Source organism: Eschrichtius robustus, chromosome 19, assembly GCF_028021215.1.
Source record: "Eschrichtius robustus isolate mEscRob2 chromosome 19, mEscRob2.pri, whole genome shotgun sequence".
NCBI lineage: Eukaryota > Metazoa > Chordata > Mammalia > Artiodactyla > Eschrichtiidae > Eschrichtius > Eschrichtius robustus.
Genome location: NC_090842.1, coordinates 68636047 through 68745010, shown reverse-complemented (window position 1 = coordinate 68745010; position 108964 = coordinate 68636047). Strand labels below are relative to the sequence as shown.

At 44.5% G+C, this 108964-nt stretch overlaps 4 protein-coding genes and 1 long non-coding RNA gene across 14 annotated transcripts in view; 2 read left to right on the top strand and 3 right to left on the bottom strand.

Annotated features, from left to right (window-relative positions):
* Positions 1-6313: 6313 nt before the first annotated feature.
* On the top strand, positions 6314-41969 carry LOC137753890 (zinc finger protein 773-like). Of its 5 annotated transcripts, none has more exons than XR_011071620.1 (9): positions 6314-6535; positions 8775-8948; positions 16460-16498; positions 18279-18405; positions 18945-19064; positions 19735-21442; positions 24111-24677; positions 40651-41487; positions 41627-41969. XR_011071620.1 is itself a non-coding variant. In XM_068529329.1 (6 exons), exons 3-6 carry the CDS (start codon positions 16484-16486, stop codon positions 20907-20909), a joined length of 1437 nt encoding a protein of 478 aa, XP_068385430.1. In that variant the 5' UTR covers positions 6314-6535; positions 8775-8948; positions 16460-16483; the 3' UTR covers positions 20910-23379. The 5 variants fall into 5 exon arrangements, 1 of the variants encoding a protein (XP_068385430.1); XR_011071619.1 differs by having other exon boundaries at positions 40651-41498; XR_011071618.1 differs by having other exon boundaries at positions 40651-41969.
* A 2106-nt stretch (positions 41970-44075) lies between these two features.
* Positions 44076-47188, bottom strand: LOC137753907 (uncharacterized). The gene is made up of 3 exons (XR_011071626.1): positions 47026-47188; positions 46510-46644; positions 44076-44302 (listed from the first exon to the last, which is right to left on the bottom strand). It is a non-coding gene; the product is annotated as an uncharacterized lncRNA (long non-coding RNA).
* Positions 47189-50416: 3228 nt separating this feature from the next.
* ZNF304 (zinc finger protein 304) lies at positions 50417-86689 on the bottom strand. Of its 4 annotated transcripts, XR_011071613.1 has the most exons (5): positions 86262-86689; positions 84562-84688; positions 56688-56995; positions 55919-56026; positions 50417-53935 (listed from the first exon to the last, which is right to left on the bottom strand). XR_011071613.1 is itself a non-coding variant. In XM_068529298.1 (4 exons), exons 1-3 carry the CDS (start codon positions 86292-86294, stop codon positions 55923-55925), a joined length of 264 nt encoding a protein of 87 aa, XP_068385399.1. In that variant the 5' UTR covers positions 86295-86689; the 3' UTR covers positions 50417-53935; positions 55919-55922. The 4 variants fall into 4 exon arrangements, 3 of the variants coding, with proteins under 3 accessions (XP_068385399.1, XP_068385400.1, XP_068385398.1); XM_068529298.1 differs by lacking the exon at positions 56688-56995; XM_068529299.1 differs by lacking the exons at positions 50417-53935; positions 55919-56026; positions 56688-56995 and adding an exon at positions 69170-70877.
* On the top strand, positions 59611-68710 carry LOC137753496 (zinc finger protein 548-like). 3 transcript variants are annotated; one of them, XM_068528748.1, is made up of 5 exons: positions 59660-59712; positions 61869-61910; positions 62972-63089; positions 63970-64105; positions 65636-68710. In XM_068528748.1, the coding sequence occupies exons 3-5, from the start codon at positions 63084-63086 to the stop codon at positions 67084-67086; spliced, it is 1593 nt and encodes a 530-aa protein (XP_068384849.1). In that variant the 5' UTR covers positions 59660-59712; positions 61869-61910; positions 62972-63083; the 3' UTR covers positions 67087-68710. The 3 variants fall into 3 exon arrangements, with proteins under 3 accessions (XP_068384847.1, XP_068384849.1, XP_068384848.1); XM_068528746.1 differs by lacking the exon at positions 62972-63089 and having other exon boundaries at positions 59611-59712; XM_068528747.1 differs by lacking the exons at positions 59660-59712; positions 62972-63089 and adding an exon at positions 60352-60691.
* A 17765-nt stretch (positions 86690-104454) lies between the features above and the next one.
* The window catches only part of LOC137753872 (zinc finger protein 543-like), a 17568-nt gene continuing 13058 nt past the window's right edge, over positions 104455-108964 (bottom strand). Inside the window, 3 exon segments of the mRNA XM_068529285.1 lie at positions 104455-104648; positions 104650-106334; positions 106874-107017. Coding sequence (XP_068385386.1) covers positions 104544-104648; positions 104650-106334; positions 106874-107017 — 1934 coding nt within the window. The 3' untranslated portion in view covers positions 104455-104543.

The following is a 108964-nucleotide window of genomic DNA, read 5'->3' as shown; positions in this document are numbered from 1 at the left end:
TGGAGTATTCGCCAGCCATTTGAGCCCTTTGGTGAGACCTCATGCCCACCCCTTTGATTTGTTCAGGTGTGGACATCACCCACTTTGGACAGAGGACTCCATCTGCTGTTGGCTGGCGGCTTACAGAGGTTTCTCTTGTTTCAGGGTCATTATTGATTGTCTTATAACATTCTTGACAGATTTTTTCGAGCCTCCATTTTACCCACCCTAGGAACTGCTGGCTCACCTTGCTGGTTTTTGCGGTAAAGTTATTATTGGGTGTTTTTCTTTGTTTTTTTCTTTTTTATTGAAGTACAGTTGATTTGCAATGTTGTGTTTATTACTGGTATACAGCAAAGTGATTCAGATATATGTATATTTTTTTCAAATATTTTTTTCCACATGGTTTATCATAGGATTTTTTAAAAATAAATAAATAAATTTATTTATTTATTTTTGTCTGTGTTGGGTCTTCATTGCTGCACATGGGCTTTCTCTAGTTGTGGCAAGTGGGGACTACTCTTCATTGCAGTGCACGGGCTTCTCACTGCGGTGGCTTCTCTTGTTGCGGAGCACAGGCTCTAGGCTTGCGGGCTTCAGTAGTTGTGGCACATGGGCTCAGTAGTTGTGGCTTGCGAGCTCTAGAGCACAGGCTCAGTAGTTGCGGCACATGGGCTTAGCTGCTCCACGGCCTGTAGGATCTTCCTGGACCAGGGCTCGAACCCGTGTCCCCTGCATTGGTAGGCGGATTCTTAACCACTGTACCACCAGGGAAGCCCTATCATAGGATTTTTTTTTGTTACGTGATGATCCATTTATTTATTTATTTATTTATTTTTGGCTGTGTTGGGTCTTCGTTTCTGTGTGAGGGTTTTCTCTAGTTACAGCAAGTGGGGGCCACTCTTCATCGCGGTGCGTGGGCCTCTCACTATCGTGGCCTCTCTTGTTGCGGAGCACAAGCTCCAGACGTGCAGGCCCAGTAATTGTGGCTCACGGGCCTAGTTGCTCCGTGGCATGTGGGATCTTCCCAGACCAGGGCTCGAACCCATGTCCCCTGCATTGGCAGGCAGACTCTCAACCACTGTGCCACCAGGGAAGCCCCTATCATAGGATATTATAGTTCCCTGTGCTATACAGTAGGACCTTGTTGTTTATCCATTCTGTATATAAAAGCTTACATCTGCTAACCCCAACCTCCCACTCCATCCCTCCCCTAGGTCTTATTGTCTAAGCCACCTTTACTCTTGGGTTTCTGTTTACTGTATGCTGTGGGTTGAGAACAGAATTTGGGTCTGCCAGAATACAAAGTACAGAGTTCTGGGGCTCTCAACTTTGTGTACTCCAAAGGAAATAGCAGGAGGACAAAGCACAACTCTAAGTGTAGATTTGGCCTAATTGCATTGCTGCTTGAGGCCTCCTAGGAAAGTCTGAAGGACCCCTGCACCAGGATCTCCTGACCTGGATGTGAATATTATTTGTGATTCCGCAGTCACTTGGGGCAGTTGGTTTGCAAACAATAGCGTATTTGACAGTACCATGAACTTCGTGGATGTTCCATGGCATTATTGAGAGATAGCTGTCTCCTGTTACCCACCTAGGAGCTGTGTGTCCTGAGGAAGAAAAATCATGTAGGTTTATGTCCATGGACATAAAACTTAACAAGGCCCAGGCTGGGAACCATATTGTGTACAGAAATGGTGACTGGATTAATAGGGACTGGTGGAGACTGCCCCAAAGTAGAGTGGATAAGCCACTTCCAAAGGGGAATCCGTGAATATCTGAGTAACTGGCCAGGTGGAAAGAGAGTGTACAGAACTCGGGACCTACAGACCAGTCCCCGTAGCCAGTTTATTGGCAGAGCAGCAGAGCCAGAGGTTTTATGGATCCCTGTAGTCTCTCTGGGCTGTTTCCCTCAAACCATAATGGCAAGGCAGGAACCTCATGAGGGAGTGAAGGGAGATTCTCTTCTTCAGGGATGGGTCTTTTGTGTCCTAGCCATCATTCTTGGTGACATGAGTGGGCATATTTCCATTATTCTCCCGTTTTGTAGACAAGGAATCAGAGTTGACTCATGTAAGACGTGGGGAGAGGGTCCTGATGATCAGTACAGCTTTGTCAGTTGTTTGATATTCTAGAAGGAATAGCATTTTAACACTTTATGGGAAAAAGTTTTCCCCAAACAGCTTCATTGAGGGATTATTGATGTAGATTAACTGCACTTATATAAAGTGTCCAACATGACATATTTTCACATATGTATAGACATTGAACCCATCATCAGAGTTGTCATAATGGATATGCCTGTTGCCTCAGTAAGGTTTCAGTGCCCTTCTCTTTTCTTTTCCTTGCATCGCCACCCAAATTGCCATCTATACATAGCCATTAACTCTAAACTCATAAGAAGCCATAAACAAATGTTGAACCATTGAAAAGATTGCAAACTTCTGAGCTAACAATCAATTGAACTTAATATTTATACAAAAAATGTGGACCTTATGCATGCATCCGAGGGAGAGCTGTAGTTGTCAGGCAGTGTCCTAGAACAAAGCTTGAGCTGCATTTATCTTTTATGGAGCCAGTCATTCAGGAATGGAGGAATTTCAGAAGTGTGTGTTGAAGGATTTCTGGACTTTCAGCAGTGTTCGTGTGGCCACTCCTGTTGACCAGCTGACTTTCAGAAGCTGGGGTATGGAACTGAGGTAGTTGCTGATTGACTGTTGCTTAGGAGCCTGGAGCTGTCACTGATTGGCTGTCTTTCAGGACTCGGGTTGGGGAGCGGTAGTCTATCACCGATTGGTTAAATTTCAAAAGCTTGTCCCTATCAATGATTTGCTAACTTCCAAAAGCTTAGTTTCTCTGTTGAGGCTGTCATTGACCCCGCTGATTTTGAGGACACATGTATTTATCGAAAGTTATCTCTTAGAAACGATGATTATTTGTTCATGACTTTGGACTGTGGCCAAGGAACACCCTTTTCCCTTTCCTGACTATGTAAAGTAAGCACTTTATTTGCTAGTATCTGTTTTTAGTCTTCCCTCAGCCAAACCTGAGAGAAACCATAAAGCATTGTCCAAATCTAACTGCCGGCGTTTTGGAAATCATTGCAAAAAGCGGGATGTAGGATGTTTATGTTGTGCTGACGAAGTCAAAGGACTCTGGACAAAATTGTGAAATACAGGACTTGTGCTGTATACACGGAACAGCTGACAACCTATTCCCAATGTGAAATACAGGACTTGTGCTGTATACACGGAACAGCTGACAACCTATTCCCAATATGTCCCATGCACCTACTATTGTGGTTGAAACTCCTTAGGTGCTTGTTACATTTGTTAAGCCAGTGAATACACACCACAGTACAGCTTCTTTATTCAGTTTTACCTTTCTGGCAAGTCTAAATATTGTCTTCACCTCCCCTGCTAAGCCGTTAAGTACCCATGTTTTCAAGTATGAAAAAGAATCACATTTTGGAGATCTACGTGCTTCATTTGGGAACTGTATTACCCAGAAGTCACTTCAGTCTGCAGGTGTAGTGACTGAGCCAATGAAAGCTTAGCAAAGTGCTCTTAAGATGCAGTGCACACCAGGTGAGTGGAACTTCCTGCATCCTTTAGGGATGGCATTGTTATGGACTCTGGCTTTTTCCCACCTGTATGGGCTTCTAGAGCGCTGGGTCCACACGGAGGTGACCAAGAGGAAAAGCACAAGAAGAGACGTTACAGAGGCGCCTCTGAGGCCCAGCTGAACCAGGCTGTGCAAGCCATGATACCCTTGTTTCTGAAACTGAACAGGACCCTGCAGGGCCCTCCTGGGTACAAAAGTCTGTCCCACTTGTTTCTTTTTTTGTTTGTTTTTAATATTTATTTATTTATTTGGTTGTGTCAGGTCTTAGTTGTGGTGGGTGAACTCCTTAGTAGTGGCATGTGAACTCTTAATTGAGGCATGCATGTGGGATCTAGTTCCCTGGCCAGGGATCGAACCCAGGCCCACCTGCGTTGGGAGCACAGAGTCTTAACCACTGTGCCACCAGGGAAGTCCCCCTTGTTTCCTGTACATAGAGAAAGACTTTAGTTTCCTAGGCCTTCCCTGAGCTCCAAAGAGCAGATTCAAGTAGTTACTAACTAGAGAGGTGAGAGAGTACAGAAAGAAAGGAAAAGCAGTCAAATAAAAACAGTAATGACAGTTGGAACAATAGTTCAGTGGTAAAATACTCACAGGAATTCTAGTTCCTTCTGAAAGGTTATAGATAACAATCTGATGCATATCCTTGAGTTGTTTTGCAGAAACAAGACCTCCAGCCAGGTGGAGGATGGTGACTACATGATGACAACAAGCACGTAGGCCTGAGACTGGTTGGAACCAGAAAGTTGATGATGAAGATTCCTGAAAATCACCCTGTGACCTTACCAGCAACCAATCAGAAGAAAGTAGGTGAGCAGACCCAGGTTCAGTTTGATAACAGACACTAGACATTTTTAAAACTTCTGCTAACTACAACCTTGCAGTTTCAACATTCCCCTCTTGTAACTATATAGCCATTTCTGACCCTAACCAATCCTTGCTTTATAAGCACCCTTACTTCTTGACAGCTCCAATTATAATTCTTGACAAACAACTCATGGAACTAACTGTGGCCTTACATTTTTGCCTTTATAGGCTTCCTCCATTTTGTAGTTCAGGTAACAATTCAAGTGCTTCTCGCATCTACGTTTCCCGGGTGTCCTAACAAGCCCTAAATAAATGCCTGTTTAGTTCAATCAGGTCTTCATTTCTGAAATTTTGGCTAACACTCAAAACACATAAATGTATTCTGTAATTGACTGTGTTGTCATTAATTTTTACTGTCCATCTCCTTTGACCGGAAATTCAGACTCATGAGGGCAGGCGTCTTTGTCTCTCTTGATCTTGATGCAGCCAAAGTAGTGCCTGGAATGGGGTAGGCACTTAATGAGAGTTTCTTAAGGAGGGAGTAAATATGATGCTACAGATGCCCTGTTTGTTTTTAACATTTTGGCAAAGCTGTCTGCTCTCTTTACATAGCCCTCCCAGCTGTACGTAAATAAAAAAATTTTAAATAAATAAATAATAGATCACATGTTACAAAGCTATAACCACAAGCTAGCCAAGTTTCCTGTGTAACTACGTGCTCTGCTTCATTCCCTCACTTCTCAGACTTCAGTGTCTCTAGAAACTGCACTGAGAGCCTAACCTTGTTCACATGGCCAAGGGCTATTTTGGCCACTAACTTTGAATAATTAAATAATGATAGATTTCAGCAATTTCCAAATTTCACAAATATTTTTCTGAGATGATATCAACTCTCCATGCATTGTTACTGCAATTGCTGGTGAAATTATATTGTCCCCAGCAAGGAAAGAGGATCATGTAATCCAATCCTTTACCTCAGGGTTCAAATGCCCCCTTTGTAAATAAACTATGACTGGGACCATAGAGTCACCGTCCAGGGAGAAAATAGCATGTGGTAAGTCACTCTTCTTTTGAGATAGGTAGATCTTAGATTCTAGAAAAGAACTGAATACATATCTAAATGTGGAGTAAGAAATATGTGTCCACCCCTGAATGGGACACCGTCACTGGCTCTACATTTCTTCTGAGGGAACCAGAGACACAGCACATGATCCACCTGCTTCTGGCCACCCACATCCCTCCTCTGTCTTCCCCACCATGGCCCTGTCTGGAGTCTTTGCTCTCTTGACCCTGACCTAACACACTGACACTCATAAATTGAGTCTAAAGCATCAGCCTACATGCTTTGGAAGAGCAATAAGACAGTGTTTATTAGACCCCAACTATGGATGGATGCACTTTGTGGCTGAGTGACAATCTGGTATCATGTGCGCATTTGTTTTATTTAGGTTTGGGGAACATCTGAACTATAACTCTATTATAGTTATATATATATATATATTAGTTATATATATATAGTTATATATATTGGAATATAACTCTATTATATCTGAGTACCTCTCTCTGATCAGCAGACTACATTCCACGGAAATCTGGGTGCGTCCCCTTTAAGAAGCGTGGTTCTGCGGATATCTGGGTGCGTCCCCTTTAAGAAGCGTGAACCCCGCCAGTACTCAGAGCCTTGGGACACTCCTTCCCAGCTACCCTCAGGGTGAGGAGGAACTTTCCCAGAGGTGGGGAGTACCGCCGCTTGACAGGTCGTAGAGCGCTGTGAACCACATTACCCCGAAGGCAAAGCGCGGCGCGTAAGGGTCCCTGAACCAATGACGGCTCAGGAGAGAGCCACTTCCGTTCTAGGGGGCGGTGTCTGGGCGGGCCTTCCGGCGTCGACCGCGGGCGACATTTTTAAACTCGGACCTGTTCGCTGGTGCGCGCTTCGGTACCTTGGGTCGGCACCAGGTAAAGGGAGCCAGGAGGGCGCTGTGTCCGCTGCTCTGAGGAAAGGCTGAGGCTCCGCGTGGACGCCATCCGGCCTGACTGTCTCGGGGCCGGGAGGGGCCTCCGTGCCCGGGCCCCACCATTGCCCACAGACTCCGCTGGGACGGCCACGCCGATGGGTGCGATTCAGGTAAATGCTCCCTCTGGGCCCTCAGACAACTCTTCTCATTCTGCAGTATTTTCGTTCTTATCAGTGTTCTCTTACGAGCGTCCTATGTTTATTTGTTTCCCAAAACCTTGGTTTTCCGAATATTGAAATATGACGTGCGTGGGGGAAAAAAAAAATTGCAGAGAACTTCCATGTTCAGTTGAATAAGCAGCTCTTACTAATACCCGTTCTTTGCTCAAGCCAAGAAATGAGATATAAGTAGGACCCCAGAAGCCGCCTGTGGGTGCCTTCCATAAGTTATCCCCATCCCCCAAAAGTTAAGGTATTGTCTGATGTTTCAAGTAAGCATTTCCTTGCTTTTCCTGATAGTTTCAGCTGTGTGGAAAATATTTGACGACTGTAGTTTACCTTCGCTCAGTTATCTTAAAACTCTTTTATGACTGGAATCATATAAGTATTATGATGTGTTTTTATTCATTTGCCCAATATGGTGTGACTTTACCCATTTTTTCATGGCTATCCGTTAATTTTCCTTCTTTTGCAGTGTTCTAATAGTGTGAATACAGTATATGAGTAAAATGTCTTTATAAATTCTGCTGTTGAAGGCTTTCTTTGTTTTTTTTTTTTTTTTGCTTGTTTGTTTTTTGGTCTCCTTTCTGTAATTATAAACATTGCTACGCTAGCCATACCTTCCTTGCTTTCTGGGGTATATAAAGCACACATTTGTTTAGCGTATATGTTAAAATTATTATTGTATTTAAATGGACATTTCCACTTTTTGATCTTGTTTTGCTCCATGTTACTAATTTTAATTTAGTGCCTTGAATGAGATTGTTATACTTAGTCTTAACCTATCCCATAGTTGTATTTTTTTTTTAACATCTTTATTGGAGTATAGTTGCTTTACAATGGTGTGTTGGTTTCTGCTTTATAACAAAGTGAATCAGCTATACGTATACATATATCCCCATATCCCCTCCTTCTTGCGTCTCCCTCCCACCCTCCCTATCCCATCCCTCTAGGTGGTCACAAAGCACCGAGCTGATCTCCCTGTGCTATGCGGCTGCTTCCCACTAGCTATCTGTTTTACATTTGGTAGTGTATATATGTCAGTGCCACTCTCTCACTTCGTCCCAGCTTACCCTTCCCCCTCCCCGTGTCCTCAAGTCCATTCTCTACGTCTGCGTCTTTATTCCTGTCCTGCCCGTAGGTTCTTCATAACTTTTTTTTTTAGATTCCATATATATGTGTTAGCATACGGTATTTGTTTTTCTCTTTCTGATTTCACTCTGTATGACAGACTCTGGGTCCATCCACCTCACTACAAATAACTCAATTTCGTTTCTTTTTATGGCTGAGTAATATTCCATTGTATATATGTGCCACATCTTCTTTATCCAGTCATCTGTCGATGGACACTTAAGTTGCTTCCATGTCCTGGCTATTGTAAATAGCGCTGCAGTGAACATTGTGCTATATGACTCTATTTGAATTATGGTTTTCTCAGGGTATATGCCCAGTAGTGGGATTGCTGGGTCGTATGGTAGTTCTATTTTTAGTTTTTTAAAGAACCTCCATACTGTTCTCCATAGTGGCTGTATCAATTTACATTCCCACCAACAGTGCAAGAGGGTTCCCTTTTCTTCGCACTCTCTCTACCATTTATCGTTCGTAGATTTTTTGATGATGGCCATTCTGACTGGTGTGAGGTGATACCTCATTGTAGTTTTGATTTACATTTCTCTAATGATTAGTGATGCCGTAGTTGTGTTTTTATACACACTCATCATGTATTAGGTAAACGTACAGTTTTACAGTATACAGCCACTTAGAGGGTTTCTGCTTTTGCAGTGATTGTACTTTGCTAATAGTATTTATTTTACCGTTACATCATCGTCCTCTGGTGGTATTGGAAGAGAAAATGATTAAGACATCTTGTTAAAATACTTGTTTTAAGGGGGACAAAATGAATCCTTGAAAGGATAAAAAGTTATAATGCTGGGAATCCTTGTCAAGATGTTTAGAACCGAAGAAGATATTTCCATGTTTTTATAATGAGGGTGGAATAGAGATCAGGTCTCATAGGTTGTTTCCTTTGTCTTAAGTTTAAGGAGTCATCTTTGACAGCCACTTACGTCAAACTGCTGGAGGCCAAGCACTTTTACTCTGATGCCAGCAACAACCCCTTTATCACAGATTAATTTTCTGGTGCCATTTTCTTCTTGTAACTCTCTCTCTCTCTCTCTTTTTTTTTTTTTAGGCCACACTGCGCAGCTAGCAGTATCTTAGTTCCCAGACCAGGGATGGAAATCGAACCCATGGCAGTGAAAGCACCAAGTTTTAACCTCTGAACCACCAGGGAATTCTGAGATTCATTTTCAGTGTGAAGTCAACAAATGGTGGTTCCCATCTCTACTGCAGGAGAAAAAAGCAGGTAGGAAATTACAGATAATCTGTCTGAATATTTATGAAAGAAAAAGGATATATAAATAACATGGATAAAAATTAAAAATATGTATTCTTGAATTCTATATATAATGTTATAATAATTTTCTTGAGTTTTATTATTATTTTTTATGTACAGCAGGTTCTTATTAGTTATTTATTTTATACATACTAGTGTGTATATGTCAATCCCAATCTCCCAATTCATTCCCCCCCGCCAACATCCCCCCCTTGGTGTCCATACGTTTGTTCTCTACATCTGTGTGTCTATTTCTGCCTTGCAAACCGGTTCATCTGTACCATTTTTCTAGATTCCACATATATGCGTTAATATACTATACTTGTTTTTCTCTTTCTGACTTACTTCACTCTGTAGGACAGTCTCTAGTTCCATCCTCGTCTCTACAAGTGACCCCATTTCGCTCCTTTCTATGGCTGACTAATATTCTATTGTATGTATGTACCACATCTTCTCTATCCATTCGTCCATCGATGGGTATTTAGGTTGGATCCATGTTCTGGCTATTGTAAATAGTACTGCAATGAACATTGGGGTGCATGTGTCTTTTTTTTTTTGAATTTTTGAATTTTATTTATTTTTTATACAGTAAGTTCTTATTAGTCATCTATTTTATACATATTAGTGTTTATATGTCAATCCCAATCTCCCAATTCATCCCACCACCACCAACCCCGCGCCACTTTCCCCCCTTGGTGTCCATACGTTTGTTCTCTACATCTGTGTGTCTATTTCTGCCCTGCAGACTGGTTCATCTGTACTATTTTTCTAGGTTCCACATATATGTGTTAACATACAATATTTGTTTTTCTCTTTCTGACTTACTTCACTCTGTATGACAGTCTCTAGATTCATCCACGTCTCTACAAATGACCCAATTTCGTTCATTTTTATGGCTGAGTAATATTCCATTGTATATATGTACCACATCTTCTTTATCCAGTCGTCTGTTGATGGGCATTTAGGTTGTTTCCATGACCTGGCTATTGTAAATAGTGCTGCAGTGAACATTGGGGCGCATGCGTCATTTATTTGTTTATGTATGTATGTATGTATGGCTACATTGGGTCTTCGTTGCTGTGCACGGCTTTCTCTAGTTGCAGCAAGCGGGGACTACTCTTCATTGCAGTGCGTGGGCTTCTCTTCATTGCAGTGCATGGGCTTCTCATTGCAGTTGCTTGTTGCAGAGCATGGGCTTTAGGTGTGTGGGCTTCAGTAGTTGTGGCTCTTGGGCTCAGTAGTTGTGGCTTGTGGGCTCTACAGTGCAGGCTTAGTAGTTGTGGCGCACGGGCTTAGTTGCTCCACAGCATGTGGAATCTTCCCGGACCCGGGCTCAAACCCTTGTCCCCTGCATTGGCAGGCAGATTCTTAACCACTGTGCCACCAGGGATGTCCCTGCAAGTGTCTTTTTCAATTACAATTTTCTCTGGGTATATGCCCAGTAGTGGATTGCTGGGTCATATGGTAATTCTATTTTTAGCTTTTTAAGGAACCTCCATACTGTTCTTCATATGGCTGTATCAATTTACATTCCCACCAACAGTGAAAGACAGTTCCCTTTTCTCCACACCCTCTCTAGCATTTGTTGTTTGTAGATTTTCTGATAATGCCCATTCTAACTGCTGTGAGGTGATACCTCATTGTAGTTTTGATTTGCATTTCTCTAATAATTAGCGATGTTGAGCGGCTTTTCATGTGCTTCTTGGCCATCTGTATGTCTTTGGAGAAATGTCTAATTAGGTCTTCTGCCCATTTTTGGATTGGGTTGTATGTTTTTTTAATATTGAGTTGCATGAGCTGTCTATATATTTTGGAGATTAATCCTTTGTCCGTTGATTCGTTTGCAAGTATTTTCTCCCATTCTGAGGGTTGTCTTTTCGTCTTGTTTGTAGTTTCCTTTGCTCTGCAAAAGCCTTTAACTTTCATTAGGTCCCATTTGTTTATTTTTGTTTTTATTTCCATTACTCTAGGAGGTGGATCAAAAAAGGTCTTGCTGTGATTTATGTCAAAGAGTGTTCTTCCTATGTTTTCCTCTAAGAGTTTTATAGTGTCCGGTCTTACATTTAGATCTCTAATCCATTTTGAGTTTATTTTTGTGTATGGTGTTAAGGAGTGTTCTAATTTCATTCTTTACATATAGCTGTCCAGTTTTCCCAGCACCAGTTATTGAAGGGACTGTCTTTTCTCCATTGTATATCCTTGCCTCTTTTGTCATAGATTAGTTGACCATAGGTGCATGAGTTTTTCTCTGGGTTTTCTGTCCTGTTCCATTGATCTATATTTCTGTTCTTGTGTCAGTACCATATTGGTTTGATTACTGTATCTTTGTAGTATAGTCTAAAGTCAGGGAGTCTGATTCCTCCAGCTCCATTTTATTCCCTCAAGACTGCTTTGGCTATTCGGGGTCTTTTGTGTCTCCATACAGATTTTAAGACTTTTTGTTCTAGTTCTGTAAAAAATGCCACTGGTAATTTGATAGGGATTGCATTGAATCTGTAGATTGCTTTGGGTAGTAGAGTCATTTTCACAATATTGATTCTTCCAATCCAAGAACATGGTATATCTCTCCATTTGTGTCATCTTCGATTTCTTTCTTTTTTTTTTTTTAATTAATTAATTTATTTTTGGCTGAGTTGGGTCTTCGTTGCTGCATGCGGGCTTTCTCTAGCTGCTGCGAGCAGGGGCTACTCTTTGTTGTAGTGCGTGGGCTTCTTGTTGCGGTGGCTTCTCTTGTTGCAGAGCACAGGATCTAGGCACACGGGCTTCAGTAGTTTTGGCTTGTGGGCTCTAGAGCGCAGGCTCGGTACTTGTGGCGCACGGGCTTAGTTGCTCTGCGGCATGTGGGATCTTCCCAGACCAGGGCTCGAACCCGTGTCCCCTGCACTGGCAGGCAGATTCTTAGCCACTGCGCCACCAGGGAAGCCCATCTTTGATTTCTTTCATCAGTGTCTTACAATTTTCTGAGTACAGGTCTTTCACCTCCTTGGTACGTTTATTTCTAGGTATTTTATTCTTTTTTGTTGCAGTGGTGAATGGGATTGTTTCCTTAATTTCTCTTTCTGATCTTTCATCATTAGTGTATAGGAATGCAACAGATTTCTGTGCATTAATTTTGTATCCTGTAACTTTACCAAATTCATTGATTAGCTCTAGTAGTTTTCTGGTGGCATCTTTAGGATTCTCTATGTATAGTATCATGTCATCTGCAAACAGTGACACTTTTACTTCTTCTTTTCCAATTTGTATTCCTTTTATTTTTTCTTCTCTGATTGCCATGGCTATGACTTCGAGAGCTATGTTGAATAATAGTGGCAAGAGTGGACATCCTTGTCTTGTTCCTGATCTTAGAGGAAATGCTTTCAGTTTTCCACCATTGAGAATGATGTTTGCTGTGGGTTTGTCATATATGGCCTTTATTATGTTGAGGTAGGTTCCCTCGATGCCCACTTTCTGGAGAGTTTTCATCATGTAAATGGGTGTTGAATTTTGTCAAAAGCTTTTTCTGCATCTATTGAGATGATCAGATGGCTTTTATTCTTCAATTTTTTAAAAAATAAATTTATTTATTTATTTAATTTATTTTTGACTGCATTGGGTCTTCGTTGCGGTGTGCAGGCTTCTCATTGTGGCAGCTTCTCCTGTTGTGGAGCACGGGCTCTAGGCGCACAGGCTTCAGTAGTTGTGGCACATAGGCTCAGTAGTTGTGGCGCACAGGCTTAGTTGCTCCGTGGCATATGGGATCATCCCAGAGCAGGGCTCGAAACTGTGTCCCCTGCATTGGCAGGTGGATTCTTAACCACTGTACCACCAGGGAAGTCCCTTAGTAGTCTCTTATGATGCTTTGTACTTCTGTGGTGTCCGTTGTAACTTCTCCTTTTTCATTTCTAATTTTATTGATTTGACTCCTCTCCCTCTTTTTCTTGATGAGTTTGGCTAAAGGTTTATCAATTTTGTTTATTTTCTCAAAGAACCAGCTTTTAGTTTTATTGATCTTTGCTATTGTTTTCTTTGTTTCTATTTCATTTATTTCTGCTCTGATCTTTATGATTTCTTTCCTTCTGCTAACTTTGGGTTTTGTTTGTTCTTCTTTCTCTAGTTCCTTTAGGTGTAAGTTTAGATTGTTTATTTGAGATTTTTCTTGTTTCTTGAGGTAGGCTTATATTGCTATAAACTTCCCTCTTAGAACTGCCTTTGCTGTATCCCACAGGTTTTGGATCATCGTGTTTTCATTGTCATTTGTCTCTAGGTAATTTTTGATTTCTTCAGTGATCTCTTGGTTATTTAGTAACGTACTGTTTAGCCTCTGTGTGTGTTTTTTACGTTTTATCCCCTGTAATTGATTTCTAATCTCATAGCGTTGTGGTCAGAAAAGATGCTTGATATGATTTCAATTTTCTTAAATTTACTGAGGCTTGATTTGTGACCCAAGATGTGTTCTATCCTGGAGAATGTTCTGTGTGCACTTGAGAAGAAAGTGTAATCTGCTGTTTTTGGATGGAATGTTCTATAAATATCAACTAAATCTGTCTGGTCTATTGTGTCATTTAAAGCTTGTGTTTCTTTATTAATTTTCTGTCTGGATGATCTGTCCATTTATGTAAGTGAGGTCTTAAAGTCCCCCACCATTATCGTGTTACTGTCAATTCCCTCTTTTATAGCTGTTAGCATTTGTCTTACATATTGAGTTGCTCCTGTGTTGGGTGCATATATATTTATAATTGTTATAGCTTCTTCTTGGATTGATCCCTTTGTCATTATGTAGTGTCCTTCCTTGTCTCTTGTAACATTCTTTATTTTAAAGTCTTATTTTATATGATATGAGTATTGCTACTCCAGCTGTCTTTTGATTTCCATTTGCACAGAACATCTTTTTCCATCCCCTCACTTTCAGTCTTATGTGTCCGTAGGTCTTAAGTGGGTCCCTTGTAGACAGCATGTATATGGGTCTTGTTTTTGTATCCATTCAACGAGCCTGTGTCTTTTGGTTGGAGCATTTAATCCATTCACGTTTAAGGTAATTACCGATATGGATGTTCCTGCTACCATTTTCTTAATTGTTTTGGGTTTGTTTTGTAGGTTCTTTTCTTCTCCTGTGTTTCCCACTTAGAGAAGTTCCTTTAGCATTTGTTGTAGAGCTGGTCTGGTGGTGCTGAATTCTCTTATCTTTTGCTTGTCTGTAAAGGTTTTGATTTCTCCATCAAATCTAAATGAGATCCTTGCCGGTAGAGTAATCTTGGTTGTAGGTTCTTTTCATCACTTTAAATTTTTCATGTCACTCCCTTCTGGCTTGTAGAGTTTCTGCTGAGAAATCAGCTGTTAACCTTATGGGAGTTCCCTTGTATGTTATTTGTCGTTTTTCCCTTGTTGCTTTTAATAATTTTTCTTTGTCTTTCTTTTTGTCAGTTTGATTACTGTGTGTCTCAGCGTGTTACTCCTTGGGTTTGTCCTGCCTGGGACTCTCTGTGCTTCCCAGACTTGGGTGGCTATTCCCTTTCCCATGTTAGGGAAGTTTTCGACTATAATCTCTTCAAATAGTTTCTCGGGTCCGTTGTCTCTCTCTTCTGCTTCTGGGACCTGTATAATACGAATGCTGTTGCATTTAACGTTGTCCCAGAGGTCTCTTAGGGTATCTTCTTTTCTTTTCATTCTTTTTTCTTTACTCTGTTCTGCAGCAGTGAATTCCACCATTCTGTCTTCCAGGTGACTTCTGCCTCAGTTATTTTGCTATTGATTCCTTCTAGTATATTTTTCATTTTGGTTATTTATTGTATTGTTCATCTCTGTTTTGTTTGTTCTTTAATTCTTCTAGGCCTTTTTAAACATTTCTTGCGTCTTCTTGATCTTTGCCTCCATTCTTTTTCCGAGGTTAGCCTATCTCCACTTCATTTAGTTGTTTTTCTGAGGTTTTATCTTGTTTCTTCATCTGGTACATAGTCCTTTGCATTTTCATTTTGTTTGTTTTTCTGTGAATGTGGTTTTCATTCCACAGGCTGCAGCATTGTAGTTTTTCTTGCTTCTGCTGTCTGCCCTCTGGTGGATGAGGCTATGTAAGAGGCTTGTGCAAGCTTCCTGATAGGAGCGACTGGTGGTGGGTAGAGCTGGGTGTTGCTCTGGTGGGCACTGCTCAGTAAAACTTTAATTGGTTTGTCTGCTGATGGGTGGGACTGAGTTCCCTCCCTGTTGGTTGTTTGGCCTGAGGTGACACAGCACTGGAGGCTACAGGCTCTTTGATGGGGCTAATGGTGGACTCTGGGAGGGCTCATGCCAAGGAGTACTTCCCAGAGCTTCTGCTGCTGCTGTCCTTGTCCCTGTGGTGAGCCACACCCATCCCCCGCATCTGCAGGATACCTTCCAACACTAGCTGGTAGGTCTGGTTCAGTTTCCTATGGAGTCACTACTCCTTCCCCTTGGGTCCTGATGTGCACACTACTTTGTGTATGCCCTCCAGGCTTGGAGTATATGTTTCCCCCAGTCCTGTCGAAGTCCTGTAGTCAAATCCTGCTAGCCTTCAAAGTCTGTTTCTCTGGGAATTCCTCCTCCTGTTGCCAGATCCCAAAGTTGGGAACCCTGACTTGGGGCTCAGAACCTTCACTCCAGTGGGTGGACTTCTGTGCTATAAGTGTTCTCCAGTTTGTGACTCACCCACCCAGCAGTTATGGGATTTGATTTTATTGTGATTGCCCCTCTCCTACTGTCTCATTGCAGCTTCTGCTTTGTCTTTGGATGTGGGGTATCTTTTTTCCTGAGTTCCAGTGTCTTCCTGTCGATGATTGTTCAGTAGTAAGTTGTAATTCTAGTGCTCTCACAAAAGGCAGTGAACACACATCCTTCTACTCCGCCATCTTGAACCAGTCTCCATAATGTTATGATAATTTCTAATCAGAACTTAGTATATGGATTATGTAAGCTGAAATTTTATATAAAGCAACAATTTATAAGATAACCAAGTAAAATTGGAAAAGGAAGTATAATATACGAACTTTTGATCAGATGTTAGGGCCAACTACAAGCTACAAGAAGAGAAAAATGTATATTGGCAAGGGAGAAATAGAAGAAGGGAATCAAATGGAAGTGTCAGAAACAGACCTGTACGTAAAATGAGACTTAATTTTGATATTTGTGACTTAGGGCTATAATAGTGCTTTATGACCTGCCAACACTATTTCCTTGCCAACACGATCCCTTATTCTTCTGGCTCACTGGCCTCCAGTCATACTAGCTTCGTGGATGCTGCTCAAACACACCAGGCATGACTCTGATAGAGAGGCTTTGCACTTGTTTGTCCCACTTTTGTACAGCCTTTTTCTCAAGATATCCACATGACCTTATGGTACAACTGTAACATTTTCTGCCCTCTTTTATGCTTTACTTTCCTCTTGAGCATTTGTCTTCGCCTGAAATATTAAACGGTTCATTCATTAATCTTTTTTGTTTATGTTGCTGATGGGAATTAATATTACATGGCCCTGCTCTTCCCACAGGTTCCACATTCAGCAGAACCACTTATGGACCCTGCACTGGTGAGTGTCAGGTGTCCTAGAAGTCTTTTGCTGCCACTCTTCCTGGACTTGGTGTCTGGGGACCCTAAGCCCAGGTTTCCAAGTCCAGGCCAGAGGTTATATGGACAGATTCCCATTTTTGGCAGCCAGTGGACTGAGATGTGAAAGGTTGTCTTAGGTATAGCGGGTAATATGTACAAATGTTTGAGGATGAGATTGAGATGGGAGTGTTTTAGGACTTGTGTAGGTCTTTGTTAACAGCTGGTAAGAACAGAGAGCAAGGGGGCCAGAGTTAGACCTAGAATGGTCGCCTGAGAAGAGGTTTCTGTTCTGAGAATGATGGCAGACATGGAATTTTTGGAACAGAGAGGGAAAGTAATGTGACTTGACTTAGGTTTTAAGACGCTACTCCTGGCTGCGGAGTGCACAAGAGACTGGGGGAGAGAAAGACAGGAGATAATGAAGGAGGCTATTGCAGTCATCCAGATGCACATTAGTTCTTGCTGGACCAAAGTGGTGCATGAGGAGGTAGGAGAAATACTTGGCTTCTGGATTTGCTTTTAAAGTAGGAACTGACCAGATTTTCTAATGTGGAGGGCTCATGGATGACTCCAATGTTTTTTTCCCTTTGCATCTGGAAGGGTGGCAGTGCCATCAACTGAGATGGGGAAGTCAGTGGTAGCAGTCCTTTTCCGTGAGAATATTAGGAATTGGGTTTTGGCTGTTTTGATTCTCAGATGTTCCAGTGACTCCAAGTATAGGAGACAAGGGGACGGCTGAACGTGAAGATCTAGAGTGCTGGGGGAGGCTTCAGGATGCCATTAGGGGACAAGGGAAGAGAGGGGGCTGTCACAAAGACAAGAAGAGTCGTTATCAGCGGGAACGTGGGGGGGAGGGAAAGTCCAGCAGGTGGCTCAGGTTTTTATGGGGGAGTGGCCATGAAATTGATGCAGAGGGAAAGCAGAATGGAGGTGAAGTGATAGTAAAGTCAGGCTGATGGTTATTTTTCCTCCTGTGCACTCACTAGGCTTTTGTGGTGGAACTTGGGTAGTTTCTAACAGAATGTCAAATGAGTTTACCTAAGGTGTGTCAAATGGGTGTGTATTTTGAAGGGGTGTTATATGGACAGAGATTGCAACTGGTGAAGAGACATAATGTGCAATACAGAGGTGGAACATGAAGAGGCATATTTAGATTTGCATGTTTTGACTGAGGTTAAAGTCAGGAACAAGGCCTGGTGGGGAAGCCTTCAGAACAGTCCAGTGGAGAGTTAGGGTACGGTGGGATCCTGCTGCATTGGCAGGAACTTCCTGATGCCATGTGCAGGAGGGTATGTGAGGAGGCAGGAGACATGCCAGTTTTGTGGGCCGGGTGGTGGTGATGGGGATCAGATGTATGAGGAGTTAGCCAGTGAGTAATATGCATGTGGGGAAGGTGTGTGACCAAATTGCCCCAGAGCCCTCATACCAGGAGTTTAAGAGAGAATGATGAGCCCAAGTTTGTTTGTGTCTGGGAGACATGATCCTGGGGACACTGAGGCTGTTGTCTTGCAGGAGAGGGAGGGGGCCATGCATACCAAGCCCACAGCTTAGATGGCATCTATCTGTCCACCTACCTACCTGTTGTTGCTGAGAGTTGTACCTAGCGCTCAAGGAAGTATGAAGAGTTATTCGGTACCAGTGCCCTCTAAGTTAGGGAGCTGGGGAGGATGATGGACCCAGAGTGAGTATGGGTTAGGGGTACTTAACGGGGTCCTGGGGAGAGAGGCTGCTTATGGAGACATCTGTCCCTGTCATCACAGGGCCCTGTGACCTTTGAGGACGTGGCTGTGTACTTTTCCCAGGAGGAGTGGAAGCTTCTTGATGAGGCCCAGAGATTCCTGTACCACGATGTCATGCTGGAGACCTTTGCACTTGTTGCATCATTGGGTAAGACCCTCACACCTATCCCAGCATCCTGGACAGGTCTCTGCCTTTCCCTTTTTTTCCAAAGGCAAGTCTGTTTTTTCACAGCTAGACAGTGGGTACATCTCTATTACTGCCTCCCTCTCTTCTGTGTTGTTGGTGCCAAGGCTGAGTGAGTGTGTATACGACTTCCTTTCAGAAGTATCCCCAATACCAGCGGCTCTGAAGTTTTTTCAGTGAAGTTTTTCTGGGTCATAAGACTTGGAATTAGTTCAGTGGGTTCCATTAGTCTCAGCCACTCCCTGCTAAGTTGACTCCGTAGACCCATGCACCTTTGTGCTCCACGCTCTTCCATCTTCCAGCTGACATTTCTTGGGGCCTCACCATTCCAGGAATTGTTGGGACTTAATGTGGTCAGCATTTGTGGGGTCTTCTTGGCTGTTTCTGTGAGACCCTCATCTCAAAGATTCTTTTTGTTACATATTTTTTTTCCTGAGGTTGTTTTGGGATTGGTTGTCCCCCGGGCCAGTACTGACTGTTCACCTGTCATGTCTTTCTCTCAGGACTTTCATCTTCTAGGTCCCATGTTGTCCAGCTGGAGCTGAGAGGAGAACCCTGGGTACATGACAGAGTGGACATGACTCCAGACAGAGCAAGAGGGGCTCAAATTGGGCCTGGCCCTGGTAATTGGCATTGGGGGAGGAAGTGACATCATGGTTTGATTCATGTCATATCAGGAACATGTCCCGTACCCAACACTGTTTTAGTGTCAAGGCCAGTGACTGTGTACCTCATTTCTGTTTCTCCTCCATCCTTGACACTTGCCTCCTGTGATTTTTACTCTGGCTTCTAACCCAGGATTATCCCTCACCTCTCTGTCTTCCACTCCTCATTGTTCCTCTCCATCCTCGCTCTGCTGTGCTTTCCACTATTCACCTACACTTAATGTTTCATGAGGTCTGCACCTCTCCTCAAAATAGTCCTTGAACGCCAGCTACTCAGTGAAAATCAGATTATCCTGGACCTGGACACAGCTTTCCACATAGCACACACTTGTCACCAGCAGCCAAGGTCCTAGTGAAAAGTGTTCCTGGAGGAATGAGTTGTGGACCCCTAGCTCCTTTATGCATTCCACCCCATCCTTCTGTCATTTGCATGGTGAGTGCTCCCTGTTCTGTGATGTGTAGAGGGTCAGTACTGTACAGCAGGGCTTTCCTAACCTCCCTGCAACTTCTTGTCTTGAAAACAGTCCCATAGATTTATTCCTTTCTGTGTCAGACACACATTTGTGATGGGGCTGCCTCCTTCTACCAAAATTCTATGTCAAGTTTACCCGTATTTCTTTGCTTTCAGGGTGTTGGTATATGGCAGAGAACAAGCAGACACCTTCTGAGCAGAATGTTTCTGTAGAAGTGCCACAAATAAATACTTCAGAGGCAGACCTGGCCACCCTGAAGTCCTATCCCTGGGAGAGGTACTGCCTGTACTTAGAAGGTGGTTTGCATCTAGCTGAGGACCTTGGCACAAACCCTGGCCAGAAACTCTGTGGGGCAGGTGTGCAGTTTCACCAGCACAGTGAAGAGGCACTCTTTAGAAAAGACGTGGGTAAGACCTTTATGAAGAGCCGCACCATCCATGCATCCAAGAAGTCTTTCACATTCCAGGAGCCTTGGAAGGATTTCCCTTGTAGCTCTGGCCTTCTCCAGCACCAGGTCACTCCACAAAAGGACACCGAGTTTGTAGAGGCCTTTCACAATGGAGAAAAGCGTTACAAGTGCAGTGAATGTGGGAAAGCCTTCTGCCGTAAATACAGGCTTGCTCAGCACCAGAGAGTCCACACTGGAGAAAGGCCTTATAAATGCAGTGAATGTGGGAAAGTCTTTAGATGCAACTCCAACCTTGTTATACATAGAAGAATTCACACTGGGGAAAGGCCTTATGAGTGTAGAGAATGTGGGAAGTTCTTTAGGCAAAACGCCCAACTTATTGTGCACCAGAGAATTCACACTGGAGCCAAGCCTTACGAGTGCAGTGAATGTGGGAAAACCTTCATTACTAAAAGCAAACTTGTTCAGCACCAGAGAGTCCACACTGGAGAGAGACCTTATGAATGTGGAGAATGCAGAAAAGCCTTCACCTATAAACGCATGCTTGTTCAGCATCAGAGAGTCCACACTGGAGAGAGGCCTTATGAGTGCAGTGAATGTGGGAAAGTCTTTAGGTACATTGCCAGCCTCATTAAACATAGAAGAATTCACACTGGGGAAAGGCCTTATGAGTGTAGTGAATGTGGGAAGTCCTTTAGGCAAAGGGCCCACCTTCAGGTCCACCAGAGAATTCACACTGGAGCAAAGACTTACAAGTGCAGTGAATGTGGGAAATGTTTTAGCCAAAACTCTATTCTCACTACGCACCAGAGAGTTCACACTGGCGAAAGGCCTTATAAGTGCAGTGAATGTGGAAAGTGTTTTAGTCAAAGCTCTACTCTTATTAAGCACCAGAGTTCACATTGGAGGAAAACCGTATGAGGAGAACTCTGAATGAGGAGAATTATTTAGCCAAAGCATCCAGCTTACTCAACACCGAAAAGCTCACACCACAGAAAGGCCTCATCAGTGCAGCAAATGTGGAAAGGTTTTCTGTCAAAGGTCTGCTCTGAGCACTAGAAACTTCACAGCTCAGATAGACCCTATGAGTACAGCAAATGTAGGAAAGCTTTCAGCCAAAGGTCTTACCTTATTCGATACCAGAAAGTTCATACTGGAGAAGGGCCTTCAAATGAGATGAGGAGAGCAGCGAATGAGCTGTCTCCTTAGTTAATACATCATACTGAATAGACTCTTTGAGGAAGTCATCAACTGGAAGTTGAATGCCATACATCTGAACAGCCTTCGTGTGCAGATTGCCTATGAGTACCGGGTTCATAGGAAGCTTTTCAGGAGCTACGCTCTACTTTCTAACCTGTGCAAGGCCCTTGTTGGACTCAATATCACTAAGTTTTTTACCTCTCCCATGTGGCAGATCCCAGTACTGGGGCATCAGTCATCGCACTGTGATCAGGGTAGGTAGACCTTTGTGCTGTCCTGTCCCCTGGAGGGAAGCATGAATAGCCTGAGCACTTGGGTGTTGTCATTCTCTTCCGTCAAGGACAGGACCTAAGCAGCTTTGACCATGGTGACCCAATGTGGGTTCCCTTGGCAGCTTACAGAAGTTTACTTTCCTTGGTGGTATTGTCTCATGTCATGCTCACGATGGATGTTTCTAGCTCCAGGTCACCCTGTTTGGGAACGATCTGCCTCCATTTGCTCTGCTCTGTGAAAAAACAAAGACTATAGTTTAAGCCACGTCTTTTGTGGGTGTTCCAATCTTTGTCAGTAAGGATAGTATCATGGCGGAGAATGGTTTTCACTCCAGTTTTGGTCTAATTTGAATTGTTGTCCAAGGCCTCCTGGGGTAGACTACAGGGTTCTGTGGGACTAATGTGACCTGGATGTTAGAATTTTTGGTGGGTCCCGAGGTCACCCTGAGATGAGGACAGTTGTGTGAACCACCAGTGTTTTTTGGAGCTGCATAAGTTCTCTTTTTTCACATGGGATGTCACATCATGACCCCAGTACTGTTCAAGAGAAGAAGTTCTCTAGGTCCAGCTGGAAAAGTGCCATGTGTCATAATGTCCATAACATGGTAGGCTGGTGTTGCTGAGCGTTAGATTACAGACATCAGGTGGGAACCATATTTGGTACAGAAACAGGGAATTAATAGGGAGTGAGTGACTAGCAAACAAAAAGAGATGAACGTATTCTAAAATTGCATCCATGAATGTTCCCGTGACTGTGCCTGTTTAGGATAATGTTTTTGCAAAAATTCTCAGGAGCTACAGAGCGGTTTCTCTCCTGAGGTCCCAGTCAGCGTCAGGCTGAATAATGTAAAGGTTTTGGGATCCTGTAGCATCTGCAGATTGTTTATCTCAAGGCCATTGGTGCATAGCACAGATAATGGGTCATAAGAGTGGAAATCGTGTAGTCCAGGCATGTGGTTTTTAGGACGCAGGCAGTTCCTGGATAGCTCAAGTGGAAACACCTTTCATTGCTCACCGGTCTTCATTGCTACCACAACAGAATCCCTCCCATGAGACAAGGAGATGTGATGGGGTTAACATGTGGTTGCCAGAGTTCTACTGAAAAGGAGATTCAGAAAAGAGATTCAGATTTTTATGTGACGCCGATTTCTATTAAATTTAATTGAGCTGTATAGTTGCTATGCATCGAACTGAACATACCTAAAATGTACAGCTTGGTTAAGTTTTAATACGTGTAAACCAACAGAACCATCATAATTACAAACATCCATCACTCCCATATCCACCTTCTGACATCTCTCCCAGGACTCCCAGGCAATTAGTATTGATATACTTTTTTCCCATTCAATTAGTGTTTTCTACACTTAATATCATTGGGGTCTTAATGTTTACTTTTATATTTGTCTCTTTTTCATGATGCATAACTATTTTGAGAATCATTTAAGTTGCTGATAAGTATAATTCATTTTTTTTCCTGAAAAATATACTGTTTGGATATACCACCCACTGACTGTTTATCCATACATCTGTTAAAGGATGGGGTTTTGTGGTTTGTATCCATTTTGGCTATGACAGATAAGCTTAATAAATTCTTTATATGTACGTATGGTTTCATATTCAAAATTCAATGACTATACCCTTTTGTGTGCCATTCACAGTATGGGAGCATTCCAGTTTTCCTGTATTCCTCTCTAGTACTTAGTTGATATGGCTAGTGTTTCAATATTACCTGTTTAAATGTGTAGAGGTGTCTCACTATGGTCTGATTGCATTTCCCTGATGATTCATGATGTTGAACATTTTTGTGTTCATTTGCCAGGTGTATGTCTTCTTTGATAAAGTGTCTGTCTTTTATTAGTAACTGAGAAGGCAAAAATCTGTTGGAACTTGACTTTTCTTCAGTGACTTCGCTGCGTGGAATAAATGTTTGTGCTTACATCGTTATTCACCACGTATGGTCCTCATTATTAACATAGTCTCCGTTACTTTAAGTCTAGACACGTATAAAACAACTAACCGAAACTTGATTGTTGTGTTTGCCAATTTCCCTGGTATGAATACTCCAACTGTGGGCAATTCTAAACAGTGAATATGAGGTTTTTACTGCAGCAGAGGCGCAAGAAGCCAAACGCTGAGATGCCAAGGTTTGCAGGGGAGAAGGCAGCTAAGCCAGGAGGTAGAAGAAGTCTCAGATCCACCTTCCCGGAGGCGATGTGCTTGAGATATTTAAGGTATAAAGAGGCAGTGTGGTCTTAGGTGTGGGGAAAGGCCATCAGAGTTAGAGAAAAGGTGAGGTAATCGGTGTGTGCAGGTGTATTTCATTACATGCTTCTTCACAGATGCATGTTCAAAAATGGTGTCCCTGAATGGGACACCATCACTGGCTCTACTCTTTAATGAGGGAACCAGAGAAGCAACACATGGTCCACCTGCTTATGGCCACCCCACATTCCTCCTCTGTATTGTTCACTATGGCCCCCTGTCTGGAGTCTTTGTTCTCTTGACTCTGACCTAACACGGTGAGGTCTAAAGCTTTAGCCTACATCCTTTGGAAGAGCAGTAAGACAATGTTTAATAGACCCCAGCTATGGATGCATGAACTTTGTGTCATAGTGACAACCTGGTATCATGTGCCCGTTTGGTTTTGTAGGTTTTGGAAACATCTGAAATATGGCTGTCTCTCTGTGATCAGCGAAGACTACATTCCATGGAAATCTGGGTTCGTCTCCTTTAAGAAGCGTGAAACCCCGCCCCCGTCCTCAGAGCCTCCAGGACACTCCTTCCCAGGAGCCCCGGCAGTGAGGCGGGGCTTTTCCTGTAGGCGGGGAGCACCGACCCTTGCCAGGTTCTAGAGGCCTGTGAACTGCATTACCTGAAAAAAAACTACGCCAGTTCGTGGGCGCCCCTGAGCCAATGAAGGCTCAGGAAAGAGTCACTTCCGTTCTAGAGGACGGAGTCTGGGCGGCTTTTCCGGCGTCGACTGGGGTCGTTATTTTGTAAACTCGGCTGTGTTCACAGGCGGGGAACTTCGCAACGCTGTGAAGGCCAGAGGTCAGGGAGCCAGGAAGGCGCCGTGCCCGCTTCTCTGAGCTTCGTCTGAGGCTCGGCGTGGGCGCCATCCGGCCTGACTCTGTCTTGGGCGGTTGGTGCCGCAGTGCCCGGGCCCCACCTTCGCCCACAAACTCCGCTGGCGCCGGCGCATATGTGTCGGATTCAGGTAAATGCTGCGTCATCCGGGCCCTCCCCCAACTCTTCTCATTCAGCAGTGTTTTATCTGTGTTCTCTTACTAGTGTCCTATAGTTATTATTTGTACCCCCAAAACTTGGCTTTCCGAAGTTTGAAATATGACCTGCGTGGGAAAAAAAATTGCAGAGAACTTCAATGTGCGGTTGAGGAAGCTCTGAGATTAATATCCGTTCACCGCTCAGGCCAAAATTGCTATATAATAGGACCTCAGAAGCAGCCTGTGGGGTTCTTCCAAAACAATTATCCCCATCCCCACCAAGTTAATGTATTGGCTGCTGTTTGAAGTAAGCATTTCCTTTCTTTTCTTGATAGTTTTGCCAACTCTGTGGAAACTATTTGACGTGTCAAAACTTTTTTATGAATGTAATATGTTTTATGATGTGTTTTTCTTCTTTTGCGCAATGTGGTGTGACTTTACCCATGTTTTTCATGGCTATCCCTTTGTGGGAGAAAGAGGTGAAACAGGAGGGAAGGGGGCAGGGCACAGCCTTTAAAGGAATGACATATCCATAGGACTTGACTAAAACAAACAGGTTTGAACCAATTAGGTCCAAGATGGCGGAAGATTTGATTTCCAGTGGATCTTGAGGCTCATTATACTCCCATTGTAATACATGAGCATGTAAATAACACACCCACCTGCGCCCTGACAGTTCTAAGGCTAACCTAAAAGGCCAAAAAGTGGGTGGTGGCCCAATTCCTGGAAATACCTGCCCCTTCCCAGGAAGTAGTTGGAATAATCCTCCCACTCAGCCTGTGAAATTACGTAGGACATAAAAAGTAACCACGTCATATTTTGAGGCCTCTCGCCTTCTGAGATGGCCCACACTCTGTCTGTGGAGTGTGTTCCTCGCTAAATAAATCCACTTCTTACCTATCACGTTGTCTCTCACTGAATTCTTTCTGTGAGGAGACTTCAAGAACCTGAGGTTCATTAAGTCCTGAGACCAGGTGTGTGATCTCAAGTAAAGTCCCAATCTGAGTTGCATGGTTTCAGGGAGACCCCTTGCAGGGCCTGAGAGTGGGCACTTGTGTAACACTCGTAAATTAATTGTCCAAGGAGACACACATGCTGACAAAGCAAGAGACTTTATCGGAAAGGGGTGCCTGGGCGAAGAGCAACACAGTAGGGAACCCAGGAGAACTGCTCTGCCATGATGCTCGCAATCTCGCTTTTATGGTAACAGGGTTAGTTTCCGGGTTGTCTCTGGCCAGTTGTTCTGACTCAGGGTCCTTTCTGGTGGTGCACTCACCTCTCAGCCAAGATGGATTCTAGCATGAGGGGGATTCTGGGAGGTAGGCAGGACATATCATCTCTTCCCTCCTCCTTTCGGACCCTCCCACATTCTCCCAGTTAGCTTTCAGAGGCAGCACCTCTCTATCGGAACTTCCTGTTGTGAGACAACTCAGGCAAGTGGTTATCATTGTGCCTGGCCAAGGTGGGCGGTTTCAGTTCCCTAACACATTCATTTTCCTTTCTTGTGCTGTATTCTGTAGATATGAGTATATGAGTAAAATGTCTTTATAAGTTCCCCTGTTGAAGGCTCTTCTTTGTTTATGTGTTTCTTTTTTCTTCTTTTTTTTTGTTTTTGGTCTACTTTCTGTATTTATAGCCATACCTGCCATCTGTTCTTGTGTATATACAGCATGCATTTGTCTAGCATATATGTTAAAATTATTCTACTTAAATGAACATTTCCACTTTTTAATTTTGTTTTGTTCTTACTGATTTTAACTTAGTTCTTTGAATGAAATTATACATATTTTTCAACTATCCCATTGTTAGATTTTGATACAGACTTATTATACATTACATAAACTTAGTTTTACAGCATACACACACTTAGAGGGTTTGGGGGTTTTTTTAATAATTTTTATTGGAGTATAGTTGATTTACAATGTTGTGTTAGTTTCAAGTGTACAGCAAAGTAAATCACTTATAAATATACATATATCCATTCTTTTCTAGAGTCTTCTCCCATATAGGTCATTACAGAGTATGAGTAGAGTTCCCTGTGCTATAAAATAAGTCCTAATTAGTTATCTGTGTTATATATAGTAGTGTGTATATATCAATCCCAGTCTCCCAAATTATCCCCCCCTCCCCACTTTCCCCCAGTAACAAGAAGTTTGTTTCTACACCTGTGGCTCTATTTCTGCTTTGTAAATAAGTTTATTTCTATTATTTTTTTGTTTTTTAGAGATATCATCATCTGTCTTTCTCTGTTTGACTTATTCACTCAGTATGACAGTCTCTAGGCCCATCCATGTTGCTACCAATGGCATTATTTTGTTCTTTTTTTATGGCTTTTTTATCCAGTGTGTATATGTACCATATCTTTATCCACTCCTCCATCGGTGGACACTTAAGTTGCTTCCATGTCTTGGCTGTTGTAAATAGTGCTGCAGTAAACATTGTGCTGCTTGTATCTTTTTGGATTATGGTTTTCTATGGATATATGCACAGGAGTGGGATTGCTGGATTATATGGTACTTCTCTACTTAGTTTTTTAAGGAACCTCTATACTGTTCTGCATAGTGGCTGTACCAATTTACATTCCCACCAGCAGTGTAGGAGGGTTCCCATTTTTCCACATCCTCTCCAGCATTTATTATTTGTAGACTTTTTGATGATGGCCATTCTGACCGGTGTGAGGTGGTTCCCACTGTAGTTTTTATTTACATTTCTCTAATAGTAGTGATGTTGAGCATCTTTTCATGTGCTTTTGCCCATCTGAATGTCTTTGGAGAAATGTCTATTTAGGTCTTCTGCCAGTTTATTGATTGGGTTGTTTGTGTTTTTTTGATACTGATCTGCATGAACTGTTTGATTATTTTGGAAATTAATCCCTTGTCAGTTGCTTTGTTTGCAAATACTTTCTCCCATTTTGTGGGTCGTCTTTTCATCTTGTTTATGGTTTCCTTTGCTGTGCACAACCTTGTAAGGTTAATTAGGTTCCATTTGTTTATTTTTGTTTTTATTCTTCTTACTCTAGGAGGTGGGTCAAAAAAGATCTTCCTGCACTTTATGTCAAAAGTGTTCTGCCTATGTTTTCCTCTAAGAGTTTTATAGTGTCTGGCCTTCACTTAGGTCTTTAATCAGTTTTGACTTTATTTTTGTGTATGGTGTTAGTGGGTGTCCTAATTTCACTCTTTTACATGTAACTGTCTAGTTTTCCTAACACCACTTATTGAAGAGACTGTCTTTTCTCCATTGTACATTCTTGCTTCCTTGGTCATAGATTAGGTGACCATAGGTGTGTGGGTTTATCTCTTGACTTTCTATCTATCCTGTTCCATTGATCTGTATTTCTGTTTTTGTGCCAGTACCAAACTGTTTTGGTTACTGTAACTTTGTAGTATAGTCGAGTCAGGGAGCCTGATTCTTCCAGCTCCGTTTTTCTTTCTCAAGGTTGCTTTGGCTATTTGAGGTCTTTTCTGTTTCCATACAAATGGTAAAATTATTTGTTCTAGTTCTGTGAAAACTGCCATTGGTAATTTGCTAGGGACTGCACTGAATCTGTAGATTGCTTTGGGTAGTATAGTCATTTTCACAATAGAGATTCTTCCAATCCAAGAACATGGTCTATCTCTCCATCTGTTTATGTCATGTTTGATTGCTTTCATCAGCATCTTACAGTTTTCTGAGTACAGATCTTTAGCCTCCTTAGGTAGGTTTATTTTTATTATTATTATTTTAATAAATTTATTTATGTATTTATCTTGGGCTGCATTAGGTCTTTGTTGCTCCATGCAGGCTTTCTCTAGTTGTGCCGAGCAGGAGCTGGGCTACTTCTTCGTGGTGGTGCACAAGCTTCTCATTTCAGTGGCGTTTTTTTCTTGTTGCGGAGCACGGGCTCTAGGCATGCAGGCTTCAGTAGTTGTGGTACGGGGGCTCAGCTGTTCCGTGGCATGTGGGATCTTCCCGGACCAAGGCTCGAACCCATGTCCCCTGCATTGGCAGGCAGATTCTTAACCACTGCGCCACCAGGGAAGCCCCTTAGGTAGGTTTATTCCTAGGTAGTTTATTCTTTTAGTTGCAGTGGTGAATGGGATTGTTTCCTTAATTTCTCTTTCTGATCTTTCATTATTAGTGTATAGGAATGCAAGAGATTTTTGTGCATTCATTTTGTATTCTGCAGCTTTACCAAATTCACTGATGAGCGTAGTAGTTTTCTGATAGCATCTTTAAGATTTTCTCTGAGTAGTATCATGTCATCTGCAAACAGTGATAGTTTTACTGCTTCCAATTTTCATTTCTTTTGTTTCTTTTTGTTCTCTGATTGCCGTGGCTAGAACTTCCGAAACTATTGGCAGGAGTGGACATCCTTGTCTTGTACCTGATCTTAGAGGAAATGCTTTCAGTGTTTCACCTTTGAGAATGATGTTAGCTGTGGGTTTGTTGTATATGGCCTTTATTATGTTGAGGTAGGTTCCCCCATGCCAACTTTCTGGAGAGTTTTTATCATAAATGAGTTTTGAATTTTGTCAAAAGCTTTTTCTGCATCTATTGAGATGATCATATGGCTTTTATTCTTTAATTTGTTAATATGGTGTATCACATTCATTGATTTGCATATATTGAAGAATCCTTGCATCCCTGGGTAAATCCTACTTGATCGTGGTGTATGATCCTTTTAATGTGTTGTAGTCAGTTTGCTAGTATTTTGTTGAGGAGTTTTTGCATGTATGTTCATCAGTGATATTGGCCTGTAATTTTCTTGTGTGTGGGTGATATGTTTGGTGTTGATATCAGGGTGATGATGGCCACACAGAATGAGCTTGGGGGTGTCTCTTCTTCTGCAGTTTTTTATAGGTGTTTTCTTTTTAAATGTTTGATAGAGTTCTTCTATGAGGCCATCTGGTCCTGGTCTTTTGTTGGAATTTTTTTTCTAAATCAGTTTTAATTTCAGTACTGGTGGTGGTTTGTTTGTATTTTCTTTTTCTTCCTGGCTCAGTCTTGGTAGGTTGTACCTTTCTAGGAATTTGTCCATTTCTTCTAGGTTGTCCATTTTATTGTATATAGTTGCTTGTAGTAGTCTCTTAGGAGCCTTTGTATTTCTGTGGTGTCCGTTTTTATTGATTTGAGCCCTCCCCTGTTGTTCTTGATGACTCTGGCAAGGTTTATGTTTTCAAAAAAACAGCTTTTAGTTTCATTGATATTTGCTATTATTTGCTTTAGGTGTAAGTAAGGTTAGGTTGTTTATTGAAGATTTTTCTTGTTTCCTGAGGAAAGATTGTATTGTTATAAACTTCGCTCTTAGAACTGCTTTTGCTACATCCCATAGTTTTGGATCAGTGTGTTTTCATCATCCTTTGTCTCTATGTAAGTTTTTGATTTTCTCTTTCATCTTTTCAGTGATCCATTGTTTTTTAGTAACATGTTGTTTAGCCTCCATGTGTTGGTTTTTTTTTTTTAATAGTTTGTTGTGTAATTTATTTCTAATCTCATATGGAAAAGGTGCTTGATAGGATTTCACTTATCTTAAATTTGCCAAGGTTTTCTTTGTGGCCCAGAATGTGTTCTATCCTGGAGAATGTTCTAGGTATACTTGAAAAGAATGTGTATTCGGTTGCTTTTGGATGCAATGCTGTTTAAATATCAATTAAGGCTATCGTGTCTAATGTGTCATTTAAGGCTTGTTTTTCCGTATTGATTCTCTGTCTGGATGATCTGTCCATTGGTGTAAGTGGGGTGTTAAAGTCCCCCCATCATTGTGTTGCTGTCAGTTTCTCTTCTTATGGCTGTTAGCATTTTTTGCATTATAGATTGATCCCTTGATCATTGTGTAGTACTTCTTTGTCTCTTGTAACAGTCTTAAAGTCTATTTTGTCTGATGTGAGTATTGCTACTCCAGCTTTCTTTGGATTTCATATAGGCAATTTCTTTTTTTTTTTTTTTTTTTCTTCCCATGGCTTGAGGGATCATAGTTCCCCAACCAGGCATGGAATCCAGGCCCTTGGCATTGAAATGACGGAGTTCTAACCCCTGGACTGCTAGAGAATTCTTGTCATTTTCTTAATTGTTTTGAATTTGTTTTTGTCTGGTTTTCTCTCTTCCCTTCCTTTTGATTTCATCTCTTGTGGTTTGATGATTATCTTTAGTGTTGTGTTTGGGATTTTTTTTTCTTTTTTTGAACCTATTGTAGTTTTTTGGTTTGCAGTCTGCATGTGTTTTTTTTATTTTGTTTTTCTTTTTGGCTGAATTGGGTGTTTGTTGCTGTGCAGGGGCTTTCTCTAGTTGCGGTGAGTGGGGGCTACTCTTCGTTGCAGTGTGCAGGCTACTCTTCGTTGCAGTGTGCAGGCTTCTCATTTCCATGGCTTCTCATTGCAGAGCATTGGCTCTAGGCACATGGGCTTCAGTAGTCGCAGCACGTGGGCTCAGTAGTTGTGGCTCAGGGGCTCTAGAGTGCACGCTCAGTAGTTGTGGCACACAGGCTTAGTTGCTCCGTGGCATGTGTGATCTTCCCGGACCAGGGCTCGAACCTGTGTCCCATGCATATATGTGGTTTTTATATAGCAGTCTATATATGTACAGGATTGTTTTAAGGTGCTGGTGTCTTAATTTCAAATGCAATTCCCATTTCCTGCATTTGTACTCTCCTCATGGTTGCTGTTTTGATATCATATTTTGTGTGTGGATGATTTCCTTCTTTTACTGTATGTTTGCCTTTACTGATGAGCTTTCCCTTTTGTGATTTTTTTGTTTCTAGTTGTGGCCTTTTCTTTTCCACCTAGAGAAGTTCTTTTAGCACTTGTTGCAAAGTTGGTCTGGTGGTGCTGAATTCTCTTTACTTTTGCTTGTCTGTCTGTAAAGCTTTTAATTTCTCCATCTAATCTGAATGAAAGCCTTGCTGGGTAGAGTATTGTTTCTTGTAGGTTTTTTCCCTTTCACCACCTTAAATATAAATATATTGTGCCACTCTGGCCTGCAGAGTTTCTGTTGAAAAATCAGCTGATAGCCTTATGGTTATCATTCCTTTGTATGTTATTTGTTGCTTTGCCCTTGTTGCTTTTTTTTTGTTGTTGTTTTGTTTGTTTGTTTTTTTATACTGCAGGTTCTTATTAGTCATCAATTTTATATACATCAGTGTATACATGTCAATCCCAATCGCCCAATTCAGCACACCACCATCCCCACCCCACCGCAGTTTTCCCCCCTTGGTGTCCATATGTCTGTTCTCTACATCTGTGTCTCAACTTCTACCCTGCAAACCGGCTCATCTGTACCATTTTTCTAGGTTCCACATACATGCGTTAATATACGATATTTGTTTTTCTCTTTCTGCTTACTTCACTCTGTATGACAGTCTCTAGATCCATCCACGTCTCAACAAATGACTCAATTTCGTTCCTTTTTATGGCTGAGTAATATTCCATTGTATATATGTACCACATCTTCTTTATGCATTCGTCTGTTGATGGGCATTTAGGTTGCTTCCATGACCTGGCTATTGTAAATAGTGCTGCAATGAACATTGGGGTGCATGTGTCTTTTTGAATTACGGTTTTCTCTGGGTATATGCCCAGTAGTGGGATTGCTGGGTCATATGGTAATTCTATTTTTAGCTTTTTAAGGAACCTCCATACTGTTCTCCATAGTGGCTGTATCAATTTACATTCCCACCAACAGTGCAAGAGGGTTCCCTTTTCTCCACACCCTCTCCAGCATTTGTTGTTTGTAGATTTTCTGATGATGCCCATTCTAACTGGTGTGAGGTGATAACCTCATTGTAGTTTTGATTTGCATTTCTCTAATAATTAGTGATGTTGAGCATCTTTTCATGTGCTTCGTGGCCGTCTGTATGTCTTCTTTGGAGAAATGTCTATTTAGGTCTTCTGTCCATTTTTGGATTGGGGTGTTTGTTTCTTTAATATTGAGCTGAATGAGCTGTTTATATATTTTGGAGATTAATCCTTTGTCTGTTGATTCGTTTGCAAGTATTTTCTCCCATTCTGAGGGTTGTCTTTTCGTCTTGTTTATGGTCTCCTTTGCTGTGCAAAAGGTTTGAAGTTTCATTAGGTCCCATTTGTTTATTTTTGTTTTTATTTCCATTACTCTAGGAGGTGGATCAAAAAAGATCTTGCTGTGATTTATGTCAAAGAGTGTTCTTCCTATGTTTTCCTCTAAGAGTTTTATAGTGTCCAGTCTTACATTTAGGTCTCTAATCCATTTTGAGTTTATTTTTGTGTATGGTGTTAGGGAGTATTCTAATTTCATTCTTTTACATGTAGCTGTCCAGTTTTCCCAGCACCACTTATTGAAGAGACTGTCTTTTCTCCATTGTATATCTTTGCCTCCTTTGTCATAGATTAGTTGACCATAGGTGCGTGGGTTTATCTCTGGGCTTTCTATCTTGTTCCACTGATCTGTGTTTCTGTTTTTGTGCCAGTACCATATTGTCTTGATTACTGTATCTTTGTAGTATAGTCTAAAGTCAGGGAGTCTGATTCCTCCAGCTCCGTTTTTTTCCCTCAAGACTGCTTTGGCTATTCGGGGTCTTTTGTGTCTCCATTCAAATTTTAAGATGATTTGTTCTAGCTCCATAAAAAATGCCATTGGTAATTTGATAGGGATTGCATTGAATCTGTAGATTGCTTTGGGTAGTATAGTCATTTTCACAATGTTGATTCTTCCAATCCAAGAACATGATATATCTCTCCATCTGTTGGTATCATCTTTAATTTCTTTCATCAGTGTCTTATAGTTTTCTGCATACAGGTCTTTTGTCTCCCTAGGTAGGTTTATTCCTAGGTATTTTATTCTTTTTGTTGCAATGGTAAATGGGAGTGTTTCCATAATTTCTCTTTCAGATTTTTCATCATTAGTGTATAGGAATGCAAGAGATTTCTGTGCATTAATTTTGTGTCCTGCAACTTTACCATATTCATTAATTAGCTCTAGCAGTTTTCTGGTGGCAGTTTTAGGATTCTCTATGTATAGTATCATGTCATCTGCAAACAGTGACAGTTTTACTTCTTCTTTTCCAATTTGTATTCCTTTTATTTCTTTTTCTTCTCTGATTGCCGTGGCTAGGACTTCCAGAACTATGTTGAATAATAGTGGTGAGGGTGGACATCCTTGTCTCGTTCCTGATCTTAGAGGAAATGCTTTCAGTTTTTTACCATTGAGAATGATGTTTGCTGTGGGTTTGTCATATATGGCCTTTATTATGTTGAGGTAGGTTCCCTCTATGCCCACTTTCTGGAGAGTTTTTATCATAAATTGGTGTTGAATTTTGTCAAAAGCTTTTTCTGCATCTATTGAGTTGATCATATGGTTTTTATTCTTCAATTTGTTAATATGGTGTATCACATTGATTGATTTGCATATATTGAAGAATCCTTGCATCCCTGGGATAAATCCCACTTGATCGTGGTGTATGATCCTTTTAATGTGTTGTTGGATTCTGTTTGCCAGTATTTTGTTGAGGATTTTTGCATCTATATTCATCAGTGATATTGGTCTGTAATTTTCTTTTTTTGTAGTGTCTTTGTCTGGTTTTGGTATCAGGGTGATGGTGGCCTCATAGAATGAGTTTGGGAGTGTTCCTTCCTCTGCAATTTTTTGGAAGAGTTTGAGAAGGATAGGTGTTAGCTCTTCTCTATATGTTTGATAGAATTTGCCTGTGAAGCCATCTGGTCCTGGGCTTTTTTTGCTGGAAGATTTTTAATGACAGTCTCAATTTCACTGCTTGTGATTGATCTGTTTATATTTTTTATTTCTTCCTGGTTGAGTCTCGGAAGGTTGTGCTTTTCTAAGAATTTGTCCATTTCTTCCAGGTTGTCCATTTTATTGACATAAAGTTGCTTGTAGTAGTCTCTTAGGATGCTTTGTATTTCTGTGGTGTCTCTTGTAACTTCTCCTTTTTCATTTCTGATTTTATTGATTTGAGTCCTCTCCCTCTTTTTCTTGATGAGTCTGGCTAGTGGCTTATCAATTTTGTTTATCTTCTCAAAGAACCAGCTTTTAGTTTTATTGATCTTTGCTATTGTTTTCTTTGTTTCTATTTCATTTATTTCTGCTCTGATCTTTATGATTTCTTTCCTTCTGCTAACTTTGGGTTTTGTTTGTTCTTCTTTCTCTAGTTCCTTTAGGTGTAGGGTTAGATTGTTTATTTGAGATTTTTCTTGTTTCTTGAGGTAGGCTTGTATAGCTATAAACTTCCCTCTTAGAACTGCCTTTGCTGCATCCCATAGGTTTTGGATTGTTGTGTTTTCATAGTCGTTTGTCTCTAGGTATTTTTTGATTTCCTCTTTGATTTCTTCAGTGATCTCTTGGTTATTTAGTAACGTTTTGTTTAGCCTCCATGTGTTTGTGTTTTTTACGTTTTTTTCCCTGTAATTCTTTTCTAATCTCATAGCGTTGTGGTCCGAAAAGATGCTTGATATGATTTCAATTTTCTTAAATTTACTGAGGCTTGATTTGTGACCCAAGATGTGATCTATCCTGGAGAATGTTCCGTGCGCACTTGAGAAGAACGTGTAATCTGCTGTTTTTGGATGTAATGTCCTATAAATATCAATTAAATCTATCTGGTCTGTGTCATTTAAAGCTTCTGTTTCCTTATTTATTTTCATTTTGGATGATCTGTCCATTGGTGTAAGTGGGGTGTTAAAGTCCCCTACTATTATTGTGTTACTGTCGATTTCCTCTTTTATAGCTGTTAGCAGTTGCCTTATGTATTGAGGTGCTCCTATGTTGGGTGCATATATATTTATAATTGTTATATCTTCTTCTTGGATTGATCCCTTGATCATTATGTAGTGCCCTTCCTTGTCTCTTGTAACATTCTTTATTTTAAAGTCTATTTTATCTGATATGAGTATAGCTACTCCAGCTTTCTTTTGATTTCCATTTGCATGGAATATCTTTTTCCATCCCCTCTCTTTCAGTCTGTATGTGTCCCTAGGTCTGAAGTGGGTCTCTTGTAGACAGCATATATATGGGTCTTGTTTTTGTATCCATTCAGCCAGTCTATGTCTTTTGGTTGGGGCATTTAATCCATTCACGTTTAAGGTAATTATCGATATGTATGTTCCTATGACCATTTTCTTAATTGTTTTGAGCTTGTTTTTGTCGGTCCTTTTCTTCTCTTGTGTTTCCCACTTAGAGAAGTTCCTTTAGCATTTGTTGTAGAGCTGGTTTGGTGGTGCTGAATTCTCTTAGCTTTTGCTTGTCTGTAAAGCTTTTGATTTCTCCATCAAATCTAAATGAGATCCTTGCCGGGTAGAGTAATCTTGGTTGTAGGTTTTTCCCTTTCATCACTTTAAGTATATCATGCCACTCCCTTCTGGCTTGTAGAGTTTCTGCTGAGAAATCAGCTGTTAACCTTATGGGAGTTCCCTTGTATGTTATTTGTTGTTTTTCCCTTGCTGCTTTCAATAATTTTTCTTTGTCTTTAATTTTTGCCACTTTGATTACTATGTGTCTCGGCGTGTTTCTCCTTGGGTTTACCCTGTATGGCACTCTCTGCGCCTCCTGGACTTGCGTGGCTATTTCCTTTCCCATGTTAGGGAAGTTTTTGACTATAATCTCTTCAAATATTTTCTCTGGTCCTTTCTCTCTCTCTTCTCCTTCTGGGACCCCTATAATGTGAATGTTGTTGCGTTTAATGTTGTCCCAGAGGTCTCTTAGGCTGTTTTCATTTCTTTTCATTCTTTTTTCTTTAGTCTGTTCCGCAGCAGTGAATTCCACCATTCTGTCTTCCAAGTCACTTATCCGTTCTTCTGCCTCAGTTATTCTGCTATTGATTCCTTCTAGTGTAGTTTTCATTTCAGTTATTGTATTGGTCATCTCTGTTTGTTTGTTCTTTAATTCTTCTAGGTCTTTGTTAATCATTTCTTGCATCTTCTCGATCTTTGCCTCCATTCTTATTCCGAGGTCCTGGATCATCTTCACTATCATTATTCTGAATTCTTTTTCTGGAAGGTTGCCTAGCTCCACTTCATTTAGTTGTTTTTCTGGGGTTTTTTCGTGTTCCTTCATCTGGTACATAGCCCTCTGCCTTTTCATCTTGTCTGTCTTTCTGTAACTGTGGTTTTTGGTCCACAGGCTGCAGGATTGTAGTTTTTCTTGCTTCTGCTGTCTGCCCTCTGGTGGTTGAGGCTATCTAAGAGGCTTGATGGGAGGTTCTAGTGGTGGGTAGAGCTGACTGTTGCTGTGGCGGTCAGAGCTCCATAAAACTTTAATCCACTTAACTGTTGATGGGTGGGGCTGGGTTCCCTCCCTGTTGGTTGTTTTGCCTGAGGCAACCCAACACTGGAGCCTACCTGGGCTCTTTGGTGGGCTAATGGCAGACTCTGGGAGGGCTCATGCCAAGGAGTACTTCCCAGAACCTCCGCTGCCAGTGTCCTTGTCCCCACGGTGAAACAGAGCCAGCCCCCGCCTCTGCAGGAGACCCTCCAACACTAGCAGGTAGGTCTGGTTCAGTCTCCGCCAGGGTCACTGCTCCTTCCCCTGGGCCCCGATGTGCACACTATTCCGTGTGCGCCCTCCAAGAGTGGGGTCTCTGTTTTCCCCAGTCCTGTCGAAGTCCTGCAATCAATTCCTCCTCTCGTTGCCGGACCCCCAGGTTGGGAAGCCTGATGTGGGGCTCAGAACCTTCACTCCAGTGGGTGGACTTCTGGGGTATAAGTGTTCACCAGTCTGTGAGTCACCCACCCAGCAGTTATGGGATTTGATTGTACTCTGATTGCACCCCTCCTACCGTTTCACTGTGGCTTCTCCTCTGTCCTTGGACGTGGGGTATCCCCCTTGGTGAAGTCCAGTGTCTTCCTGTCGATGATTGTCCAGCAGCCAGTTGTGATTCTGGTGCTCTCGCAAGAGGGAGTCGCCCTTGTTGCTTTTAATATTTTTCCTTTGTGTTTAATTTGTATCAGTTTGATTAATATGTGTTTTGGTGTGTTTCTCCTTGGGTTTATCCTGTATGGGACTCTGCACTTCTTGGACTCAGGTGAGTGTTTCCCATGTTAGGGATGTTTTCGGCTGTAATCTCCTCAAATATTTCTCAGGCCCTTTCCCTTTCTCTTCTTCTGGGACCCTTATAATGCAAATGTTGGTTCATTAAATGTTATTTCCACCACTCTGTCATCCAGCTCACTTAGTCGTTCTTCTACCTTAGTTATTCTGCTATTGAATCCCTCTAGTGTATTTTTCATTTCAGTTATTGTATTGTTCATCAACTCTACCTTTCTTTTAAACATTTCTTGTATCTTCTCCATCTGTTTCCATTCTTTTTCTGAGATTTTGAATCATCTTTACTATCATTACTCTGATTTCTTTTTCAGGTAGATTGCTTAATCTTCTATGTGATTGTACTCTTCAAATAATGCTTATGTATTGTTTTATTTATTTTTGGCTGTGTCAGGTCTTAGTTGCAGCACACAGGATCTTTCGTTGAAGCACACGGGCTCAGTTGCCCCACCACGGTATGTGGGATCTTAGTTCCCTGACCAGGGATCAAAGCTGCATCCCCTGCATTGGAAGGCAGAGTTTTAACCACTGGACCACCAGGGAAGTTCCCGAATAATATTTATTTTAGTGGAAAATCATAAATGATTAAGATATCTTGTTAAAATACTTGTTTTAAGGGTGGTAAAATGAATCATTGTAAGTGTAAAAAGTTATAATGCTTTGTGAATCCCTAGCAAGATGTTAAGAACTCAAGAAGGTATTTCTGTGTTTCTACAATGCAGATGGACTAGAGATCAAGTCCTATAGCTTGTTGCAGTTCTTTTAAGTTTAAAGAGTCAGCAATGATGCCCAGTTATCCCCAACTGCTGGAGGCCCAAGCACTTTTACTCTGATTCTGGCAAGAAACCCCTTTTTCAGAGTCATTTTCAATGTGAATTCAGTAAATTGTGGTTCATGATCTCTACCCCTGGAGAAGCTAGTAGGAAATTACAGATAGTCTCTCTGAACAGGTATGGAAAGAAAAAAAATGGATATATCAAAGAATATGGTGGATAAATATAAAAAGTATATTCTTGAATCCTATTATATAATGTTAGCATAATTCCAAATCAGAATTTAATCTATGGATTTATGTAAGGTGGAGTTTTTTTTAAAAAATAATTTTTAATATAACCAAAGTAAAATTTGAAAAGGAAGAACCATTTCCTCCCCAACACAATCCCTTATTCTCCTGGCTCACTGGGCTCCAGTCACACTAGCCTCATGGATGCTGCATGACTCTGATAGAGAGGCTTTGCACTTTTTTGTCCCACTTCTGGACAGCCTTTTCTGAAGGTATCCACATGACCTTATGGCACAACTCTATAACATTTTCTGGTCTCTTTTACATGCTTTATTTTTCTCTTATTTGTCTTTGCCTGAAATATTAAATGGTTCACTCATTAATGTTTCACATTCAGCAGAATTACTTATGGCCCCTGCACTGGTGTCAGGTGTCTTCGTGGACTTGGTGTCTGTAGACCCTAGGTTTTATGGACAGATTCCCAGTTTTGGCAGCCAGTGGACTGAGACATGAAAGGTTGTCTTAGTAATGGGGCTAATACAAATGCTTGAGGATGTGATTGAGATGGGAGTGCTCTAGGACTTGTAGGTCTTTGTTAACAACTGGTAAGGACAGAGAGCAAGGGGGCCAGAGTTAAAATGGTAGCACGAGGTTTCTGTTCTGAGAATGATGGCAGACATGTAATGTATGAGGAGGTCCAGTGAGTAATATGCATGTGGGGAAGGTGTATGAAGTAATTGCCCCAGGCCCTAGTACTAGGAGTATAAGAGAGAAGGATGGGGCTAAGTTTGCTTGTGTCTGGGAGACATGATAGTGGGTACACTCAGGCTGTTGTCTTGGAGGAAAGGGCCCTGCATACCAGGCTCACAGATTAGATGGTATCTATCTGTCCACCTGCCTGTTGTTGCTCAGGGTTGTACGTACTGATCAGGGAAGCATGAAGAGTTATTGGGCCCCACTGCCCTCTATGTCACGGAGCTGGGGTGGATGATGAACCCAGAGTGAGTACGGGCTGGGGTTAGAAGTACTTATGGGGTCCTGGGGAGAGAGGCTGCTTATGTACAAATCTGTCCCATCATCACAGGGCCCTGTGACCTTTGAGGACGTGGGTGTGTACTTTTCCCAGGAGGAATGGAAGCTTCTTAATGAGGTGCAGAGATTCCTGTCCTCTGATGTGATCCTGGAGACCTCTGTACTTGTTGTGTCATTGGGTAAGGCCCGCCCACCTATCAGCATCCTGGGCAGGTCTCTGCCTTTCCCCTTTTTTCCAAAGGCAAGTCTGTTTTTTCAGAGCTAGACAGTGGGCATATCTCTATTACTGCTTCCCTCTCATCTGTGTTATTGGTGCCAAGGCTGAGTGAGTGTGTATATGACTTCCTTTTAGAAGTATCCCCAATACCAGCAGCTCTGAAGTTTTTTCAGTGAAGTTTTTCTGGGACATAAGACTTGGAATTAGTTCAGTGGGTTCCATTAGTCTCAGCCACTCCCTACTAAATTGACTCTGTAGACCCATGCACCTCTGTGCTCCAGGTTCTGCCCCCTTCCAGCTGATATTTCCTGGGCCCTGACTGTACCCAGAATTGTTGGGATCCAGCATGGTCACTGGTTCATTTTGTGATACTGTTTTTCTTTCCTGAGGTTTTTTTGGGGATTGGTTGTTTTCCTGGGCTAGTACTGACTGCTCACCTGTCCTGTCTTTCCCTTAGGACTTGCATTGTCTAGGTCCCGTGTTGTTGTCCATCTGGAGCTGGGAGGTGAACCCTGGGTACATGACAGAGTGGACATGACTCCAAGTCCCAGCATGAGGGGCTCAAAGTGGGCTTGGCTCCATTGATTTGGCATCAGGGGTTCAAATTATATCAGGATCATGTCCTGTGCCCCACAGTGTTTTGCTGCCAAAGCCAGTGACTGTGTACCACTTTTCTGTGTGCACTCCCCCCATCATTGTGTCATTTCTCTTTCAGGTTGTTTGTTGGCACAGAGCAGAGCACAAGGAGATAACTTCTGAGCATAATGTTTCTGTAGAAGTGCCACGAATAAATACTTCAAAGACAGACCTGTCCATCTGGAAGTCCCATCCCTGGGAGAGGTGCTGCCTGGCCTTAGACAGTAGTTTGTGTGTAGCTGAAGACCTGGGAACAATTCCTGGCCAGAAACTGTGTGTGTCAGGTGTGAAATTTCACCAGCACAGTGGAGGGAAACTCTTTAAAAGAGACATGGGTAAGGCCTTTATGAGGAGCCACATAGTCCATGCATCCAAGAACTCTTTCACATGCCAGGAGGCTGGGAAGGATTTCCCTGGTAGCTCTAGCCTTCTCCAGCACCAGGTCACTCCACAAAAGGATGGTGGCTGCACAGCGGTGTTTCACAATGGTCAACGTCTCTATAAGTGCCATGAATGTAGGAAAGTCTACCCCTGGATGTATAGGCTTGCAGAGCGTGAGAGTCCGCACAGGAGAGAGGCCTTATGACGAGAGTCACACTGGCAAAAAAAAAACACATGCATGCACTAAATATGGAGAATTCTTCAGCCAAAGCACCCAGCTTACTGAACACCAAACAGGTCACACCACAGAAAAAGACCATATGAGTGCAGCAAATGTAAGAAAGCTTTCAGCCAAAGGTCTATATAACCTCATCTGTCACCAGAGTTCCTACTGGAGAAAGGCCTTCAAATGAGATGAGAGCAGCAAATGAGCTGTCTCCTTAGTTAATACATCATACTGAATAGGCTCTGTGAGCGACTCATCAACGGAAGTTGAATGCCATACATCTGAACAGCCCTAGTGTGCAGACTGCCTGTGAGTATGAGGTTTGTAGGAAGCTTTTCAGGAGCTATGCTGTACTTTCTGACTTACTGTCACGGGGTCTTTATGTTTCATATTCTAATTTTTTTTTTTTTGGCCACATCACACACCCTGGTGCATCTACCCCAACCAGGGATCGAACCTGTGGCCCCTGCAGTGGAAGTACAGAGAAGTCTTACCCTGGACCACGGAAGCCCCTGGTTTCATATTTCAAAATGAATGAATAGGGTTGTATCCTTTTGCATTCTAACAGTATGGGAACCTTCCATCTCCTGTGTTCCTCACCAGTAGTGGGTTGGTATGGTTAGTGTTTTGAATATTACCTGTTTTAAAAGTGTGGATACATGCCTCACTGTGGTCTGATGCATTTCCCTAGTGATTCAGGATGTTGAACATTCCTGTTCATTTGCCAGGTGTATGTCTTCTTTGATTAAATGTCTTTTTATTAGTTACTGTGGAGACAATAAAAAGAAATGTGTTGCAACTTGATTTTTCTCAGTGACTTTGCTGGATGGAATAAACATTTAGTACCCCACGTGTAGTCCTCACTATTAACATAGTTTCCATTACTGTAAGTCTAGCTAGACACCTACTTTAAAAAAAAAAAAACCCAACCCCCCCCCCCCACTTGTTGTGTTTGCCAATTTCCCTGATACGAATACTCCAACTGTGGGGAGTTTCACACTGTGAACAGGAGGTTATGTTACTGAACCAGAGGTGCAAGAAGCCAAACACTGGGATATCAAAGCTTACAGGAGAGGAATTTCACTCACACGGCAGCAAGCCAGGAGACAAAAAGTCTCACAACCACCTTCCTGGAGGTGAGGTGCTGTAGGGGACAAAGAGGCAGGGTGGTCCTAGGTGGGGGAAAGGGTAATCAGAGAGAAAAGGTGAGGCAGTAGTCAGTGTGTGCAGGTGTATCTGCATTACAGGCTTCTGTTCTTCACGCATAGCTGGACAAGAGCTGACTCCAAGTTCCTAAGAAACCCCTTTCCTGCAGTGACCCCACCCGTCAGAGGTGTTATCTACAGTGGGGGGCTTCCCTGTTGGTCCAGTGGTAAAGAATCCACCTTCCAACGTAGGGGATGAGGGTGATTCAATCCCTGGTCAGGGAACTAAAATCCCACATGTGGAGGGGCAACTAAGCCTACATGCCACAACTACTGAGCCCACCACTCCTCAACTAGAGAAGAGAAAACCTACATGGCCCAACTAGGGAGAAAGTTTGGAGCATATGCAAGTAGGAGGAAAAAACCCACCAAAGTGAGCTTAACCAATTAAGGCAGTTCGCAAGCAGAGGGGTTTTGACATGCTATTGTTCCTTTTTTATAATTCTAGCTCAAGAAGTTGTTAGTCATCAGCTTCTGTTAACCCTATGGGGGCACGGTTTCAAGGTCATCCAATATGGACTTGGGAACACATGCAGTAGCACTCCTTTCTACTACTTCCCTTATACAGATGCCCATAAATAAGGTTGAGAACATAGATAATACCAACATGTGCTAAAACAGGAGTACGGGTTTTGAGTATTTTTACTTGACCTGTATAAAGGATTACATCACAGGCCTGAGTTGTCCAATCTGTATTCACTCCAAAGAAACGTTTGGCAGAGTGGCCCAACTCTTGGGAGATAACTTCTAACCCTTGAAACATTTGGACTAATAAGAGTGTGTTTATTTACCCGGGGCCTTGTGCCATGCTAGCTAATTTATACTAATAATTTGACATACCAGTGGGTAGGGGAGCCTCAGGGTCTTCTGTAGCAGTTTGACATTCAGAGAAGCTAGAGAATAAGTTCAGCCACACAGGTGTCCCTTGTGTGTGACATATTAAGAAAACCCTCTATAACACCAGGTCTTGTGTGAGGTCCCCCGCTAGCAGTACACTTCATATTGTCACCCACAGATGCTGTGAGACCTAAGTGACAGGGCACAGGAAACTGGCAATGTAGTCCCTCCGTGACTTTGTCCTGTTGTGCCATCTTTCCTGCTTTTCATCTGTATCCTTTCACTGTAACAGACCATTAGCCCTTAATTCACAGTAGCTTCTCTGACTTCTGCAAGTGTGGATAGCAATTTATTCAACCTGAAGGTGGTCCTTCCGCATTCCAGAACGTAATTGTGCTTTTTAAAAAGCTTTAAGTATAATCAACTTAAAAATAAAATGCATTTTAAGTGCAGGGTTTGAAAAACATTGGCACAGGGTTACACTTCTGAAACCAAAAGTTTTCTCCTGCCATTTGTAATTAATCCCCCCTTTAGCCTACAGAATTGATACTAGAAAATACTCTTCCTTTTTGCAATAGGCGGTGTTTTAGGATTTGCCACGTTTCTCAGTTTCACCTGTATTGGATCTGATACTGTTTGACACGGTGACCAATGTTGGGGAGATAATAAAACAAGACCTTCTCCACAAAGTAGAGAAAAAACATACTTTGTTCTACGAGCACAAAACTAAACTGTGATGCACGTCACAGACAACCCACTAAAGACATTGTAAAGACAGAAATCGCACCCATTCATGATACACCAAGCAGTTAGAGCCCATTCAACGCAAGCGCCAAGATGAACACTCACTTGCCTTCAGGTGAGAGGACTTGACTGCCCCATTTGTTAGTTTATCCTAAATGTGCCTGGGAATTCGAGTGATGCTCTGCTGGAGCTCTTCACCTTTATCCAAAGCAGTCCTAGAACTTCCCATCTGTGTCTTTATGACCGGAAACGTAGGACCCGACGCCTACCGCAGCAACTGGGAGACGGAGGCACCATCTTCCTTGATGTTTTCTTTCCAAAGAGGTGGGGCTCCAGACCTTTTTTAAAAAAAAAACAAAAAAACTCCTTGGCTGTGATGGAAGAAATGTTTACCTCTTGAGGAGTGGGGAAGCCCTTCAGAGCTGGAGACCAGGGCTGCATCACTAATTCCCTTGTGAAGAAAATGACAGAACCTGCTGACGGCCCCCCCTTCTCCCCCCGACCCCGGGGGCAGAGGCGGCACGGCTTGCCCTCCTGGTTCGCCCGCGGGCAGAGCTGGTCCGTCCGGCCTCTGGCTCAGGACCTTGGAAAACCCCGCGGAGGAACCTCTGCAGAGCGTACCACGCGAGCCCGCGGCCGAACGGCTCACGCCCTCCTCGAGCCTCCCCACCCGGCCCGGTTCCCACCTCCGGACCCGGGAGACCCCCCCCCTCCCGCTCCCCTCGGCGGTCGGATGGGCCCCAGCCTCTTCCCTATGAATCTGCAGGTACAACCTCCGGAGAGAGCAGGAAGCGCGCCCGCCCGGCAAGACCCGGACGATCCCGCCAGCCCCGCCGGCCTCCCGGAACTCTGCCTCGGGCATCGCGGCCGAATCCCATCCCCTGCAGACGTCGCCCGAGCTCCGGACGGGAAGGGACGATATAAACGTGACCGCCAGATGGCGCCCGACAACTGGCGGGAACATTAGCGGGACGGATCCGGATCGCTGGCCGGCGAGGGCGCACTGCCGGCCGCCCGGATGCCCGACCTCGTTCCGTCCCGGCCCACTTCCGAGCGGGTCTCATGGCCACGGGTTACAAATTCCCAGCTATAGCATGTGTGTTTTTGCTTCCTGCCCACTAGTGGAGGTCACTACCTAGTTCTTCCCGCCACTGTGGTCATGAAGGCACAGCCCCAGTTCCTCTCTGCTTCCTGACACCTGCATGTGACAGGCTTCATGTGGCCTTACATGGCCTGCTGTGCCTGTCGTTTCCTTGGGGAACTTTCAATGGCAGTAGCCTCTCCTGTCCTCACTCAGTCACCTCCATAAATTAAAATCCCGGGAGCACATTTTTACACGGTTGTAAAACTGACAAGAGGATTATTTAGCTTTTCGAAAGCTTTATGTACGTCTCAAAGGGACAGAGAAAGAATTCAGAATTAGAAGTTTGCTAACGGAAATGCTCTAAGAAAAGAGATTGGAGGACATTCATGGCAGAAAGCTCCAAATACCCAACATTCCGAAAAGGTTACGGTGAATCCCAGTGAACAAGATAACACACTGTGAGCAAGCAACCCAGTGCCTGCTTGCTTGCAGATTTTGGCAACCTACAGTAACCTTTTCCATGCCAGCCCTTTCTTGAATATGCATGCCCCCCAGGCTTAATACTTCAGTCCAGTGCTTTGAGAGCTATCTCCCTGTCTCCTTACTTGTCACAAGTAATAAATGCTTCTGCTTTAACTGAAAGTACTTGGTGTGTTCACTGGCTATGCACCCCAATGGAAGGACCCACTGAGTCCGGTAACAATAATGATACACCTCAGCACAACTTGAAGGCCCATGCACAGGCATCCTGGGGACACTGTGATGAGGTCTGCATGCTGACACCCCTCAACAAGCCTACGCACACACATGCATCACACCACGTCCACAACAGAAAAGACATGTGATAGTCATGAGACACACAACCAGTGTATGTGACACACATCAGAGGCTTGTGGGAATACAGAGAGGTGCTGAACTACCACACCAGGTATGAGGACACAAATGCACAAATGCTCCAGGGAGACTTGTGAGACAAGTATGGGATAGGGAGGCCCAAAAGCCTAGTGTGTGGATATACACACAGGATCACACAATCATGCACATGGACCGAGTGTGACAGGTGGTCTCAACCTGGCTGGGAGATAACCCCTGCTCTTCCCCATCCTAGCACCATCCCTGCAGGCTTGATGATGTGCTGATGGCAGCCAGAACAGGAGCCGGGTGCTCATCTTGCCACAACCTGCAGTCTCACACGTTTGAAAACCGAATGTAAACACTAAAGGTCACGTGATGGAAGCAATCAGCCCAAGCCCCGGTAGCAGAAAACTATATCCAAAATGCCTGCTAACAAGGCCCGGGACTCACGGTCTGAAGGGGACAGTTGGGGGAGGTTATGGTCTCTACTGGAGGGTCAGTATGCGTTGAGGAAGTTTCAGGGACAGCGGATCAAGGATGGTTTGGGGGAAGGGAGGAATTATTTCCCTGGATTGTTAGCCATTGTTTGGGAGGTTTGTGTTTTACCCAGAGGGGTGAGGATGATCACGTAGCTGTGTGGCCATCCCAGGTGAGTCCTAAGTCTTTCCTCTTCCTGGTGTTCTTTAAGCCTTTACTTCTGAGTAGATGGGCGTTTCTAATTTTCTATGTGCTGAACTGCAACTATAGCAAAGACAATAAAACACATAGCTAAGTTAAATTAAGAAAAACAAACATGGGAAAGAAAGCTCATTGCTTAATTTTATAAAAGTTTCTTGGCCGTCCGGCAGATCTGTCTCTCACTTCAACAGCATTTGGACAGAACAGACCCAGGGACGCCCCTTCCTCCAGACTCTGACCACCCTCCAAGCTTTTTTCCAGTCACAACCTTGGAACCACCCACTCAGCTCTCCTCGGCCTCCGGGACCAGCCCACACCATTTTCTGAGCTTAGCTCCGTACTGCCGACCAAGCATGAGCTCCCAGATTCGTCACAATTACTCCGCCAGGTGGAGGCCGCCGTCACCCGCCTGGTAACGCGCATCTGCCGCTCTCCCACACCTACCCGTCTCTGCGCTTCTCTTTCGACCACGACGCAGCAGCTCGCGAGGGCGTGAGACATCGTTTGGCGAACTGGCCGAGGAGAAGCCGGAGGGCCCGAGCTCAACGGAAAAGGCAAAAGCAGCGCAGTGGCCGCGCCCGCTTCCAGGACGTGCCGAAGCCGTCCCAGGAGCAGTGGGTAAAGCCCAGGACGCCATGGATGCCTCCCGGCTGACGGAGAAGAACCCACACCAGGCCCTGTGGATCCGCAGGCCCTGGATTCTCCCCGCGCAGACTCCGCCTCTGGACTTCCTGGAACCACTTCCTGGAAGAGCAGGTGAAACTCATCAAGAAGATGGGCGACCACCTGACCAACCTCTGCAGACTGCCCAGCCCCCAGGCTGGGCTGGGCGAGTGTCTCTTCCAAAGGCTCAGCCTCAAGCACCACTAGGAGCCCCTGGAGCCCAGCGGCCTGTGAGGAGCCCCTCTGGGGTCAGGGCTTCTCCCTGAAGCCTCTCTCTGAAGCCACTGGGCAGCTTGTTAACCACCCTGGAGCCCTCGCCAAGCCTTGGGCCAAATGGAAAAAGTAGTGCTTTTTGCAGGGGGAAAAAAGTTTCTGTGAAGCATTGTAAAGTGACTGGAACTTTAACAGGCAAACCAGGATGCATACAGGTAGCCACGTATGGGTTTCACAGTTACTACTGTGGTCTTATTCTCAGGATGCTCTTATCAGTCAGGGTGTGTTGAAATTCCTCCTTTGGGACTGTCTTTGGGGCTAATTTCAAAGCTGCATGAAATAATCAATATGACCTTTGGTTTTAAAAAAAGTACTGTCCAGTTGAGCCCTCCTTGGAGCCTTTTATATGATCAAATAAATACTTTTGTGTTGCCAAGGTGGACACGAACCCTTTACGTGGTGTTTTATCCAATATTGTTATTGCACACACAGCTCTCAGAAAAAAAAATCATTTTTTCCGCTAAATTTGTAATGTTTTGGGAATAGTTTGTGTGGTTCCTGTATTCTGTAGGAAAGTAAGTTGCATTTTGAAGACACTACCCTCTTATATCTCCTCTCAAGATGATTGTCTGGGTTGTAGCTGTAGCTGTACATGAATCTGAGCCCTGGTATCCATGAGAGTCGGAGAATCCACTCTCAGGAAACAATTATTGGTTCAAAGCAGAGGGTTATTCTTTCCATAACTGGGAGCTCCTTGGGACAAGGTGGCCCATAAAGGGACCTGGGCCCCAAACTGCAAGACGTATGAGATGCATCCCAGTGGGTGAAGGACCCACTAGGGTTCATTCTCTCACCATCCAGTTTTCTCTGCCTTGTCTTCATATCTGTGGTCACTCAGAGGGGCCGGCTGTGGCCTTGCTGCTCCACCCACCAAGCACTGTGTTCTGAGTAGCGGGATGACATGGATGACAGAGATATGGGTCCTGCCCTTGAGCAGGGAAGGAGCTCGTCATTAAGTATGGTACACATATGTGAAAGCAGGTGCATGCAGTGAAACAATTCTGCTGCTATGGCAGAAAGGTATCCTGAGTTCATGAGTGAGAGAAGGGTTGAATCTTGGAGTCATGGGACATGGTGTCTGAGAGCTTTGATTCTGGGGATAGAGCGGAATTCAAACCCTTCTAAGCTCTGCTTATAGTCCTGGGTCGGGTGACTCTGAGGGTGGAAAAATCAACCCAACCATTACAAGTCAATAAATATACTCACGAAGAAGGGAAATCTCCACAAGCTGCCTGCAGAAGCCAGCTGGAGTCCTCTTGTCCAGAACTGGGTAATATCCCACCCAAAACAATCAGTGGGAAGGGAATGAGATACCCCAAAAGTCAAGAGACGGGTGAGTCCTCCAGATGAAGGGAGAAAGTGTAGCTTCCTGCCCCCCCGAGCACTGTAAGGATGATTCAGACACACTCCGGCACCCTGCCGTGTGGCAGAGGAGGGAAGGCTAACGTAACAGATACTGGTAACAACTTATTTCTGGCAAGGACTCCAGGCAGGTCCGGAAGTGCAAGGTGTTATCATGAAAGCTTCCAATATACTTGGTACTTAAGAGAATCTTCCTGGGATGTCTGGATGCATGAAGTTCAATTTATGGCTGAGTTCTCTTTCATAAAGTAATCTCCAAAATGTCGCTCTGCAATTACGTAGAACAAGGAAACAGCATGTTGCCTGCACTCCGAAGATGTTTCTCCGATTTAAATTTACCAGTGCTGTTTGAGTTTAGGCTAATAGCTGACTAACTTTCAACATTCACTGCATTCTTAACACTCTTCTGGGTTTGTAGTTGTTTTGTAAGATTTAAATGTTCTTGATGACACTTGGGTAGATAAAAAGCAGAATTGTTACCTAGGGCTTAGGATGAGACAAGAGCATCAGGCGGGGCACACAACGGGTTATACAGGGACACAGTAAGTAACCTGGAGCTGTAGGGAGCACCCTATACGTAGCAAGTGCTCTGGGGCTACCTAGGTTTCCCAGGCTCCCCATGGATGACCTAGCTGGAATAATTTCATTGGGTCAGGGGCATACAGGCTGTCTCCAGTTGCCTGGTATCCTGGCCCTGGGACATAAGGGATGGTGTCCAGAGTGTGAGTGCCTGATACAGACAGTGATTGGTTGTGGTCTTAATCAGCTGCTGCTCCAAAAGAAGAAACGACTAACATCAAGCCGGGGACTCAAAACTGAAAGATAACTAATAAGGAGCTACTGTCTAGCACAGGGAACTCTACTCAATACTCTGTAATGGTCTATATGGGAAAAGAATCTAAAAAAGAGTGGATATATGTATACGAATAACTGATTCACTTTGCTGTACACCTGAAACTAATACAACATTGTAAATCAACTATATGCTAATAAAAATTTAAAAAAACAAAAACAAAACACTGGTACTGCCATAAACACAAAACTTTAGGCCAATGAAACAGAACAGAGTGCCCAGAACTGGAAGCCAGTATATTTGATCAAATAATCAACAAGAGTGCCAACACAATTCAAGGAGGAATTGGGAGGAGGACAGTCTCTCCAACAAATTACAGTGGATATCTGCATTCAAATGAATGAAGTTGGACCCTTACCTTACACCACACCCAAAAATGAGCTCAAAATGAACAAAGACCTGACAGTACGATGTAAACTCAAAAACTCTTAGATGAAGACATAGGGGAAAAGCTTCATGACATTGGATTTATAACTTCTTGGCATTGACATGAAAAGCATAGGAAACAAAAGCAAAAATAAAGGTACAAACTTCTGTGCAAAGGACACAATCAACAGAGTGAAACGGCAAGCTACTGAATGGAAGAAGAGCATTTGCAAATCATATATTTGATAAGTGGTCAGTATCCAGATCATATAAAGAACTGCTACAACTCACCAATAAGAAAAATTTTAAAGGGGTAAACATAGAGATTTTTACAAAGAATATACACAAATGGCCAAGAAGACATGATCATTAATCATTAGGGAAATGCTAAACAAAACTACAGTGAGGGGACTTCCCTGGTGGTCCAATGGTAAAGAATCCACCTTGCAATGCAGGGGATGCGGGTTCGATCCCTAGTTGGGGAACTAAGATCCCACATGCCAAAGGGCAACTAAGCCCACGCACCACAACTACTGAGCTCGCGCTCCTCAACTAGAGAGCCTGCATGCTGCAAACTACAGAGCCCACACGCTCTGGAGCCTGCATGCACAACTATAGAGCCCACACGCTCTGGAGCCCACGGGCCACAACTAAAGAACAGAAAACCTGCACACCACACCTAGAGAGAAGCCCACGGGCCACAACTAGAGAAGAGAAAATCTGCATGCCACAACTAGAGAAGCCCATGTGCCATAACAAAGAGCCCGCATGCCGCAACTAAGACCCGATGCAGCCATAAAAAAGAAAAAGTAAACTAAAATAAACAAAACTACAGTGAGATATTACCTCACATCCATTAGGATAGCTACTATTAAACATGAAACGGAAAATAAAATTATGTCGATGAGGATGTGGAGATACTGGAACTCTGTGGACCTTTGATGAGAGCATAAAATGGTACAGCCAATAAAGGAAACAGTTCAAAATATTAAAAATAGATTGGGGACTTCCCTGGTGGTGCAGTGGTTAAGAATCTGCCTGCCAATGCAGGGGACACGGATTCGAGCCCTGGTCCTCAAGATCCCACATGCCATGGAGCAACTAAGCCTGTGTGCCACAACTACTGAGCCTGTGCTCTACAGCCCGTGAGCCACAACTGCTGAGCCTGCAAGCCACAACTACTGAAGCCCATGCGCCTAGAGCTGGTGCTCCGCAACGAGAAGCCACTGCAATGAGAAGGCCGCACTCCACAACTAGAGAAAGGCCGCGTGCAGCAATGAAGACCCAATGCAGCCAAAAATTAAAAAAAAAAAAAATTGACCATATGATCCAGGAATTCCACTTCTGGCTATACACTGAAAATAACTGAAAACAGGATCTCAAGGAGATATTTGTGCAGTCGTTCTCACAGCTGCACTCTTTACAACAGCTAAAATGTCGAAACAAGGGAAGTCTTCATCACCAGATGAATGGATAAAGATGTGGTATATGCATACAATGAAGTATAACTCAGCCTTAAAAAGGAAGGGACTGCTGAAACAGGACACGTGATACATGAAATGTGAAATTCTGGTAAATGAAGTCTTCACAAAAATATAAAAACTGTATGATTCTTCTTACATGAGGCAGCTAGGGCACTCAAATTCAAGGAGATAGAGAAGAGAACAGTGGTTGCCAGGGGCTGGAGAAGGAGAGGAGTAGGAGTTGTTATTTAATGGGTACAGGGTTTCATTTTTGCAAAACAAAAGGAGCTCTGGAGATTAGGTTGCACAACAGTGTGAATGTACCTCACAGTACTGAACGGCACACTAAAATACTTAAGAGATGGCAAGTTTTATGTGTGTGTATTTTAACACAATAAGAAGGAAAAAAAGAACCCCAGAAGTACATAATATGTACTTCACAGTGCCAATCAGAGCAGACTTTCGGCTGAAGTCCTTTCCCCATTTGCTTCCTTCATAAGTTCTTTCTCTGGTGTGAACTTTTTGGAGCCAAATGAATGGAAGTTTTGGCTATATACTTTCCAACATCCACTGCACTCAGAAGGCATTTCTCCAGTGTAAATTCAACAGTGTTTAACAAGACCAGAGTTGTATGTGAAGATGTTCCCTTATTCGCTGTTCTTATATGGCCTCACATCAACGTGAACTCGCTAGTGTGTACTGACTCTGGAGTTTTACTACAAAAATTTCCCTCATTAGCTGCACTAATAAGGCCTTTCTCCAGTGGGATTTGTCCAATGAGTGTGGAGCTGCAACAAAAGGATTTCCTACATCGATGCACTCATAAGGCCTTTCTCCAGTATGATTTCTCTGATGTCTAATAAGGGTGAAGTGGTACCTAAAGAATTTTCCACATTTGGGGCTTCCCTTGTGGCGCAGTGGTTAAAAATCCACCTGCCAATGCAGGGGACACGGGTTCGAGCCCTGTTCCAGGAAGATGCCACATGCTGTGGAACAACTAAGCCTGTGTGCCACAACTACTGAGCTTGAGCTCTAGAGCCCACGAGCCACAACTACTGAGCCCGTGCGCCGCAACTATTGAAGCCCGCGCGCCCTAGAGCCCGTGCTTGGCAACAAAAGAAGACACCACAATGAGAAGCCCGTGCACCACAACGAAGAGTAGCCCCCGCTCCCCGCAACTAGAGAAAGCCCGCGTGCAGCAACGAAGACCCAACGCAGCCAAAAATAAATTAATTAATTAAAAAAAATTTTTTTCCACATTTGCCGTATTCATAAGGTCTTTGTCCAGTGTGAATTCTCTAATGAATAATGAGTGAGGAGCTGTCCATAAAGAATTTCCCACATTCGCTGCACTCGTAAGGCCTTTCTCCAGTGTGGATTTTCTGGTGCTCAACAACTTTGTCTTTGTGGCTGAAAGCTTTCCCACATGCTCTACACTCAAGTCTTTTCACCACTGTGGATTTTCTGGTACTCAACAAGCCTATGTTTGCAGGTGAAGGCTCTCCGCATTCAGTGCACTCAAAAGGCCTTTCTCCAGTGTGAACTCTCTGGTGTCTAACGAGTGTGGAACAGTTCCTAAAGAATTTTCCACACTCACTACAACCGTAAGGTCTTTCTTCAGTGTGGATTTTCTGGTGACCAACGAGTTGGGACAGTCTAAGGAAGGCTGCACTCAAAAGGCCTTGGCCTTGTGTGAATTCTCTGGTGGTCACTGAGGCCAGATATTTCTGTAAAGAATACTCCACATTCGGAGTGCTCATAAAGCCCAGGCTCAGTGTTGACTTTCTGATGCTGCTCATGGTGGGACTTTCTAAGAAAGGCCTTCCCACATTCCCTATTCTCATAAAGCTTTTCTCCAGTGTAGATCTTCTCATGGTCAACAAGTGTATGTTTATGGCTGAAGGCTTTCCCACACTGAGTGCACTTGTAATCACTTTGCCCATTTTGAAAGGCCTCTCCATCTGCAATGTCCCCATGTGGCTTTCCCGCACCATGAGGAGGCCGGTGCTGGAGAGGGCCTGTGCTGGCTGGGAAGTCCTTCCCACCTTCCCTGCATGTGAAGGTCCTCTGTGTCATGTGGACAGTGCAGTTTTTCACAAATGAAGGCCTCCCCTTGTCCTTTCTGGAAAGTTTCTCTCTAATGTGACGTTTTGGTGCTGGCAAAGCTTTGCCTCACAAGTGTATAGTCCTTGCCCAGGGTGCATTCCATCCTGCTCAGCCAGGGACAAAATGTCTTTCAAGAGTGAGCTGCACGTCTCACAGGGCTGGGCGTTCCAGATGGAGGGACCTGGCTTTGGCGTCCTGGCCAGTGACACTTCTATAGAAACACCTCGCTCTGAAGATGGCTCCTCATCCTGGGCTCCATGCCAACAACCTGAAACCAGAGAAATGCTGGTGAAGCACGTTGACACTGGTGGGAGGAGCAGCCCCACCACAAATGTGTGTCACCCACACCCACGAATAAATCCATAGGACTGCTGATAAGCAACAGGGGCCAGAGCCAGTGAGAAGGCCTGCTGTGCAGAGCTGCGCCTGGGAAGCTCAGATGATGGGAGAGCCCTGACAGTAGGTAAGGACACAAGGAAGGGGTACAGTGCAGGGAGGAGAAGGGTCCCCAGCTCACTCCTCTGAAAATGGCTTTCCACAAGGCCATGGCTGCTGGTGAGAAGTGAGTACTGGGTAGAAGGTTGTGTCCAGAGCCAGAGATGTCTGATTGTGACACAGTAGTTGGTATCCAAGGACTGTTTAAAGATATGTGCAAATAGAATGGCCATTCATTAAAAACTCTACAAATAACAAATGCTGGAGAGGGTGTGGAGAAAAGGGAACCCTCCTACACTGTTGGTGGGAATGTTAGTTGGTGCTGCCACTGGAAAATACTATGGAGCTTCCTCAGAAAACTAAAAACAGAAGTACCATATGATCCTGCAATCCCACTCCTGGGCATATATCCAGATAAAACTCTAATTCAAAAAGATACATGCACCCGTATGTTCACAGCAGCACTATTCACAATAGCCAGGACATAGAAGCAACCTAAATGTCCATCGCCAGATGAATGTATAAAGAAGATGTGCTACATATATACAATAGAATACTGCTCAACTGTAAAAAAGAACGAAATAATACCATTTGCAGCAACACGCATGCAACTATAGATTATCATACTAAGTGAAGTAAGTCGGAAAGAGAAAGACAAATACCATATGATTTCACTTATGTATGGAATCTAAAATATGACACAAATGAACATATCTATGAAACAGACTCATGGACATAGAAAACAGGCTGTTGGTTGCCAAGGGGAGGGCGTTGGAGGAGGGATGGAGTGGGAGGTTGGGGTTAGCAGATGTAAGCTACTATACATAGGATGGATAAACAACAAGGTCCTACTGTATAGTACAGGGGACTATATTCAATATCCTGTGATAAACCATAATGGAAAAGAATATTAAAAAATAAAAGAATGTATATCTATGTATAACTGAATCACTTTGCTGTACAGTAGAAATGAACACAACATTGTAAATCAATTATACTTCAATAAAAAAAATACAGGAACTTGTAACTTAGATAAAAAAGATATGTGCAAATGTCAAAATAGCTTAAGTGTGGGTCAAATGTTGACAGCACGGCAAAGGAACAAATAGGAGGTGGAGACTACAAAAGTCAGGGGAGCCGAGGACTGGAAGATTAGAAATGACAGTGGGAAAGAAAATGTAGAAATGAAGTGTGACCACTGTCCCTGGCATCACCCAGTGGTGGACAAAGGCCTGGCTTCCAGTGTGATTTGAAGCCAGCTTTGACAACACACCCTCTCCCAGCTCCTAAGCTCCAGAGCCACCTCTTGTTGGCACTGATGGAGTAATGTCCACCCTGTCAAGACACCCAGGCCCCTCCCTCTGCCTCATGGTGAGCACTTCTATGGGACCTGGCACAGACCAACCCAGGTGAAACACAGGGAAAGGGAGTGGACAGCATGCCCCCAGAGCGAGCCGACACACGACGGCCCCCATTCAAAAATCGCAAGAACTACAGAGGAGGGTCTCGCAGAGTCAGTGGTCTCTACAAGTAGTAAGCATGTATTTCTGCCACAGGCAGGCCCCCCAAAACGTCAGCAAGAAGGGGGAAGGCCTCCATGCATCTGAACAGAGTAACTTGACCAGGGACAGGCAAGGTTTCAGAGCAACACGGGATGGGGCTGCTTGGGGAAAGGCAGTACGGTGCACACAGCCTGGGAATGGCTCCCACACACATATGCTAGGAAACCAAGGAAGGAAGGACTACCCATGGTTTGGTTGGAAAAAACAGCCCAGCCCAGGACACTGGTGTGGGGGGAGGGTTATGAGGGCCTTACCTAGTCATGAGAGAAGCACAAAGTTCTCCAGCATCACATGGTGGTACAGGCGTCTCTGAGCCTCATCAAGGAGCCCCCACTCCTCCTGAGAGAAATGTATGGCCACGTCTGTAAAAACCACAAGTCCCCACCAAAATGGGGATGGTTCAATCAATGCACAGCTCATTTCTCCAGGATCTTTACTCTTTCCCCCCACACGTCCATTCCCTCCTCAACCTCCACCCCCACTTCCCAAGTGTGGAAGAGATACAAGGTCCAGTGGCACCAGTGACTCTCTCTCCTTATTTCCACTGATCACTGTGTCCAGAACACATCTTTCCAGAGAAAGCCAGAAACTTGGGGTCACCTCTGACTCCCCCTTCCATCTCATCTCCCAGTCCTACACTCTCCACATCACTCAATGTGGGCAGGTCTGTTCAGAACACAAACAGAAGGCAACCGCTCTGCTACCTCCACGGCAGTGACTCTTGTCCAGCGACCACCAACGTCCACCACAGTCACTTCCCCCAGGTCACTCTACCTCTACCTTCCCTCCCACACAGTATCTCCCGTGGCTAGACACAGCCGGTTACAATCTGGGTCAAATACCTGGCTCCTCTGCTTCAAACCTTCCCTAGCTCCTACTTCCCTCGGATTAGAGGCCCAAAACCTCAGGTTGTAATTGAGACCTGATAACTGTGTGCCCCTACCCTCCACTCACTCCCCCCACCCATAATCCTATCACATGTAACAAACTTGCAGTTCCCTGAATATTCCAGCTCAGTCTCACCTCCAGTCGTCTGGACATTCTGGATCCTGTGCCCACGACATCCTTCCACATCTTACTCCATCAGTTGTTGGAAATGGGAACAGCTCCATATAATCTGGGACTGAGTTCAAGACCCTAGGCCTTGGTGAAACCACAGGGACTTCAGACCCAAGGAAGGGAGAAGGATGGGTGAACAATCTCAGGACACCAGCATTCTTCATATGGGAGTGGCAGAACCATCAGGGTGATAACTGGGGTGGTTGAAGGTCTGGCACATCCTCCATTCACCTGTACAGGTCCATAAGCATTTCTGCAAATGCCATGGGAACCTGTGGGAAGAGGGAGGTCCTGAGAAATGGGCAACCACGTTAGGAGTCTACAGACTGGGCTAGACTATCACCTCTGGCCTGCCCTGGCGCAAAATGGTCTCAGCCTGATGGTCTATGCTGTTTCTCTGACCTCAGTGTCACTATTATCAGCTGTGTGACTCTGCTTAAAGACTGAACCTCCCTGAGCCTCAATTCCTTCACTGTAAAATAGGGATAACAATGGTTTCTACCTCATAAGGATGATAGTAGTATTAAACATAAGAGGACACACTACCTGTCAGCTGTAACTATACATAAGATCCACAATTTTTCATGTTTTCAGTGCAAATGAAGGGACTGGGTTTTTCAAAATGTGGGTTTGCATTGTTTCTGCTTTTTTTTTTAATTAGTTTTTATTGGAGTATAGTTGCTTTACAGTGTTGTGTTAGTTTCTGCTGTACAGCAAAGTGAATCAGTTATACATATACATATATCCCATCTTTAGATTTCCTTCCCGTTTAGGTCACCACAGAGCACTGAGTAGAGTTCCCTGTGCTATACAGTAGGTTCTCATTAGTTATCTATTTTATACATAGTATCAGTAGTGTGTATATGTCAATCACAATCTCCCAACTCATCCCACCCCTCCTGTTTCTTTTTAAGGTTTTCAGAAAATGGAATATATAACATTCCACTAAATTTGCTAACACCTAAAGTATTACCAATACTACAGGTAAATTAAATTTCAAGCAATTTTTTATAAAGTGTTCCTATGTTTAATTTATTGAATGTCTTCATTTCTAACTGCCCCTCTACGTGTACATATTTAGAAGGATACTGGTTAACAGATGTTTTGATCAGTAAGTATGTTTCATACATTTTGAATTTAATGAATTGTAGGGAGAGTCTGAACAGGCAGGTCAGGTACTTTTCCTTTTTGCAAACAAGCCTGTTTCCTGTTTGCAAAGGATCCCCTCAAGTGCACTGCAGGAGTCCCTTGACTATAGTGCTCATTCCTCTTGCCCTGAGGGGTAGAAGAGGTGGGTCAGCAGTGTGCTTGTCTGGAACCAATCTGCTCCACAAACCTGGCTATTTCTTTGTCCCACAGGGATTCTCCTCTAGGAGCAGAGCTGACCTGCAGGGCTCAGTCTACACGACCTTACACCTTCATCTCCATCCAGGCCGGCAATTCATCACATCCAGGTATCCTTTTCTACAGACACAGGCCAGAGTAGCTCCTATGCCAGATATGCTCCTTTATGGAGAGAACATCAGGGATGATGAAACCCCTAATGCCCCAAACTCAAAGTCTCAGCCCTCCTGACACTCACTACAGGGCCCATCAGAAATAACAACCTTAAAAATCTCCCTCCTCAATCTGATCCCCAGGCCATGCCCCGGTTCAGTCCACACCCTCCACTCTTTTGACGGCTTCAGTCCAGTCCCCTTCCCCCGCAACCAGACCTTCATGTCCACATACCTACGTGCCGTCTCCACCTTGAGGTATCTTAGGGTCACACATCCAAAATTTAACTCATTATCTTCTGAAACCTGCTCCTTGTGGTTGCTTCCCCCCAAAACCGCAAAAACAAAACAAAAACAAACAAAACCTTGAGATGGTCCTTCACTCCCTACTTCTGCTCACAGCTATACATGGCACATCAGAAAGTCCTGTAGGCTCTATCAATGAATCTACGCAGAATCTCATCCCATCTCCCATGTCGCGCTACCTTCCTGGCCCAGCCCCTACCATAATTCTCCTGGGGTCTATCGCGGTGGTCTCCTCAGCAGTCTCCCTGCCTCCATTCGCATCCCGTTCTCCCAATTTTTAACTTCTAACTCTGGACACGGTTCTCCCATCCCCAATCCCTTCACAACCTTCCATGGATTCCACCTGCTCAGGTTGCCGTTTCAGGTGAGACACTTCGTCCCCCTCTGTCCACGACAAAAGCGACCCCAGGTTTCCCCAATGCTGCCGACTCCGTAGCACCTGCAAGCCGTGCACCGTCGGCCCCCGAGGGAACTCTCTCCCTCACCCCAGTCCACGGGCTGAAAGGGGACCCCCCTCCAAAGGCCGCCCTCTGTTCTGGACTCTGGGGCTGACCGGCAGGGAACAGAGCGGGCGCCCCTCCGTCCGTATTTAGGACTCGGAGGCGGGAGTCGGGCCGGGTTGGGGCCCGGGAGACGCAGCACCCACCTAAGCCGGCCTCATCGGCGCAGCTTCGGTCACCGGGGTCACTGGCCGGTGGAAAGAACGGAGCCGGAAGAGCTGGCGGGCGGGGCGGGAACGAGGGCACCGCCGTCAACTACGGGCTCAGGGGGCCTCACAGCCGCCTCTGGGCACCGGGGCCAACGCCTCTCCTCGCCTGTTCCATTCTCTTCGGTCCCGACTCAGGACTCAATGCCCTGAAAAAGGTGAAAAAACACGAAAACCGGCCACCACATAAAGCCTACGGAAGTCCCGTCCCTGAATGCGTGCAGACGAAAACGTTCGCCTGCTGAGCCTTCATTAGCTCGGTGACCGGCGGCGGCGGCGGCAGTAACTGGGCCAATGAAAGCTTAGAGGAGGGACGGATGGTTGCGTGCGCATCATCTGGGGCGGGACTTCCGGAGTTCCTTCCTGTCGTTTGGGGGCTCTCTGGACGTTTAGGAGTTCCGGGCTTAAACGTCGCTTGGCGGGTATGGAGGTGATCGAGCGAAAAAGCAGGCGGAGAGGCTCAGGGATGAGCCCGGCTCAGGTGGGTGGTGCGCCCGTTCAATTCCCTGCTGGTCAGCCCCAGAGTCCAGAACAGACGGCGGCCTTGGGAGGGGTCCCCTTTCAGCCCGTAGACTGGGGTGAGGGAGAGAGTTCCCTCGGGGGGCCCCCGGTGCACGGCTTGCAGGTGCTACGGAGTCGGCAGCATTGGGGAAGCCTGGAGTCACTTGTGTCGTGCACAGAGGGGGAGTTGTTGTCTCACCTGAAACGGCAACCTGAGCAGGGGGAATCCATGGAAGGTTGTGAAGGGATTGGGGATGGGAAAACCGTGTCCAGAGTTAGAAGTTAAAAATTGGGAGAACGGGGGCTTCCCTGGTGGCGCAGTGGTTGAGAATCTGCCTGCCAATGCAGGGGACACGGGTTCGAGCCCTGGTCTGGGAAGATCCCACATGCCGCGGAGCAGCTGGGCCCGTGAGCCACAACTACTGAGCCTGCGCGTCTGGAGCCCGTGCTCCGCAACAAGAGAGGCCGCGATAGTGAGAGGCCCGCGCACCGCGATGAAGAGTGGCCCCCGCTTGCCGCAACTAGAGAAAGCCCTCGCACAGAAACGAAGACCCAACACAGCCAAAAATAAATTAAAAAAAAAAAAAAAAAAAACTTAAAAAAAAAAATTGGGAGAACGGGATGCGAATGGAGGCAGGGAGACTGCTGAGGAGACCACCGCGATAGACCCCAGGAGAATTATAGCAGGGGCTGGGCCAGGAATGTAGCGCGACATGGGAGATGGGATGAGATTCTGGAGAAATCTCAAACTTGGAGTAAACGGGATTTCCTGCTGCACAAAATACGGTTGTAAGCAAAAGTAGGGAATGAAGCACTATCCAAGTTTTTTTGCCTGAACATCTGAAAGTGGGGAGATGAGAAAGTCAGCGCGAGGAGCAGGTTCCAGGGGGAAGACCATGAGTTGTATTTGGACATGTTGATCCTGACATGTATGAAGATGGAGATGTCACCAAATGGAGGTACCATATGTGGAGGTGAACATAAAGGCTGGAAGCAGAGGAAGGGGGCAGGGTTGGAAATATCAAAGGCATGGAGGGTGTGGATTGGACCAGGGCATGGCCTGGGGATCAGATTGAGGAGGGAGTCTTAAGATTGTTACTTGAGATGGGCCCTGTGGTGAGGGAGGGGAGGGCTGAGAGTTGGAAAGCAGGGCATGAGGGCTGGTGCTGGCATCCCTGATGCTCCCTCCAGAAAAGAGCAGACCTGACATAGGAGGGATTCTGGGCTATGTCTGTAGAAAGGGGGGCCTGGATGGAGTAAGGAGCTTTCCTTCTGTAGAGCCTGCAGTGTGTGCTGGTGTGGATTCTCCACTTGCAGGCTCTGCCAACCCTCAGGGCCACTCAGCCAGGCTGGTGCAGCCAGTGGGTCCTAGACAAGGACACTGCCAACTCACCTCCACCTCTCAGGGCAAGAGGGATGATCCACTGCTTCAGTCAAGGGTTCCCAACAAGCTCCCTTTTGAGGATTATTTAGTGATAGGCCTGGTGCTGAATGGACTAATAGCCGACCTGCCTGCTCAGCCCCTCCCCATGACTCATTAACTTAAGAATGTATGAAAACTAATTTAAACACTAATTAATCAATATTCCTCTAAATACATACACACAGGCAATTAGAAGTGAGCCTGTTCACTTAGTTAAATTTATGCAAACACTTTGTAAATGGCTTGGCATTGATTTACCTCTCGGTATTTGCTTACAATGCAAAGTTCTATATATGACATCCTCTGAAATCTTAAAAAGCAGTAAAAATGAAGACCCTAAGTTTCAAAACTCTGTTTCAAACTAAGTTTCAAAACTCTGCCACTTCACTTGCACTGAAAATATGTACAAAACTATTGATCCTATGTACAGTCATAGCTGATACATGGTATGTTCTCCTTACATTAGATCCCTATGAGGTTGGGAGCATTCTTATCTTTATAAGCATTTTCTTTTCCCTGAGGCTCAGGGAGGCTTAGTCCTTCTCCAGTGTCACTCAGCTAGTAAGAGGCAGTACTGTTTTCTGAAGAACTGAACTTAGACTCTCAGGCTGAGATTCCGTTATACCAGGGCAGGGCAAGGCTGGGGTGGTGGTCCAGCTCAGCTGTAGGATCCTACAATGCTACCCATTTCTCATGGCTTCCTTCTTTCCCAGGATCCCATGGCAGTGGCAGAAATGGTTATGGACCCTGTACAGGTGAGTGGAGGGGTCCTACCTTTCACCCATCCCAGTTATCACCCTGAAGGCAGGAATATTGGGGGGGGGGGATTTCCTGCAGCAATCCAGGTGAGTGTTGATGGTGTTACACAAGAATGCTAGTTGTTGAGATGGAGGATCGGTTGGTTTCTGGATGTATTTTGAACTAGAGCTCCCCATGTTTTATGTAATGGAGAGCGAGGGACTCAAGGAAGTGGGCTGATAGGAAGAATTGGGGATGACTTCAGGTTTCTGGGCTTGTTAGGAAGGATGGATGCCTCATCAACTAAAACGGGCAAAGTCAACTTTAGGAGGAATGTTCAGGTGGAATAAGAAGAGTCCGTTTTTGTCCATGTCACAAATGTTCCAGAGACTCCCAAGGGGAGGTGTTGAGTGGGCACCTTTAAACAGAGGGCTGGAGTTCAGAGGACGGATTCAGGATGGAGACGGCCACAACATAGTGGCCGGTGTGTGGACTAGGATGAAGCTGAAGGTAAGTTTTAGGCGGCATCATTTCTAGCTTATGGTGGCGATGCCATTAGAGGACAAGGAGTGAGAATGAAGGGCCTCAGGCCTAAGTCTGTGGGTTGGGTACCTGGCTGGTGGTGATGCACATCACGAAGACAGATGAGGGAGCAGAGTTTCCTTGTCTGTGCGTGACAGCGGGATGTAGGCTTGAGAAAGTCTTCTGAGGCCAGAGCAGACATGAGATGGATGTCGAGGGAGGAAATGGGGTCAGCTAGGAGAGTTGCTAGACTTAGGGCGCAGTGACAGTGTGGGTGGGGAGGTCGGTGTACCTGGGCTTCACGTGAGGAGAGAAGGTGCTGACTGCTTATGGGACAGTTCGTGCAACACGGAAGGGGGAGAGGGCTAAGGGGTCATGAGGTCTCACATAGGAAGGGTGGCTGGGGAGGAAGGAAAAAACAGGGCCAGGTGGTGAGACCGTCTAAGCAGGGCTTGGGGCAGGCCCTGGCCCCAGGGGACTTTGGTGTTCAGGGACAGGACTGGGCTGAGTTGAATGCTGGATGCATTTCCATTCACTGCCTGGATTCCGTGTGCAGAGTGCCCTGTAAGGAGGTGAAGGAAGTGCCTATGGTGTGGGCTGGGGCTGTCTGTGGAACTGTCACTGTGGAAGGGTTAGAGTCATGAGGAAGGTGCAGTCCAACGAGTGAGATGCAGGTAAGGAGGAGTGTGAATGGTTGGCCCTGGGCCCTGGCACTGGACACTTGAGGACAGGGACAAGTCTGAGTTTGTCTGAGGGTCAACATCTGGGGGACCCCAGGGAAACTGTGGCAGGAGAGGGGTAGGGCCGTGCATGCAGGTCCACACCCTCGATGGTGGTTTTCTGCTCCCTCCCCCACGTGTTTTATGCTGTGTGCTGGACACAGTGATCAATGGTAATGAGGAGAGAGCAGGCACTGGTGCCACTGGGACCTGGTATATCTTTCATGGTGGGACGTCCAGGAGGAGGTTGAGCAGGGACGGATGTGTAGGGGGAGGGCTGAAGGTCCTGGAAAGGGAAGTGCATCAGTGATTGCACCCACAGGATTTTAACTTGTGGAGGCGAGTGAGTCGTGATACAGAGAGGCCAACGACATTGAAAGACAGTTTTATTACTTATATTTCCCGAGAGGAGGAGGTACACTATGTAACAGGGCCACCTGGAGAAGCACCAGATTCGGTCAGGAGGCGTGAGCACAAGCTAAGGGACACCAAAGGTCAGAGCCTTTATTAGACTTTTGAGGGAAATGCAGGGAGGATTGGATGAAAAGTTTATGGGTGACTAGTTTGTATAATTCTGTGTACCTGGGCTATGGGAACTGTCCCTAGCTGTCTGTTACCTGGCCCTGGGCTGCTTTAGGGCAGGGGAAATACTGACCTGGTGCGTGAGAGTTAGGTGAGGAGTTGGTTGAGAGTATGGGCTCTGGATTGCAAGGGAGACGTAAACAAATTTGGCCATTAGTTTAGCCCTGTAATTAATGGATGGCAAATAGATAAATACAGCAACCACAAAAATATAGTTAAAACAAGAAGCTGTTCATGAACCAAACTCTTCCAGTTTTGGCAGGACCGTGTGGTCTTTGAGGACGTGGCTGTGTATTTCTCCCAGGAGGAGTGGGGCCTCCTTGATGAAGCTCAGAGACACTTGTACCATGCTGTGATGACGGAGAACTTTGCACTTGTGACCTCCCTAGGTAAGGTCCACACGCTCACCCAGTGCCCTGGGCTGTGCTCTGTTCTTTCCCTTTTCCCAGGGGGAAGCTCTGTACTCCCCACACTGAGACCACGGGTGCTGCTTCCTTTCCTGGTTTCCTGGCATATGTGTTGTTGGTGCAGGGGCTGGACTGTGTGTACAGTGTCATTTTTCTCCCCAGGGAGCCCCATCCCTTCTACTCCGAGTCCTTCCAAGATAGGGCTCAGGAGTCAGAAATGTAGATTTTGTCTGAGACCCCTTCAGACCTGGCCTGTTCTTGGTTGGGTCCTCAGTCTAGATGCTTGGACCCTTGTTGTGCCAGGCCTTACCCCTTCCTCTTGCTGACATTTCTTAGGGCCTCCTGTGCCAGGAATTTTAGCACCAACCTAGTTACTAATTTGGGGAACCACTGATCGTTACTAGTCTCCCCTGTGAAGTTCTTATAATTTTAGAATGCCGGAAGCCCTGTGTCGGATCTCTGTCTACGTGTGCTGGCCCCTTCTTTTTCTGTCTTTCACGTAGGACTAACCTCTTTCAGGTGCCATACTAATGCTCACCTGGAGCAATGGAGAGGACTCTGGGTACCTTCTAGTGTGGCCATTACTACATCAATGGCAGGAGACACTCAGAAGTACCCGGGCTTGGTGTGAGGTCCTGGGAAAGGGTGTGATGTCAGAGCTGGGAACCTGTCCTGTGTTCACCATTGATTGATGCTCGGACCAGTGCCACACCTCATTTCTTCCTTTTCATTTTTATTTCTTCTGTCACACTCCAACCACACTTTTGTGACTCTCGCATGTGACTTGTCACATGTTCTGTTTCATTGCTCCCTTTGCAGTGTTCAACATTTGACCTGTGTGTAAGATGTCGTGACGTCTGCATGTATCCTTAAATAGTCCTTGAACTTTAGCATTTCTTTCGTATCAAGTATTTCTAGGTCTGGGCACAGCCTTTGACACAGTGCTCACCTGTCACCAGTAGCCTTGGCCATGTTGACTTGGAGGCCTGCCTCTCCTCCCTGCTCTGGTGTGACTGTTTGTATCCCCACCACGTTCCATATGTTGAAAACCTCATGCCTAAGGTGACAGTATTAGGAGATGGGGCCTTTGGGGTGATTAGGACATGAGGGCAGAGCCCTCATGAATGAGATTTGTGCCCTTATAAAAGGGACCCCACAGAGCTTCCTAGCTCCTTCCACCATGTGAGGACACTATGAGAAGTCTGCGACCCAGGAGAGAGCAGACTGATCTATGGGTTCCAGTCTCCAGAAGTGTGAGAAATAAATTTCTGTTCTTTATAAGCCAGCCAGTCTGTGGTATTTTGTCATAGCATCCCAAATGGACTGAGACAGTAACTCTTCCTTCAGTCCTTGCCTATTGTCAGGGCTCTCGCATCATGGGAGCTACGCAGGTCCATCTCTGCACAGCAGACCTTCCTCTCTGTGGCTCTAGTCTTCGGTGTGTCATTTCTGATGGGGCTGCCCCTCCTACCAAAATCATCATGCACTTCACCAGCATTTCTCGGCTTACAGGTTGTCAGCATGGAGCCCAGGATGAGGAGGCACCTTCTGAGCAAGATGTTTCTGTAGGAGTGTCACCGGTCAGGACTCCAAAGCCAGATCCATCCTCCAGGAAGGCCCAGCCCTGTGAGATATATGGCCCACTCTTGAAAGACTTTTTGCAGCTGCTTGAGCATGACGGAATGTTCTCTGATCCAGGACTATACTTTGGTGGGGCAAACCTTTTCCAGCAGCAGAAGGAGCAGATTAGAGACAACCTTTCCAGAAGGGGTGAGGGGCAGCCTTCATTTCTGACCAACAGCAGCGTTCACATGGCAGAGAGGACCTTGACATGCAACAGAGACAGAAAGGACTTCCCAGGCAGCACAGGCCTTCTGCAGCAGCCGGCCCCTCACAGTGTGGGGAAGCCACACAGGGACACTGAGTGCAGGGAAGTCTGTGGTAGTGGACAGAGTGATTACAGGTGCACTCAGTGTGGGAAAGCCTTTAGCCGAGAAAAGATGCTTGTTGAGCACCAGAAAATCCACACTGGAGTAAGGCTTTATGAGTGCAGCAAATGCAGGGAATTCTTCAAGTACAACGCTAACTTCATAAAACATCAGAGAATTCACAGTGGAGAAAGCCCTTATGAGTGCAGAGAATGTGGAAAATTCTTTAGATACAACTACAGACTGGTAAGACATGAGAGAATTCACACCGGAGAAAGGCCTTATGAGTGCAGTGAATGTGGGAAATCTTTCATGTACAGCTCCACATTCATTAGACATGAGAGAGGTCACATTGTAGGAAGGCCTTATAAGTGCAGTGAATGTGGGAAATTCTTTCAGTATAACTCCACACTCATTAAACATCAGAGAGTTCACACTGGAGAAAGGCCTTATAAGTGCAGTGAATGTGGAAAATTCTTTAGGTACAACTCTGCATTTATTAAACATCAGAGAGTTCACAGTGGAGAAAGGCCTTATGGGTGCAGTGAATGTGGGAAATTCTTTAGGTACACCTCCACACTCACTAGACATCAAAGAATTCATACTGTAGAAAGGCCTTATGAGTGCAGTGAATGTGGGGAATTCTTTAAGTACAAGTCCAAGCTTATTAAACATTGGCAAAATCACACTGGAGAAAGGTCTTACGAGTGCAGTGAATGTGGAAAAGGCTTCAGGTACCACTGCAGACTCATTAGACATAAGAGAGTTCACAGTGGAGAGAGGCCTTATGAGTGCAGTGAATGTGGGAAAGCCTTTAGCCATAAGAATGTACTTCTTCAGCATCAGAAAACCCATACTGGAGAAAAGCCTTATGAGTGCAGAAAATGTCAGAAGGCCTTCATTAGGAAGTCCTACCTCATACATCACCAGAAAATCCACAGTGAAAACGATATGAGTGCCCTTAATGTGGCGAACTCTTTAGATACAACTCCAACCTCACTGAGCAGAGAATTCACAGTGGTAAAAACCTTATGAGTTCAGAGAATATGGTAAATTCTTTAGGTACTACTCCAAACTCCTTACACTGGAGGAGCATCTTATGAGTTGATGTTGGAGTGGGCCTTATGAGTACAGAAAATATGGGAAATTGGTACAGCTCCCCACTCATTTAGACATCAAGAGTTCACACTGGAGGAAGGCCTTCTGAGTGCAGTGAATGTGGATAAGTCTTTAGGTGAAACGTCAGGCCCATTGCACATCACAGATTTCACAATGCAGAAAGACCTTGTAAGTACAGTGAATACGGGCATATGTTCAGCCAAAACTTCCACCTCATTCAGCACCAAAAATTTCACAACAGAGGGAGTGTTGCAAATGGGGAAAGACTTCAGCAAAATATCTGCTCTAATCTATCCTTAACAGTATCCTCATATAGTATTTTTTTTTTTTACATTTTACATTTTTGATTGTAGCAAAATACATGTAACAGTTTACCCTCTACCTTTTTAATTGTACAGTTTAGCGTGTTTAAAAATTCAAGTATTTGTGCAACTAATCTCCAGAATTCTTTTCATCTTGCAAAAATGAAACTGTATACCCATTAAACAACATCTCTTCCTATGCCCTCTCTATCGGACCTGTCTCTATGAATTTGATTACTCTGGATACTTTATATAAGTGTAATCATACATTTTTCATCTCTTTGTAACTGGCTTATTTAGCTTAGCATAACTCCCCCGTGTTGAAGCATTTGTGAGCACTTCTTTCTGTTTTGAGAAGGAATCAGAATTGACCCACCCAAGACATGGGGAAGGGTGCTGATGGAGTCAAATACTACCTTGCCAGATACGATTTTTGTAGAGGAAGAGATTTAGATTTTATTAACACCTTTATTGTGGTACTGACATACAATAAACGGCATTTATTAAAAATGTAAGATGTATTTTCACACGTGTGCGTAATGGGACCATCACCAAAGTCATGATAATGAACATGTCTGTCATAGAGTTTCCATTGGCCCCTTTGTATTCTCTCAGCCCTAGCCAACCTGCCATCTCTAGGGAGACATTATAGTTTTTTTTCGTTGTTTTTTTTTTTTGGCTGTGCCACGCATCTTGCGGGATCTTGTTCCCTGACCAGGGATTGAACCCGGGCCCTCAGCAGGGAAAGTGCGGAGTCCTAACCCCTGGACCGCCAGGGAATTCCCAATATAGTTTTTATTTTCTAGAATTTTATATAAATGGAATCCTATAGTTACTCTTGTATGGCTGCTTTCACTAAGTGTATAAATATATTTTTAGTGTTATCCCTTTTGTGTGTGCCAAAGCATGGCATCATATAAGAATAAACAAGGCTCTGTTATGTAGTAAAGCTGTGTGTTCTGACAGGCACTTTGAGAAAAAGTTGTTTAAAGTGGGAAAGTGAAGTCTAAGTAAATTTAAATTCAGTTTCATAGGAAATTAATATCTTAAAAAATTTTGAACCATCTGCCTCGTAAACAAGCTTCCACTGAGGTGGACGGAGTTACAGTCTGTCATACAGAGTGAAGTAAGTCAGAAAGAGAAAAATAAATACAGTATGCTAACACATATATACGGAATCTAAGGAAAAAAAAAAAAAAAACGGCCATGAAGAACCTAGTGGCAAGACGGAAATAAAGACACAGACCTACTAGAGAATGGACTTGAGGATATGGGGAGGGGGTGGGGTGAGATGTGACAGGGTAAGAGAGTGTCATGGACATATATACACTACCAAATGTAAAATAGATAGCTAGTGGGAAGCAGCCGCATAGCACAGGGAGATCAGCTCGGTGCTTTGTGACCACCTAGAGGGATGGGATGGGGAGGGTGGGAGGGAGGGAGATGCAAGAGGGAAGAGAAATGGGAACATATTGTGTATGTATAACTGATTCACTTTGTTATAAAGCAGAAGCTAACACACCATTGTAAGGCAATTATACTTCAATAAAGATGTTTAAAAAAAAAATTTTGAACCATCTGCCTCGTAAACAAGCTTCCACTGACACATCTTTCTAGATTTTTCTTATTTGACTTTTTTTTTTTTTAATTTTATAGCTACTTTATTTATTTATTTATTTATTTATTTTTGGCTGTGTTGGGTCTTCGGTTCGTGCGAGGGCTTTCTCTAGTTGCGGCAAGCGGGGGCCACTCTTCATCGCGGTGCGGGGACCGCTCTTCATCGCGGTGCGCGGGCCTTTCACTATCGCGGCCCCTCCCGTTGCGGGGCACAGGCTCCAGATGCGCAGGCTCAGTAGTTGTGGCTCACGGGCCCAGCTGCTCCGTGGCATGTGGGATCTTCCCAGACCAGGGCTCGAACCCGTGTCCCCTGCATTAGCAGGCAGATTCTCAACCACTGCGCCACCAGGGAAGCCCTGACTTCTTTTTTCTTGTGTCTTTCAGCTATGTCTTTGTGTCATAAAAGTTCTTAGCGCATTTTTTAATCATTAATCATTTTGTTGTGGTAAAATACACATAAAATTTATCATCTACCATCTTTAAATGTTCAGTGATGTATCTCGGCAGGAGATGGCATGTGATAATTCGCTGTCCTTTAGAGCTAGGCTTCAGATTTTGAAAGAAATCTTAGAGAGTAATAAATATTTCAATAAAAGTGTTGTTTGCTAGGTTGGAACGCAATCACTGATTATCAAGGCAGGAAAGATACCCGTCTCCAATTCTCCCTCATGCCCTGTCTGGGGTCTTTTCTTGCATATTGAATGTCATGAAACAGCCTCTAAAATTTCAGTCTATTTGACAGTCAACAAGACAGCTGACAGCTATGTGTGGACATAGAGTGTCATGATATAGTGTGTCTGTTTCGGTGTGTAGATTTGGGAACTTGCTGTAGTTCACAGAGTCTGAAATTACAGGTCCCTAATCTTTGTGGGCTTTTCCAAGACTGCTCTCCAAATCTGGGTGCGATTTAAGAGTAAGCAAGGCCTGTCCCATGGTTGGAGCAGGGAACTCCTTTTCCCAGTATCCCTGAGGGTGCCTCTTGGCTTTTAATAGGCCAGGTAGGAAGTAACTCATTCTGTGAGAGATAGTAGGCGGTGTTAGCAGCGGAAACTACATTACCCAGAAGTCTCTTCGGTGCGCGGTCGCCGCTGCACAGCCTTGTGGGTAGAGTAGTTTCCACTACGGGCGTTACCTGTACTTTCTCAAGGTTGGTAGTTCCAGATTGTGGCTAAAGGCCAAGCGAGGGAGTGAAGGGCTCTGGGAAATGAGGTTCTTAGGCTGTAAACCCGGCAGGGCTTCTCTGCCTCTTTAAGGCGTTATACCCAGATTTCCTTGGAGTGTAGTCTACGGCAAGTCACAGAAATGTTTAGAGACATTATTTCAGACTGCATGAATCGCAGCAAATTTCCAAAGACTGCACATAGAAAGAGATCCACCATACCATAATGTTACTTCTCGTCCTCTCATAGCTGTCGGCTATCTTGTTGCTTGTCAAAAACACGTACACTCTCGCTTTTCATGAGTTTCAGTAGCTTCTCTCAAGCGCAATATAAAAAGCCCCCAGACAGGGCTTAGGATGGTGAACTCGGAGAAGGGATGTCTGGAGGCACTAGAAAGGGTGACGATGTGCCCCTGATTCCCACAGAAAACATCCTTCCTGCCTGAATAGTCAGTGATGGTGTTTCAACAGCATTGCTATTTAAGATAATATTACTTCATGTCTGAGATATACACCATTTTGGGACTTCCCTGGCAGTCCAGTGGTTAAGATTCCGTGCTCCCAATGCAGGGGGCATGCGTTCGATCCCTGGTCGGGGAACTAAGATCTTGCATGCTGCACAGCAGGGCCTAAATAAATAAATAAATTAATTAATTAACTCTGAGATTACTCCATTTCTTTTAAGAAATGTGAAACCTCTCTAAAAGAAGAGGGACTTATCACATGCCATCTTCTACCAGGACAGCATATGCCTCTCTGAGAATTTGACCACGTGTGCAAAGGGGCCATCTTATTCCTGACATAAAGGTTTGGGATTCTATGATCTCATTTCCTTGCTGGAAAATGGTTTGTCATTTCACCTGTAATTGCAGCAACAGTATACACAGGGAGTTGAGATTATCTCTGGGAAAACACTTGTTAAATGGATATTACTAAATATTATTAATAATAATTTTATAGGTTTTCAAGGAAAGTGGCAGAAATGGTTCTAGAGAAATTTATCTGTGACAGTGGAGGAAAAAAAGGTAAGAAATCAATGAAGTCTGAAAAAGAGTCACTGAGTCTGAGAAGTCAGAGAATGAAGCTGAGACTTCAAGGCTTGCTGAAACCTTAGCCACACTCAGAGTTTGGTTCCAAAATGTGATTATTTTTTTAAATACTTGAAAACATGATGCATTAACAGCTTGGAGGGAGAGGTAAAGACAATATTTAAAAGGAGTTGCCAGAGAGGTAAAAATGAATAAAGAAGTTGTGCTGTTGTGTATTTACTGATCTACAACTGTTCAATGAGCACTAACAAGGATTCAGGTCCAAGAGTAGATGCATGATAGACATCAGGAATAGGATTGCCAGCTGTTCTGCATATAGAGCACACATCCTGTATCCTGTATTGATACTGTCAGAACGCCCTAAATATCCTGTACTTAGCTTTTTACAATACATTACAAAAACTCAGCAGTTAGAGCTATTTTTCTCTCACTGTAATTGGCAGTTAAATCACTTAGTGGCAACATTAGCTCATAAACATAGCCCCAGAAATAACCTCCTGGACAATGCCTTCTGGTCTCTCCTTAGGGTCTGGCTAAGGAAGAACAACAGAGGGGACTAATAATTAAAGTGTTTATTTTTCATAACAGGAAGGCAAAGACTGTTCTTTAGCCCAATTCCAAAATCTTGAACAAGAAAACATGGTTTTTTAGAGATAACTTCAGATAACCTGTGAAAGCCAGCCAGTCAGCAACAGCCTCATCCCAGTAAACTGAAGCTTCCGAAAATTCACAAATAATTGATAGTCCCAACCTTCTAGAATTCAGCCTATCAGTTTTCAGGCCCCAGTCCTGAAAGACAGCCAATCAGTGACAGCCCCAGCCCCTAGGTAACAACCAATCAGTAAGTGCCTCACTATAGCAACCTTGCTTCTGAAAGTCCTAGTCAACAGTAGTGAGCAGAGTAACAAACCTGGAAGTCCATCAATCATTAAACATGCCCATTTCTGAAAGTCTGCCAATTCCTGAATGCCAGACTTCCCAAAAGCTCCTATGAGACCCGCTCTGGCTTTTTTTGAGGTGACTGCCTGACAACTAGAGCAGGCAGGCAAACAGAAAGTTCCCCCTCCCTCTTTTTCTTTTTGTATCAGATACCAAGTTCAATTCACTGTCAGTTCACAAGTTTGAAAACCTTTCAACGGTTCAACCTCTTAGCAGTTATGAGTTTGGACTTGTAACACACAAATTGACACACACGTGAGATTTCAAAGGCAATGTTTTCTCTTCTTGCTGAAATTGCTATTATCTATTTTTTGTATATACCGAATATAAAAATGCAAAATGCAAATATAAATTTTGTGATGAATTTTCTTAAGAGTGGATATTTATTAAATGTGGTAAAAGTCCTCTTTGAGGTCTCTGAATGATATACAATTGTTCATTCAATATTGAAAATGATGGACAGATATAAATCAACATTACTAAAGTTAAGCATGAGAGTTATATGATTTCCTCAACTAGTATTAAAGCAAGTGAAAAAGTAATTGTTAAAAAAAATAATTTGTTATGAGAAATTCAGATTAAGAAGGGAAAATAGTAACAGGAGAAGTTGTAAGGAGCTTCCACACTGTGTATCATCAGTCCTCCAGCTCACACTACTGTTGAGCCTGTGTCTCACTAATCAACGTTCAATGGACAAAAGGAACAAGATAAATTGGATGTATCCACTGTAGAAGCTATGTTACAACCTATTATGTTTACTGTGGAAGTCCCACTGAAATATGGTTTACGCTGTCACCGCAGACCCTAGCCTTCCACCAGGTGCAGTACCCACAGATGTCCACGTGCCTTGCTGCTCAAGGGCAACTTGAGTCCGTGACGACGTGGTAAATCAGCAGTAGGTCTAAACTCTGCTCTGTGTTGATTTTCTTGGCTTTTCGTTCTCAGTTTGACACCTGGATTTTGTTCATAGTTCCCTGTTGAGATACTTGGGTGAATCAGGCTATTCCTTTTCATACCTTTTTTGATGTCCTTTGAGTTACTGGTTGTTTTTGTTTTTCCTGTGCTGTCTAAAAATGTAGTTTCTCACGAGAAGTTGAATCACAGGGTAGAACACAGGCACTGCCCTATAAGCCTGTTGTTCAGGCCAGCCTCACAGACCAGTGGGTTTGCAGTTCTCATAGCACTGGAGGCTACATGGACAAACTTTCCTGAAGGTTACCAATAAACCAAATGAGGTCTCCTTCCATCTTAAAATTGTTGTATTGAGAGCTGGGCTATAAGCTAGAGAGAGCATTCTCTCTGGTATCCGCATGCCAGGGGAACACGGTGGGTCTGTCTGGTGAGGAGCCAACCATCAGGTTAGGGACCTGAGGTCCACAAGCATTCCATACCTACTGATCACCGCCTGCCCTCTGGGGTGGTCTAAGTCTAAATCTTCATATTCTTGTTACAATCCTAATTCTTGCGCCTGTGTTTCTTTTTTTTTTCTTTATTTATTTGGCTGCGCCAGGTCTTACTTGCAGCATGCGTGATCTTTTTAGTTGCGGCATGCAAACTCTTAGTTGCAGCACCGGGATCAAAACCGGGTCCCCTGCATTGGGAGCGCGGAGTCTTTTAATAAATTTATTTATTTATTTATTTTTGGCCATGTTGGGTCTTCGTTGTTGCATGCGGGCTTCCTCTAGTTGCGGCGAGCGGGGGCTACTCTTTGTTGCAGTGCATGGGCTTCTCATTGTGGTGGCTTCTCTTGCTGCAGAGCACGGGCTCTAGGCGCACAGGCTTCAGTAGTTGTGGCACGTGGGCTCAGTAGCTGTGGCTTGCGAGCTCTAGAGCTCAGGCTCAGTAGTTGTGGTGCACGGGCTTAGTTGCTCCGTGGCATGTGGGATCTTCCCGGGCCAGGGCTCAAACCCGTGTCACTTGCATTGGCAGGCAGATTCTTAACTACTGCGCCACCAGGGAAGCCCGGGAGCACAGAGTCTTAGCCACTGGACCACCAGGGAAGTCCCTTGTGCCTGTGTTTCCGAATAGCGTAACTGTACCAAGGATGGTTTGAGCCTTCAATGGCCACTCTGGGGGTCACTTGATTTGAACAAAAGGGTTAATTTGTAAGACATCTTTGAAAATAAAGGAAATAAGAGTTCTCAGGCCCGAAGGATAGTATTTTTTCTTAGTATGCAGAGGACTCCAAATTAAATTCTGAAATAAAAGTTACATCACTAGAAGATTCTTTGGCCAAAACTAATGAGCAAGTCGACGAACTCAGCAGGAACAAAGGAGACTCATCCCCCTGTAAATCCACCCTCTCCTTGTCCTGCAGTAGCGTGCCACATCCAGCGCTCCCACCCCCTTATCCTTCTGATCTCTCTCCTTAGCACCTCTCCCCCTACTCTTTCCCTTGCTCAGACCCCCTACTGTAACCGAGCAAAAGCCAAACTGACATTGGGTGTTTGCAGCAAAGTAAGGGTTTGTTGCAGGGCACCAGTCAAGGCAGTGAGAGACAAGTCTGACACCCACTGCAACTGGGTCTTTGAGTTGGGGGGTTTTAGAGGGGAGGAACAAAGAAGCTGGGGTTAATCGTCATCTTGTGACGTTTCTTAATCATAGTTTCAGGAATAAGGATGCCTATTGTTTACGAGTCTCTGGTCTGGTGGTCCATGACCTGGAAGTTCTGTTAGCTCATCTTGCCCTGGAGAAACACCCCTGTCTGTACATTAACGATGTTATCAACAACGGCAATTTTAGTCATCTGACTCTGGTTGATTAGTGTTCAGTTAGCACAGGATTAAGGTAGAAAGGGACAAGAAAGGGAACACAGTTTTGGATAGAGAGGTTAATCATAAACTCAGCAGGGGAACTCGGTTTTAGGGGGACTCAGTTTCATCACCTTTTCCCAACTCTCATAAAACCCCAAATGCCAGTTATCTCTAAAGATCCACTCCAGCCATGAGTCAGGCATGCAGAAAATTTTAGAATTTAAACCTTGTACCTGAGCTGAATTAAGAGGTATAACTAAAGATTCTTTTCAACTCAAATAAGACAAGCAAGTAATCATTAAAAAGTTTAGAATTCTTTAGGGTACATCTGACCAAGGTCACCTAACTTACACAACTTGTGTACATGGTGGTTGGAAGCTAAGATGCTAAATCAAAGGTGGCAAAAGCTGACTGGACTGACCAGGAAGGGACTGACGGGAGTTCTTTCCATAATAAACCTGAGGATCATAGAAAGTTCAGGAAAGTAGGTCCAAGTCTCCTGAAAGCTATACCTGAAGTATTAACAACAAAAATCGACTGTAGAGTAATTTAATCATTAAAACAAAAATACTTTTAAACTATAAGAGATTTTCAGGACAGACTAGAAAAAATTCCTAATTTCAACAGTTGGGAGTCACAGAGGTGCTTATGTAAGAGCAGCTGTTTCATGTCATTTTACCAGTGGTGTTAAGTTTGAAGTTGGAGACCTAATTCAAAAACAGAACTTAGAATAATTAGCCCCTTTAGCTGAACTGTAAAACCTGGCAGCTACATATCTACAAGACAGGATCTGAGGAAAACATGTGTCCCTGCAGATCAGCAGGGGCTAAGGGGCCCACGTCCCAACCAACCACCTATTGACAAGGACACTTGTAAATATTATAAGTAGAAGGGACACTGGAAAAAAGGTTGTCCCATCTTATGAAGAAAAACCAAGACAAAGAAAATCCCTCAGGGACTCCCCGCTCCCTATGCAGGGAGCCCGGGTTCGACCCCTGGTCAGGGAATTAGATCCCGCATGCCGCAACAAAGATCCCACGTGCCGCAACTAAATGCCCGGAACAGCCTAATTAATTAATTAATTAATTATTTGAAAAAAGAAAATCCCTCAAATCAGAGCAGTCAGGGTGCTTTGAGGAAGGAAAAGTGCCCAATAACCTGCCATATCCTTTAAGCCCTCAAGATGAGTTAACTATAGATGGTCATCCTCATCAATTCCTGATAGGTATGGTTGCTATTTTTTCTCCATTAAACACCAACAGCTTAGCTCAATCTCTTCCTAAGAGTGGAAGGTATTTCAAATAACCCACAGATTTTCCCCATTTCAACAGTAACACTTGGGCCATTGACTGAAAAAGCAAAAGCATTCTTCCTGCTCTGTGATACCATCCCTGCAAATTTAATAGAAAGAGTTATTAAACTGCCAAATATCCTATGGGTAAAAGAAGAGATTACAGGGAAAATGTTACAAACATAAATATTTTGAACTAGATGAAGATAAAAATGCTACATACAAAAAATTGATATGCTACAACTAAATTAAATGATTAGAGGGAAATGTATAGCTTTAAAAAGCTTATTACAGGGCTTCCCTGGTGGCCCAGTGGTTGAGAATCCACCTCCCAATGCAGGGGACCCGGGTTCGAGCCCTGGTCCGGGAAGATCCCACATGCCCCAGAGCAACTAAGCCCATGCACCACAACTACTGAGTCTGTGCTCTAGAGCCTGCGTGCTGCAACTACTGAAGCCCGCACACCTAGAGCCCGTGCTCCACAACAAGAGAAGCCACCACAGTGAGAAGCCCGCGCACCACAACGAAGAGTAGCCTCCACTCGCTGCAACCAGAGAAAGCCCGCACTCAGCAACAAAAACTCAACCCAGCCAAAAAAAATAAATTAAAAAAAAAAAGCTTATTACAAAAGAAGAATGATGTCAATAACCTAATATTCCATATTAAGAAACCTGGAAAATAAGACCAAACTAATCCCAAAGCCAGGATAAGAAAGGAAATAATAAAGATTAGAACAAAACACTGAAACAGAAAACAGAAAAAAATTTTTTAAAAATCAATGAAAGAAAAAAAGTTGGTTGTTTCAAAAGATCAACAAAATTGACAAAACTCTAGGTTGGCTCACAAAAAAAGAAGACAACAAACTAACAAAGTCAGGAATGAAGACACTATTGACCCTACAGAAATTAAAAGTATCATAAGGGAATATCATAAACAATCCTATTCCTCCCAAATCAGACAATTTAGTTAAAATGGACAAATTCCGAAAAGACACCAATGATCAAATCTGACATAAGTAGAGACTGTATATAGCACTATACTAAGTAGTTTTTATTGAAAATCTTCCCACAAGAAAATTCCAGGCTCAGGTGCCTTCACTAAGGAATTCCAGCAAGCATTTAAAAAAGAAATATCACTGATCCTTCAAAAACTCTTCCAGAAAATAGAGGAGGAAACACTTCCCAACTTATTCTATGAGATCAGAATTACTGTGATACAGCAGCAGTCCCCAACCTTTCTGGCACCAGAGACTGGTTTCGCCGAAGACAATTTTCCAATGGACCGGGTGGGAGGGTTGTGGGGGGCGGTGGTTCAGGCGGTAACGCGAGCCATGGGGAGCAGCAGATGAAGCTTCGCTCCCCGGCTGCCCTCCCGCAGCTCACCTCCTGCTGTGCGGCCCGGTTCCTAATAGGCCACGGACCAGTACCAGTCCATGGCCCGGGGGGTTGGGTACCCCTGTGATACAGAGGTATCAGAAGAAAACAAATCTACAAACTCAGTATCATTCATCTATATAGATGTAAAATACATTAACAAAGTATCAGAAAACTGTCTCGGCAACATATACAAAGGATTATACAACATGATCCAGTGGGATTTGTCCCAGGAAAGGCAAGGCTGGCTTAACATTTGAATATCAATTAATGGAATAAACCATGTAAATAAAATAAAAGGCAACAAGAAAAAAAAAACCCCACAGCCACACAATGATTATCACAATAAATGAAGAAAACTGGAACAGAGAGTCTAGAAATACATCCACGCTAATATAGTCAAGTGATCTTTGAAAAGGGAGCAAAGGCAAAGGAATGGAGAAAGGATAGTCTTTTCAACACATGGGGCTTTAAAAAAGTGACCCAGACACAGATCTTACACCTTTCACAAATATTTTCAAAAAATGGATAATAAACCTAAATAAAAAACTATAGAACACCTAGAAGATAACACAGGAGACAATGAAGACCTTGGGTTTGGCAATGAGTTTTTAGATACAACACCAAACCACAATCCATGAAAGAAAAACCGAGTATTTTGGACTTGACTAAAATTTAAAAGTTCTGCTCTGCAAAAGACACTGTTAAAAGAACATGAAAAGATATTCATCATGTCATTAGGGAATTGCAAATTAAAGCAACAAAAACATACTGTTACTACACACCTATGTGAATGGCAAAAATCGAAAACACTGACAACACCAAATGCTGACAGGCATGGAGCAACAGAACTCTCACCTACTGCTCGTGGGAATGCAAAATGATACAGCCACTACGGAAGACAGTTTCTTACAAAACTAAATATACTCTTACTATATGACCCAGCAAATCATGCCTTGGCTTGAAACCAAACAAACTGAAATCTTATGTCTACAAACTTATGTCCTCCTACACACAATGCATATTGCAGGTTTATTCATAACTGCCAAAACTTGGAAGCAATCAAGATGTCCTTCAGCCAGTGAATGGATAAGCAAACTGTTACATCCATACAATGGAATGTTATTCAGTGATAACTTATACGTAAATCTTCACAGCAGCTTTATTTGTAACAGCCAAAAACTGGAAATAACCCAAACATCCACTAACAGGCAAATGGATAAAAAAACAACTGTGGTATATCCATACAATGGAATAATACTCAACAATACAAATGAACAATTAATACATGCAACAAGATGGCTTAATCTCAAAATAGTTACGGTTATTGAAAAATGCCAGAGTCCCCACTCCCCAGAAAGTATATACCATATGATTCTATTTATATGAAATTCTAGAAAATGCTTGCTATTACTTGTGAATTGTGGGAAAGGGGGCCAGAAAGGACTGGGAGGAAAGGATTATAAAGGGACACAAGGAGTCTTTTGGTTGTGTGGGATATCTCCATTATCTTGATGGTGTGGTCTCATCAATATTTACACATGGTGAAACATAACATGTTTTACACTTCATATATTCAGTTTATTTCATGTCACCATACCTTAATGAAGATGTTAAGAACTAAATGTTCCCTATGAAAATCCATATTTACCATTCCTCTTGGAAAGTCACATCTGCCAACTGTTCTGGTTCTAGCATATCCCTCTCCCCACAGTTTAGGGGGATGAGCCCTGCCTCAGTATCAGCAATGAAGTCCACGTCCACTTCAGTCACTAGAAATGTTGGCTGGGTCAGAGAAGCCTGATTCCTGGATCTCTCATCAGTGCTGGGGTTCCTGCCTGTGCAGTGATGGCCATAACGTCAACAGCCCAGGGAGGTACAGGAATCCACAAACGTTTAGATTATTTACTGTGACAGTGCATTGGCCACAGGAGACTCAGATGTCTGAAGGTCCTGAGAATTTCTGTACACTTTCATGCCATACAGCCAAAATCACATGGACGTTTATAGATGCCACTGTTAGAACAGACACACATCCTCTCACTAGCCACAGTCATCCCCACTCCATTATCTTAGTGTTTCTGTACCAACTATGATTCCTACCTTGCTCTAAAGGGTTAAAGCCTTCCAGTCAATGATAGTTGCCTATGGGATTCTGGACATCAGGGACTGGCTCCTGTATAGGTCCAGGAGACAGAAATCCCTCAAAAGTGCTGGGGAATATGGGACATTCCCTAGGAACAAAGGACCCAATTCATGTTGCTTCCACAAGCACTGGAGATTTCCACACCAACTGTGCCCTCCTCAGAACGAACTGTGGGCTCACAGGAAATCCTGACTTCTAGGCCACAGGATTAGGTGCACAAAGCTCTTCAGACTTTTCTAGCAAGCCTTGGGCAACAATGCAAACTAGGCCAGACTAGACTGAGAGCTGTTCTCTACCACCCTGCTGTCCCTTCTGAGGCACATACGGTTGGTGTCAACATTAAGGTGTTCCTCCCTTCATGTCGGCAAAACCCAATTTTTTCTCAATCCATTAGACACAGTGAACTGACCTCCCGTGAGTAAAGACTGCCACAGCAGGCCTTTATCACTGCACAAACTAGAGTAGCATGGGGCAGGGATTTCCAAAGTTGGGTGACTTGGGAGCAAGATAAATAAGTCACAGCTATCATGTGACAGTCAACATTGTCCAGGAAAAAGAGAAATCTTGTCTGGAAATCCCCAGGAGACTCCAGTTCAGATCCTTTCGGCCAGAGCTAGATCATGGTCACTCAGTACCCAGTCATGGAGGTGGAAATGAGGACCTTCAGTGTGCTCAGAACATTCACGATCCTCTCGAGGGATCAGGAGAGACAGCGCAGGGGTCCACCTTTCCTGAGCATATTGGAGTAACTGACAGACACTGTGGGAACTTAACAGCAATGAGATGGCTTCCACCACAGGCACTGGCAGTGATATAACTGTCAAGAGCCCTGGACAGTTGAGGAAGTGCAATGCACCTCATGAGAGCTTCTCACCTACGTGGTACTTGTCGGGAATCTCCCCGGGGTGGATGTACGATTGTACAAGGTTGACCTGCTGGCTCCCTCACAAAGGGCACTCACAGAGCTCTTCTCTGGTGTGAGTCCTCATACCTTGAACAAGGATACAGCACATTTTCTGCATTCATAAGGCCTTTCTCTAGTGTGAACTTTCTGGCTGCTAAACAAGTGTAACAGATGCAGCTAAAGGGCCATCAAAGCTGTTGCATTCATGAGGCCCTTCACCCGTGTGAACTTTCTGGTGCCGAACAAGATGGGAGCTTCTGCTATAGGCTTTCCCACATTCACTGCACACGTAAGGCTTCTCTCCAGTGTGAACCCTCTGGTGAAGGATGAGGCTAGAATTGCGGCTAAAGAATTTCCCACATTCACTGCACTCATAAGGCCTCGCTCCAGTGTGAACTTTCTTGTGCTGAACAAGGTGGGAGCTACTAATGTAGGCTTTTCCACATTCACTACACACATAAGGCCTTGCTCCACTGTGAACCCTCTGGTGTAGAATGAGGCTGGAGTTGTGGCTAAAGCATTTCCCACATTCACTGCACTCATAAGGCTTCGCTCCAGTGTGAATTCTCTGATGCACAATGAGGTTGGAGCTATGGCTAAAGAATTTTCCACATTCGCCACACTCATAAGGCCTTTCTCCGGTGTGGATTTTCCGGTGCTGTACAAGCGTGTCTTTACGGCTGAAGGCCTTTCCACACTCGCTGCACTCATAAGGCCTTGCTCCAGTGTGAATTATCTGGTGCTGAACAAGTGTGTCTTTGCAGCCAAAAGCCTTCCCACATTTGCCACACACATAAGACCTTGCTCCTGTGTGGACTCTCCTATGTTTAATGAGGCTGGAGTTATGGCTAAAGAATTTTCCACATTCTATGCACTCGTAAGGCCTTGCCCCAGTGTGAATTCTCCAGTGCTCAATAAGGTGAGAGCTTTGGCTAAAGAATTTCCCACATTCACTGCACTCATAAGGCCTTTCTCCAGTATGAAATCTCTGGTGCTGAACAAGTGTGTCTTTACGGCTAAAGGCTTTTCCACATTCACTGCACTTATAAGGCCTTTCTCCGGTGTGAATTCTCTGGTGCTGAACAAGGTGGGAGCTTCTGCTGTAGGCTTTTCCACATTCGCTGCAGTCATAAGACCTTTCTCCAGTGTGGACTCTCTGGTGCTGTACAAGCGTGTCTTTGCGGCTGAAGGCCTTCCCACATTCACTGCATGTATACTGTCTTTTTCCATTGTGAAATTTCTGGTGGGTTTTTAGGTGAGACAGGTGAATGAAGGCCTTTCCACATTCCCTACACACATGTGATGTTTCTACACCATGAATTTTTGTGTGACGAATAAGAACTGATTTCTCCTTGGACAGATTTCCACATGGTAGGCACCTAAAAGCTTGCAATTCAGCCTGAGTTATCTGGTTGTCAAGGAGAGTGAATGTGTTCAGGAAGGCTTTTCCATTGTCACTGCAATTGAGAAGCATCAGTTCATCATGGTCTCCCTGGTGTCGCCCGAGTCTGGAGCTTTGTGGAAAAGGCTCCATGAACTCAGCCCTTCTGCATGGACTCATTCCATTGTAAGTGCTTTGGTACTGCAACAGGCCAGAGCTATCCGGCAAGTCCATCCCTTCCTCCCTGCAAGTAAAAGGTCTCCCTAACATGTGGACAGCACAGCTCTTCACAAGTGAGGCCCCATCATCACCCCTTCTGACAGGATTCTTCCCACTATATTGCTTCTGGTGCTGATAAAAATTTTCATTGAACAGGAATCCTCGCCCACAGGGGTCACATGTGTACCGTTTCTGTGCAGGGCATGATCCCTGGTGTTCAGCCAGGTGCAAAATGTCTTTCAAGAGTGGGTCACATATCTCACACGGCTGGGCTTTCTGGATAAATGGACATGACTCAGGAGTCCTGACCTCTGACACTCCTTCTACAAAAACGCTCTGCTCAGAAGGGGCCTCCTCATTGTCTGATTCACACCAACAACCTGAAAGCAAAGAAATGCTAGTGAAGTACACGTTGACTTTGGTGGGAAGCAGCAACTCCATCACATATGTATGTGTGACACACCAATGAATGAGTCCACTGGCTTTTGGCAGGATGAGGGAGCCAGGATCAGGAAGGGCCCACTGTCGGTCTTGGGCCTCTAAAGGTCACAGTACGAAGGAACTCTAACGATGGGTAAAGACACAATGATGTTGGACAGTACTGGAAGTAGAGGCGAGGTCTCCAATTCACTCCTCTACAAAAGCGTTTCAGCAGGGCCTCGGCTGCTTGTGTCAGGTGAGCTCTGTGCAGAAAGCTGTGTCCAGGCCCAGGAAAATCTGATTGCAAGTAAGTAGCTGGTTCTTAAGGAGTACATACGGATACGTGCACAACTCATGACACATTATAGTAGCCAATGTTGCAGAGCACTGCAGACGGAGAAGAGGAGAATGAGTGAGAGACATGGAGGCCAGAGAGGTGGGGAAACAGCCAAGGGATGGAAGACAGAAGAGAAACGTCAAGTGCCGAGAATGGGGAAGGAAAGGGAGAAGTGAGGTACTGCTATGCGCCTTGGCAAGAAAACACTGGTGAACACAAAGCAGGTTGACGGTACGATGTGAACCCAGCCCTAAGATGGCTCTCTTTCAGCTCCCATGCGGCAGGGCCAGGCCCTCTCTGGCCTCTCTCACTGTGGCTGGAGTCAGGGTTCCCTGTCAGGCACCCGAGGCTTCCTGTCCCTCTCCACCTGGGCAACTACATGTGATCAGGAAGATGGAAGTTGTAAAGAAATCACAGGGCAGATGGGTGGCCCAGATAGACCCATTCCACAGAGAAGAGAGAAAATGTTTTTAAAAAAGGAGAGAGAGAAAAACCTGAAGGAGGATTTGGCGGGACATCCCTGTGTCTGCCACAAGCAGTGACCATGTCAGTACCTACAATTCCTGGCATAGTCATGCCCCAGGAAATCTCAGCCAGAGGATAGGGGCAGAACATGGACGCAGAGGCATCATGGATCTGGAAGTGCCCAAGCCAGGCAGAATCTGTGAAGCAGACTGAAAGAGCCCTGAACTCCTAACCCGATCCTGAAAGGCTTTGGGCATAGGTGTCGGGACTGCTCAGCGAGGGAGGGGACACCACACACGGCCCAGCCTCGGCACCCACAGCGCCTACTCTGGGAACCAAAGAAAGGAAGGAGAAGAGTCACTGATCTGGCTGGACTGAAAGAGCTGCCCCAAGGGAAGTGGGGAAAAAGCAAACCCCAAGGACACTGGAGCGGGCATGGGGGCCTGTGGGAGGCAGCTTCTCCGATGGCCCCCAAGAATGCCTACCTCCCAGTATTCCCGCCTGTGTAGGCCGCTTCCCTTGACTGTAGGCGGGACTGATTGACCCATTTCTAAGGAACAGAATAGGGCAAAAATGATGAGATCATTTTCTCCAGGTCAGGTTACAAAAAGACCAGCTATCATCCTGGACATTCTCACTTGCTCCCTTGCTCAGAAAAGGCACCTTACATGTTATGAGGTGCACTACAGAAAGGCCACCATGACAAGGAACCGAGGGAGGCCTCTAACCAACAGCCAGTGAGGAACTAACGCTCACAGGTCAACAAGCCGCAAGAAACTACATCTTGGAAACACAAAACATGAGTGAGTTTGTAAGTGGATTCTTCCTGAGAATGGCCTTCAGATGAGAACACAGGTTTGGCTGACAGCTTGACTGAAACCTCATGAGAGACCCTGAGCCAAAAGCACCCAGGTAAGCTGTGACGAGCGAGGTTCCTGATGCACTGAAACTTATATAATGCATTTTAATTGTTTTAAGTCACTAACTTTTGGAGTAATTTGCCATGTACCAATAGATAACTGAAACAGGGACTTACCCAACGAGGCCACAAGTGCAAAGTTCTCCAGCATCACGTCACGGTACAGGAGTCTCTGAGCTTCCTCAAGGACCTCCCACTCCTCCCGGGAGAAGTACACGAACACATCCTCGAAGGTCACACAGCCCTGCCACGATGGGGACAATTGAGCCCACAGACAACAGGACTCCCCAGTCTACCCATTAACCTACCCACCCCCTGGTCCTCCCCAGCCTCCCAATTCAGAGGCGATACTAGGCCTTGACACCACTATTGCCAGCTCGCTCCTGTCCCTCTGATCGCTGTGTGCAGCCCAGAGCAGAACCAGGCAGGTCGGCAGAAATATATTATATAAGCTATGGGTCTTGCATGAAGGGCACCAAACACTCTCCTGCTCGCATCCTCAAGAACATGCCACCCAGAAACAACTTTAAGGCCATCGGGTCACACTCCTCCCAACATGTATCACTCTGAACCACACTTTCCTCATATCTGGGACCACACTCCATTAACACTGACAACCTTCTGACCCACACCATATGCACCTCCAAGGCAACCCCCACTCCTGAAGCCACTCTGCATACAGTATCCAGGAAGTACTCATGTCTTTATGACAGGCACCACTGCCACCCAAGTGCCTGAGCAAGATGCCAAGTCCTCAGGGCCCAGTTTCCACTTTCTTTGCCACCATCAACACTTATGTGGACTATTGCAGTAAGCTCCTCCCTCATACCCACACTCCATTCTCAATTAGACAGCAGCCAGAGGGAGCCTGTTAAGATCCGATTAAGAGCATGTCTCTTCTGCTCCAAATCTTCAATGTCTTTCAACACCCTCAGAATAGAAGCCCAGCTCCTCAGCCTGCCATTCTTGTCTGACTCCTGGCCCTTTTCCCAACAGACATAATGAAAACCTGTGGTTCCTTGAGGACTCCCAACTCAATCTTACCTCCAAGCATTTGCACATGCTGTTCCTGGGTATAATACACCCTTGCAGTACTCATCCCATTAGCTACCAGAAGCAGGAACCTCTTCATTTAACTGTTGGCTTAGATTCAGGATACTGGGCTAGAAAGGACCCTCCTTTAAGGGCCCCAGACTCAAGTGCAGGGGGAGGGACAGGTGAAGAGTCCCAGAATCTCACTATGTCTCATCAGAAAATCTCCAACGACCCTAGTTTAAAAACATATACAAAATCCATACACCTCTCTAACCCCCACTGCCACCACTCTGGTCCACCCGCCAACAACACTCACCTGGACTATTGCTGTAGACTCCATCCTGGTCTCCCTGCCCACCCTCAGGCTTCCCCAATCTTTCCACTCTGCTACAAGAGGAAGCCTGTTAACACCGATGTCAGATCACCTCCCTTCTCTGTTACAAAGCTTCCATGGCTCCCGCCACCATCAGAAAAGAGGCCCAGCTCCTCAGGCTGCCATTCCAGGCCTGATCCCTGACTGCCTGCTCTCTATTCTCACCAAACATAACAGAGACCTGCGGTTTCCTGAACACTCCTAATTCATTCTCACCTCCAAGTACCAGTTGGTACTCACCCCATCAACACTGGGAATGGGAACCTCGCCACATATCCACCGTCAAGGACCGCCCTTCACCGCCTTCATACTCAAGAGAAGGGAGGGATGAAGGCGAAGTGTTGAAAGCCCTAGAACACACCATCCCCTACACCTGAGGCGGTGAGGGCTTGAGGGACCCTCCACTCACCTGAGCCCGGTCCATAAGCGCCGCGGCCGCCATCGGATCCTCTGAGCAGAATCGGGTCGAGAAGCTGGCGACTGGAGCGGGCTCTGCGGGAGCAGCCGAACCCCCACCCCACACTGGGCGGAGTGGCCTCGGGACGACTGTCGCACTCCGAGCCCCAGGCTCCCCCTTGTAATAAGGCGCTCAGGCTCAGGGTGCCGCCTCCGGAAGCGGACGAGGACGGAGGGCGGGTGTGAAGGCCTCGGGAAGAGCGCAGCCCCGGCTGACACCTCCGCGCAAGGCGGCCCGTCCCACGACGGGGACCATGGAGCCTAACAACGACGCGGAGAGAGGTCCTATCCTTTCTACTGTCCTTCCCTGTTCGATTCCGAAGAGCCGCACGGAAGGCGGACCCCAGCCAGACCTCCCGACCTCCACAGCCACTCTAGACAGCCCCGGCGCAAGCAGAAAACGTCACGGCCGCGACGCCGGAAGTCCCGCCCCTGCCGGCAAGGGCGGCAGGAAACGCCCATCTACCGGACTGTCATTGGCGCAGCACGGATGCGCCGGGCACAGACTTCTGGGTAAAGGAGTTTGTGTCCTCCATCCAACCAGATAAGGGTCCCCTTTCCGGCTCTCCCCGACAGCGGTGCGGAGTTAGGTGGAGGGAGGAAGGTCGGCGAGAAATTTGGTCGCGGAGGGCCAGAGCTCCTCTTAAAGGCGACGCGCCCAGATTCCCGTGGTCACCTGTGACAACGTCGCGTCCTCCGCCGTCTCCAGCAGGTGGAGCATTCTTTCATGCTGGGAGAACTGCTTCACCTCTCTTGAGTTTTGGGGACTGAGATTTAAATTGAACGATGAAGGGAATTCCCTGGCGGTCCAGTGGTCAGGACTCCACGCTTCCAGTTAGGGGGCGCCGGTTTGACCCCTGGTCGGGGGAACTAAGATCCCGCAAGCCGCGCGGGCCGGCCAAAAGAAAAAAATTGAACAATTAATATCCCTCTCTCCTGCGGTCTTCGGGTAGTAACATATGGTCCTCCTATTCCTTGCCACCCAAAATTGGGTCAGCAGCACTTGTGAACTTACTGAAAATGCAAGTTCTCGGATCCAACCTACACCTTCCGACACAGAAACCCCCCAGAGGTGGGAGCTCTTATTAAAAGTCATGACCACCTCCCTCCCCCAAAGTACGACAACTAAAATGGGAAAATACTACAACCTACCTCATAGGAATTGAGATGAAACATGCTTAGCACAAGGCCTGGTGCTAAATACACACAAGCTATTATTGTTATTATTCATCATCTCCACAAGGTTCTCACATATACAGCTATAGGAGTATGTCAGAGGCCCCTCTTTGCAGAATCACTGATCACGTTTTTTAAAATAGAAAATACAATCACTCCCTGAGTCAGCAAGTAGCGTTACAGATAATGGTAAAAATTTTGCATAGAGCACACCTGTATACCTGTAGGTTCATTCTACTTTTTTTTTTAAACATTAGATGAAGGAAATTTTCAAAAACTACAAGTAAGTCTGTTGTCAAAGGGATACATTTTTACAGACCATATGATTCAAAACGTAGAACTATCAAGACTAATTGCTCTTAGGCTTAAGTGGGCAGTGGGTTAACACAGTTTCATATCATGGTATACTTCACAAGATGACATCATAGTTCATGTCTAATTCACAAGAACAAAGACTCAAACTCCTCCTGCCTTCCCCTCTCTCAGGGCAGGCAGACCCAGGTACAAATGTATGATCATGACATGGTCCAGTCTGATATCTAGTGGCTCAAGGTCACCAGGTCTGGTCCTCCTTCTCTTCAGCTCCCAAAGGAGCAATAATTCGTGGGGAGGTGTGAAAACTGGAAACAGTGAGGCCCAAAGAGGCAACCCCAGGAAGGAGCATAAATGAGAAGATAAACTGAAGACACATTATTCACAATCACTCCTGCCCATTTCCATTGGCCAAAATTTATTTGCATGGTCCCAAATTAAGTAAGGGAAGCTGGGACATGACTGTCCTCTTAGGTGCCCAGAAGGAGAAAACAGTATTGGTGAACAACTAGCCAGTTTCTAGCACAATCCATTGATTTGATCACCAGACACCCATTTTTTATTCATCTTCTACATTCTACACTCTTACACCCTCATTCATGTGACCAGATCATAATTTGTTTAAGCATGTTCCCATTTATGGTTGAGTGAGTTGTTTCAACCTCTTGGCTGTTATCAATAAAGTTGTTATAAACCTTCATGTATATATATTTTGGAGAAAAAAAATGCCCTAATTTCTAATGGGTATACGCTTGGAATTGGAGTTGCTTGGTTGTAATATATACATATGTTGAAATTTAATGGTAATCTTGACACATAAGAGTTAAAACTGAAATTAATGAAAGCACTGTGAGAATTAATTGGCATGTGGAATTTACAATAGAGACTGTTGGATATATTATCATCATTTGTAAATTGTGTGCTACGCATCCTTTATATCAGTAAAGTTTGTAATGAACTTATGTAATCTGTGTGCACTTTCTTCTCAAGAGCAGGTGTTAAATATTATCACATTCCTATGTGTGCAGATCTGATTATCTGCATTTGGGAACGCCTGTGTAATTGTGTGTGTATGTGACCGAGTGAGTTCTTGTGTGTCTCTCTCTGGATGGCTATACCTATACATGTATGACCATTTGTACATCTGCATCTGTCAACGTGGCTGTGCAAAGGTGTCTACCTTTGGCTCTGTACATGTGGCCCTCTCTCAATGTACCTGTTTCTGCTGTCTCTGTGTTCTCCTGTGTAGTCTTTCTGTGTGTCCAGGAGTTTCTTTCTCTGTGTCTCCATAATCTTTCTGCATGCTTGTGCCCCTGTGTCTGCACGTACATGTTTGTGCCAATGGGTGCATCTGCCTTTTGCCCATGCATGTCCCTGTGAGCACTGTTCTTGGTATGTACGGGACTTGTGTGCACACGTGTCTGGGTGCCTTTCTATGTCTGTGTCTGTTTTCATGTGTGTGTCTTTAGTTAATATAAATATATCCTCTCTATTCTGTTTGTGTCCTGGTGGGAATTTGTGTGTGCATCTGCATAGGATTTTGTGTCCCACGTACGTGTCTGAGTGTGCACATCTGCTGATTCATTTTTGGGGAGTCCTATGTGTGATGGTGCTGTAGAGTCCACTCCTGGTCTATATATGTCCCACGGCGTGTCTGGGTGTGCCCTGCGTGTGCCTCCCTCTGGGTGCCTATGCTGACCCCATGTCCCTTGCTCTGCCCTAGCCCAGTCACCATAAGGGGACCTCTTAGTGCCATTCAGGCTCTGCAAGCAGCTGGGCACTCCTGGAACAGGGTGTCTGCTGGGATATCTGTGCCCTCAGCTTGTCCCAACTCAGAATTCACCTGCTCTGAGAGGCCTCTCTGACCAGTCCCCAGGCCCTGGCCTCAGAGTTCCCTACACTGAACTTTCAATTTCTCAAGTGCCCCAGGATCACTCCCACACCCCCATCACTGCACAGGATGTTCCCTCTGCCTAGAACTCTGTGTGTGGTGCTGATCTGTATTACAGGTTTAAATTAGATGCCATGGAAGGGGTTATGACTGGAAGGGGGAAAGCAGAGTTCAGGGGGATCCTGGGGGCCAGGCTGCTGGTCTGGCACTCACCTCTGAACTCTGAGTTTCTCCTGTTGAATATTGTTCACCTAAAAGAAAGACTGCCATCTATTGCTCCAGCAAAGATGGGCTTACTCAGGGTCAGCTGAGAATTGTAACTCGGAGTCTGCAACCATGGCGAGCCACCAGGCAAGGACCTGCACAGCAAAGGTAGGAGAACACTTTTATAGAGGGAAAAAGTAAATTAGGAGGGCTGTAGTAAAGAAAGAGTCGAGGGCTTTTCACTGGCTGAGTCCTTGCCAAGAAAGAGGAGGAGTCTTTCTTCTTCCTGTTGAGCTCTGCTGTCAGTTGCCGGGTGTGAGAATCTCCCCTGCTGGTCTCCTGACTCTATTTTTTTTTTTAATGTTTTATTTTATTATTTTATTTTTTGGGGCTGTGCCACATGGCTTGTGGAATCTTAGTTCCCAGACCAGGGATGGAACCCGGGCCCTGGCCGTGAAAGTGCCGAGTCTTAACCACTGGACCGCCAGGGAATTCCCTCCTGACTCTATTTAACCTAGGTTTTTATTTACTATTTTTTACAATATAAACAAGTTCACAGAACACCAACCTCAGTCAGGGCCACTCAGTGACCATGATGAAATGAGACAATGACAAAACCACCCTATCATCATATCTGAGCACAGACAACCAGAGTCCTGTGCAAACAACCAGATAGACCCCTCTCCTGGGTAACATGAGTGACAGCTCCATCTTCCACTAGCTGCTGCTTTAGTGCCGCTGCCTTCCCCTGCCTTGTAAATAACAAATTTCAGGATATCTGATCGTAAAACCAACCCCGTTTCCTGACAGCATCCAGTTCAGACCAAAGCTCCATTTCCTTAAACTCTTCTCCAAATCACTGAACACAAGCCCAGAGCCTAGAAAAAGTCCTAACATCTTCGTACTGAGGGCCCCACATTTCCCACGGTGTGGTAACCCACACTGCAGCACGCCAGTAAACCTCACTGCTCCACCACAGGTGTCAGACACGTTCCTGGTGCTGGACGCACTAGCACCGCATACCTGCAGACCCGAATGACCCCCGAACTCCAGACTGCACATCCAACTAGATCAACCTTTCCTCTTAGATGTCTGACACGCATCTCAAACTGCATGAGTACAAAACCCAACTCCTCATCTCTCCCTGCCCTGCTTTCACTGCCCACCCCTCTCCCCTCTATGGCTGCGGTGACTGTCAACTGGTTCCTGCACAGACAATGCTCGTCAGTCTGTCTTGAAACCTGCTGTTACCTTTGCTGGAGATGTTCTTCTCCGACTCCGACCCTGCCTGGGGGTCCTGCATCATTCAGGGGTCTCCACATCAAGCTCTTCCTTCTTTCTAGTTTGCTTCCTAAGCTTTAGTTCAATGTCCATCTTCCCATTTTACACACAAGAACACTGAACCCCAAGGATAAGTGACATGACCAAGGTCATGTGGTTGGGGATAGGCATGGTGGAGACAGGCTGCAAGCCCAATCAATCCCAACTCCAAACTCCAAAGGAAATAAAAACAGGTTTTTAAAGAGACATATGCACTTCCATGTTTATTGTAGTTCACAATAGCCAGGATATGGAAACAACCTAAGTGTCCATCAGTGGATGAATGGATAAAAATGTATATATACCTACAGTGGAATACTACTACTCTGCCTTGAGAAAAAAGGAAATTCTGCCATTTTCAACAACACAGATGGACCTTGAGGATGTTATGCTAAGTGAGATATGTCAGACAGAGAAAGACAAATACCGTACAATATCCCTTATATGTGGAATCTAAAAAAACAAAACAAAGCCAAAAACTGAACTGGAAAACAGTAGAATGATGGTTACCAAAGGCTGGGGGTGGGTGAGGGGATGGGAGAGATGATGATGTTTAAGGGTACCTACTTACAACTAATAATTCCTGGAGATGTAATATAAAGTACAGGGATTACAGACAACAAAACAGCATTATAAACATTAAACTTGCCAAGAGACAAGATCTTATTTGTTCCCACCACTAGAAGAAATGATACTTCTGTGGCACAACAGAGGCTAAGGCTACAATGGCAATCATACTGCAATATAAATGTATCGAATAAATATGTTGTACATTCTTAAACTTACACACCGTTATATGTCAATTATATCTCAATAATTAATCAATGAATAAATAAAAAAATAAGAATAAAAATGAAGCCTTAAATGGTTTTAAGCGGTACAGTAAAATGTACCCATTCATAAGTGTGTCCTTATCTCCTTAGATCTCATTTTAAACAACATTCTTAGTGTCCTAATTTCTTTTAAGTTTTAAATGCTTCATAATTCAAGGCTTCACATAAGACAATATTTTGTAACAAATAAATATTTGCAGGGCTGTTCTCAAGTGTCCAGCTCTCCAGCTCAGCATGGCAGAAGAGTGCATATGTAGTAATTCAGGTGTTTACCTCTCAAACACTGCTCCTCCCCTGCCACCCAATAACAACAACAAAAAACAACCAATAAACTGTCACAAGTTTGTCAGGAAAGAAAGAAGTCATAAATACATTTCTCTTCCTGTTACAGCTACTTCTTTTCTTCTTCCTCCCTTGTTTTTGTCTTTTAAATATTCCTGTGGTTGCTTTTTCAGTGTATACTAATGGTAGCGCTATAGCTGAAGATTTTTGAAATTGCACAATAGTCACTGGTTCTCTCTCCTTTATAAATTCTCAGGTGCAAAGTCCTAGGATGGGTCCATTTCCAGTATGACTCTTTAGATGACAATAAGTGATGATTAGCCTCAGAAGATTTTCTCACAGCAATGACACTTACACGGTTTCTCTTTGGTATAATTTCTCAGAGTAAGACGTCTCCTCTGGTCAGATGATTTTCCTTAGGAGTTACATTCGAAAGGTCTTTCCCCAGTATGAGTTCTCTGATATCACAATAAGTCCACTTGTGAAAGGCTTTCCCCCATCTCTTACGCTCATATGGTTTCTCCCCAGTATGAATACTTCGCGGCTTGGTGAGGGATGAACGAAGGCTGAAGGACTGTCCACATTCACTATATTCACGGGGTTTCTCCTCAGTGTGATGCTTCACGTGTTGAGTCAGGGAAGAGCTGTCGTGAAAGGCTCTCTGATATTCTTACACTCAAAGGGTTTTTGTCCATTGTGGATCCTATTAGGCCAGATAGAAAAGGGTGAATGAAGGCTTTTCCACATTCATTGCACTCAGGGATCCTCTCCTGTGAGAACCCTCACGTGATGAGTGAAAAAAACAGCTGTCGAAAAAGGTTTACCCACATACTTCGCACTCGAAGTGACTTTCTCTGGAGTGGGAAATATTATTTGGGACAAAAACAGACCTGACACAAGAGACTTTCCCACATTCTTTGCATTCATAAGGCTTCTCCTTAGTGTAAATCTGCTGTAGCTGCATGAGCTCTGACCTGCAGTTGAAGGCCTTCCCACAGTGGAAGCACTCACGTGGTTCTGCTAAGCATAAATCCTCATGAGTTGACCGAGGTCTGCCCTCTTGAGAAAGGCAGGTCAACGTTTGTTAAACCCTTTCCCACATTTCTTACACTTGCAGAGATTCCTCCCTGCGTAGATCATGGAAGCTTTACCTGGTCCATGTGAGTTCTGTTCATGACATGCATCTCCCGGAGGATTGCTCTAGTAAAACTCCTGAGTGCAGATTATCATCTGTCCTCACACCATTGTGTTCAGAGCTCATCCTCCGGAGGAAACTCTCCTTGTGGGAAACTGTCCCTGGGTTCTTCCTGCATTTCTAATGGCCCTCATTGTTTCCTGGTTTGCCCCCAACAGAGGGTCCAAGAGTCAAATGACCCTGGAGCAACATTCCCTCCACGAGGGCAGCTAAGAAGCTTTATGGCCTGAGGTTGTGCTTTCTGGCCTAACGAGAATCCAATACCCAAAAGGGCCTATTAGTGAGGACAGCAGAGAATAACCTCCCAACACTCCGGTGTGGCTTCTCCCCACTGTGAGGGGCCAGGTGCTGGCCAAGTCCAGAGCTGGCCAAGAAGTTCTTCCGACCCTCCCTGCAAGTGAAGGCCTTCTCTGATACACTGGATCTGCAGCGCTTCACAAACGAGGCCTGGCTTTTCCCTTCTGAAGACTCCACTCCGCTGCTTCTGCATCCAGTAAAGGTTTAAACTACACCAGAAGTCTCTCCTCCATGATTCACATGTTGGGAGTACGAGTGCTGCCCAGATGGTGTTCCCTGTGGCTCAGCCAGGTGCAAAAATGTCTTTCAAGACTGGGTCACACATGTCACAGGGGTGAGCCTTTTGGGTGGAAGGATGTGCCTTGGGAGTTCTCGTGTGTGACACTCTCGCAGAAACTCCCTGCTCAGAAGGTGCAGCCACACCCTCCACTCCACGCCAACAACCTGAAGGAAGATGAATGCTGGTGAAGTGCATGTTCAGTTGGTGGCAAATGCCATCCAGTAACAAATGTGTGTCTGAGATAACTGGCAACTAGTCTATGGGACTATGGGCATCACAGGGGACCCAGAATCAGGATGAGGAAGGGCTGCTGTGTGCTGTGGGCCTCTAAAGCTTAAAGAATGAAGGAAACCTTGCAGGAGAGGATACTAGGATGGGGTACAGTGTGAGCAGGAGAGGCATGCTCTCTGAATCACACCTTGCAAATGGTCTCCCAGCAAGGTTCCTGGTTCCTTGTGACAGGTGAGTGCTATGAAAAAGGGTCTAGCCAGGACCAGAAAAATCTGGCCAGATAGAACATTTAGTGTTCAAGGAAAATTTAAGGATATGTACACATCTTGTGACACGTTAAAAGAAACCCAGTGCTGTAGAGTGCCGCATGGAGCAGCAAGAGAAGAGCAGATAAGATGTGCTACTAGAAAGGGGGGTGGGACTAACAGGTACCTAAGGTCAGAGTAAAAGTGACAAATGAGCAAGGCATCAAAATTGGGGAAGGAAAAGTGGGATAAGGTTCACCACTGGTGTTGCCACCTAAACACTAGTAGATGCGGCACAAAGTGCTGGTATAAAGTGAAGCCAGCCCTGGGCTTCCCTGGTGGCGCAGTGGTTAAGAATCCGCCTGCCAATGAAGGGGACACAGGTTTGAGCCCTGGTCCGGGAAGATCCCACATGCCGCGGAGCAACTAAGCCCGTGCGCCACAACTACTGAGCCTGCGCTCTAGAGCCTGCGATCCACAACTACTGAGCCCACGTGCTGCAACTACTGAAGTCCGTGCTCCACAGCAAGAGAAGCCACCGCAAGGAGAAGCCCGTGCACCACAACAAAGAGTAGCCCCTGCTCGCCGCAGCAACGAAGACCCAACACAGCCAAAAATAAATAAAATAAATAAATTTATAAAAATATAAATAAATAAATAAATAATAAAATAAAATAAAGTGAAGCCAGCCCTGATTCCCGCACCTTCCGCTCACCAGGCCTAGGCCTCCTCCAGGTATTCTCTGCTGTGACTGGAGCCGCGTCTACCTTCTCAGGCACCCTGGGCTCCCCTCCGGCTCCAGCTGGGTGGCTCCATGAGACCTGGAAACTGCAAGTCCTAATGGGAAGGAAGAGCTGGTGAGTGGCCAGCACTGACCCAGGGAGACACTCTCTGCAGAGAAGATAATTAAATATTAAAAAAAGAATCTTGGAAGAGGGCTTACAGGAAGAGCTCAGTGTTCACCACAAGGAGTAACCATATCAGTGCCTGCAATTCCATGTCAGACCCTGGAAAATTAGAGGAAGGAGGCAGAACCTGGGCCAGGGATTTGGACAGACACCTAGCCAAGGACCGGCCAGGCCATCTGGAATCTCTGGGGCAGAGGGGCAGACTGCAAGACTTCTCACCCCCAATTCTTCATCTCAAAGCTTTGGGGCAGTACAGGTTGGGGCTGCTCTGGGCGAGGAGGCGGTGGTGCACATCGCCCAGCCCTGATACTCACACTACTTACCCCAGGGAACCAAGGAAAGAAGCTGTGCCACGACAGAACTGTGAGACAGAGAGAACTGCCCCTTGAGAAAAACAAAAGCCAGCCCAGGAAACTGGGAATCATGTCCTTGTTAACTCCCTCCTGCTGAGTGTTGGCTGGACCTAAAAATTACTTTCTAATGAATAGAATATGGCAAAAACGATGAGATGGCACTTGCGAGATTAGGTGATAAAAATACCAGTTTCTATCTTGGATGCTGTTTCTTGCTCATTATCTTGGATATCAGCTGCCTTGTTGTGACCTGCTTATGGAGAAGACAACATGGCAAGAAACTGTGGGAAGGCTCTGGCCAACAGCCAACAAGGAAATGACTAGTCTAACCAGTTGAGCTTACAGATCAGATGGCAGCCCTGGGCAGCTTGCCAGCAAGGTCATGAAAGACCCTGAGCTAGGGGTACCCAAGCAGGATATGCCTGATTCCTGACCGAAACCAACTGTGAGATAAATGTTTGTCTTTCCAATGCACTAAGCTTTGGAGTAATTTGCCATGTAGCAACACATAACTAAAACAGAGACTTACCCAGTGATGACACAAGTGCAAAGTTCTCCAGCATCACATCACGGTACAGGAGTCTCTGAGCTTCCTCAAGGAGCTCCCACTCCTCCCGGGAGAAGTACACGAACACATCCTCGAAGGTCACACAGCCCTGCCACGATGGGGACAGTTGAGCTCACGGACAACAGGACTCCCCAGTCTACCCACTCACCTAATCCCCCCACCCCGTCCCTCTCCTCCCCGGCCTCCCAGCTCAGAGGCGATACCAGACTTGGCACCACTAGTGCCTGCTCTCTCCTCACGTCCCTCTGATTACTGTGTCCAGCCCAGAGCAAAATCAGGCACGTGGGCAGACAAAATACTCTCTCAGCTGAGTATGGCATGACAGGCCTCAAACACTCTCCTGCCAGCCAGTCCTCCCGGTGTCATCCAGAGCCTACCCCCGAGGCACAACTACACTTAGTCTCAGCCTTCCCCCACAAGCTCCCAGGACTTGGGCCTTAAGGCTGTCCATTCACCCTCCTCCCCGGTCTCCCTGCCTCTTCCCTCACTTCCACAGTCTCCACTGTGCAGCCAGAGGAAAGCTTTCCAATGAATTATGTGTTAAATCACCTCCACCTTCTGTCCAAACTTTCAGAAGGGAGGTCTAGCTCCTCGGGCTGCCATTCCAGGCCAGACTTCTGCCCGGCTGCTCTGTTCCCTGATCACTCCCAACTCAGTCTCACCGAGTATTTGCACATGCACTAGGACACCGTTCTGATATTTACTCCCTTGGTTGCCAGTACAGGAACCTATGCATATAATCCTTGGCCTGAATTCTGTACCCTGCGCCACAAGGGACTCCCTCCAGAGACTCCACGACCAAGAACTGGGAGAAGGAAAGGCAAAGTCCCAGGACACCACCATCAGCTATCGCAAGGGGCGGGGACAATGAGGGTGTGGCCCTGGGTGACCCTCCACTCACCTGCGCCGGATTCATCAGTGCTGCCGCACCTGCCACCGCCAAGGGACCCAGTGGGCTGAATGGGGCCCTGAGAGGCGGGAGACCTGGGCGGGGTCACCTCGGGCTGCGTGTCGCACTCCGAACCTCGCTATGAAATGTCAAACGCCCGAAAGGCCCAGGCCGCCGCCTTCGGGGGCCCTGTCAACAGAGCGCATGAGAAGACCCGGGAAAACGTGAGGTCCCGTAAGGCCTGGCAAACACGAGGCGCAAAGTCGTCTGTCCCACGGACGGGGCCACAGTGTCACGGTGAAGGAGCCGGGGCTGGGGCCGTCACGGCTCGGACAAGGTGCGGAGATAGTCCCCGGCACCTCGCTCTCCTTCCCCGTCCGGCCCTAGAGATGCAGCCCCAGTGCAACGCTCGAGTCCACGTGGTCGCCGTCCAACCAGCACCAGCTCACGGACGGATGTTCTCCTGCGGCGAGACAGGAAGTCCCGCCCCGAAACCACAGGAAACGCCCCCTCTTGGGTCGTGATTGGCCCAGCGCTGGGGGCGGCACCTCTGGGGGCGGCAGCGCAGGTGGCATCCGCTTTTGGGTAATGTAGTTAACGCCCAGCCTGTGCCCACCCGCGTGCGCCATTTCCCTTCTCCATGGCGACGGCCCAGCGACACCGCGGGAAGAGACTGGGAAATAATTTAGCTCCAGGAATCCTAATACGGGGCGGGGCTTCGCTTCCTTTTAAAGAAAAGTGCCCAGATTTCCGTAGGCCTGGGGGAAATGCCCCGCCCTCCCTAATCGTGCCACCGCAGGACCTGGGAACCTGTTGGCAATGCAAGCTCTGGGGCCTCACCCAGACATAGAGAATCAGAAACCCTGGGGACGGGGCTCAGCACTCTCTGCTTTAAGGAATCCTGGTACCGCTCATTCAAGTTTAAGAACCATGGCTCTACTGCGACTACAATGGGAAATACTAAGTCCCTCATGGTTATTTACATAAAAAGTGCCTATCTCATAGTTCATGCTCAGTAAATAAGAACGATTATTATTACTGTCATTAGCATTAACATCACAATGCTTTCACGTACAGGGCTTGGGAGGATAAGTCAGGGATACCTCTTTGCAGGATCCTTGGCGTTATTTGTGAAAAAGCAATGATTCCTTGACTTGGCAAGTAGCCTCATAGGTATTGATTAAACGCTTTACATAAAAGCATACATTTGTATGTACTACTTGGCATATGCAATTATTTCTTAAAGAGCACCGCAGGAAGCTTTTTTTTTGGTTTTTGGTTTTTTGGTTTTTTTTGGCTATGCCGAGTGCCATGCAGGATCTTAGTTGCCCGACCAAGGATTGAACCCGAGCCCTCTGCAATGGAAGCGCAGAGTCCTAACCACTGGACCACCAGGGAAGTCCAGGAGGGCTTCTTAAAACTACAGGTAGGCATGATGCCCAAAGAGTTGCATCATTACAAATAAGGCCACATGATTCAGATCTTCAGAACATCAGGACTAACTGCCCTCAGGTCTAAGTGGAGAGTGGAGCTGATATGGTTTCATGTTTGTGACATAAGATGACATGTCATCTAGTTCACAGTAACTGGGGCCTCCCTCTCCCCCTCCTGTCCTCCCCTTGACCTTCAGGACAGGTAGACCCAGGTACAAATATGTTATCAGGAGATGGCCCAGCCTGAAGCTTAGAGGCTTTTCAGGTCATCAGGTCCTGTCCACATCAAAACACCATCAACCCATCTCCTGAACCTACAGCACGCAAGGGAGCACTAAATCCTGGGGAGATGTGAAATCTAGAACCACTGAGGAGATTCCCAGAATGGTGCACAAATGCAAGAACAGTTAAGACACACATTCACAATCAATTCTGCCTGTATTCAACTGGCCACATCTCATTCACATGGTCCCAAAGTTAACTGTAAAGAAAGTGGAGACACGCTGTCCTCCCAGGCATCCAGAAAGAGAAAATAGGGTTGTTAATCATCTAGTCAGTTTATGTCACAATCCATCAACCTGGTCACCAGATACATATTATTTCTCCAATGCATTCTACACTGTCATCCTTTTATTATTCCAACAACTCAAGACCCCATCTAATTACTGAGCCCATCTAACCGTTATAATTTCTAGGATGTGTTGTTCTTTGTATCAGGTTCAAGTACTGTTCCTTAACACCAGGAAACTATCAACACAAAATAAATCGTCTCCACTCACACCTAACATATAGTGGGGTCAGGGACATAGTGGAAGGACATGTGAAGGTGCTGAAGAAATAACCGCCAACATAGATTTCTATACTCAACAAAAGTGTTTTTCAAAACAGAGCACGAAATATGAGAAACATAATAGAAAACTAACCCACACAAAATGAATCCTAAGGTTACATTTAAGGCCAGAGGAAAACTGATCCCAGGTGAAAAGTCTGCAGTGACAGAAGGAATGAAGATCCAAGAGAAGGATGCACCTGTGAATCAATACAATTGATTCATTATCTGTGTAAAACATGAAAAACATCTCCTTGTTGAGAACAATAAAACTACCATGCTATACTCAATAATATCCCTTACATTGTGCAAAAGGAGGGTAATGGTATTAACTCTATACTTTTTTGTGTTAAAGACATTATAATTTTTAGTTTAAACATTAATAAAATAGGAGTATATACATTCCCAACTAAAAGCGAAGTTTAGAATGTAAATAATCTACACAAATTTTTAAAAGAATGTATATAAGACACAGAACTGAAGTAAAGATAAGCACACAACAGGAAGATGCATCACACAGGAAATGTATATGGAATAAATGTTTGAATTAGTAGTCAGTAGTTTTCAGTGGATTGAAAAATATCCAGCAATATTCAGTTTATAAGTCACAGTTCGAAGATATGTTACAGGAATAAAGCAAATAAAAATTTGGAAAATATATACCTTATAATTATTAAACAAAAACACAAAAATGTGTATTTGTATCTGAAAAATAGATATTAGGAAGAAAATAGCAGGAAGACATATTATACTTTAAAATTTGTATACAATTTTAAACAGCAATTCAATTTACATAAAACAATTTTACTATAAGAATAAAGAGTTAAATCTATAAACAAATTAGAATATTTTAATGTTATCTCAGTAATTAATTTTTATAAGGCAGGAATAACATTGGTTAGGTTCTATTAGGTTCATATACCAAGATGAATAAATCTGACCTAACAGATACATATAGAACTGCATACACCAAACGCAGGATGTTTGCTTTTTAGCACAAACTGAATATATGTAAAACTGACAATATATATAGGACCATAAAAAAAAAATCTCTAACTTGCATAGAATGTGATAAAACAGAGACTGAAATAAAACAGGACAGAGATTAGAAACAGAAGATGTGATTGAAAACATTTAAAGATGTGCTTGGAAATTAAGTTACAAAATACGAAATAACCCATGCCTGAAGGAAGCAAGGATAATCAAAACTGGAGAACATGTTTTTTGAAAATAATGACATCCCCAATGCCAATTTGATAGGGCTTTTATAAGCAGTATAATGGGCAGCAGTCCAGTAAGTTAGGAGAAATAGATGGGATCTGCCCTTATCTTGAGAATATGGGCTTGGGCTGGTCACCTGACTTCTCTGCACCTCAGTTTTCTAATCATTAAATTGAAGGGGTCTCCATGGTCCTTTAAAGTGTTCAAGCCCTATTATTTAAAGCATAATCTTGTTCTTAAATTATTATAGGATCTCCAACTTGAGACTTCACTTTACAATATTTGAGAACTAATGACATCCCTACATATTCTCATGAGATGCAATTAATAAATTACATTAAAAGGAATCTCCAGGCCCAAATGGTTTCACCAGAGAACTCTACCAAACATTTAGAGAAGAAATAAAACCAATTCTACAAAATCTCATCCAAGTTGGGGGCGATGGAGTCGGGGTGGGGGAACACTTCTTAGTTCATTTTGGGAGGCCAGTATTACTCAGATACCAATAACAGTACAAAAATAAATAAATAAAATATAGACTAATATGCTCATGATTTTACACATAAAATTTCTCAACAAAACACTGGCAAAAGGAATGTATGTATATATACACACACACACACACACACACACACACACACACACACATATATATCATTATATTCCATATTCCATGACTGCAGGGATTACTTTGCAGAAATACAAGGCTGGTTCAACATTCAAATCCAGTCAGACAATCCATCATATCAACAGGCTACAGAAGAAAAGTCATATGATCACATCAACTGAAGTAGAAAAGTCATCTGACAAAATTCAACACCTATTCATAATGAAAGCTCTTAGCAAATGAGAAGGGAAACCTTCCAAACTAGATAAAAAACATCTATATAAAAACCCACATTATCATCTTATTTAATGGTCAAGCAACACTGAACGCTTTCCCCTTAACATTAAGAACATGACAAGTGGGCTTCCCTGGTGGCGCACTAGTTAAGAATCCACCTGCTAATGCAGGAGACACGGGTTTGAGCCCTGGTCTGGGAAGATCCCACATGCCACAGAGCAATTAAGCCCATGTGCCACAACTACTGAGCCTGTGCTCTAGAGCCCGTGAGCCACAACTACTGAGCCCGTGTGCCACAACTACTGAAACCCGCATGCCTAGAGCCAGTGCTCCACAACAAGAGAAGCCACTACAATGAGAAGCCCGTGTACTGCAACGAAGAGTAGCCCCCGCTCGCCAGAACTAGGGAGAAGCCTGAGTGCAGCAATGAAGACCCAATGCAGCCAAAAATATACAAATTTATTTTAAAAAGAACAAGTGTGTGCTCTTTCACCATTTCTATTCAACATTGTACAGGAAATTCTAGCTAGTAGAACAAAGACAGGAAAAGGAAATAAAACGGATACACATAAGGAAGAAATAAGATATTCACTATTCACTGATAACATTGCTTATGAAGAAAATCCTGATGAATCTACCAAAAAAAAAAAAAAAAAACCGGCTAGAACTAATAACTGAGTCCAGCAAGGGCACAGGATACAAGGTCAACATATAAAAATTAATTATATTTCCCTATAACAGTAATGATAATGAGCAAACTGAAATGAAAAACTCAATACCACATATAATGACTCCAAGAAAAGGTGCATGGATAAAGATCTAACAAAATATGTTCAGGATCTGTAAGGTGAAAATTATAAAACACTAATGAAATAAGTCAAAGAACCTAAATAAATGGAGAGACATACCACGTTCATGGAATGGAAGACTCAACATAATAAAGATGCCACATCTCACCAAAATGATCCACAGATTAATGTAACATCCATAAAAAATCCCACAAGATGTTTTTAAAATATAGACAAGCACATGATAAAATTTATACAGAAAACCAAAGGAAAAATTGACATGGAAAACTAAATCAATTTTTAAAAATAAAGAAGATGGAATCACTTTACCCAATTTTAAGATTTAATGATAGCTACAGTATTCAAGATAATGTGGTATTAGCAGAGGTTTAAATACCCAGATCAACAGGATAATATAAAGAACTCAGAAATAGACCAAAATGAATATGCCCAACTGATTCTTTACTAAGTTCATTTCAATAGAGGCAGGACAGTCTTTTCCACAAATGGTACCAGAACAACTAAACATCCTGAAGCAAAAAACACAACCTAAACTTCACATGGTAATACAAAAATTAACTCAACATGAACTAGAGATTTAAATATAAAAGGTAAAACTATAAGACTTTTAGGAGAAAATATTCAGGACCTAGAGCTTGCTGAAGACTTCTTAGACAAGACATGAAAAGCAGGAAGAAGGGGCCTTCACAATAATGCCATGGATTAACGTAACAAAAATGACTTGGCCTACAATGGGAATACAAAACTAGACATGCGGTCATTTGAAAGGCCCTCAGGAGGGTTCAGAGTGAATACATGATTATTTTTATGTCTTTCTGTACAGTATATTTCTTAACATGAAGGAATACTATCACATGTTGCTCAAAAAAAACACCAAAAAACAAAAAATAAGCCAAAACTGCAAAGAAGGAATTTCAAAATACCCTGACAAAAGATACTAGTCATTAGTCATTATACTGGGACTAAGCCAATGGCAACAACTGTGGAACACACATGTACCTGCACCCACACATGCTCATTTCATCTGTTAAAATTCTAGTCACTTTACTTGACAGTGACTCTTCACACAATCTTTTGTAAGATTAAAAATGAGATTACCTCTCTGCATGTATCGTTATCCTTTAGCTTAATTTAGCTATGTGTTTCATTTTGTTCTGGCTCTAATTCGACCTCTAGAAAGTCACTGAGGTGGACCTGAAGAAGCCTCTCTAAGGAGGAATCAGAAGGAAGAACTGGGATTCATCTGGGAAGGTCGCACAGCTACACTGTCACTGTCACCCCACAGAAAAAAAAAAGAAAAAATAAACAAGTAGATTAAGTATGAGTGTTAGGTGGTTAAAGACACATGACACAGTATGTTTTCAAAAAATCAGTCTTAAATATGCAGTAAAATGGGCCCATTCATACATACATCTTTATCTCCTTAAATATGAAAGTATTTCATAAGTCAAGGCTTCATATTTCTCAAAAAAACATATGCTACTCAAGGATAGAGACAATGTTGTAGAACAAAGTTGGCTTTCAGTAAATGTTTTCAGACATACCCTCAACTGTCTAACTCTCCTGACACTGGACAGCAGCGCATGTATATTCAAGACAAATAAAAGGAACAAGGCCCTCTGATCCCTGCAACAACACTCCCCTTACCTCACATAAACTAAGGAAGGGATGACAAATTGCCACAGGCTCATCACGGAAATCTGAAAGCTGTGTTTGCATTTCTCTCTTTTCTCGTCTCCTCCTCTTTTATTTAAATATCCCTGATATAATTTTGTAGTGTAAACTAAGGAGAAAGATGAGGCTGAGGGTTTTGCTAAGTGCACAATAAAGATTGGATCACTCTCCTGTGTGAATTTTCAGATACAGAATAAGTTTCTAGGCTGAGGCCATTTCTAACATGACTCTTTAGATGACAACTGATATCCTGCAATAGCTTTTCTCATGGGGAAGAAAAATGAGAGGTTTCTCTTTGGTATGAATGATCAGATTCTGAGTAAGATGTCTCCTCTGGCAAAAGATTTTCCTCAGTCGTTACATGCAAAAAGTCTTTCCCCAAGAGGAGTTCTTGAAGACTGACTGAGGATTGCCCACTTGTGAAGGTTCTTCCCACATCTGTCACAGTGACAGGGTTTCTCCCAGTATGAACCCTCTGATGCTGAGTGAGGGATGAGCTGCGACTGAAGGCCTTTCCACACTCACTGCACTCATAGGGCTTCTCTCCAGTGTGGATGACAGAATGTCGAATGAGGCTTGTGCTCCAGCAGAAGGTTTTCCCACACTCCATGCATTCATAGGGCTTCTCTCCACTGTGAATCCGCTGGTGCCTGGTGAGGCCTGACCTGCGGTTAAAGGCCTTCCCACACTCCATGCACTCGTAGGGCTTCTCTCCAGCATGGATGCTGATGTGTCGAATGAGGTCTTTCCTAGTGCTAAAAGCTTTCCCACATTCTTTGCACTCAAAAGGTTTTTCTCCAATATGGGCCCTTTTATGCAAGATGAAAGTATAGCAGTAGGTAAAGGCCTTTCCACATTCAGTGCACACATAGGGCTTCTCTCCAGTGTGGATGATGGCATGTCGAATGAGGTTTGCCCTTTGGCAAAAGGCTTTGCCACATTCCATGCATTCATAGGGCTTCTCTCCACTGTGAATCCGCTGGTGTCTGGTGAGGTATGACCTACGGTTAAAGGCTTTCCCACACTCCATGCACTCATAAGGCTTCTCTTCAGTGTGGATGCTGAAGTGTCGAATGAGGTCTGACCGATTGCTAAAGGCTTTCCCACATTCTTTGCATTCATAGGGTTTTTCTCCAGTGTGGGCTCTTTTATGTAAGATAAAAGTGGAGCAGTGGGTAAAGGCCTTTCCACATTCACCGCACACATAGGGCTTCTCCCCGGTGTGACTCCGCTGGTGCTGCTTGAGGTGTGACCTGCGGTAGAAGGCCTTCCCGCACTCAAGGCACTTGTATGGCTTCTCTCCGGTGTGGATGACATAGTGTTGGATGAGGTCTGTGCTGTCACAAAAGCCTTTCCCACATTCATTGCATTCGAAGGGTCTCACTCCACTATGAATCTGCTGGTGCCAGGTGAGATGTGATCTGCGGTTGAAGGATTTTCCACACTCCACACACTCAAAGGGCTTCTCTCCCGTGTGGATGATGTAGTGTCGAAGGAAACCTGTCTTATCTCGAAAGGCTTTCCCACATTCTTTGCACACAAAGGGTTTTTCCCCAGTGTGGCTTCTGTTATGTAAGACTAAATTGGAGCGGTGGGTGAAGGCCTTTCCACACTCACTGCACTTGTAAGGCTTCTCTCCAGTGTGAATCCGCTGGTGCCTCGTGAGGTGTGACCTGCGGTTGAAGGCCTTCCCGCACTCTGTGCACTCATAGGGCCTCTCCCCGGTGTGGATCATGTGGTGCTGGAGGAGGTGTGTGCTCTTAATAAAGGTTTTCCCACACTCTGTGCATTCATAGGGCTTCACGCCAGAGTGAATCTGCTCATGTCGAATAAGGAAGCAATTCTTGTTAAAAACTTCCCCGCATTCCTCACACTTATAGAGGTGTTTCCCTTCATGTATCAAGGGTCCTTTCACTGGTCCATGTGAGTCACATTCATAAAGAATATCTCCTGGAAAGACTCGCTGCTGAACAATCCTTGAGTGACAACCATCATGTGTCCCTAAACCACCACGTTCAGGGCTCATTTGCCCAGAGAGCTTCTCCCTCTGGGGGTCCATCCCTGGTCTCAAGTGGCCTTCATGCATTTCCAGTGGCCCATCCTGATCCTTGGTTTGTCCCAACAGGGAGTCCCCTGAGGCTCGCTGAGTCGGTTGTTCCTGGGGTGAGACTTCCTCAGACAAGGCCAGGTGAGAAGGGGCAGGCTCTGTAGTGTCAGGTTTTGTGTTGTCACCTGAAGGGAGTACAATACACAAAAAGGCATATAAGTGATGGCAACATAGAAGAAACTAAATCACCATGTCAGTGAGAAGAAGATGAAAATAGTGGGTCTGTACCTGCTGTCTTTTCAAATCTCTGAAACCCAGGTGTGCAATTTCTTTCTTTTTGGTTCTTAGATTCTTGAAAATTTTAGAGGGAAAACCCAAAGGGACAGCATGGGCATGGGACAGAATGTCTGGAGATGAGGGGCAGGTAGACAGAGGAATGATGACACTGCGTGTGGTGAGTTTGCTCGAAGCCAGAACATCTCAAGGTGCTACAGGAAGCCAGCAAAGGGGCACCTAGTGCAGTAGGTGGGAGACAGGAAGAGGTCATGCAGGCTTCCCAGATGCGGCCAGACCTACTGACGTATAGAGAAAATGGGAAGGCCCTGTCAGCCTTTGGAAATAGAACGAACAAAGGCACAGAGTCTTCCAGAATCAGGGAACTGCAGTGCATGAGAGGATAAGGTTGGTGAGAGTGGAGCTCCCAAGATGGGATTAGTGTCCTTACCAGAAAAGATACTAAGGAGCTTGCTTCTTTTCTCTGCCATGTGAGGACAGAATGAGAAGGCTGCCATCTGCACACCAAGGAGCAGGTCCTCATCAGACGCCAGATCTGCCAGCATCTTGATCCTGGATTTCCCAGACTCCTGAACTGTGAGAAATAAACGTTACTTGAGTTGCCCACTCCGTGGCATTCTTGTTACAGCAGCCAGACTAAGACAGGGGGGTATGAGTAATGTTCTCATTCTGGAGTTTGGTGATGTTAAGAATATTATTTTCAAAAAGAAACAAATGAGCAAATAATTTAATTAATACATCAATTAATCAAGGTCATTGATGAATCAGTGATGACAATGTCCCCATAAAACCAAGGTTTATGATTAACTGAAACCTGTACCTGAGGTCCACTACACAAAAGTTAGAGGTCACATGAGTATTATGGTTAAGAACATGGTCTCTGACCACAAAAACCCTAGGCCCAAATTCCAAAAGAACGCAATATTAGCTTTGTGGCGTCTGGTAAGGCACTCAAAATTCCATAGGCCTTCATTTTCCTCTTCTGAAAAATAAAGCTAAAAATAGAGCCTACCTTGTAGGACTGCTACAAGGATGAAGTGAAACACTGCATATACCATGTTCAGCAGGGTGCCAGACACAGGGCAAAAAGTCAATCAATTAGCTTTAATTTTTTATTATGGGTTAGTCCAATAATGTATACCTGGGACCTAACTAGGCAGCATGTAAATTGGAGGTGTGAGAATGAGAATGTGTGGATTAACCTTGGAGAGCATTTAAGAGTAAAGAGAATGAGCCATGAGATGCCCCATGAGCCAACATTCAAGTGATGATCAGAGAGGGAGAATGAAGGTCCAGTGAGAAGAGGGGCAAAGAATCCAAGAGGGTCAAATGCTCAAACACGACACAGTCTGAAAAGTCTGTGCTGCGTCCTGAGCTCATATGGCGTGGCGGTCAAGAGTGCTGGCTCTGGAGCAGAACAACTCGACTCAAATTCTGCCTGTACCCAGCCAGCTAATGTTGGACAAATTCTTAGCTGTTTCCTGTCTAAGCTTCCTTGTCTGAAAAACTGAGAGGCTCTCAGTTTCTGCCTCATAGGCTGCTGTGAAGGCTAAATGAGAAAATGTCTGTAAAGCACTGGGCACAGTGCCAGGTGTGTTCAGTAAATTGTGGCCCATCGCTCATGATCGTTTATGGTTGTGCTGTATTTGAAGATTAGGAGCAAAGCAGTGACCGTGTAAGGAAGAGTTTCAGCGCTGTGGTGCAAAGGAACCTCCCTCAGACCTCAAAGAGCAAAGGGAACATTACCAAGAGCTGCCAAGGATAGGGACAGATGGAGTCTTTCATAGATGAATGGTGGGGATGTTAAAGGGGGCAGACACTCTGCAGAACTGTCTGGAGTTTCTATCAAAGCTGAACATACAGCTACTCCAGGACCTGACCTGCACACATACCAGAATGTATTCCTAATGGAAATCAGTGCTTACATGCACCAAAAAACATAACATGAATATTCTCAGCAGCATTAAGCTGAAAACAACAGGAGCGCCCATCAGAAGGGGAATGGATCAACGAAGGGCAATTTTTCACGCAATGAGATATTACACCATATTAAGAGTAAACAAATTCTAACCACAGGCAACCACATGAAAAGAATCTTAGACATGATCAAAAGAAGACATATATGACAAAGAGCATGCTATGGGGTTCAACAGTCCAAACTAATTGATGCCGACAGTCTAAATTGGGGTTACCGAGCACAAGGGGCTTATCGAGGGCGTGAGATCCCAATGAGATGCTGGAAATATTCTACATATTGACTGAGGTGGTGCTTACGTGGGTTAAACATACGCAAGCATTCATGAAGTTATTAACCTCTTAAGATTTTTACACAACACAGGGTGTGAGTTACACCTCATTCAAAAAGTGCAAGAAAATTTTAGTAAATGAGATGGACGGAACTCAAGCATAGACATCTCTTGCAAGAATGAGACAGCTTCTCCAAAAAGATGGATTTTACAGGGAAAGTAGAGTCAATGTCAGTGTGAAGCCATTAGAGAGACAGAAGCATTTTCTATTTACT

Excerpts from the sequence above, each read along its gene's own strand:
- LOC137753890 (XM_068529329.1), top strand. Across the intron at positions 18,406-18,944 it reads TGCACTTGTTGCATCATTGG|GACTTTCATCTTCTAGGTCC; the intron begins GTAAGACCCTCA and ends TCTTTCTCTCAG. Across the intron at positions 19,065-19,734 it reads TCAAATTGGGCCTGGCCCTG|GGTGTTGGTATATGGCAGAG; the intron begins GTAATTGGCATT and ends CTTTGCTTTCAG.
- LOC137753496 (XM_068528746.1), top strand. The coding sequence starts at position 59,656 with ATGGAGGTGATCGAGCGAAAAAGCAGGCGGAGAGGCTCAGGGATGAGC. Across the intron at positions 59,713-61,868 it reads CAGGGATGAGCCCGGCTCAG|GATCCCATGGCAGTGGCAGA; the intron begins GTGGGTGGTGCG and ends CTTCTTTCCCAG. Across the intron at positions 61,911-63,969 it reads TGGTTATGGACCCTGTACAG|TTTTGGCAGGACCGTGTGGT; the intron begins GTGAGTGGAGGG and ends AAACTCTTCCAG.
- ZNF304 (XM_068529297.1), bottom strand. The coding sequence starts at position 86,294 with ATGGCGGCCGCGGCGCTTATGGACCGGGCTCAG. Across the intron at positions 84,689-86,261 it reads CGCTTATGGACCGGGCTCAG|GGCTGTGTGACCTTCGAGGA; the intron begins GTGAGTGGAGGG and ends CCATCGTGGCAG. Across the intron at positions 82,684-84,561 it reads TGCACTTGTGGCCTCGTTGG|GTTGTTGGTGTGAATCAGAC; the intron begins GTAAGTCCCTGT and ends CTTTGCTTTCAG.